A 113,636-nucleotide genomic window follows, 5' to 3' on the forward strand; every position below is an offset into this window, starting at 1 on the left:
TTTCAAGGTGTTGCTAAGCACTCTCTGGAGTTTCCAGGATGTTGCTAGGCGTTATCTGGGGTGTTCTGGGTGGTTTCCAGGATGTTGTTAGGTATATGCTGTGGTGGGGTGATCAGTTGGAATCCGGATTGTAATTATTTTTCCTACTGGTGTGAATAATTCCATAGTGTATTTTACAGAAAACAAAATGACTTTGCACCATGGTAATGAGTGTGTTTGTTCAGGACTGGAGCTAAACTCTGCAGGACAGCAGAGGACTACAGGTAAAAAAAAAGAGAGAGAGAATTCTAAAGATATAAAGAATTCCAGCCCTAATTTCTTCAGCCTTCACAACTTAATTTGATTCCACTAATGGGGATAAGCATTCATGTGGCATGAAGACTTATCTCTCATGAGTACATCAGAGAAATATCTATGGCAATTATAAACAGGAGTGTTTGTTGTGGGTTACTGGTATGTCAATACAAATGAATTAGCACATCAGAAAGACTCAAGAGCATCTACAGTCTGCTGCTGTAATGGACTCTCTGCTCTGCTGAGAGCCTGAAAGACATGCTGCTCAGTTTATACCTTCTGTTTCTCAGTTGGTTCAATACTGTCTGCATCACACAGACACACACAGTCGGTTCATGTATCTGGACATCTGTTAGGTGACTGAACCTCGTCATTATAGCTGTAAGGAAATGTTTGATTCAGAAGGTCGGGAGTCTCATATCCTGGCAGGACGTTCTTTATGAGGATCTTTATATCTTTGGTTCTTCCAGGTCAAGGCCTGCATTACCTTCATATTATTAATGATATACACAGTAAAGCTGTTTCTGGGTTTTTTTTTTTTTGTTGTTGTTGTTTTTTGCTTTCTGTTAATGTAATTCTCTATAATGTGCAACTAACTAGATTAAATGCAGGCATGTTCAGCAATAATGGAAAATAATTATTGCTACTCACATCATTAAAACTCTCGTTTCCAGCATGCTTTGATGGGAATTATTGAGGAGAGTAAAAATGCTGGAATGAACTATAATTTTAAATGTAAAAAGCTTCTGGAAGCCTTGACGCAAAACCTGAAACGTGATAAAGCCTGATAAAGTTGTTTCACCTACAAGCAAAGACTTTAGGTTGATACAAACCACATGTAAAGCAACAAAACACAAAACCGTGTCTATCAGATACAGTGGTGCCAGCCCCATGCTTTGAGATAGCAGGCAATATCTCAGTTTAACACAGATATGTGTTTAGGGTGAAGATTCGTTATCCAGTAAAAACTGCAGGAGTGAATATAAAGGTCCTGTATGTCAAGCATAAGATGTGATGATTGACAGTGAGGTTTAGTTTCAGCAGACACGGGTCTGTCTGTGTGTCTGCATGTGTGTGTGTAAGGTAACAGGAAGAGAAGCACTTTGATCTCTGGATGAAACACACAAACACACACACACTTGTGTGACACTTTTCCCTCATTCATAAAGGCAAAAATTTATCTTGGATGTTTAGAGTTATGTTTACAAAAATGCAACAGCAAGTGATGACACAGCTTAAACTAGTCTTTATCAGTCTTATTACAGTAAAATCAGGTGAAATGCAACAGTACATTCACATGACAAATGGCCCAGTATAACATCATTCATCAAATGCAATGTTTCCCTGCTGCTAGGGTCAATTTTTAATCAAACTGTAGCACATACTGCTTCTTTTCTGCATACTATTAATAAAAACACTATTGAGAAGCATGCAGTATATGCTGTGCAGTAGGCAGTACACTACTAATCTTTATTCGCCTTTAACCGCCTTTATCAAACATTCTGTAACTGACCTGACTGAATGTTTCTCTGATATGGGCTGAAAAAGAGATGCTCAACAGAATGGCCCTGCTGCTCTTTTCTATACAATAGAAGTGAATGCAGACAGATGCTATCAAGCTCAACAAAGATGCTGTCAAATCTCAATAAAGGTACAAAAATGCAGTAGCATGTACAACTTGTGTGGTATCCTGAGGCCATATGATAGCTTTGTGTGAGAAACAGATCTCTGTGTGTCTTTATTTTCAGGAAATAATGACACACACAGTCAGTGCATGAATTCAGAGAACCTAAAGTACAGTGCGTGGATCATATGATGATTTTACATATGGCAAACCTCTGCTCCCCCAGTGGGCACCTTGATATCGATTAATATCAGTTTGACATCAAATGTTACTCAAGACTTGATCAAGATGCTGTAAAACACCATTTTAAAGTTAATGTGTTTGAAATTCAGTTTACACCAAATCAGTGTCATGGTTTAAATGTCAAATTGATGCCATATTTGTCAGATGTGTGTGTTTGATATTTATTGCATAATATGACTTCTTTGTCAGCCTGATTAAGTTTAAGTAGCATTTTGTTCTTAACTGGGGCATCAGACAGCATTGATTTGCCACATCTCCTTTTGAAACGTGTGCCAAAATCAAAATGACATCAGAAAATTGGGGCCTCATTTATAAAGTGTGCGTAGGCACAGATTCGATCCTAAAGTGTGCATACGCTTAAAAAAGTAAAAACTGTCTTTGACGTGGAAAAGTGCTTAGCGTCACGTCAGGGTCTGAGCAGATGTATGCACTTTTCTTGTCGGAGTACTGCAGGTTTTTGGAAATGTAAGCTGTTCTTGCAGCTCGCTGTTCTACATTAAAGGATTTGGATGATGACTAGTGATCTTTTATATGTTAATGATATTAATTAGGAGTTGTTTACAAGGCATAGAGCTGAAACCATTAATTTGTGTGCAAATTCAAGATCATTTGCGATTCTTAGATTTCACATCTGAAAGAGAGGCATACATGCCTTTTCTGTGCATACGTTCATTCTACGTATCACACATAAGCATATTTGAGAAATGATTGTAAGATCAAATTTAGGATGGTTTCTGCGCAAAATTTTATAAATGAGGCCCACAATGCCCATTTGTCATCCACACACTCGTGTCCTTTCTCTTCTGTTTAACACCACACCTGTTAGATGGCGCTATGCTAGTAGTGACGGGGGAGCTTCTGCTTCAAAAGCATTGACAGTCCTAAAACAGTTGTGTCCAGCTCACGTTCTATCACTCTCAGGTGGGTACATGTCATGTCAAGTAAACCAAGTTAGCTTGGGTAACTTTTAACACTTAAAAGAATGTGTTTCTTTTTTCCGGCGCTGTTCATGTGGCAGCCAGTACGGTTGTGCGTCTAATGGTCCATTGTTTTGTTTGTTTAAGTGTTTATTTTCATTTTAAGACTTAACCACAACATGCTTTATTTTTAATTTCGTTATGGTTTGGTGTGTGTGAACGCGAAGATGTTTAGCTCACAACGACTTTTGTTCCTGCTGATCACTTTTTTGGTTGTGTGGCGTGCACTTTTCTGCCGGGTGCTCTCCAGGGAACACAGCCTGAGTCTGCGCTCAGCTGACAGTTCTGCGGACTCAGTGTGTGACATCCCTGTGGAATTGTGGAGAACTACCCGCGGGATTGTACAGCGGAGCAATGGCGGAGCCCAGTCTTTGGTGAGGAGGACTAAAAGGAAACGGGGTCAGTGTGGAGGAGTGAAGCGCAGGTTGAAAGCATTTCACTTTCATTATACTGAGTAACATGCGCTCACTTCGACACAAGATGGATGAGTGGCAAGGAAATGTGGCCTTCCTTCATGAGTACAGAAACTTGGAAAATTTTATTAGTATTATTGATATCAAGTTTGTTGAATAACATTTCCTTTCATCGCATTGCTTTTGTGTCATTATTTTGGTGGTCAAAAGAACATCAATGTGTGGATGTCAAATTATTGACATCAGTTTGATTTGCATTTTTGACTTGTTTTTTGATGCCAGTGTTTAATGTCAATTTGATGTCTCTTCAACATCAAGGTGCCCGCACACACAGGTCAGCTGGAGGCTCTCGGTCACATGAGATGAACACGACCTAAAGCATCTCTCCTTATGTTTGACATCTCACTGGTCTGTTGTTCCAGTCACCACAGTGCCGAATGCATCCACCGGGAAGATTGTGGATCTTTAGAAAATCTAGTTCTGAACTGCATTGTTAATAAGATGATTTTATGTTACTGTTGTTGAGGAGCTGCATTAATGATGTGTTTGTGTCAGTCTGGCAGCAGCCATTAGCGGTGGTAAATAACCGTATATATGCTGAACACACCGTAGCTGCTCTCAGGGCTTCTGTTGCCAGTGTCTTCCAGGGTTTGGGTTGTAAAATCCTGTTCAGAAGCATCAGTGATATAGGCCTGTCATCCAGTGTTACATCCAGCCTGTTTACTGCTTCCTGTCTGCGCTGGGCACATCTGGAGGCGTCCACCTGTCATCTCCACCAATCCAGTCTGAAACACCAGCTTCGAGAGCACCTTCAGATCACCGCGGTCCGATGAAGGAAGGGTTATTCCAATTTCCATTTATTCCATTTATTTGCTTCATATTCCCTAAAAGAGTAGGTGATCTACAACCAGTTTCACCTTTTGGAGTGAAGAACTAGTCAAACCTGATGCAGTAATAGACACATGTGTCCCTGCAGCACAGAAGCAGTCATCAGTAGCACAGGTATATTTGTAGCAAAAGACAACAATACATTGTATGAGTCACAATTATACATTTCTCTTTTATGACAAAAATCATTAGGATATTAAGTAAAGATCATGTTCCTTGAAGATATTTAGTACATTTCCTACCGTAAATATATCAAAACTTAATTTTTGATTAGTAATATGCATTGCTAAGAACTTCATCTGAACAACTTTAAAGATGATTTTCTCAATATTTAGATTTTTTTGCTCCCTCAGATTCCAGATTTTCAAATAGTTGTATCTCAGACAAATATTGTCCTCCTAACAAACCATACAAACAAATAAAAAAGATGATTTATTCTGCAGTCCATGCAGTAAGTGGGTGAAAATTAACATAAAATAATGAAAAGATGAAAAAGTGTCCATGGAACTGGAGTTGTAGTGAAACGGTGAATGGTGTGTCTCTGGGCTCACGGGATAAACTGTGCATACAGAACAGTAGATCAGAAACATTATGAAGATTCCCTCTGACAAGCATTTCTCAAATGAGAGATCTGAAACTCATGTTTCCTGATTGGTCTCTTTTAAACCACATGTCCAGCGTGATCTAACAGCAGCCCTGATGCAGCGCCCAGTGCCTGCCGGATCTCCTGGGGTCGCACAGAGCCATGAGAACCAGGCCGGAGTGTATTTATAGAAGAGCCTCTGTAAGGCCAGCGTCTTTGGGTGTTCACAGGCATTCCCAAGTCATTCCAGAACACAAGACCCAAGCTGAGCCAGAGAGACGACGGCTGGAACATCTGTGCACAGACACACTCGTACAAGAAACTAATCTGTTTGCATTATTAGGATGTAAAGTCTTATTATTTCATATAAGGAGCTGTAGTACATCTCATAAACCCAGTTGCAGGACAATTCATATTATTATTATTCTTTTAAAGTATGTTTAAAATGTAATACAAATTCAAATAAAGCGAAGATGAGTTTTCGGGTTGTTATTGTTTTGAATGATGTCTACAATGTGAGAAAGTAACAGCATTATTATTTGCTGAAGGCAGCACAAACTAGAGTGTTTAAGGTAGGACTGTAAATAAGATCTTTCTGTCTGTTCCTCACCTATCAAACTACATCACAGCTCATATTTCACTGTGTATTTCAATTTCCAGCATTTCATGGACAAAGAGCTAGAGTTCACGAGGTTTGCAATGAGAAGTGTATTAGTAATGTTGTGACCTACACAGAAGCTTCCGAATAAAAGCGTGGAGGTTCATTGTTGAGTTCGGCGGCACGAAATGACAAAATTAATATCAAACTGTGAAAACATTTATTTATTTATTACCTTTCTGTAGCTATTAGGAAAGAAACATTGTTTAGTTAATAACTTGGAAGTTTTTAGAATTGCGTGGAAAAACAGTATGTCCAGCTATAGACAGGCTCTAAAAACTGCCAGGGCCGAGCATATCCACAAACTCATAGAAAACAACCAAAACAATCCAAGGATTTTATTTAGCACAGTGGCTAGATTAACAAAAAACCAGACGCCACCCGATCTAAATATTCCCTCACAGTTAAATAGTAATGACTTTATGAATTTCTTCACTGATAAAATAGATAACATCAGAAATACAATAACAAATGTAGATTCTACAGCGTCTAATACTTTAGTTATATCTATCGCACCCAAAGATAAACTGCAGTGCTTTACAACTCTAGGACAGGAAGAGCTAAATAAACTTATCACTGCATCTAAACCAACAACATGTTTATTAGATCCTGTACCCACTAAATTACTGAAAGAGTTGTTACCTGTAGCAGAAAAACCACTTCTCAATATTATTAACTCGTCCTTATCTTTAGGTCACGTCCCAAAACCATTCAAGCTGGCGGTTATTAAGCCTCTTATTAAGAAACCACAACTAGATCCTAGTGAACTGGCAAATTGACCCATTTCAAATCTTCCCTTTATGTCTAAAATTTAGAAAAAGTTGTGTCTGCTCAATTGTGCTCCTACCTGCAAAATAAATGATCTCTATGAAGAATTTCAGTCGGGTTTCAGGCCCCATCATAGCACAGAAACTGCACTTGTTAAAATTACAAATGACTTGCTTCTTGCTTCTTCAGACCAAGGCTGCATCTCATTACTAGTTTTACTTGATCTTAGTGCTGCGTTTGACACCATAGATCACGACATACTCATAGATAGATTACAAAACTATACAGGTATTAAAGTGCAGGCTTTAAGATAGTTTAAATCCTTCCTGTCCGACCGTTACCACTTTGTTTATTTAAATAGGGAGTCATCTCATTTAACGCCAGTAAAGTATGGAGTGCCACAAGGATCTGTCCTAGGACCTCTGCTGTTTTCAATATACATGTTGCACCTTGATAATATTATTAGAAAATACGGGATTAGTTTCCACTGTTATGCTGATGATACTCAACTATATATCTCAACAAGACCAGGTGAAACTTCTAAATTATCTAAGCTAACAGAGTGTGTTAAAAATGCAAAAGATTGGATGACCAATAATTTTCTCCTATTAAATTCAGATAAGACAGAGATATTACTTATTGGACCAGAAAACATTACACAGAATCTCGTAGATTACAATTTGCAACTAGACGGATGTACTGTTACTTCCTCTACAGTCAAAAATCTGGGTGTTATATTAGACAGTTACTTGTCTTTTGAAAATCATATTTCCCATGTTACAAAAACATCATTCTTCCATCTTAGAAACATTGCCAAGCTACGAAACATGTTACCTGTTTCTGATGCAGAAAAGCTAGTTCATGCGTTCATGACCTCTAGACTGGACTATTGTAATGCACTGCTAGGTGCTTGTCCTGCATCCTCAATGAACAAGCTACAGGTAGTCCAATATACAGCAACTAGAGTCCTTACCAGGTCAAGAAAATATGATCATATTACCCCAATACTACAGTCTCTGCACTGGCTACCTATTAAGTTCCGTATCAGTTACAAAATATTATTACTTACTTATAAGGCCCTTAATGGCTTAGCTCCTGCGTACCTAACTAGTCTTCTACCACGCTACAACCCATCACGCTCCCTAAGGTCACAAAACACTGGACTTTTGATAGTACCTAGGATAGCAAAGTCCACTAAAGGAGGTAGAGCTCTTTCTCTGTTTAAATCTAGATTAAAAACACACCTCTTTGGCCAAGCATTCAAATAATGCATCTCATAATTTTGGACTGCAGTTATATCTGATCAAATGTGCATTATTATTCTTTAGCTTGGGTTAAACGAATTAATTTTACTTGGCTGGAACAGCAGCTACGCTAATTATGTCTCTATTTGTTTCTCTGATTCTGCTGGATTTACATCCCGTGGTAACTAGGATTTACACAAGCTCCAGTCTGGATCCAGAACACCTGAGAAGAGATGATGCCAACCCCTCAGAGGACCTCAGATGATGCTAACCCAGAGACAAACATACAGAACTACCACATTTTGCTATAAGTTTGACTGCATAATTGCTGTTAATAGTGTTAATCGTCTGTTTGTTTACGTCTTTTTATTGATTTTTTCTGAACATTTCTGCTATATGCACATGAACTGACAGTCATCACTGATAAGCTACTACTAAATATTGTAGAAACTTAATTTTCTGTAAAGTTGCTTTGTAATGATTTGTATCGTAAAAAGCGCTATACAAATAAACTTGAATTGAAATGAATTGAATTGAATAACAGCAACTAAACAAAGGTGCACACACACACACACACACACACACAAGTATACATATTATTTATAACTAAGTAAAATAACACCCTACAAGAAGCTAGTCAGAGAGTGAGTGAGCAAGAGGAAGTAAATGTGTTTTTTATTTAATTATTATCTGCAGACACATATTCCATAATTTAGAATTACTCATCAACACCACGACAAATATATGCATGTACCCAGCTGTTGGGGCCTTTTTGGAAAAAATACAGGTTTTATAATTAGAACATTTTCTCTGCAGACATAATCTAATAATTATTTGGATAATAATAATAATAAACAATCATTATTTAATCCTCCTGAGGATCTACAGATGTTCTACTCCAGTAACCGCTGTCAAAAAAGATCATGTCATTTCTCTCCTACTCACCGAGCACATGTACCTGGTCAAGAAACAGTGCTTCAGTCTGACACTGCACGTGCAGGAAGACCAGGTGATGGACCACTGAGTCTCAGCTATAGTGAGTAGTGTGTAGGAGGTGAGTGAAAGTCCTGAGGAGTCGTGACGTCACCGCTCATAAAGCCTGCTCCAGAGATGCTTTTGTTGTGTGATATTTAGAGCCGAGGCAGTATTAGGAGTGCAGGTCTGAGAGGTTCTGGGAGGAAGCGCTGGGTGTCTCCAACGGAGGAGAAACACACAGACGATGAGCATGTGCGAGTCAACGGGCCACCTAAAGACCAAATATATGCAGGAACCACAGGCATCAAACACACACAGCTGTACAGTAGGCACATATCTGCGGTCAGAAGCCTTCTCTGCCGTTCTGGGCCTTTTTCTGTGTTTACTGCACTAGAAGCACCACACCCAGGAGAGACGAGCAGAGGCACAACCATCACCAACATCCATCACAAAGAGAGAGACTGCAGATGCTATGAATAGCATATTATTGTAGAGCGGCTTGTCGTGGGCTGGAAAACAAACACTGCTGTCAGTCTTCGTAGACAATTCACAGCAGTCACCTTCACAGTCTGTGTGTCAGGAATACTAGTGAAAGTACAACTCTTGAGATTAGTCTACTGAAGGAATCTATGCCTCATTAGTAGATTCTAGTCAGAAATGAAAAGTCTGCGCTGATTTGTTCATCCTCATGTCATTCCGAACATGTACGATTGTCTTCTGTGGTGCGATGCATTAGGACAGATTTTCAGAGAGAGGTATTTTTTAAGAGAATAGCGACTCGGTACGGTTCCTCACACAAAGCTGTTGTAGGATCTAGTGCATGGATCACTCTTATGGTATTTTTATGCAATGATACACTGTTTCCGTTTAAGGCCTGAGCTATTCCTCTAGCTATTGCATGGCATGTTTATAGTGTATAGAAAAACTTTGATGTGACAAACTGTATTTTTAGAGTCTGAGAATGTTTCCATCTTTGCTCTTCTAATGGAGCAGAAAATACAAATGAGGAAACTTAGATAATATTATTACAAGCAAAGAACAACAGCAGCGTAGGAAAGCAAGCTTTACTGATTCTCCTAAACACCAGTGAGATGAAATGGAGAGAGAACAAAGATGTCTGAAAAGAAAACGCATACTCTCCCTCAAAAATCTCAGATGTCTCCTCTAGAGTTTCAGAAGATCTCAACAGATTCTGCTCAGATCTGCCGGTGTTTGTAAGAAGTCTGATGAGGAGTCTTCCGTGAGCAGATGATGTGAGCTCTGTATGCAGCTGATTCAGGGCTTTGAGGCGAAGCATCTGAAACAGCATCCGCAGCAGGCCGGCATGAACCAACGTAAATAAAGATCAACAGATCACAGATCAACACGTTCAAACACAGCTGCAGAGCCACGAGTCACTCGATGGCCCAGAGCATGCTGGGAAACAGAAGAGCGGATGAAGAGCAGTGAGTCCGCTCATTGAGATCATCCGGCAGGAAAAACTGGGTTCAGTGAAACCAGTGACCAAACCCTCTCTTGAGCGACAGCAGGAAGGACAAACTGCTCAGGCTTTATTCACACATCCCATGATTCATAGCGTGAGAAAAACTGCTTTTACTGCAGCACACAGCATATACAGAACATGAATAAGCTACAACATCTGCCAAACAACTCCTGCTGATTGATGATTTGTTATTGTCTGTATTTCTGCAGCAGAACAGGTCATGTGACAACACTGTGACGCGTCTGCATAGAGCTCCTGCATCATGTGTAGTACAGCGAAGAAATCACTAACACTTCACTTAAAGCCTTCATGTGTAATGCATCATGAAAGGTTATTAAAGGACATAATGCATTACAATTATTCATAATGTGCATTGTAACACGTTGTTAATACACTTATGATTTTTTATGTTTTTTAAGTATCTTCTGCTCACCAAGCTTGAATTTCTTTAATCCAAAGTACATTAAAAACAGTAAAATTGTGAAATATTTTTACTATTTAAAATAACTGTTTACTATTTTTCCTGTGATTTCAAAGCATTCAGTGTCACATGATCTTCAGAGATCATTTTAATATGCTGATTTGTTGTAAAAAAAAAAAAAAAAAAACTTTATTCTTATTATCTTTAAAACAGCTGAGTATAATTTTTTCAGGTATCTTTGATGAATAGAAAGTTCAGAAGAACAGCATTTATCTCTTTTGCTCAATTTAAAGCATCCTTGATAAACAAAAGTATTAATTTCTTTAATTTCTTCCCCCATAAAAAAAATCAAATAAAATAATAATAAATATATATATACTGACTCCAAGTTTTTGAATGGTACAGAGTATAATGCTACAAAACTTGTTATTTCAGAAAAAAACAAAAATAATAATAATAATAATAATAATAATAATAATATTAAAATAATAATAATAATAATAATAATAATAATAATAATAATAATAATAATAATAATCAGAAATGTTTCTCGAGCAGTAAATCATCATATTAGAATGATTTCTGAAGATCATGTGACACTGAAGACTGGAGTAATGATGCTGAAAATACAGCTGTTCATCACAGAAATAAATTACACTTTAACAGAGATTCACACAGAAAACAGTGAAGTGACATACAGCCAAGTATGGGACCCATACTCAGAATCCGTGCTCTGCTTTTAACCCATCCAAAGTGCACACACACACAGCGTGAACACACACACACACCGTGAACACACACCCGGAGCAGTGGGTATCATTTATGCTGCGGCGCCCGGGGGTTTAGTGTCTTGTTCAAGGACACCTCAGTCGTGGTATTGCCGGCCCGAGACTCGAACCCACAACCTTAGGATTAGGAGTCAAAACTCTCTTCCCACAAACTAATTTAAATAGTAAACATATTTCACAATTTTACTGTTTTTGTTGTATTTTGGATCAAAGAAATGCAGGCTTGGTGAGCAGAATTCTTTAAAAACATAAAAAATCTGACTGTTAAAAAACTTTTGACTGGTGGTGTGATTATAACCAAATTTAAAATCCACAGTGTAACAATGAATTGATAAGTGTTATAATGTATTTACTGTGGTTACAATTATTCACAAGATTGTACAATGCATTATAAGGTGCATTACAAAGCATAATTAATGTATTATAACTACTTTTAGTTCCTGTGGCTCAGTGGTAGAGCATTGCGTTAGCAAAAGGATGTGGGTTTAATTCCCAGGAAAAAAAAAAAAGATGTATAGCCTGAATGCACTATAAGTAACTCTGGATAAAAGAATCTGCTAAATGCATAAATGTAAATATATATTTATAATGCATTATACATAAAGGCTTCAAGTTAAGTGCTACCAAGAATTCCTTAACGTTTCCCCAGTTTGGTTACCATCGTGAATAGAAGTAAACAGCCTGCAGTATACAGTACATAATGAGCAGGATTTTTCATCATAAATCAGATCTGCAGCTTACCTCATCATCTGATCAGCGGCAGGGTTCGAGCGGGAGGACGGATCCGACAGCACCAGCAACCCAGAGAGAAAGAGAGCAGAAAACACACTTCAATATCACACTCACTATAAATCAAGCAAGCGAGACACAATAATACTGGAGTCAAAATGAAAGCAAGGCTCGAGCGCTTTGTCTGGATTGCTGTGATGTGATGATGGTTTTCCTTACGCAAGCTGATTTTACATGTTAAACCTTCACAGATGGAGAGCACATGCGCTTCCGGAGCTTATAAAGAGTCTTTTACACTACCTCATAAAGAAATGAGAATTTCAATCAGACAAGAACAGGAGAAAGGGACCTGCACTTTATCAGTATTAACACTGTACAATAACTGGGTAATAAGCAGTACAATCCTAATCTTAACCCATGGTGAATTCATGCAGTTACCCTAGATTACTTCTGAAAGCTTGTCTTTTGAATCCTCCAGCAGAGTTTCTCTGGAAACATAACTCTGTTCTGTTTCTACACTGCTGCTGTCTGCATGTGTCTGTGTGTGAATCTGCAGTCACATGATGCTGAGCTCCACTCATCGATGAGCCCATATCCCGACTGACGCATTTCTGTATTTCTGCACTTCTGACTCAAATCTAAGCAGAGATGAACCCAGTCCAGCAGGAGGAACGGCTCATGGGTTTAGTGCATTAATGAGTTGTGTGTCTGTGTGACTGCTGTCAGAAGCGAACACTAGCATGCTGCATCAGCTGCAATGCCCTCAACGCTGCTGGCTATTGTTTAAATAGTGTGTAAAACACTGTACACACTGTACAGTCATAAAGACATTCAAACAGCAGTGAAAGTGCATTGCATTGTGGGATGCAGCATCTCATATGGTGATGTCACAATGCAGTAACAGTATAAGTAATACAACAACAATCTATTGTGATCAGTCACTGCAAACTGTGTGTTGTTTGGCAGAGGCATGGATCCTGCTGGACAGAGCGGCTTACAGCAGCGTGACTGCAGATGGTCAACAATTAGTGTGCTTTAGACGGCACTGCATCACATACAGGAATGCTACTGTAATGGAAATCACAACATGGGCTCAGGAATACTTCCAGAAAACATTGTTGGTGAACACAATCCACCGTGCCATTCGCCGTTGCCGGCTAAAAATCTATAGGTCAAAAAAGAAGCCATATCTAAACATGATCCAGAAGCACAGGCGTTTTCTCTGGGCCAAGCTCATTTAAAATGGACTGTGGCAAATTGGAAAACTGTTCTGTGGTCAGACAAATCACAATTTGAAGTTCTTTTTGGAAAACTGGGATGCCATGTCATCCGGACTAAAGAGGACAAGGACAACCCAAGTTGTTATCAGCGCTCAGTTCAGAAGCCTGCATCTCTGATGGTATGGGGTTGCATGAGTGCGCGTGGCATGGGCAGCTTACACATCTGGAAAGGCACCATCAGTGCTGAAAGGTATATCCAAGTTCTAGAACAACAACATATGCTCCCATCCAGACGTCGTCTCTTTCAGGGAAGACCTTGCATTTTCCAACATGACAATGCCAGACCACATACTGCATCAATTACAACATCATGGCTGCGTAGAAGAAGGATCCGGGTACTGAAATGGCCAGCCTGCAGTCCAGATCTTTCACCCACAGAAAACATTTGGAGCATCATAAAGAGGAAGATGCGACAAAGAAGACCTAAGACAGTTGAGCAACTAGAAGCCTGTATGAGACAAGAATGGGACAACATTGCTATTCCTAAACTTGAGCAACTTGTCTCCTCAGTCCCCAGACGTTTGCAGACTCTTATAAAAAGAAGAGGGGATGCCACACAGTGGTAAACATGGCCTTGTCCAAACTTTTTTGAGATGTGTTGATGCCATGAAATTTAAAATCAACTTATTTTTCCCTTAAAATTATACATTTTCTCAGTTTAAACATTTGATATGTCAACTATGTTGTATTCTGAATAAAATATTGAAATTTGAAACTTCCACATCATTGCATTCTGTTTTTATTCACAATTTGTACAGTGTCCCAACTTTTTTGGAATCAGGTTTGTATGTAATCATTAACATTTTCATAAATAAGTAATTTAATTACACTTTTATTTCTCATTAACTGTCACAGATTACAGTTACATTTATTTTGTAATTAAATTACCTAATTCTGTTACATGTGACTAGTTACGTCCCAAACACTGGCAAACTATACCCAGAGAGTGTCTCAAACGACTTCCTCTGTGTGAATCACTAGATTGTGTACATGAATTCAGGCACTGGTAAGTGGCTCACTACACATTAGGGCACTTAACTCTGTTAAGGGAACATAATGAGCAAACATGCTCCCTGCTATCATGGTGCATTATGGGAGTTTTTAGGGAGTGAATGATTCAATGCCCTGGAAGGAAACTGTGATTGAAAGAGCCCTTTAATGGTCCCTACTAAGTGTGCAACCTCTGAACACTGAGCTGCCCCGTAATGCCATGGGAGTTGAGGAGCTGCCAAAACAAACAAAACAAAATAAAAACAAAGTGAAAGCTAAATGAAAGAACAATAGCTCACGGCTGAAGAAATATATCTGGGAATGAACAGTCAACGCCTACATACCTGCAGAACATACTTATTACACAGTTATAACATAGTTATTACACAGTTGAAGCGCTGTGAGACTAGGTATTACACAGGTGAAGCCTGAGAGACTAGTTATTACACGGGTGAAGGCTGAGAGACTAGTTATTACACGGGTGAAGGCTGAGAGACTAGTTATTACACAGATAAAGTCTGAGAGACTAGTTATTACACGGGTGAAGGCTGAGAGACTAGTTATTACACAGATAAAGTCTGAGAGACTAGTTATTACATGGGTGAAGGCTGAGAGACTAGTTATTACACAGATAAAGTCTGAGAGACTAGTTATTACACAGTTGAAGCGCTGAGAGACTAGTTATTACACAGGTGAAGCGCTGAGAGGCTAGTTATTACACAGGTGAAGTCTGAGAGACTGGTTATTACACAGGTGAAGAGCTGAGAGACTAGTTATTACACAGATAAAGTCTGAGAGACTAGTTATTACACAGTTGAAGCGCTGAGAGACTAGTTATTACACAGGTGAAGAACTGAGAGACTAGTTATTACATGGGTGAAGAGCTGAGAGACTAGTTATTACACAGATAAAGTCTGAGAGACTAGTTATTAAACAGTTGAAGTGCTGAGAGACTAGTTATTACACAGTTGAAGCGCTGAGAGACTAGTTATTACACAGATAAAGTCTGAGAGACTAGTTATTACACAGTTGAAGTGCTGAGAGACTAGTTATTACACAGTTGAAGTGCTGAGAGACTAGTTATTACACAGTTGAAGCGCTGAGAGACTAGTTATTACACAGGTGAAGAACTGAGAGACTAGTTATTACATGGGTGAAGAGCTGAGAGACTAGTTATTACACAGATAAAGTCTGAGAGACTAGTTATTACACAGTTGAAGTGCTGAGAGACTAGTTATTACACAGTTGAAGCGCTGAGAGACTAGTTATTACACAGGTGAAGAACTGAGAGACTAGTTATTACACAGATAAAGTCTGAGAGACTAGTTATTACACAGTTGAAGTGCTGAGAGACTAGTTATTACACAGGTGAAGAACTGAGAGACTAGTTATTACACAGGTGAAGAGCTGAGAGACTAGTTATTACACAGGTGAAGAACTGAGAGACTAGTTATTACACAGGTGAAGAGCTGAGAGACTAGTTATTACACAGGTGAAGAACTGAGAGACTAGTTATTACACAGTTGAAGTGCTGAGAGACTAGTTATTACACAGGTGAAGAGCTGAGAGACTAGTTATTACATGGGTGAAGTGCTGAGAGACTAGTTATTACACAGGTGAAGAACTGAGAGACTAGTTATTACATGGGTGAAGCGCTGAGAGACTAGTTATTACACAGGTGAAGTCTGAGAGACTAGTTATTATACGGGTGAAGTGCTGAGAGACTAGTTATTACACAGTTGAAGCGCTGAGAGACTAGTTATTACCCAGATAAAGTCTGAGAGACTAGTTATTACACGGGTGAAGAGCTGAGAGACTAGTTATTACACAGTTGAAGCGCTGAGAGACTAGTTATTACCCAGATAAAGTCTGAGAGACTAGTTATTACACAGGTGAAGCGCTGAGATACTAGTTATTACACAGTTTAAGCGCTGAGAGACTAGTTATTTACACAGTTGAAGCGCTGAGAGACTAGTTATTACACAGTTGAAGCGCTGAGAGACTAGTTATTACCCAGATAAAGTCTGAGAGACTAGTTATTACACAGTTGAAGCGCTGAGAGACTAGTTATTACCCAGATAAAGTCTGAGAGACTAGTTATTACACAGTTGAAGCGCTGAGAGACTAGTTATTACCCAGATAAAGTCTGAGAGACTAGTTATTACACAGTTGAAGCGCTGAGACTAGACTAGAGTTATTACACAGTTGAAGCGCTGAGAGACTAGTTATTACACAGGTGAAGCGCTGAGAGACTAGTTATTACACAGTTGAAGCGCTGAGAGACTAGTTATTACCCAGATAAAGTCTGAGAGACTAGTTATTACACAGTTGAAGCGCTGAGAGACTAGTTATTACCCAGATAAAGTCTGAGAGACTAGTTATTACACAGTTGAAGCGCTGAGAGACTAGTTATTACACAGTTGAAGCGCTGAGAGACTAGTTATTACACAGGTGAAGCGCTGAGAGACTAGTTATTACAGAGTTGAAGCTCTGAGAGACTAGTTATTACACAGGTGAAGAGCTGAGAGACTAGTTATTACACAGGTGAAGTCTGAGAGACTAGTTATTACACAGTTGAAGTGCTGAGAGACTAGTTATTACACAGTTGAAGCGCTGAGAGACTAGTTATTACACAGATAAAGTCTGAGAGACTAGTTATTACACAGGTGAAGCGCTGAGAGACTAGTTATTACACAGTTGAAGCACTGAGAGACTAGTTATTACACAGATAAAATCTGAGAGACTAGTTATTACACAGGTGAAGTCTGAACAGACACACACAGCTACTGCAGCCTTAAGTGCATGTTTGCTTGACAGGGACTTTACATTTAAACCTACTATTATTAACAACTACCAACATCCTAGCTACCACCTAGTAACCAGCCAGAATATCACAACTGTTTGGCAATACCCTAGCAACCACCCAGAACACTGCAGTATATAGCCTTTAAACCTTTAAAGTCTCTCAGCCTTCAGCCTAATAACTATTCTCTCAGACTTCACTAGCAGCATCTCAAGACAGCACACACAGAGCTCTGACCTGACAGTAAGACGGAGCTCGTGGAGCGCGCGCTGAGGTACGGCTATTACACTGACAGATAACTGCGAACAATTCGTGCTTCTAAAGTAAATGCATCAGAAACAGTTCCGGACTTCTCCCGGTTTCAGTCACACTCAGTTAGGTTTGTTTGTAAAGCTCTGGATGAGAGCATCAGCTCGGCTCACTGTGTGCAGTTTCTCCCGCAGGAAAGCGACGCGATAACGCCGAGACAGAGAGGCGTCACTCACCGTGGCTGAAGAGCACAGTCCTTAACCGGCTGCTGACAGTCGAGTTTTCCATCGCGCTGAAATCGAAAGACCCTTCCGTCCTCCTAGAGACTCCTCTCTGGGAAATCCAGCCACTAAACCAGCAGCGCTAGCGCGGACAGACGCCGGGAGTTTGCGCAGAGCGCGTCACTGAGCGCTTTAAATGCAGCTCCGCAGCAGGCGTGACGTCACGCGCGCCGTCAAAACAATCGCACATGGACGAGCCAAGAGGAAGATTCTTGTGAAATGTAAAATGTTAAATGGAAAGCGGCCTGGTCCAATCCTTACAAATGTTGTATTATGACTGCACAAAGTTAAATAGGCACATTTTAAAATACTTCACAAATTTTACCCATGTAAGTAGCTCTTTCTAAATTCATGGATATTAATGATGGTTTGCGGTTTCTGTAATGCACACAAGGAAGACTCGTCTCAATCCTTTTATAATTGTTATTTGTCTTTCAGATTTTGGTAGTGCCTTTTTATTGGTGCAAATAAATGCTCTCTTTAAATGATGTTCATTGCACTTATTCACACAAAATCAAAATTATGTCGTTAACTTTTATATTTTTGCAAGGTAAATATTGTATTCATAAACAGAAATTTGCGAAATGCATAACAAAATGTAATTTTTATTAGAAAGGGAATCTTTGAAAAAGGCTCTAATGCAAATTAATAACAAAAAGAATGACATACTGTTAGATTTCATGGAGGATTTTATTATTTAGTTTATTATTATTTATTTATTTTTTTCTGGTATAGTTCCCCCGCTGAAGTCCTTGTTTGTGTCCGAAGGAAAAAGGAAGATAACCTGAACTATTGTTTGGTTGTTTATATGATTTTTCTCTCTTCTTTTAAAGGTCCTGCAGATTAAGATTGTTCTTCTTTTTGCTGTGTGTCTGGATTTACTTGTCAGAATTTTCTGTAATGTCCAATAATTTCTGCATTATATATATACACATATGTGTATGGACGAGCCAAACCCGGGCTTCATTCCTCATCTTCCTGTCAGGCCAAATGCGTGGCAAATAAACTGTAATCATAATTATACTATATGAAGAAAACTAATATTGCTATTATTATTAATTGACATTATACATTTCCCCATATTCTTATTAAATGAATACAAAGTAAGTATTAACAAATAATGACCAATGTTTTAATCTTGTTTCCCCTGATGTTGTTTAAAATCATTGTTAATCAAGGTTTCTTGCATGTCTTTCTGTTTTTGCCAGTGTACAGTGAATGAGGCCTGCTGCCTGTCAGTGTCTTCAGATGAAGAAATGTTTATTGTATTGTGTCACTGTGGACCAGAGAGTCATCATCAGCTAATTATCTCATTAGTGGTTATGAAACCGTTGCATGAGTTACTGTGGAGAGAGGACAGTGAGGAGGCGAGAGACAGCAGCGTGTCATCAGGAGCATCACTTTATTCTCCTCCATCACAGCCAGTACCTTTAAAGTGCAGTCCTTTTCACAGCTTCAGCAGAAACATTAAATCACAGGAAACCATAAACCTGAAACATCAAACTGAACACAGAAACGTGGAACATGAAACTGTCCTCACTGAAACAGCGATGATGACATTAACTCAAAACACACGACGAGTCGTTGGCAAAGCTAGCGTAAAACAAAGGCACAGCGATGTGGAGAGGTAAAAGCATCGCTTCCAAAAGGAGAAGCTGCAGCATTCTGTCACCAGATGGACTTCTGGTTTCCTCAGCACTTTCTCTCTGATGCACATGAGTTTGTGAACAGATATGAAGCGTGACACGACGTGACCTTCTTGGACAGCAGCGGGTCCCTGAGTTGGACGTCTAAGAAGTGTTCTTTCTGAGTGTGTCCAGCTGCAGACTCAGCACAGAAACACTAACACCGCACTCATCATCAACTCTCTCAATGACTTTCATAGTAATTTGGCTTTTTGTTAATGGCAATACTGAGATTGTTGTTATCCAATAAAATCAACAAGGCTCCAAAATTCAGGAGTTAATTACTCATCCTAAGGCCTTCGTTCATCTTCAGAACACAGATTAAGATATTTTTGATGCATCTCGTGAGCTCTCGGACCCTTCGTAGACAGCAAGGATCCTCACATGATCAAGGTCCAGAAACATAGCAAGTAGATCGGTACGAAGACGAACGGAGGTCTTACTGGTTTGGAACGACATGATGGTGAGTAATTAATGAATTTTCATTTTTGGTTGAAGTAATCCTTTAAGCCTATGTATTATCCTAATAAAGCAAGCTGGTGTTTGTCAGTAAGGAAAGCAGTAACTGGCTTGAGGTCTGCTTCTGATGCACACAGTATTAAGCAAGAGTCGAATATCTGTTTGGACACGGTCAGAACACTGATAGTGAACACCGTCATTCAACGACAGCTTTGATGAGGTGCTTTATATTAGTAACTGCACTGGGATCAGAAGCTCTTTCCATCCGTCGTGCATCTGCTGCTCGGGGCCCGCGGCTCCATCAGTGAAGTGCATTCATACAGTCACCAAACCACAGGAAGCAGCCGCTTTCACACATAGTGCAAATCAAAGCATTTCAACATTTTAGAAAAGAGAAAATAGTGGTTCTATTCAAGAAGAGCAAAGAAGAGTCTGTTTTTACTTTTTTCTGTCTGTACACGTGCTTTCCTGGCGTTCCTCCTTTGTGTTTTCTAAACAACATCTGTTGATCTTTACGAGAACAGCTGGATCAGTAGTGGAGGACGTGACAGTGACACAGCGCATCCAGAGGAGATATTTACACCAATGGTGTTGTGTAAAGCTGAAGCTCCCATGAGGAGACACACACACACGCACACACACACACACACACACACACGCACGCACACGCACACACACACACACACACACACACACTCAGTGAGGATCGACCCTGAGACGCTCTGTCCCACATGCAGGTTTCAAATCAGGCTCTGCTTTTCAAACAAACTCCTCCAGATCAGTCCAACAGTACCGAGCGCTCTGATTGGATGAGATCACCGCAAACCACAGGAAGTCCTGTCAACTCGACGAGATTCAACCCCAAATCAAAAGAAAGATATCAGAAATCCGATTTTACACAAGAACACGAAGCCTGTGAAGACCTTTGTGAGAAATCACCATAAAATACATTCATTACAACAAATGCATATTACTTTACAATTTAAATAATAAATCATCATCATCAAAAAAAGGCTTCAGTGTTTTATGCAAAACACATATATAGATGTATTTTTGATTTGGGGGTAAGAGGAGAGTCCCATGAAGCTTAGAGTTGACCTGTATGACGTTTCACAAGTCGGACACGGACAGGTCATTATCTTCCTGATCTTCTCATGAGGACTTGCATCTCAGCAAACATTCATTATTCAAAATAATGTCTGCACATTTACAATATAACTCTATTTACACTGCGGGAAATGCCCGACGCGAGGACTATAAGCGTGATGAACCCAACGAAAACACTGATGATGCAGGAGTCTGGTGTGTTCTGGTGCATTCACGTCTCCTCGAGCCTCAGAAGAGTCAGAGCGAGTGAGACGTGAACATCACACCGCTCGGAGCATCTGTTGTGAGGAGACGCCGCTGTTACTCTGGGAGCGTGTGGAGGATGTTCTTGCTGCTCGAGTGTTTCTTAAAGAAGTCCTGATGAATGAGCTCCAGCTCGGACACCAGGTGAAGGCCCATCTCCAGGTGCATCTTCAGGTTCTCCAGCCACGACTCCAGCTTCACAAACGCAGGCCTGCGCAGAGAGCAGACACAGTTTCACTCTTCTATTATTTTAGCTTTGACAAATCAACAGTAATTGCTTGTTCTATAAATATTGTTTATAGGGCTGTCGATTCAACACGTTTCTAGGGACACACAATAATATCGGAAAGGTTATCGGAATACCGATAAAGACTTAAGATGTAAACACTGATATCAGATCATTTGAAAAAGATATGCGGATATGTCTTGCAGATAAGACGGATAGCTCACATGTGCTCAGGGTGTGCTAGTGATTAGGGCCTCGTTTCTCAATAACGACTGATCTTAGAGCTTTAAGAGCATTTTAGTTTGTTATGGTTTCGCATGCGTTTCCCCAAAATGCACTTAACGCAATCACACATAGCTGTGCTTTAAGTGCTACCAACCACCTGCTCAAGGATTTTTGGCAGGAATGGTAAATTAGAAACTGGCCGATAATTGGACATCTCAGCAATATCACTCCCAGGCTTTTTTAGAACCAGTGTAACTCCTAACGATTTTTAATCTGTGAAAGCACGTACAGAACGACGCGTCTGGTGTGTGAGAGAGTCAACACGTCCGGTAAAGTGTTTTATTTACTGAGGGGATGCTGTTGGCCTGCTTCTAATAAAATGGAAGTACAATTCACAAATAACTTTGAGTATCAACTTGTGTTTTTGAATAAATAAAGCAGTAATTGATGTCATAAAATCAAGTGTCTGTTTTGATTTAAAGGTCAGAAGTTGTAACTTACATGAACAAAAATCACAAGCATGACACTTGCAAATTAAATAATTTAATGTATACAGATTTTGTTCAGTAAGGTGTAATATATTTTTCAAATGGATTATGAAAAATTAAATATAAGATTTTTTTTTCCTTTTGCTTTAGACCATCTATTAATGTTAAATCCACAAATAAAATGTTATGGTTTCAACTACATCTGTTTGAGAGAAAAAAAACAGAACAGAGATTGATTTTATTACAGTTATTTTCAAGGCTTTCAATGTACTGTCATTAAATAAATAAATAAATAAAAAAAACAAAAAAAAAACCGTTGATATTTTAATTAAAGTTTATTACTTCTAATTTTTTACTCAAAACTACCAAACATTAAAAATAATTAGTTTATGGTTTCCACACAGGAGAGACTGTTTCAGTGGTGTTTCAAAACAATGGAAATGTATAACAGTATAGGCATCAGCTATCGGCTAAAATGATTTGAAAAATATCGGTATATTGAATATCAGCAAAATCTAATATCGTGCATCCCTGACACGTTCATTTTGTGCGATTAATATGACATGATGGAGGGCGACTGACTGACTGTGTGTTGGAGTCAATCAGAATGCTGTTATATGATCCACAAATGCTCTTCCTCTTATATTTATATCATATGATAGAGTTTAGTAATATCACAACAGCAAGAGAGCTGATTCACCAATATCTGCATGTGACATTGATTTATATCACTCCTTTTAAATGATCTTTTTTCAGACAAAATTGATGTGTGATTAATTTGCAGTTAATTAATCAGCAGATCATGTAATTAATTAGATTAAGAATTTGAATCGCTTGACAGCCCTAATAGTTTATATTAATGTGCTGATGCACATGTTTTTTGTCAGAGCATGGGTCGTCTAACCGTATCTCAGCGTCCAGATCGCAGCAGAGCGCCGCCATGGGGAAGAAAGCGGTCGGGCAGTCAGACGGGCAGTGATCCTTCAAAAACTCTTTCACGTTCAGCCCGAAGTCCATGGCGCGGGGCATGCAGTCGGGATCAGCGTTGACTCGGCCGATGATCTGAGACGGAGAGAGACACACTGAACCGAACACTGCCTCACAGCAGAGCCTGCAGCCTGTTATTCCTCACACACTCACCTCACACAGCATGATGCCAAACGAGAAGATGTCCACCTTCTCATCATAGCTCTTCCCTGAGGAGCAGACGGAGAAACAGCACGGACATTTAAACACTTGTTTTGTTTGCATCTATTAACCTACAAGTTCAGGTTCATCAAACGGAATAAATAAAATAAAAATCATATTTGTTTTGAGATAATGATGTGTGCACTCACATTCAGGGTGTAAATAAAGTATTCATTTACTTTTTACATTTAGGAGACAAACATGATTTGAAACATGATTTCTAAGAACTTGGCAGTTTTAAAAAATCTTCTCTGAAACAGGATTGATCCTAAAACAGCACACGAGCTCTCTGTGAGAACATTATGATTAACACAGAGAATAACAGATTAATGACAGACGGATGACACAGCCTGTCGTCTCTGACCGTGAATCATTTCAGGAGCCATCCAGTACGGGTTTCCCACCACGGTGTATCTCTTTCTCCGGTCGGGTTTCCTCACGCCTGGGATCTGTCCCGAGGACAGCTTGTCCTGATTCTTGTCCTCCACCATGAGTCGGGACAGTCCGAAGTCCGCCACAACAACACTGTTATTCTGCCAAACAACAATCAACACACTGACTAAAACTACATTGATCTATAAAAGCAGAGCACAGGAGCGGAGAGAACTGGCTTTATTGTTTAACTCTTCAGCTGAATGTGATTGCCATCCTCTGCTGACTGTGTTAACAGAGCTCTAATGTGTATTATCACACACACACACACACACACACACACACACTGACCTCCCTGACCAGGCAGTTTGTGTGAGTTGAGGTCTCGGTGGATGATGTTCATGGAGTGCAGATACGCCTGAGGCACAGAATGACAGAAACTGCTTTACTATCACTGATGAGAAAACACTGCCACTGAAGATCACATTTCATTCAGCTGCTGACAACATTCACCACACTCACTTTTCTTTGTTTGTCTCAAATTTTTAATTAGAATTTATTTTGTTTTTTATTATTGTTTTAATCAAAGTTTTTTCAGTGTTTTTTGTTTTTTGTATGCTATTACTTTAGTTTTTAGCATTTTATAATACATTGTGTAATGTAAACTAAAACTAAAATGAACGTGCTAATTTATAGTTTATTTCAGTTTTGGAGTCAAAATTAATTTTTTGGGCTCAGTTTGTTTTTCTAAACATGCTAATGATTTAATGTAGCTTAAGTTTTCATTAACAGAAACAAAATAATAAAACGTTTCACCATTTCTTTTGACATTTTTCACCCTTTTAGCTCATAAAATATGAATGTTAAATAATTACTGAAGTATTGGAGAAAACATTTAAAAGTGGCGTGATGTGGGCTGAGTGTCCAGATGAGGGCAGCACTGACTCACCATCCCAGAGGAGATGTCCTTGGCAAAACTCACTCTCTGTTTCCAAGGATAACCGCTGTCCTGCACAGATCACACACATTCACATTCAGAGAGACAACAGTACAGCGTGACAGCATTCATATGCACAGCACTGTGATGGAGAAATGTGAGCTGCTGCGGGAAAGTGTCCTGAACATGAGACGTGCTAAACATTATCACTTCAAACAAACTCGTGAGCATAGAGCTCTCACACACACACACACACACACACACACACACACACACACACACACACACACACACACCATAATCTTGATGATATCTCTCAGCGTTCCTCCTTTGATGTACTCAGCGATGAAGTTGAGCCGCTTGTCTTTGTAGAGGACACCGATGAACTTCAGCACGTTGGGATGATCCAAACATCTCATGACCTTCACCTGAACACACAGAGCAACAATCACAAACACATCTGCGGTTACAGAGCGTAAACTAAGCCTGCTCAAATCACACACACACACACACACACACACACACACACACACACACACACACACACACACACACAGACACACAGACACACACACACACACACACACACACACACACACACACACACACACACACACACACTGTCTGGTATCGATGTGTCGATGATACGCTAATGAATGATATGGTGTTTCACCCTAATGTATTGAAACAAAGCTACACTATATGAAAATATTTTTTTTTTCCTTGGTTAATGTGTAGTTTATATCACGTAACAGCAGTGTTGTATTTTTCTTCTCCAGCGCTCAGGTGCTGATCTTCCAGCCGCTGAGACAGACAAGCCTCCGCTAGTGTTTCTTCCTCTGGAGAAGCTGCGCTGGTTACAGTGAATGTGCTGAAGGTGCTGACACTCTTATGAGACTCCTACAGACTCATTCTCCTGGTGTGACCCCTGTGCATGCTGGGTAAATCATGGGTAGTGTGTGTGTGTTTGCTTTATAGTATATTTTTATTTGATGCCATGCCAGCATCTTAGGCTATTTTTATGGCAAAAACAATAAAAAAAAAAAAAAAACAAACAAAGAACCAAGTTATATTACAAAATATTTTTTAACATTAACATATGATAGAAATTTTAAAACTGTCTCTGGCAAAATTATACTAAATAAGTGAGTTGTGTGAGTGCTGTAGTGTGTGTAGTGTGTCATCACCTCTTTGAGGAAGGTCCTCTGTGTTTCCTCGTCGAATCGAATGAGTTCCTTCATCACCATCACCTCTCCCGTCTCTCTGTGAGTCACCTGACAATCACACACACACACAAGAGCATACTGTCACAGTGCTATCATACTCATTCTGTACTCATCCCGCTGGCAGTATATACTGTATTCGACCTGCTGACACGAACACTAGTCTGTGAAGCAGTGCATCATGCAGTGAAGAGCGTTTCACACATCAGTCATTGAGATCATTCAGTTTATTCATGTTACTTTGCATTTAACTGAATTTTGTAGAAAAATATATTGTAAATTCATAGCACTTCTAGTTCATTTGTCATGCTGTCAATGGAAGGTCCAGTCCAGTGCATTGCATTGTGGGATGGATTATTGTGTGCACTCTGTGCTGGTTGTATCCCGCACAGTTTGATGAATGTCATAAATCATCTGGATGGTTAATACATACAGAAAAAAAAAAGATCATTGTGCGAAACAGTACAGGTAGGATAATAGTGCAGTATCATATCCCACAATGCAATGCAGTCAACTTGAACTTGAACATCCACTGTGAGATATTAGGCAGGAGCAATACTAACACATTTATAATGTCTATTTCTTTACCAACAGTTATGATAGCTTAGGATAATATTCATTTACTGACGGCAGGCACTAATTACAGTAATGTTCCATTTCTATTTAAACAAAAAAAAAGGTTTATAGGTGTTATACATGCATAAACATACACATCACATCTTGCACACGGCTCGGGAGCATATCCCATCATTCATCACATTCTAGAAATAAACTGGGACTTTTTTTTGCTGAGATCTCATGAAACATTTCCATTGTATGTTAAATATTAATAATTACATATTCAGGCATGTGATCAGCTAGAGACAAAAAAAGAAGGAAAATCTGACCACGCCCCAAGCCACGCCCACAAATCACACCCCCAGCACTCATTATTAAAAATATATATTTAAGCACATTAAAAGATGTATCTTATATTGTAAAAATACATACTGTCCTGTAAAAAATAAAACCGCATTTAATAATCATGACAACAATATAATAATATAATAGTTATAATAGTAAAACAAAAGTTTGGAAACACTACGATTCTTAATGATTTTGAAATAACTATCTTCTGATATATGCTGAATTTATTTGATCAAAATAAATTAAAAAAAAAATATATATATATATATAGTAAAAATATTACAAATACAAAAAAAGTTTTCAATTTTAATACATTATAAAATGTAATGTTATTCCTGTGATGCAAAGCAGAATTACTCTTTTAGAAATCATTACATTTACATTTAGTCATTTAGCAGACGCTTTTATCCAAAGCGACTTACAAATGAGAACAATGGAAGCAATCAAAACCAACAAAAGAGCAATGATATACAAGTGCTATAACAAGTCTCAGTTAGCTTAATGCAGTAATATAATAAATAAAAAGAAAACATAGAATAGAAAAAGAATAGAGCAAACTAGTGTTAAAGGTCTTTTTTTGCTTTTGTTAATTGTATAATAAATGAAAAAGAAAACAGATAGAATACAAAAAGATTAGAAAGCTAGTTAGATTTTTTTTTTTAAGAATAGAATTAGAATAGTGAGTGCTAAAGTTAGAGTGTCAAATAAAGATGGAAGAGATGTGTTTTAAGTCGATTCCTGAAGATGGCTAAGGACTCAGCTGCTGGGATTGAGTTGGGCAGGTCATTCCTCCAGGAGGGAACATTTAATTTAAAAGTCCATAAAAGTGACTTTGTGCTTCTTTGGGATGAACAATCAAGCGACCTTCACTTGCAGAACACAAGCTTCTAGAGGCACATAAGTCTGAAGTAAAGAATGAGGTGCAGAGCCAGTGGTGGTTTTGTAGGCAAACATCAAAGCCTTGAATTTTATGCGAGCAGCTATTGGTAGCCAGTGCAAATTGATAAACAGAGGTGTTACAATTTATTTGACTCTCAAGAAACATTTCTGATTATTATCAATGTTGAAAACAATTTTGCTGCCCCATATTTTGTGTGGAAATGATGATGCACTTTATTTTTCAAGATTTTTTGATAAACATAAATCTTAATGAACACCATTTATATTCAAATATCAAATATATCAACCAAAATAACAATGTCTTCTCTCTGCCAATATGGCGGCGCGTCCACATGCAGCGGCTTCTCTCTCTCCCGTCAGAACAGTGTTTTTTCGTGTTTTTTGTCTTGTGAGTCACAGTGTTTTTGTACGCCTTCATCGCCTCTACCTGTCTTTAAGCGCGCATACAGTCGTGAGTTTCTGCTGGATGTCGGCAGAGAGCCGCATTTTTTGGAGTTAAACTCCGCGCACGCGGAACTGCTGCGAGATCTCGAACTGCTCCGGAGGCCTACATCATCACCGACCCCCACTACTGCATCTCGCCCACAGCGGAGGCGCCACAAGCGGCGTGAGAGGAAGCAGAAGAGGGTAAGCGCGGAGGTATCCGGGCTAGGCTAACGGCTAACCCACACAAGCCATCCATCCCCACCGTCGTACTGGCTAACGTACGCTCTTTGGACAATAAACTTGGACTACATCCGATTACTACGTTCAACTCAGAGGACTGTAAGAGACTGTTGTGTGTTTGTATTCACGGAAACATGGCTCAGCGACAGCATTCCGGACTGCGCCATTCAGCTCGACCAGCTGACATGCTAACGAGCGGACAGAGCTCTCGTCGCGGGAGGAAAAAACCGCGGCGGCTGGCTTTGTGTTTACATCAATGACGCGTGGTGCCGCGATGCTGTTGTGATCTGCAAACACTGCTCACCCCTGGTGGAGTTTATGATTATTAAGTGCCGGCCGTTCTTATTCTGCCGAGGGAATATACTGCCATACTGCTCGTTTCGCGTTTACATTCCCCCCGAACAACAGCAACAGCAACAGGAACGATGCACTAAATGAACTGTACCAGCACATCAGTGAGCAGCAGACAGCACACCCCGATGCTTTTCTCATCATAGCTGGGGATTTCAACCATGCTGACTTAAAGAGTGTGTTTCCTAAAATACACCACACATTAACTTTCCAACAAGAGGTAAAAACATTTTAGACTTTGTTTACACCACACAGAGAGGAGCTTACAAAGCCCTCCCCCTCCCCCACCTCGGTGCCTCAGACCACATCACTGTCATGCTAATGCCTGCATACAGACCGCTCGTTAAAGTCGCCAAACCAGTTCAGAAAACAGATTCAAGTGTGGCCAGAAGGATCGTCTGAGGCTCTTCAGGACTGCTTTGATACAACTGACTGGAATATGTTTAAGCAGGCTGCCACTTATAATAAACTCCACTGACCTCCAGGAGTACTCGGAGACTGTCACTGCCTACATCACCAAGTGTATTGAGGATGTAACAGTCACAAAAACCATTACTGTCCGGGCCAACCAGAAGCCGTGGATGACAGGGGAAGTCTACAGACTCCTGGAGACGCGGAACGCTGCCTTCAGAGCTGGAGACGAGGGGGGCCTGAGAACAGCCAGGGCCAACCTATCCCGCGGCATCAGAGAGGCTAAGAGACAGTACTCCAGGAGGATAGCCCATCAATTCAGCGACAGCAGAGACACTCGGAGCCTGTGGCAGGGGATACAGACCATTACGGACTACAAGCCCCCACAGCGGACCTGTGACAGCAACATCTCTCTGCTGAACGAGCTGAACACCTTCTTCGCTCGCTTTGAGGCACAAAACAGCTCCACTGCACAGAAGACTCCACCTCCTCCCAGTGACCAGGTGATGATGCTGACCCCGGACAGCGTGAGGAGATCCTTCAGCAGGATCAATGCACGCAAAGCTCCGGGTCCTGACAACATTCCTGGGCGTGTACTGAGAGACTGTGCAGCAGAACTCACTGATGTCTTCACAGACATTTTCAACATCTCACTTAGTCAAGCTGTTGTTCCCACATGCTTCAAAGCTACCACCATCATTCCAGTCCCGAAGAAGCCATCTCCATCATGCTTCAATGACTACCGTCCTGTTGCACTTACTCCCATCCTCATGAAGTGCTTCGAACGGCTAGTCATGCACCACATCAAGTCTGCCCTCCCCCCCTCCCTGGACCCATTCCAGTTTGCATATCGGTCCAACCGGTCGACCGATGATGCCATCTCAAACTACCCTCCACTCAGCACTCACACATCTAGAGGAAAAAGACTCATACGTCAGAATGCTGTTCATAGACTTCAGTTCAGCATTCAACACAATCATCCCTCAACAGCTCATTCACAAACTGGTCGAGCTGGGGCTCAACACTTCGCTGTGCAACTGGCTGTTGGACTTTCTGACTGGAAGACCTCAGGCAGTACGTGTCGGCAGCAACACATCCAGCACCATCACACTGAACACTGGGGCCCCCCAAGGATGTGTGCTGAGCCCCCTCCTCTTCACTCTGCTGACCCACGACTGCACACCGTCACACAACTCCAACCTCTTCATTAAGTTTGCGGATGACACGACTGTGGTGGGTCTCATTAGCAACAGAGATGAGACAAACTACAGGAGCGAGGTGAGCCGCCTGGCCGGGTGGTGCAGTGACAACAATCTCTCTCTGAACGTGGAGAAGACGAAGGAGATTGTTGTGGACTTCAGGAGAGCGCACACTCAGCATGTTCCTCTGACCATCAACGGTGCGACTGTGGAGAGAGTGAGCAGCACCAAGTTCCTGGGTGTGCACATCACAGAGGACCTCTCCTGGACCGACAACACTGCAGCACTGGCCAAGAAATCACAGCAGCGTCTCTACTTCCTCCGCAAACCGAGGAGAGCCAGAGCCCCACCCCCCCCATCATGTACACCTTCTACAGAGGCACCATCGAGAGCATTCTGACCAGCTGCATCACTGTGTGGTATGGCGCCTGCAACGCGTCCTGCCGGAAGACCCTGCAACGCATAGTGAGAGCAGCTGAGAAGATCATTGGTGTCTCTCTCCCCTCCCTCCAGGACATTTATGGAACCCGTCTCACTCGAAAAGCCCTCTGCATTGCAGGTGATCCCACTCACCCGTCACACAGCTTCTTCAGTCTGCTGCCATCAGGGAGGAGACTGCGAAGTCTCCAGGCCAGGACCAGCAGACTGAAGGACAGCTTCATCCATCAGGCTGTCAGGAAGCTGAACTCGCTCCCCGAACTTACCCCCCGTCCCTCTTCTGCCTCAGGCACCACTGAACTATGAACCCCCCCTCCCTCTAACATACGAATGTCATGCACCAGTCACTTTGTGCAGCAGTGGTCTGCTCACTACCTCATTCACCATGGATCTGACATCATTCTACCTCCTCATCAGTCAGTTTAATAAAATAACTGCTCTGAGCCCTTTGTCACTTTGTCACTTTAATCAGACTGAATAAGCTATTTTTTTTTATGCACTAAAAATCTTTTTATCTGCACTGTTTGTTCACTGGTTTGCACTCTATCTGCCATGTGCCTTGCGCTGCTTTTATTTAACCTTATTTTTATTTTTATTTTTTCTATTATGTCTTTTTTACATTCCTTATTGTATATTTTTATATTTATATTTATATTTTGATCTAGATTTTTAGGCTCTACTGTTAGTGTTATCTGTATGCACCGGGGGTCTGAGAGTAACGCAATTTCGATTCTCTGTATGTATGTACTGTACATGTGGAAGAATTGACAATAAAGCAGACTTGACTTGACTTGACTTGACTTGACTTAATGCACTTATTAAATAGAAATCATTTTAAATGTCTTCACTCACTTTTTGTCACTTTCATGCATGATGAATAAAATTATTAATTACTCTCTCTTTTTTAAATCTTATACAAATGTTTGAGTGGTATCATTTTCCACAAAATTATTAAGCTGCAAAACTCTTTTTCTAACATTTATAATAATGAGAAATGATTCTTGAGCAGCAAATCAGCATATTAGAATGATTTCGGAAGATCATGTGACACTGAACCTTCTTTGTAAACTACAACAAATTTATAAATGTTTCTAATGACGAATGTTGCGTTCCCAAATACAAATTAAAGCGGCTCAAACCAAGCTCCAAACCATTCACTACTGCACAGACTCAGGCTATAAATGAATCTCTACTGCACAGATTTGGGCTCCAAACTATTCACTAATGAGCAGACTCTAGCTCCAAACGAATCTCTACTGCGCAGACTCAGGCTCTAAACGAATCACTACTGCACAGACTTGGGCTCCAAACGAATCACTACTGCGCAGACTAAGGCTCTAAACGAATCACTACTGCACAGATTCAGGCTCCAAACGAATCACTACTGCACAGACTTGGGCTCCAAACGAATCACTACTGCACAGACTTGGGCTCCAAATGAATCATACTGCGCAGACTCAGGCTCCAAACGAATCACTACTGCACAGACTCAGGCTCCAAACGAATCACTACTGCACAGACTCAGGCTCCAAACGAATCACTACTGCACAGACTTGGGCTCCAAAACGAATCACTACTGCGCAGATTCAGGCTCCAACAAGAATCACTACTGCTGCACAGACTTGGGCTCCAAACGAATCACTACTGCGCAGACTCAGGCTCCAAACGAATCACTACTGCTCAGACTCAGGCTCCAAACGAATCAATACTGCACAGACTTGGGCTCCAAACGAATCACTACTGCGCAGACTCAGGCTCTAAACGAATCACTACTGCACAGACTTGGGCTCCAAATGAATCACTACTGCACAGACTTGGGCTCCAAACGAATCACTACTGCGCAGACTCAGGCTCTAAACGAATCACTACTGCAACTACTTTGCATACAAAAGAACCAAAACTAAACACACCCGCACAGACTCGAGCTCCAAACGAGTCACTACTGCTCAGACAAACGAATCACCACTGCACAGACTCTAGCTCCAAACGAGTCACTACTGCGCAGACACGAGCTCCAAACTAATCACCACTGAGCAGTTAACGAATCACTACTGCACAGACTCGGGTTCCAAACGAATCACTACTCCACAGACTCTGGCTCCAAACGAATCACCACTGTGCAGAATCAGTCTCCAAACGAGTCTCTACTGCACAGACTCAAGCTCCAAACGAGTCACTACTGCTCTACTGCGCAGACTCTTGCTCAAATCACTACTGCGCAGACTCGGGCCCCAAACCAATCACCACTGTACAGACTCTGGCTCCAAACCAATCTCTACTGCGCAGACTCTTGCTCCAAATGAATCACCACCGCGCAGACTCCAGCTCCAAATGAGTCACTACTGTGCAGACTCGAGCTCCAAACAAGTCACTACTGCGCAGACTCTGGCTCCAAACGAAACTCGAGCTCCAAATGAGTCGGCTCCAAACGAGTCACTACTGTACAGACTCGAGCTCCAAATGAGTCACTACTGTGCAGACTCAAATCAAAAACAACCACTAAAACTCTGGATCCAAATGAAAACGAATCACTACTGCACAGACTCTGGCTCCAAACGAATCACTACTGCGTGAGCCTGGTTTCTCCCAAGGTTTTTACTGCACTGTGCAGACTCGGGCTCCAAACGAATCACACTACTGCACAGACTCTGGCTCCACAACCAATCTCTACTGCGCAGACTCTGGCTCCAAACAAATCACCACACTACTGTGCAGACTCGGGCTCCAAACCAATCAGCACTGCACAGACTCTGGCTCCAAACCAATCTCTACTGCGCAGACTCTGGCTCCAAACAAATCACCACCGTGCAGATTCTGGCTCCAAACGAATCAACACTGCACAGACTCTAGCATTTGAGCTCTAAACCAGCCACTAAAGACTCGAACACCAAACAAACCACAACTCCAAAATATTCAATACCTAAACAAATCACAGAGCAGACTCTGGCTCCAATTGAATCACTACTGTGCAGACTCTGGCTCCAAACGAATTACCACTGCACAGACTTTGGCTCCGAACGAATCACTACTGCGCAGACTCTGGCACCAAAAGAATCACTACTGCTCAGACTCGAGCTCCAAATGAGTCACTACTGCACAGACTTGAGCTCCAAACGAGTCACTACTGCTCAGACTCGAGCTCCAAACCAATCACCACTGCACAGACTCTGGCTCCAAATGAATCACTACTGCACATACCCCCAAACCAAACTAAACACCACTGCGCAGACTCTGGCTCCAAACAAAACACTACAGATCATACCCCCAAAACAAACAAAATACCACAGAACAAGATCCAAATCAATCAAACAATACCCACAAATTCTGGATCCAAATGAATCAATCACCACTGCACAGATTCTGGCTCCAAACTAATCACTATTGTGTAGACTCGATCTCCAAACGAGTCACTACTGCTCAGACTCGAGCTCCAAATGAGTCACTACTGCACAGACTCAAGCTCCAAACGAATCACTACTGCGCAGACTCTGGCTCCAAACTAGTCACTAATGTGCAGACACTGGCTCCAAACTAATCACTACTGCGCAGACTCAGGCTCCAAATGAATCACTACTGCGCAAACTCTGGCTCCAAACTAATCACTACTGCTCAGACTCGAGCTCCAAATGAGTCACTACTGCACAGACTCAAGCTCCAAACGAATCACCACTGCACAGACTCTGGCTCCAAACGAATCACCACCGTGCAGATTCTGGCTCCAAACGAGTCACTACTGTACAGACTCTGGCTCCAAACGAAGTCACACCAGTCACTACTGTGCAGACTCGGGCTCCAAACCAATCAGCACTGCACAGACTCTGACAAATCACCACCGTGCAGATTCTGGCTCCAAACGAATCAACACTGCACAGACTCTGGCTCCAAACAAGTCACTACTACGCAGACTTGAGCTCCAAACCAATCACCACTGCACAGACTCTGGCACCAAATGAATCACCACTGTGCAGACTCAAGCTTCAAACAAATCACCAATTCACCAAATCACCACTGCGCAGTTTCGGGCTCCAAACGAATCACTACTGCACAGACTCTGGCTCCAAATGAATCACTACTGCACAGTTCTGGGCTCCAAACGAATTACCACTGCGCAGACTCAAGCTTCAAACAAATCACCACTGCACAGACTCAGGCTCCAAACGAATCACTACTGCGCAGACTCAGGCTCTAAACGAATCACTACTGCACAGACTCAGGCTCTAAACGAATCACTACTGCACAGACTCGAGCTCCAAACCATTCACCACTGCACAGACTCTGGCTCCAAATGAATCACCACTGCACAGACTCTGGCTCCAAACCAATAACTACTGCGCGACTTGAGCTCCAAATGAGTCACTACTGTGTAGACTCAAGCTCCAAACGAGACACTACTGTGCAGACTCTAGCTCTAAACGAAATCACTACTGTGCAGACTCGGGTTCTAAATGAATCACTACTATGCAGACTCACCAACCAAAACAATCACTACTGCGCAGACTCTGGCTACAAACGAATTACCACTGCACAAACTCTGGCTCCAAACGAATTACCACTGCACAGACTCTGGCTCCAAACGAATCACTACTGCGCAGACTCTCTTGCTCCAAACGAATCTACTGTGCAGCTCCAAATGAGTCACCGACCTCCAAATGAGTCACTTGGGCTCCAAACGAATCACCACTGCACAGACTCTGGCTCCAAACGAATTACCACTGCACAGACTCTGGCTCCAAACGAATTACCACTGCGCAGACTCTGGCTCCAAACGAATCACTACTGCGCAGACTCTGGCTCCAAATGAATCACCCTTATATAACTTATTTAGTAAAACGAAACACAACAGCACATACACAAGCTCTAAACTAAACAACACATCTAATACACAGGCTCTAAACCAATCACTACTGCACAGACTTGGGCTCCAAACGAATCACTACTACACAGAATATTTGGGCTCCAAACGAATCACTACTGCACAGACTCGTTCTATAAACCAAACACTACTGCACAGACTCAGGCTCTAAATGAATCTCTACTGCGCAGATTTGGGCTCCAAACTATTCACTACTGAGCAGACTCGGGATCCAAATGAATCACTACTGAGCAGACTCTGGCTCCAAATGAATCACTACTGTGCAGTGCAGACTCTGGCTCCAAACGAATCACTACTGCACAGACTCGGGATCCAAACGATTCACTACTGCACAGACTCTGGCTCCAAACAATTCACTACTGCGCAGACTCAGGCTCTAAACGAATCACTACTGCACAGACTCAGGCTCTAAACGAATCACTACTGCACAGACTCAGGCTCCAAACGAATCACTACTGCACAGACTCTGGGCTCCAAACCGAATCACTACTGCACAGACTTGGGCTCCAAACGAATCACTCCTATGCAGGCTAATCACTACTGCACACACTCACTGAGCAGACTCAGGCTCTAAACGAATCACTACTGCACAGACTCTAGCTCCAAACGAATCACTACTGCACAGACTTGGGCTCCAAATGAATCACTACTGCACAGACTTGGGCTCCAAACGAATCACTACTGCACAGACTCAGGCTCTAAACGAATCAATACTGCGCAGACTCAGGCTCTAAACGAATCACTACTGCACAGACTCAGGCTCCAAACGAATCACTACTGCACAGACTCTAGCTCTAAATGAATCACTACTGCACAGACTCGGGCTCTAAACGAATCACTACTGCACAGACTTGGGCTCCAAACGAATCACTACTGCGCAGACTCAGGCTCTAAACGAATCACTACTGCACAGACTCTAGCTCCAAACGAATCACTACTGCACAGACTTGGGCTCCAAACGAATCACTACTGCGCAGACTCAGGCTCCAAACGAATCACTACTGCGCAGACTCAGGCTCTAAACGAATCACTACTGCACAGACGCTAGCTCCAAACGAATCACTACTGCACAGACTTGGGCTCCAAATGAATCACTACTGCACAGACTTGGGCTCCAAACGAATCACTACTGTGCAGACTCAGGCTCTAAACGAATCACTACTGCGCAGACTCAGGCTCTAAACCAATCACTACTGCACAGACTTGGGCTCCAAACGAATCACTACTACACAGACTCGTTCTATAAACCAAACACTACTGCACAGACTCGTTCTATAAACCAAACACTACTGCACAGACTCAGGCTCTAAATGAATCTCTACTGCGCAGATTTGGGCTCCAAACTATTCACTACTGAGCAGACTCTAGCTCTAAATGAATCACTACTGCACAGACTCAGGCTCTAAACGAATCACTACTGTGCAGACTTGGGCTCTAAACGAATCACTACTGCACAGACTTGGGCTCCAACGAATCACTACTGCACAGACTCTAGCTCTAAATGAATCACTACTGCACAGACTCAGGCTCTAAACGAATCACTACTGCACAGACTCAGGCTCTAAACGAATCACTACTGCACAGACTCAGGCTCTAAACGAATCACTACTGCACAGACTCTAGCTCCAAACGAATCACTACTGCACAGAATTGGGCTCCAAACGAATCACTACTGCGCAGACTCAGGCTCCAAACGAATCACTACTGAGCAGACTCAGGCTCTAAACGAATCACTACTGCACAGACTCTAGCTCCAAACGAATCACTACTGCACAGACTTGGGCTCCAAATGAATCACTACTGCACAGACTTGGGCTCCAAACGAATCACTACTGTGCAGACTCAGGCTCTAAACGAATCACTACTGCGCAGACTCAGGCTCTAAACGAATCACTACTGCACAGACTTGGGCTCCAAACGAATCACTACTGCACAGACTCAGGCTCTAAATGAATCTCTACTGTGCAGATTTGGGCTCCAAACTATTCACTACTGAGCAGACTCTAGCTCTAAATGAATCACTACTGCACAGACTCAGGCTCTAAACGAATCACTACTGTACAGACTTGGGCTCCAAACGAATCACTACTGCGCAGACTCTAGCTCTAAATGAATCACTACTGCACAGACTCGGGCTCTAAACGAATCACTACTGCGCAGACTCTAGCTCTAAATGAATCACTAATGCGCAGACTCGGGCTCTAAACAAATCACTACTGCACAGACTCGGGCTCTAAACGAATCACTACTGCGCAGACTCTAGCTCTAAACGAATCACTAATACACAGACTCGGGCTTTAAAAAGAAACACTACTGCACAGACTCAGGCTCTAAATGAATCTCTACTGTGCAGATTTGGGCTCCAAACTATTTACTACTGAGCAGACTCAGGCTCTAAACGAATCACTACGGCACAGACTCAGGCTTTAAAATATTCACTACTGCACAGACACAGGCTCTAAACAAATTATTACTGCGCAGACTCTGGCTCCAAATCAATCACTACTGTGCAGACTCAGGCGCCAAACTATTTATTACTGTGTAGACTTGGGTTCTAAACAAATCACTACTGCACAGACTTGGGCTCCAAACGAATCACTACTGCACAGACTCTGGCTCCAAACGAATCACTACTGCACAGATTTGGGCTCCAAACTATTTACTACTGAGCAGACTCAGGCTCTAAACGAATCACTATTGCACAGACACAGGCTCTAAACAAATTATTACTGTGCAGACTCGGGCTCCAATTTATTCACTACTGTGTAGACTTGGGTTCTAAACTATTCACTACTGTGTAGACTTGGGTTCTAAACTATTCACTACTGCACAGACTCGGGGTCCAAATCAATCACTACTGCGCAGACTCGGGCTCCAAACGAATCACTACGGCAGAGACTCAGGCTTTAAAATATTCACTATTGCACAGACACGGGCTCTAAACAAATTATTACTGTGCAGACTCAGGCTCCAAACTATTCACTACTGTGTAGACTTGGGTTCTAAACTATTCACTACTGAGCTGGGGCATTTTGGCTTCACTTTTCTACAGTGTATTGGACAGAGAGAGAGAGAGAGAGAGAGAGAGTGTGTGTGTGTGTAGTGAGCACAGAGAGTGTGTGTGTGTGTGTGTGTGTGTGTGTGTGTGTGTTTGTGTAGTGAGGACAGAGTGTGTGTGTGTGTATGTGTGTGTGTGTGTGTGTGTGTGTGTGTGCTCACCTTTATGGCCTGTCCGAAGCAGCCTGTACCCAGAACCTCTCCGTGGATCAGGTCGGAGGCTCTGAATATTCGGTGTGTGCGGCTGGACACAATGCGAAGCGACTCGGAGCGGCCGATGTCTTTCCTCAGAGACAGTGGAGACGGAGTGTTACTGGAGCACGGAGATTTATCGATACTGAAACTGCGCCTGTGCAAACACACATTCAAATCAGTTCAAATCAGCCTCAAATAACTCAAGTAGAATAACATGCATCTCAACAGCTGATGACAACTAAATGGACCAAACACACATATCGAGACGGTGATCCAGCACAAGAGACTCTGTAGCTGTTAGCATGTTGTTATGTAGTGAGGAGATACATGACAAAGTTTGGATACTTGTTAAAACACTAACAATCAATTCCTGACTTAACAAACACACAGCAAAAGCGTGGTGTGCTTTACTGACGTGATGATCCGCGAGCGCAGGTTGTTAACGTCCTGGCTGGGGGGCCGTGTGATGGGCGTGATGGGGCTGGGCCCCTCAGACGGGGGTGTCGGTCCGTCCACCTGGTCCTCTGAGGGGCCGTGATCATGAGGGTCATGTTCAATGGTCAGCTGCAGCAGACGATTGGTCTCCTGGATCAGCAAATCAATCTGACACACACAAAAAAAAAAAAAAAAAAAAACACGCCATGATTCAAACAAAACACACTAAATCAAGAAAAGAAACATGAATGAATGCATGAATTGCAGTCCGTCTGCAGTCACACTAACTGTTGCTCTATAGAAGACACACATAAGTGAGAAAGGGTTTTATTCACCTCGTCCAGAGGAACGTTCTGGATTGGGGTTCCATTGATCTCCAGGATCCGGTCGCCAACATGAATAGAGTTCTTGACGTCTGGACTGATGCACTCTGGGTCCACCCTGAACACAAGGACAAAACCACACGAAGACATGAAGGAGCACATGATTTCTAATGGAAACACAAGACTGGCCAGACTCCTGCTGATCATCGCTTGCATCTTTAGTCTGGATACTGGCAGATCATCATCAGTCTTTATTTTCCACTCATTGAAATAGTTTTCTCTATGCCGTTTAATTCTACACAAAAATATCAAACACATCTGATATGAGTTATCAGTCATAACTACATTTTACTCCTAATTATTGATCTGAAAATGTATCAGTGTTGTTGTCATTAAAGTAAATGATCAGCATAAGAGCTACCTGATCCTGATCATCACGTTCTTACACTTATACAGTTACCTACAAATCTGAACAGGATCTCTCACTCTGGTCAGGATTCTCATCTTCTACATGTTTAAATATTGAAATGTTCTGTTTGTGAGCAGATCCCAGCTGTGCGTCTGTGCTTTCACACTCACTTGGAGACTCTGACGGTGTGTGTGTGTTCGGGGCTGAAGCCGTTGGGACTGGAGCCCTGATCGATGGACACAGAAAAGCCTCGTTTCCCATCGGTGGAGGCAGGAATGGACACTAGAGTGACCGTGTGAGGAATCCTGGAGCACGGCGAGTCGGGCAGGGTGACCGGAGTCACGATCGTCTGATAATAACAGTGTCCACTAGAGGGAGACACAGCAGATCATTACCATCAGACAGAGTTCATTCAGCACCCTCACACAGACTCTCTCCATCACAACATCACAAAAAAACATGCCAGAAATCACCCAATGATATCATACGAGAACATGATTTAAAAGTTTATATCATGTTTTAAGGACAATTATGTCATATCATGGATTCCTGATGAACTGGTGACATTATACGTTTACTTAATAGCATTAGCAAACATCTAGGTATAATGCTTAATATAAGAACTAGTTAAACAATTCAAGTATCTGAGCTGCCATGAACCTGTGTTTCACACTGGAACATTTCAGGCTCATTAATCATTCTGGGACGCACACATAATTTAAAAAACAGCAGGTTAAAGTGTATACATTTTTTAAATGTTTTTTTTTTTTTTTTTTTTGCTAATGCTTTAGATTAGGGAACACATTCAGTATTAACTAACATTTTTCCCTCAGTAAACTATTAACTTGCTGCTTATTGATAGTAAGTAAGGTAGTTGTTGTAGTAGTCATGTTTAGGCATGGGGTAGGTTTAAGGGATCTAGATTATGGACATGCATTAATATGTGCTTTATAAGTTCTAATAAACAGTCAATATGCTAGTACTATGCCATCATTGGTGAACAGTGGTCCCTAATCTAAATGTGTTACCGTTTTTTAAATAAGTTTTGGAAAGCAAAGGTGCAATTAAAGCAAAATGTCCCCATATATTACGCTAAACATCACAACAGGTTTATTAGTGATTTATTAATATGCTGTTCTGGCTCAAATCATATTCATACATCATGCTATGTGGACAGAAATATATAATATTAATATGCATATATACATGCGGTAGTAGGGAGACTTTGGAATAGTCTTCCTGCAGAAATCAGAACTGCCCCATACACTATCCATTTTTATATCCAGGTTAAAAACGTTTTTATTTGATCTGGCTTATTATTCGTGACTTGCATTTGCTCTGCTCTGTGTCTTGCAGTTTTATTTGTGACCTTGCCTTTGTTTTAAATTCTGTTTGTGGTTACTTATTTTGTATGGCACACTGGTCAACGGTACTTGTGCTTTATAAATAAATTGAAAATTTTATATATATGTATATATATATATATACACACACACACACACACACACATATATATATATATATATGTATATATATATATATATATATTTTTTTTTTTTGCAGAATTGCCAGTTAGCAACAACAATAACGATGACAAAAACCTGTAAAAATAATGTTTTATTGAGCAGCTTATTGACTTGTCAGTGTTCTTCCCATGAATACAGCAGATGCGCTCCATAGGAAGGTTTATGGACACATTTCTGAAGTCACTCCGCTGGGAAACATTAGTGATGGCACGATAGGAAGATAAACAGCATCTTCTGCTCTGCTACATCACACATACTAATAATAACCAGTAATGCATACGCCCAAGTCAAGAACAAGACCTGAAACCATTTGTCATGAGAATAATGTGAAGGTCACTCACCAGTAGAGTTTGGATCGCTCCACCAGAGCATACGTGTCTCCATCACCGATGAACGCTCGGCAGCTCAGACAGGTGAAGCATTCTGGGTGATACTTCTGTTCTCCGGCGACCTGGAGCACACAGACACTGAGATCAGAGACGCTTCTGTGCTGAGGCTGGTTCAGAACACATTCACACACATTCATTCTGTTCTCGCTCGTCACATATCAGACCCGACAGTGATGGAAACAGAGAGACGATGACTTTTAATAACTGATACGGTTCTGAGTGATTGTGCATGTCATCGAATGGTTGAGAACAGTAAAAACTCTGTCGTTCTTCACAGTAATCAAAGAGAAAGAATCATTCATTTAAACATTAGATATTAATCTATTCATTCAGCAGCAGCAGCTGTTTAACACTTCATCAGTGATCCTCTCCCATCTCAGACGTCTCTTCATGTTCAGAGATTTACACATTAAAGAAGAGAGACATTCGTAACACAGAGGAGTGAGGGTCCAGCCTCAAACTAGCTGAAGATGGTCTAATAATGAGTCAAACGCTTTAGTGATCATAAAACGGAGAAAGAATGGCAGAAAGTCCTTGTTTTCATACAATGACCCCAAAATGTGTTAAATAACTACCCTAACTACACTACTCTTTATAAGAACACTATTAACAGTATGAGATCTGTGTATTATGTTGTGAAACGAGTGCTCTGATATTTTGCTATGCAATGTAAGGATGTTTAGAGATTCTTAAGGCTGACTTATGGGACCAAATTATTTTGAGAAATGTCATTACACAACCATATTGTAAGACCATCTTTTGGCTTAGGCTTCTCATGCAACAGCTTTGTTTTTTTTTTCAAATATGAAACATCACAATGAATGTGATGACATGATCTTAGACGCATACTAAATTGTTCCACAGAGTTTGTCCATTTCTTTGAATCAAAAGAGAGGGCTCAAAGCCTAACTCATGTGTGAATGATGTCTTCAGACGGATCCTCCAGTGACGTGACTGATTGCCCACTGCTTCCTCGTTTCTGTAGCTGCTTCACAGACTCTCAACCAACACAGAAAACAGAGCCCACAGACCGCCGACACACACCCGAACCTCGTCTGAAAACACGACTGCTCCACCCACAGCTACACAAAACTCATCTGTAGAGTCCCTGCTGCCTAATATTAACTTCTGGTGCAGTTATAGACATTCTCTTCTAGATAAATCAGCAAAAATCCCCCATCTCCCTCACGTTGTTACCGGGAAAGCAGCACAGCATTCATGTAAGGAAAGTTTCTAGGAGATTTCGCAGTGCATGTGATCAGCATGAGATCTTCTGTTGTGTCAGGGATGGATGATTCGCTTCAGGACAGAAGACATGAATACATGACACACTGCTGAAGAAAACAGTGCCTGGAAACATTTCCAAACAAACAGGATCTGAATCAGTCACTCTGATTATAAACAATCGTTCAGTGATTGATAATGTCACACACACATGCTCTGATGTCCTCTCATTACACAGAAATGACTGGAGAGCTGTGGTTAGGCTGACTGTGAACACACAGGTTGACTCATCCGTCACGCTGCCTGTGTTACTTTATGCTTGTTAACAACTGGGCTAAAAATGACAGCTGCGGGGAGAGTGGTTTCAAAAGTGATATTTAAAATAAGAAAGACTGGAATTCACCACCTTAAGGTCACACTCACTTCCCTTTGGCAGCTGTTCATCTGTTCAGCAACACATTAATGACATCACAGCTCTGGGGAAATCTGACACATTCACAAACCCTCCAAGCATCCCATCATCGGGGGGAACAAACACAACATTCGATCAGAGCCCAAACCACGCGTGACTGATGTGAATGATAATAAAGCACTGAACCTGTTAAACCTACTGTATGTCTGTCCTCGGTCTCCGTGATTCTGCCAAAGACAGACATGTTCCTGGATCAACATTACTGTCCAAAACTATTGACTTAACCCAACCCCTACCCCTAAACCTAACCCTACACATAATTTATTCCTAAAATCAGTGTGAAATGATAGCTGATTAACAAGAGTGTAGAAGCACCTAACCCTGATCGTAAGCCTAAAACAGATATTTCCTGAAAAGTTCTGATTTGTTGATTGGAATGTTGTCCCAGTAACATGCAGTAGTTGGTGAAATCACGCTCGCCTCTGTCCTCACAGCCTTGTGTTAAATAGCATCCCATTAAACATGGTGTCTACCCTGCACAGCAGGTCTACAGAGCACAATATTACGGGAAATAAACAGCATTTTTTAACAGTTTTTTCTGCCAATTGCATTAACGTACTAAAGAGCTCCTGCAGTTTACCATGTGCAGCAGCAGCAGCAGTAAAATGTCATGGGTTTGATCATCAAGTAAGGATCAGTGTGTCTGTGCTGTTAGTGACACAAACACTGTGACGAGACCTGGTTAACTAGTCAAGGATGAGATCCAAAGATGAAGGTCTCAAACTAATCCACTGCTGTTTCTAAAAACACAAACAATTATTAAGAAAATTAGAAGCCTTTATGAATGCTCATTTTAGGTCATGCATTTCCCATTTCATACGATGTCAGAACACACAGAATGAATCTAACAGAAAATAATGTGAGAATGATCATTGATCTGAGTGTGATCAGAGGAGGAGGAACTTCAATCCTAATGAATTCAGATGAAATGAATTCAAGAGGGAGAACTATAAAAGGCACTCTCATCCAAACACATGCTTGAATGTTGTGATGTTTGTTAAATCCATCAGCATCAGAGTCAAACTGAATTAGTCTTTTACCTCATATAATGAAACGTGAAGACTGCGCTCACCTTCTTCTCTCTCCTCCAGAGTCTCAGACAGCAGAAGCCCCAGTAAAACACATCACTGATCATGACCTCCAGCCACAGAACATTCTAGCGAACGCAGCACACAGAGCACTGAGCTCATCCCAGAAGCTCTGTGTCACTCCCTCTGTCTCTCTCTGAGCGGGTGACTTCATCACTTCCTCCCGACACACACACACACCTCCCCCACTCCACACAGCCCTCCCTCCGACACACACAACCTCTCCGTCACAGGAAAGATCACATCATCTGTAGTGCCTGAGTATTTCTCAAGGATCTGGCGGCAGTGACCTGGTAAAGCAGGCTTGAGTGAAAAACTGCACCTGAAATGAGCTGCCAGTCAGACCGGCCTCAGAACTGCGGGCCGAGACTCGGCTGCTGTAGAATATTACAGCAGTGTTCTCAGGAATCAAGGCTCTGTGATAAGACGTGAAGCTAGTGTGGGATGAGGAAACCCACTACTCCTAACAGAACAACGGACACATTGTTTCTCACTACGGTGGAAAGATATTATTCGCGGCAGTGAAACTAGCAGGAGGTGCAGATCAGCTGTGGCCGGGAGTCCGGTGTGAACGGAGATGTGTGTGGACCTTCAGAGAGCTCACAGAACCATGAGCAAACATGAGACACTGATCATACTGAGAAAGGCTGATGGGATCGTGGCTCTGATGGTGGTTGTGTGTCAGCGGTGGGAAGGACCTCGAGAGAAGATCCGCTCATCAGGGTCATGTGTAGGGAGTGAGAGTGATCTCATTACAGAACAACCACTCGCACAGAAACAGACTATGAGCCAGGAGTCTGTCTGCTGAAGCACCTCGTAAGTGAACGACCTGAAACGCTCTTCATGGCCAGAAACTCCATTAATGCTCACTCAACCAGGCCACAGAAACAACTCGAGAGCTTGGACTAATGCTCACAGCAGATTTCTCTGTCTGACGTTAGCATGTTGCTAACAATTCAATAGTTTTGTAGGCATAAACAAGAAACAAGAGTTGGTTGAAACTGTCAGTTTGTAGATTAACTATTCTGATCAACACATTTAAAAAAAAAAAAATGTGTGACCTAGCTGCAATGCATTCTGGGATTGCCTTCTCCATGAAGGATGCTGCCTGATTGTGATCTGAGCAATGTTTTCTTTTAAGGCACTATATGATGTTGTCGCCTAACATTATTTGTCCACTGCACAATAAAAAAATAAACGGTTTACATGCACAGGGTTGGCCCTCCTTGGATCAGTGACCGTGGGAGCTCCAGGGACTTTCTGTGGGTGATTTACTGACAACGTGATCTACCAAGTGCAGTGTAGATCAGCGTAATGTTCAGATTCTAATAATGTGTTCTTCTGGCATTCCAAATAAATTAATATGTGTGGGAAAAGCCTCTTCCTTCTACCACCCACAACAACAAATTTCAACCACAAAATAGTTTACATGCTTTTTTTGGCCGTGAAATAATGGCACAAATACGCGTCATTTTAATACTCTACTCCCATAAGTTTTGTGTCTGAAATGGAAACTCCTACAAATGCATATTCAGGTGCAAAAATAACTTTGTCAACGCCTTTTCAGCACTAATTCTTCACTGCACGTCTTTAGTGAATCCTGACAGTACTGTTTTAACACCAAAAGGCGGTTTGTGATAGGTTAGTAAATCTGGTTGGATTTTATAAAACAGTCCAATAAACAAGTTAATATAAATTGACTGTTTGCTCTATTTCATCAATGAAAATAGTTCCAAACAAAGCCACGGCAGAACTCTTTTGCATCTCTAAGTGTTTCTTTACTGAATCATTCAGCTGTGTGAACGAATCAGTTGAGTGAATGACTCAGTGACTCACTCATCAGTGATCCGCCTCCACCTGCTGTCGATTTCAGGTTTACATTTAAAGTATATCCCCCCCCCCCCCCCCCCCAAATCATTTCAAATATCACTATTGAATAAAATACCAGCACAATAACAAGCTCAGCAAAATATTGTCTAATTATCATTATCAACAAAATTCCAGAAAGAAAATAAAGATATCTTTTTCTTTGTCATTATCGATCAGCCCTACTGGGAAGGCTTCGGGATCCCCCAGAAACAGCAGGAGCAGAATCTAGCAGAAGTGGGACTAAAAAAATCAATCCTTTGCAGACCTCTACAGCAGGGGATAACATATTTATTTGTACGCAGTCCAGTGTTGATCATTCTGCCACTGCAACATTTAAAATACATCTTACCATAAATTTCCTATTTGCTATTTTGAGTTCCATACCCTCATTTCTATTTCTATGAAATGAAGCATGCCGTATACTAAGGTCTATATTATTTTTATTTAAGCATCACTTCTCAAATTCTAAACCTCTAATAAGTCCTGTTTGTGGCTTGATGCTCTTGTTCTGCTGAGCAGAATCTTCCTCTTTTTCTTCACAGGAGCTAAAGCACAGTCTACAGACCTGACCTTCATCCCTCTAATGAAGATGTGTGTGTGTGTCCATCAAATGCAGGAAGAGTTTGATTATTGGACTGCACTGCCTGAGGCGCTCTGTGTGCCACTAAATCACTCAGATGCAGACGCTTTATATATAAAAACACAGACCACAGACTCTGCCATCTGCTCTATAGTTCCATTAGGAGCACACTGACAGCCAGAAACTATCTGAGCAAAACCAAACTGGTCAAACCCCACCAGCAACAGAGGAAACACACTGTGAGAGCGAGCAGACGACAGCGTGCCGTGTGGTAACAGATGCATGAGAGGTTTTATATTACTGACAGACACACCAGACCTGAGTGCTGTAAACATCTTTAAGCTGTTTTGCATTTGCGTCGCAGACATTGATGCAGTACTCTCAAAGTCATCTGACACATGAAGAGTGTGCTGTCACTAAATTACTACTCACATGGTTGTAACGGTTATAGAAAGCATTGCAATAAATTTCTCTGCTTATCATATGTACATGTTCAAAATACAAACAAATAAAAAACAAAAACAAAAACAATCATCTCATTTTGTGTAAATTTTCAGGCTCTAAAATAAGTTGTGATCAACTTTGATCAACACCATGATAGAGCTGAAGTAACTAAAACTAGGTCAAGGTTCAGCCTGTATGAACGTGTTCTTGAGAATAAATGATATGCATCTGTCACCATCACCCTCAGGAGGAAATGCTGGTCAACGTTCATTCTCATATGCAGTTTCTTTTTAAAATCCAAAACAACAGAGACAGGTTTGAATTCATACAAAATTGCATACTATTTAATGAATGTTGTGCTGCAAAAATAGAAAAAATATTCAACATAGATCGGTTTCAGAAAGGTGGTTATTATTTTTATTATTAGTATTATTTTAATTTTTATTCTAAGGAAAAAAGGGAAGAAAAACACCTTAAAAAAGCAAACAAAACAACAACATGATGTACAGTTTTTGTGTCTGGATCAGGAAAAAATCCAAATGGCAACTATATGACGTACTATATGAAGAAAAAAAAAAGAAAATTAAAATAAATTATTTATTTTTTATGTAATAAATAAATAAATAAATAAATAAAATAGGCAGTTTTTTTTTTAGTCTATACGTCAATATACTATGACACATTTTGACTACGGGAACCAAACTGCAACATCTGTGGAACGTTTTGATTATATTGTAAAATTGTGCATGTAAATGAAAGTTTTAAAACTTAATTAAAATGCAAATGTAAACAGACCAGATGACTGGATGCTAAAGAGTTAACATGTAAAGATTCAGGCACATTGAAGGAATTCAGACAGTCATAAATGATTCAAATGATGCTTGTCAAATAAACAGCTCTCGCTCTTGTAGAAAAACACTGAATAATACAGCCAGCAGTGAATGCATTAAAACAAGAGGCCACACAAACGCTCCCTTCATGAGCTCTGTGTCTGAATTATAGATAGCAGCTCTTTCATGAACGCACACAGGAGTGCTGTTGATCTGCTCATGAGTGATACAGCAGCAGTGACTGTGTGAATGGAGAATCACTGCAGAGCCGTGTAACTGGAGCGGCTGTGAGAAACCGTAGGACGGACGGGTGGACAGCAGGACTGTGGGGTGAGGAGGGACGCAGAGATTGGGTTTCGGACGGTTTGGACTCACCATGATGAGTCCGGTGGTGATGGGCTCTGAACAGCCATGACACAGCTCTCCAAACTTAGCCCAGTAGTCCTTCTTACAGAAGAGACGGCCGTCCTTCTCATAGTACCAGTGAGAGAGAGACGCGCCGCACTCACAGCACCTGCAGATCAAACACAAGGCAAAGGTCAGCATTCAGACCTCAACATTCTGCTGGCCTCATTCTCTGAAGAAGAGTCATCCGTTCTCCCTGACCGCTGCCCGTTTCTCTCTGCATGCTTCAATACTTCTTTAAACATTTGCACACTCAAGGTTGAACGTCTGCTCCTGTATGTTGGTCGAGTATGAATACTAGTTAGGGTTGTAATGGTATGATATTTTCACGGTATGATAATAGTCTCGGAAAATATCACGGTATACGGTATTAAACAAATAAATTTATTTCTCAAATAAAATGATGAAAGGATTATTAATTGTTCTCTCAGTGTGGCTCTCCGTGTTTGTGTTCACGTCCTCAGATAGTGAGACAGCAGGCGCTTTTAAACACTATGAGCGATGCCGGTAAATACTTAAGAATGTAGTACATGACACAACGCCATTTATTCACAGAGAGACACAGAAAACAACAGAATATATATTTATATAGCAGTGTTTTTGTATTCACAGACACTAGACCATGCCGTTATTTGACAGCTCTGTTTTTGATTTATTCATCAATCCATCAAATTGGGCGTCTTGTGTGTCATCTGCATTGTAGCCTACTGTAAATTCATTATGGATTCTGGGATTAATGCCGCGTTCCAGGCAACCCGTAACCTGTGTTTTTCCAACCTTCTACCCGTGAAAGTGCACTGGAACGGCAGTCAAATCGGTGACTTCCCACCCGCCAACTCCCACTATATCAATTCACACACACCTCCAAACAACAACGTCACAAATCACTTTAAAACAATATGGCAGCCCCTATGGATAATATTACCTATGGATGCGGTGTTTATGCAGGTGGTACATGTTGAAAAATAGATTTTATGACAATATAACGTCGCAATGAATTTAATAATCTAGCTACAATTCCTTGCACTCAGGCAGTTTGGCGTGACTTGCCTGGAACGCTACAAAGTCGTGAGTCGTGGTTTGAAGTCGTGCTTTACGGGCTCAAAAACCTGCCTGGAACACAGCATAACTCCGCAAAATGGAAATCATAAGGCTTTAACCTTAAGTTATAAATGGGACATAACTGTATCTGCATGGTGGGATGGTGTTCTAAAATATAGGCAAACATGTTCGATGCGTTTACTCTTTTTGTAGCCGCTTTGCGACCACAGTTTTTGTGTCCAACTGTGTCTATCCTCGAGGACAAATAAGAGTTCATCTTTTCTATATCCAAAGTATTTCCATACTGCCCATTTTAATTTCGATGTGGCCGTAGGATAGAGATTAGAGATAATGTTGATGTTGTCTCCACTGTATGTGTGGGTGGAGCAACTTGAGAACAGTTAAGTGTAAAGTTGTTGCCTAGGGGCAGGTGAGATTCTGCATCTTTTATTTTCTCCCAATACCGTAGATAAGCAAATGTTCACGGTATGATAATCGTACATGTTTATACTGCGGTATATCGTCATACCGGTATATTGTTACAACCCTGATACTAGTTAGCAATATATCTGACCATGTGGGCCTGAGATTGGCCAACAAAATCCCAACTGAAAAGAGCGTCATCCAATGAAACTCTGAGGTTTGTTTGGCAACAGCATCATTTAACTAGAATTAGGTAATAGTGTATGATAGATTGTATTTCGATGTGAATAAATACAGTTATGGTACACAACAGATTCACAATACTGCACAGAGCCTTTAGAAAATGGTTACTACTGTTTGTAAATATTGAAGGTATACTCCACCACAAAATGACAATTTAGTCATTAATCACTTACCCCCATGTCTTTCCAAACCCGTAAAAGCTTTGTTCGTCTTCGGAACACAATTTAAGATATTTTGGATGAAAACCGGGAGGCTTGTGACTGTCCCATTGACTGCGAAGTAAATACCACTGTCAAGGTCCAGAAAAGTATGAAAGATATCGTCAAAAAATTACATCCAACCGTAACGATACAAACCTAACATAATAAATCTATTACAAAAATAAAACAAAGAAAACAAAACAAAGCTTTTACGGGTTTGGAATGACATGGGGGTAAGTGATTGACAAAATTTTAATTTTGTGGTGGAGTAACCCTTTAAGGACTTCAATCATCATGAAAACATTATGCAAATCAAATAGATTGGTGTTATTTAACTCTTAGTGATGGATCCACAGGCACAGATAATACTCTCTGTTTAATACTCAATGAAGCAAACCAGGAAAGAACATGCTGATACTCGCAGAGATGACGGGAGACGGAGCAAATGCATTGAGAAACCTAAACACAGCAGCATCAGCATGACGTCAGTTCATCCGTCATGTGTGTGTCATAACAGCAGCCAGACGCTGATGCCTCACTGTCCTCTGTGTGTGAGGCTTGATCTGATGAGAGCTCATTACTGACCCCTGAGCCTCCTGACTGTGTGGCAGAGTGAGCGGAGAATCAGTACAACTACTAGATCTAGTGGAGAGTATTTCATCATGTTCATCAGTCTTCTGATCACAGTGAAGAAGAGGCTTTACCTTCTCACATACACACCACAGGACCTGAAGGAGGACACGGCCAGTTCAAGCAAGGCAAAAGAGAAAAGTTATCCACCAGATCTCACCTATGATGTATTACAGAAGTGTGTCTGAATAATATTTCATAATAATACAACATCTATGCACTTGCAGGTGTTTTTACCCAAAGCGAATAAAGTGTTGAGCATTTGCTGAAGCTCCTCTAACCCTACAGACAGAACAATCAATGGGAAACCGGTAAAAACGCTTCTCTTCCTCTGTGCTTTTACGGTCTTATATACTCTGAATGATGCTGAAACTCTTTACTGCTGCCTCCTTGAAACGAAACGCTTGTTTTATTCCTGATTCCTCAAGACACTTTGGATAAAAGCATCTGCTAAGTGAATATGTGCAAAAGCAAATGCATCTGAGCTCATATTTTGCCTTTCTTATGCCCCCCCACCCCCATCTTTACTGTAAACTGAACTTGAAGCGTCACTGTATTCGTGTGAGATGAGGAAACACAATTGTCCTGATAACAATGGCTCCATGGATCGGTGTATAACCAGGATAAATGCTCTAGTAAACTAATTCCTGTTCACCGGGCGAGAGCTGATATACGTGCCCACACTCAATGCAAATAAAGCAGATTAGTTTTTAGAAAGAAGGAAGAACCGCAGTGTTCTGTTGAACTGAAGTGGGAATGCTGAGGTGTGCTGTGATGCACCTGTCTTTAGGGACAGAAGCTGCATGTCTCTGCGTGTTTATAATTCTCTATAACAGCAGATGCGGTGCTGATAATAACAGCGAGAGTCTGACAAACCACAGCCGCAGACTACAGATATAGGTGTCAGAGCAGTCGAACCCCAGCCGCTCTGAGCATCACAAACCTTCAGACATCATCTTCAGAAAGTCTGAGCACAATGCTGAAGCCAAGTCAATGAAGATCTCTCCATTAGAAAGAGGAGAAGAGGAAAGTGTTTGGCCGGCAGACACGGGGGGAAGCTGGGTAATCCATGCCATGATCCCCAGGGCTCTGTTATCAGCGCTAATGATGAAAGCGGAGACGGAGCGGATGCTGTGAATCGCTCCTCGATCTCAGATCTCTCATCAGAGCTGGCCTTTCTCACTTCATCCAGCGCCCATCTACTGATCCGGGTCAGAGCAGCACAAACACATGACATCGGCTCCATCCCAGAGGATATCTGTCACAGCTCACCACATCTAGCAGCATCTGCAGTTAAGCCCATTTGCCTCTGAATTTGTCACTGGATGAAAATATTTACAGCAAAATAACTGGCGTTACTGGTTATTACTGGGTTTTTTTCCTCAGCAAAACATCTGATGATTGAGAGCCATCTTGGGGAAACATCTCGTTGTGGAATCTGTATTTTCCAGTTGGTTTTCATTTGTGTTTCTTCAGATTAAAAAGTCTGCTTAAAGAATACATGTAGCGCCATGCTTGAGGACGTGACAGTACCATGGTAATAATGTCATGTTAACACAACGTTAAGTTATTAAGCATGTTAACAGCACATTAGTGCTGCGTGAAACAGAAGCAGTGACTTACTCTAGACATCAACAAATGCCATTCAAAAAAGGAAAAGTAACAGAATATGGACATGATTAATAAAATGTGCTTAACATTTACCACAGTAAGCAAAGATACAGTCATTCTTACTATAGTAAAACCACAAATCAATAAATACCAACTCTAACAAGCCTTTGAGAGAGTTTGTGTCATTTTAATTTCTTGCTGAGATGACAGCAGTGAATAATGTCCAGTTCCATTCACAGTGACTGCAGCTCCTCCAGTGTTTGTGTAACTGTGCTAATGTTGAGTAAGAGATGCAGCAAAGAGAGAAAACAAACGGCCGTTTCCTCATTCCTTCTCACTCAAACACTGCGGCAGCAGGTTTATAGCTGCACAGCTCTGTAAGCAGCTGATGTTGCATCACCTTCAGTGTTACTTCATCAACACACACTGATGATGATCCCTCAAAACATCCCCTGTGAGAGAGCAGCAGGAAAAGAGGAGCTCCGCTGGGTCTCAGCGTCAGGGAAAGCTCTCTATTTGTCATGAAAGCTCATCAGACTCAGGGGAGTAAGTGCTCCACAATACAACCAGACTCTGACTTTCCCTGTTTAAGATCAGTTAGTATGAGGAACAGTAAGAGCGATACTACAGATGACATCTTCTGAAAGTGTGACTCAATACTGCCAGTCTATAATCAAACCTAGTCGTTTCTGACATCCCTAAAACACCTCGAGACGTAATACTAGAATTCATCAGTGCAAAACATTGATTTCTCTGAACATTTCTGCTATATGCACATGAACTGACAGTCACCACTGATAAGCTACTACTAAATATTGTAGAAACTTAATTTTCTGTAAAGTTGCTTTGTAATGATTTGTATCGTAAAAAGCGCTATACAAATAAACTTGAATTGAATTGAATTGAACAGCACATCATCCGACACGTGACGCTCAGATTCAGGACACATGAACATAAATCACACAAGCCCTATTAAAACATTGATTTTAGTAATTCTGTGTGCTTCTTTACATGCTCAGGGTGTCATGCACAGAATAAAAAGATAAAAAGATAAAAGATAAAAGTAAAAATAAAGTAAAAACAAAAAAAAAAAAAACGCATTACAAAATGTTTTGGTGGAGCATCAGGAGCAGCAGAGGAGCACACGGATGACATCACGAGTGTGAGCTGTGATGTCATGGTGAGGGCGGAGCATCAGAGGAGCACACGGATGACATCACGAGTGTGAGCTGTGATGTCATGGTGAGGGCGGAGCATCAGGAGCAGCAGAGGAGCACACGGATGACATCACGAGTGTTAGCTGTGATGTCATGGTGAGGGCGGAGCATCAGAGGAGCACACGGATGACATCACGAGTGTGAGTTGTGATGTCATGGTGAGGGCGGAGCATCAGGAGCAGCGGAGGAGCACACGGATGGCATCATGAGTGTGAGCTGTGATGTCATGGTGAGGGCGGAGCATCAGGAGCAGCAGAGGAGCACACGGAAGACATCACGAGTGTGAGCTGTGATGTCATGGTGATGTCAGAGCATCAGGAGCAGCAGAGCAGCACACGGATGACATCACGAGTGTGAGCTGTGATGTCATGGTGAGGGCGGAGCATCAGGAGCAGCAGAGGAGCACACGGATGACATCACGAGTGTGAGCTGTGATGTCATGGTGAGGGCGGAGCATCAGGAGCAGCGGAGGAGCACACGGATGACATCATGAGTGTGAGCTGTGATGTCATGGTGAGGGCGGAGCATCAGAGGAGCACACGGAAGACATCACGAGTGTGAGCTGTGATGTCATGGTGATGTCAGAGCATCAGGAGCAGCAGAGCAGCACACGGATGACATCACGAGTGTGAGCTGTGATGTCATGGTGAGGGCGGAGCATCAGGAGCAGCAGAGGAGCACACGGAAGACATCACGAGTGTGAGCTGTGATTGTCATGGTGAGGGCGGAGCATCAGGAGCAGCAGAGGAGCACACGGATGACATCACGAGTGTGAGCTGTGATGTCATGGTGAGGGCGGAGCATCAGGAGCAGCGGAGGAGCACACGGATGACATCACGAGTGTGAGCTGTGATGTCATGGTGAGGGCGGAGCATCAGGAGCAGCGGAGGAGCACACGGATGACATCATGAGTGTGAGCTGTGATGTCATGGTGAGGGCGGAGCATCAGGAGCAGCAGAGCAGCACACGGATGACATCATGAGTGTGAGCTGTGATGTCATGGTGAGGGCGGAGCATCAGGAGCAGCACACGGATGACATCACGAGTGTGAGCTGTGATGTCATGGTGAGGGCGGAGCATCAGGGGCAGCGGAGGAGCACACGGATGACATCACGAGTGTGAGCTGTGATGTCATGGTGAGGGCGGAGCATCAGGAGCAGCAGAGCAGCACACGGATGACATCACGAGTGTGAGCCTGTGATGTCATGGTGAGGGCGGAGCAGCAGGAGCAGCAGAGGAGCACACGGATCACATCATGAGTGTGAGCTGTGATGTCATGGTGAGGGCGGAGCATCAGGAGCAGCAGAGCAGCACACGGATGACATCACGAGTGTGAGCTGTGATGTCATGGTGAGGGCGGAGCAGCAGGAGCAGCAGAGGAGCACACATAAGGCTGGTTGTGGCTCAAATCCAGTATCACAGTGAGTCATTCTGTATCAGGGTAACAGTTCAGATCACTATGTGCTTTTGCTTGAAATGGAAACAAAACCATGTGCTAATGCAATTTAGTGAAAGAGAAAATTGCTTCATCTCAAATGATCTTTCTTTGATGGATATAAACCAGATGTTCAGAGTCTTCTGATCAAATGAATGTTGAAGCATGCATCATAAAGCTGGAATATAAGAACAGAGCATGTTTGGGGATTTGGCTGCTGTTTTCTCACGGTGTCTCTTTAACAGCATTAGACGTGTTTTGCATTTCGGGGGTGTCTTGTGGGAATGGTTTTGCATGCCAGTGCTTCCTTTGTGCTTACTAAGCCCTTCCCAGAAAGCACTGCTCCGGTTCTCATTCTGTCAGTCTGGAGGAAGAATGAAGTGCCCTCACAAGTTCAGCCAAGATCTGGATCTGATCCCACAGAAGACAAACAATCCTCAGCAGACAGGAGAAGCAGGAGGAGGGTAACAGACCCATCTGAGCGAATCTAACCAGCATAATGAACTCCGAATCCGATGCAGAGTTTATCAGCGTGAGACAGACACATCAGATCCAGCCTGACACAAGCTTATCGCCACAACACAGGCCTTTATATAGGTTCAGCATCTGTTTTTAGAGATGCAGACGCCAGTTCTGTAGGACACGCACTGTTGCCAACTAAGCAATTTTGGTGCTAAATTTAGCAACTTTTCAGACTACCCTAGCAACAAATTTAGCAATTTTTTTTTTCATTTAACTTTTAGCAACCTTTTATAAATGACTCAGACAATAAAAAGGCACACATTTTCCATCCAAATTACACAAAAAGAGGAAACCACAGATGCCTAGCAGTACACACATCACGTGACCAGAGCTGCTGTTTGCAACTGTTCAGTTGAACAACAAAAACAACAACAATTTAATAATTAATTAAAATTTGAATAATTGTTCATCTATGATGCACTTTGTAAGTAAGTTGATCAGTGAGTACACTGTAAGAAAAAAAGAAAAAATACTAGTAATTTTCCAGGACATTATCCATTGTAACCATGTTACCTGAAAACACAATGCGTAACTTAAGATGCAGGTAAAAAACCAAAACGGAAAATTATTAAAACATTAACAGAGAAGATTGTGCCCTAATTTTTTCCCACTTTTCTTGTAGCATACTAAGTAACTACTAATACACTGCTTAAAGCATAATGGTTGAAAATGTGTTGTATTACTAGTTTACCAGCTATTGAAAAACTTAAATTGTAATCATTCAATATTTAAAATGTATATACATATATTAAGAATATTGTTATAAAAAAATCTAAATTAGATATAAAATATATTTTTGTTGATATTTGATGTAGTGACAGTTTTCGCGTAGTGATTACACAATGATATCATCACGCAAAGACGTCACAACGTCACTTAGCAACTTTTAGCAACAAATCGACATTCCTTTAGCAGCTCTCTCTGAAAATGAGTTGGCAACACTGAGGACATGAGCAGTGGATTTTATAATGAAGCGTTGTGAAACGTTGTGCTGTCAGGACAAATCAGGACTTGTTAGCAGCTACACTACAAATGCTGCTTATTAATGTGCTTTGACTGAACAGATTTCTGTAATCAAGACTAACTATAACAACGACAGTGGGCCAGAAAAAAGTCTACACACCCCTGTTAAAACTGCAGATATTTTAGATTTGAAACATAAAAGTAAATGTAAAAGTGTACTGTATCAAACAAATAGATATAAAAAAAAAAGAAAAAGAAAAACAGAAGACTTAAAATAACTTCATCGTGGATATGGTGCTGTTTGGGTGACAAACAGTCTTGTTTTTGCACCAAACTTATGACCCAAAAGTTACATTTGCTTTCATCAGATCACAAAACATTTTGCCCACAGACCAAAAACCAAATTAAGATGCGCTTCTGTTTTTTTTTTTTTTTTTTTTTTTTTTAGTAATGGCATTCATCTGCCACACTCCAATTAATATGAATAAAATCCCAGACTAGCACCTGAAGTGACCTCACTTTAGCATGGGAAATGAAGAATCTGAATAACAGTGTCAAAAAGCAATTCTTTGCATTGTTTAAAATGGTTGAGCACCTTTAAGATTGCAACAAGCACTCAGTGTATTACAAACTGCAGCCCTCACACATCTGAACACACACACTGAAAAATGCTGCTCTCTGTCACACACACTCCTGCTGTTTCATAAAGCGCTGGAGAACACAACATACATGATGCCTGTGTCGTGCATTTTCATTCTTACTGGCACATAATGACACATTTATAGACCATGCTTGTTTCAGACCACACACACACACACACACACACACACACACACACACACACACACACACACACACACACACACACACACACACACACACACACCTCATCCACATCATCCTCTGCACTTAATATACATTTTTAAATCAGATTTCAAAAAAATGTATCTATCCTTGCGTATAACAATATGATGATGCCTAAATTCATTTGTAGCATGTAAATCAATGTTAGTATTTAGTAAATGTCATCATTATTCATGAGTTACTGCTCATAATATGAAAGTCTCCTCATAAACTCATCAGCTTATGGCAGAATGTCAGCACATTCCTACAGTGCAAAACTCTGAGATGCCTGAAATAAAGTCGTCCAGATGTTGACGAACTGTAAGTCGGTCTATGTCTCCCACTGCTGACGCTGCATGGCAGAAAGCAAACCCTGACCGCTGACTGGACCTTCTGTAGTTGAGCAGTCATGAAAGAGAGAGCAGGACGAGAAAGGACACTGCAGATCAACCTAGTAGTCAGAACTCCAGTCACACTGCAGTACTGTATCACAAACTACACAAGGGTTAATCGCACACAACCACATCTAACTAAACACTGTTTGCTGGAAAAAACAGAAGTGAAACTACAGGCGACGCACACCCTTCTTAACGGATCACAAACCACTCCAACAGAAAGACACTAACAACCACTGATACTGTATGTTTTCTGACACAAATAAAAGAAAGATCATTATTTAGACAATTCCTCACTATAGCTGTCCACTAATCAGAGGCGCATGTGAAGGGCTTACGCTGTGCCAGTGATGCGGCGGTAGCGCCGGCTCCTGCAGGAGATCATCTGCACCTTCTGCTGCACTGCTGGAGGATCACTCATGTCTGAGCGTCTCTGCTCATCTCTACAGCCAACTGCATGCCTCTGCCACTTCCTGTGACCCCATGACCCCAGCTCTTTCTCCACCCTTCCCTTCCACTTCCTGTCTGACTGACACTCACCCAGATCACATCTTTATGGGACAGTACCATGCTTTGTTTTGTTTTGTTTTTTTATTTTATTTTAATTTATTTTTGTTTAGTTTAGTTTAGTTTAGTTTAGTTTAGTTTTGTTTCGTTTTAGGGGTGACCCCGAATAGTCAACGATTCGATGCTTTGAAAGGAGGAACCTGATTCGACTACCAATCTCACAGTCAGATATTCACAGGGTGTTATGACCATGTCATTTTGACTATATGGGGGTGCTCAAATTAGACTTGTGCCGGTATTCGGTAATGCGATATATCACGGTTATGAATATGCATGATATTGTTATCGTGGGCACTTCTAAATACCGTGAATAATTATATATTACAAATTATTCAGAATTTGGAATGCATTTTAAGAATACTTTTCCCATCAGCTGGTCAAAATGCACAACAACGCTGCATGCTGCTTGAAAGATACGTGTGCGCTCTGATGTAAACAAGCATGTAAGAGAAGCACATGAGGAACACGTGAGAGACGCGCTGAATGAAAGCACATTCACTCTCTGACAGCAGATGGCGCTAAACTGCAGAAAATGCAGCCCTTACCCTGGAAACCCCATAAATAAAGCAGATGCTACTTTCTAAAACATATTTAATTAATTTTAAATAGCCCTTCAGATTTGTGGATTTGCTGTGGTGTTCATCACAGTGTGTTTTTTTTTTTTTTTTTTACATTTTAATCTGGACTACAACATACCCTAGATACTGTTTGAAAGTGTTCTGAATCTTTATTGTTCATTCACACTTTACATTAGGGCTTCATTAGTTAAAGGGGTCATGAAATGAGAAACCAAATTTGCCTTGATCTTTTGGAATATAAGAGGTCTTTGTACCATTAAAACGTCCTGCAAGTTTCATAGCTTAAGACGTCCTCCCCATTATAAACGAGCCATTTATTTAATCCAGCTCTAAATACAGCTCGTTCTGGATCCAGGGTAAGAAGTGACGTCACGGTGCGAAGTGACGTTCCAACCATTTGCATATGACCGCCTCCAGCACAAGACAACTACGCTCATTTCGTATTGTTGTCACGCCGCGCGCCTCACAAGTGTTCAGTCGACGGACAGCGAGTGGGTCTGTGTACAGGAAAATTACAGTGCCACGCAGGTATGGCGTTATTTCCCTGTCAAATGTCGAGAGCGCATTATTGTAGCGCGAAAGTACATTAATATAATGTGTGAGCACGAATCTCTCTGCTCGCGCGGGAACTGGGCGCGCGCTCTCAGATACACGTTGCTCTTGTAAGAATTTTCTCTGGGATCGCTCAGAGAGTCTGCCTGCACTTAAACCGTGTTCAGTGCAATCGCGAATCTCTCCTCTTCGCTTAAAGTAAGCATGTATGTGCTTAGACTGTGTCCCGTGCATTCGCGCATGGCCAAGTACTCTTCTCTTCGATTTCTTTCTCTTTGCTCTTGGCATAAACGCTGTCAAAACGGCAACAACCAATCAGAAATAGGCTTCAACGACTGACCAATGAAAACGCGACATCGTACATGGAATCACCCGCTACTAAACAGTTACGCTCAATCCGCAAATGTTCTGGCTGGGGGTGTTAATAATTGATCCATAGGCACCGTCGTTAGCCAATCATAACAGTGGGCGTTAACACTGTACTCTTAAAGGGGAAACAACCCAAAAACAGACTGTTTTGAATCAAAGGATGAGAAACAGGGTGGGAAAATGTCATAATTCACTACATTTTAAAAGTTTTTTTTAAAAAAAAACTATAGTAATACTATAATTGCACCTAGGGAACCATAATAATAAAATAAAAAAACCCATGTCATGACCCCTTTAACATTAGTTAATTCATTAGTTAACATAAACTGCCAATAAAAAATTCTTCTGAACATTCATTCATCTTAGCTATTCCAATATTTAATAACACGTTGTTAAAATCGAAAGTTGCAACTGTGTTATTTAATGAGCTAACATGAACGAAGACTTGTATTTTTTTAACAAAGATTAATAACTTCTGTAGCAAATGTAGTGCTGGGCGGTATACCGGTTTACACCGAAAACCGGTGTATATTTTCATTACGATATTAATTTTTAATATACTGCCATACCGATGTATTTAATTACTCAACGTTCAGAATGTTATGCTGCGCCGCTGCCGCGGCACACTGTTTCAGACGGACCCTTTACAATGTTGCACTTCTAAGCAGTGACAGCGGTAAACACAGTAGTGCTCTGGTGTTACGTTATAACGCCTGTTTCACACATACTCCGTCTGCAGTGCGTATGCGTTGCGTATTTCTTTTACGCACACATGTTAACGGATTCCAGCGTTCATACTGCATGAGGTTGCGGTCCATCAGTGCGTTCCAGGAGCGGTGCGTCTGCAGCAGTGCAGCGTTCGTTTATGTACCGAGTCTATTTTTGGCTCATTAAGAATGTTAATGCATTAACTAAGGTTAACTAATGAGGACCTGTTGTAAAGTGGTACCTATTGGACTTTATAGTTCTTTTGCACTGTGTTCTTTTACACTAATCTGTGTAAAACTTTTCACTTTATATATTTTTCTGTATTGCTTTATTGTATTTAAATGTTCAGTCATTTTTGTTATAAGAAAAAAGTTATTTAACCTGTTATACTATATTATGACCACTTTTTTGAAACTAAATTTCAATACCATGATAATACCATATACCATGATAAAAGAATTAGCAATTAATCGCAACATGAAAATTTGATACCGGCATATCCCTAGCTCAAATGTCTGATTACACATAGAACTACCGTTTTTTCTCCCAAAGTTAATACACAGCCTATTAAGATAATACTATAAATAAGAATCTGAAAAGAAAGAAGCTTCAAATAAATATTTTAACATGTGTGAAAAATTTCCAACCACCCCTATAAGTTTCAATTTCCATGATCCGTGACCGACGGAGGAGCATCTTAGCGGCAGGAATTTAAAACTTTAAAAAAGACTCGCGAGAGTTGCGCTGCAGTAAAGCGCTTCATTGTAGTAAGGCAAGGCAAGTTTATTTATATAGCACATTTCATATAAAAAAACAATCCAAACCTCTTTAACAGGAAAGAAAAGAAAATAATAATAATAAAAACATCATCACAACAATGAAACAAGTAATTTAAAAACTTTGAAAATGATTAAAAAATCAATTTAAGAGGTTTAAAATGAGTTTAAAACAGTTAAAAATAGAAAATTATTATACATAAAATACAGGGCAATCAGTTCGGACATAGCACAGTGCTCATTCAATAAATGCACAGCTAAACAGATGAATTTTGAGTCTGCATTTAAATGTGACTATTGTTCTAGCACATCTGATCTCTTCTGGAAGCTGATTCCAACTGTGGGTGGCATAATAACTAAAAGCGGACTCCCCTTGTTTTGTGTAAAACCTTTGTATTTCTAACTGACTTGATCCTAATGATCTGAGTGGTCTGTTTGGTTTATATTCAGTGAACATATCTGCTATGTATTTAGGTCCTAGGTCATTTAGTGATTTATAGACAAGTAAAAGTACTTTAAAATCAATCCTAAATAAATGTTTTGTTTTGTGTAGTTTAGGTTTGTGTTTTGTTTAGTTTAGTTTTGTTGTGTTTTGTTTTGTTTTGTGTGTTTTTAAGTTTAGTTTTGTGTTTTGTTTGTCTAGTTTTGTTTTGTTTTGTGTAGTTTACCTTTGTGTTTAGTTTATTTTAGTTTAGTTTAATTTTGTGTTTTGTCTTGTGTAGTTTAGCTTTGTGTTTTGTTTTGTTTAGTTTAGTTTAGTGTGTTTTGTTTAGTTTTGTTATGTTTTGTTTTGTTTACGTTAGTTTTGTGTGTTTTTTAGTTTAGTTTAGTTTTGTGTTTAGTTTAGTTTAGTTTAGTTTTGTTTAGTTTTGAGATTTGGTTTCTTGTAGTTGAGCTTTGTGTTTAGTTTAGTTTAGTTTTGAGTTGTTTAGTTTTGAGTTGTTTTGTTTTGTTTTGTGTTTTGTTTAGTTTATGCTAGTTCTATGTTTTGTTTAGTTTAGTTTTGTGTTTTGTTTCTTGTAGTTCACTTTAGTTTTGTTTTGATTAGTTTTGTGTAGTTTACGTTAGTTTTGTGTTTTTTAGTTTAGTTTTGTTTTTAGTTTTGTTTTGTGTTTTGTTTAGTTTAGCTTAGCTTAGTTTATGTCTGATATAGGTTTCAGAAGAGGGTGTGGCAAAATGGCTCAACAGCGCCACCTATTCTAAAAAAATCAGCAGCCCTCGAGCTGTGTTTCACGTACATGCATGAAAATTGGCACACATATGTAAAGCATCAGTACCTACAAAAAAGACTCTTGGAGCAATATCCGAAACCCAACAGGAAGACGGTTATTTTTAATTTTATGAGCAAATTTTGCATCATTTTTGTCATTTGCATGCCTTGTATTTTAACGAACTCCTCCTAGAGATTTATTCAGATCAACACCAAATTTGGTATGCCTAATCTAAAGGCCTTTGCGATGTTAAATTGCGAAGATCTTGAGTTTTCGTTGAAGGGCGTGTCCGTGGCGGCCTGACGAATTTCGATGTTTCGCCATGAAGTTGCTATAACTCAGACATACAATGTCCAATCTGCCCCAAACTTCACATGTTTGATAAGACTCCTGACCTGAACAGATTGATATGCCCATATTCAGTTATAGTCATAGCGCCACCTACTGGCAACAGGAAGTGACATATTTTACGCTGTAACAAACTACTCAGAGAAATTTTATGACATCAATTTTTTTTTTCAGTCACTCTATTCTAAAGGCCTGTGCAATGTTAAATTGTGAAGATCTTGAGTTTTCGTTAAAGGGCGTGTCCATGGCGCTGTCACAAAGTTCGATGTCTCGCCATGGGAATAAAAGGTATTGTAACTCAGGCATAAAATGTCTGATCTTCCCCAAACTTCACATGTTAGATAAGAGTCCTGGCCTGAACACATCTGAAGGCCAATATTCCATCGGGTGTGGCAAAATGCCTCGATAGCGCCACCTATACATTTTCAATGGAGTGCGCTTCGAGCTATGTTTCACGTACATGTACAAAAATCGGTACACACATGTAACACACCAATACCTACAAAAAAGTCTCTTGGTACGAAATTCGAATCCCAACAGGAAGTCAGTTATTTTGAATTTTCTCTGCAAAATTTGTGTCGTTTTTGCCATTTTCAGGGGTTGTACTTTAACGAACTCCTCCTAGAGATTTATTCAGATCAACACCAAACTTTGTCAGTGTAATCTAAAGGCCTTTGCGATCTTAAATTGCAAAGATCCTAACCCTTATTATTAGGGGTGTGCTCAAAATATCGATTCTTAGATACATACCGATATAATAAAAAAAGATACAGTATCGATATTCTAGCCCTTAGTATCGATACTCCGCCCACAGCCGTTAGGGGGCTCAGCGGCGCCCGCGAGTTTTAAAAAACTCATGGAAAATGTCGAAGATTTTAGAAGCGCCGTTATCCCTAAAGGCAGATGTTTGGACACATTTTGGTTTTAAAGCAAAGGAAGGAAACCAAGGGATCGATAAAACAAATGCAATCTGCAAGCATTGCCAGGCTTCTATACGCTACACCGGTAATACAACTAACCTGCGCAACAACCTGCAAAGACACCATGCAGACAAGCTAGCTTCGCCGCAGCCCAAAAAAACACGGGGACCCCACGCAAACTACTTTGGACAACACAACATCCAAGCTTCCATCTAACTCAGTCCGTGCACAGAAGATTACGGAGTCTGTGGTGCATTATATTTGCAAAGGTTTATGTCCCTACAGTGTTGTCGAGAACACAGGCTTTCGCTTTATGATCAACACGTTAGATCCCCGTTATGTGATCCCTACCCGCAGCTACATGACCGACAAAGCAGTACCGAGGATGTATGACAAAGTCAAAGACAATGTTAAGTCAGCCCTGAGTTCTGCCCCACGAGTGGCACTGACTTGTGATGGGTGGACATCGCGAGCCACGGAAGCTTTTGTTACAATCACTTGCCATTACGTTAACGAGGAGTGGGAACTGATGTCGCACGTTTTACAAACGCGAGCCATGCACGAGAGCCATACGGGGTCAAACATTGCAGAGTTACTTAAAGCGGCGCTGGAGGAGTGGGACCTCGTATCCAAAGACCCAGCTATTGTGACTGACAACGCCGCAAATATGAGCGTCGCGGCGGAGCTTGCCGGTATGTTGCATTTCAGGTGCTTCGCTCACACTTTAAACCTTGCCTCGCAGCGTGCACTGAAGCTTCCTGCTGTCGCTCGTTTATTGGGACGTGTTAGACGGATATCCACCTTTTTTAAGCGCAGTACCACAGCCAGCCACGTACTTCGACAGAAGCAGAAGTTGCTCGAGTTGCCTGAACATAAACTGATCACAGATGTTGTGACGCGCTGGAATAGCGCGCATGATATGCTCGAGCGCTTTCTTGAGCAGCAACCCGCTGTCTCCGCTGCTCTTCTGTCCAACGAGCTTAGGAAAACCGAGAAAGAAGTTTGCACCCTATGTGAGTCGGACATTACATCTGCGGAGGAGATAGTGGATGCAATGAAGCCCATGAAGATTGCTACTCTTGTAATGTCAAAAGAAAGCTCTCCAACGCTGTCAGTTGTGGCCCCTCTTCATGCTCAGCTCATCCAGGATTTCCAAGAGAGCAGAGCAGATAGTGAGATAGTGAAAGAAATCAAAGCGGCTATTTGCCAAGATTTGAGCAAGAGGTACATGGATCAGCAGAAAGAGACCATGTATGTATGTTCAGCACTCGATCCAAGATTCAAAGCTTTGCCCTTCCTTCCTGATGATGAACGAGAGGAAATATACTTGAGAATCACTGCAGAAGCTCGAAGAATTCAAGAACTATTTCAGGTAAGCCGTTTTACTGTGTAATTAACATTAACACAAAAACACAAAAAAACATATAAAACAAACACACACACACACACACACACACACACACACACACACACACATATATATATATATATATATATATATATATATATATATATATATATATATATATATATATATATATACATACATACACCAAGTGTAATAAAACAAAATATTCAGTTCATAATTTCAAATTCATAATAGTATGTTAGAGCTTAAAAAACTAAATGGTTTCAGACATATACTTCATGTAAAGCACTATACTAGCAATACAATATATTGTAAAGGTTTGTCAGTTCATCGCATTAAATAAAAGGCAAACTTACTATTACATGTCTTTGAATATGCTCTTTATAGAATTAACTATGGGTTTATTGATAAAAAAATTGTATTTTGCATAATAGGAAGAGGCTGAAGTGATACCAGGAGAGGAGGACAATCATGTGGAAGACAAGGATGACATTCCTGCCAGCCCACCACCCAAGAAGAAAAAGGACTTGTGCTGTTTGGCTGATCTGCTTGGTTCAACTTACAGTGCAGGTCCTAAGGTGAGACACAGAACCACACAGGCCCAGGCAGAAGAGGAGATGTCAAGGTACAAGGAGGCACCACCCCTGTCTCTTGCTGAGGGAAGTCCACTCAGTTGGTGGAAAGAGCACCAGAATGAATATCCACTAATGTCACGCCTTGCCAAAGTGTACCTGTGCATTCCAGGGACTAGTGTCTCCTCGGAGCGCGTTTTCTCTAAGGCAGGCGATATTGTAACCGCACAGAGAAGTGTACTAAGCTCAAAGCATGTTGACCAACTTCTGTTTTTGAACAAAAATCTTAAGTCATAGGATAAAACTAGCATTACCAAGAGTATCCTCAGGTTATTGTTTTGTTGCTGCAGTGATTTTTTTTCAACCTGCCTTTTTGAGGACAAACCTGGTTTAGCCTTAAGATTTTAAAAATCCATCCTGTTATGAGGTAGATTAGATTTGTTGTTTTGCCAAATGTTAAAGCAAGACGTAGCATTTAAGTGATTTCATAGTGAAATATGTTATGGCAGTACATGGTGTCACAAAAAAGAATTATAAGAAGATTTAATAAGAAGAATAATAATAAGAAGATTTTGTGCTTGTGTGAGCTCAGACTGTACCCTTGGAAAGTTAAATGTTGACTTGTGGTAATTTCCAGATTAATACAATTTGTGTACAATTAATCAGAGCACTTAAAGTTGCAAATATTTAAGCAAAATGCACTTTGTTATAATGCACTTTTGTCTTCAATAAATGGAAGAAAAATGCAGAGTTCTGTTTGTTGAGTAAATGTGTTCAGCATTAACTAATTGGCTCTGGCCCATGTATTTTTATTGAATCGTATCGAATCGTGTCACATTGTATCAAATCGTATCGAGACAGCTCTGTATCGAGGTACGTATCGAATCGTGACCTGTGTATCGAGGTATGTATCGTATCGCCAGGTTCTCCAAGGTATACAGCCCTATTTCGTTGAAGGGCGTGTCTGTGGCAGCCTTACAAATATCAATGTTTCGCCATGAGAAAGGGAGTTGTTGTAACTCAGACATACAATGTCCAATCTGCCCCAAACTTCACATGTTTGATAAGGCTCCTGACCTGAATATATCTACATGACCAAATTCAGTTATAACCATAGCACCACCTGCTGGCAACAGGAAGTGACATGTTTTATGCTGTAACGAACTACTCCTAGAAATTTTATGACACTTTATAATTTTTTTTGGTCAGTCTAATCTAAAGGCCTTTGCGATGTTAAATTGTGAACATCTTGAGGTTTCATTAAAGGGTGTGGCCATGGCGCCGTGACAAAGTTTGATGTCTCGCCATGGGAATAGAAGTTGTTGTAACTCAGGCATAAAATTTCAGATCTTCCCTAAACTTCACATGTTCGAAAAGAGTCTTGGCCTGAACACATCTGAAGGTCAATATTCCACTATAATCATAGCGCCACCTGCTGGCAACAGGAAATGGCTTATTTTACACTAACTTACACATGCAATGTCCAATCTGCACCAAACTTCAGATATTTGGAAAGAGTCATGGCCTGAAGACATCTAAAGGCCAATATTCAGTTATAATCATAGCGCCACCTGTTGGCAATAGGACACCTCATGCTTTATACTAACTCAAACATACCATGTTCAATCTGCACTTAATTGCATATGCTTGATAAAAGTGCTGGACTGAAGAAATCTACATGACAAAATCCAGTTATAGTCATAGCGCCACCAGCTGGCAGCAGGAAGATTGGCACATATAAATGACTTTGACATATTCCTCTTATATTTACCACATTAAACGCATATTTCTCGCCGTTCGCTGTTTTACTAAAGCCACCCAGTGGCGGTGAGCCCGGGTGCGAGGGCCCGTTCATCGCTGCTTGCAGCTTTAATTTAGTTTTGTGTTTTGTTTAGTTTACTTTAATTTTGTGTTTTGTTTAGTTTACTTTAATTTTGTGTTTTGTTTAGATTAGTTGTTTTGTTTGCATTAAGTTTGTGTTTTGTTTTGTTTAGTTTGCATTAGTTTTGTGTTTAGTTTAGTTTTGTGTTTTGTGTACGTTAGTTTTGTGGTTTGTTTTGTGTAGTTTAGTTTTGTGTTTTTTGTTTAGTTTTGTTTTTTTTGCTTTGTTTAGTTTAGTTTAGTTTAGTGTTTTGTTTACTATAGTTTAGTTTTGTGATTTGTTTTGGACAGTGTAACATTTACAAAGTATTTTTTTTTTTTTTTTTGTAGAATGGTAATATTGTATTTTGTGAACATACATCCTGGTATTAGATGAAGATGGCATTCTTTGAAGGTCCTTATAGTGCCATGACCTTGCCGGTAGTTGTATGTATTAAGTGAAGTGTTTTTCCACCACATATACATTTACTTACACGTGCATATAAACTGAAACACACAATATTTATGAATTGAACGCATCTAAAACATAAATAATTTGTGTATGAACAAATTTACACACATTCAAATCAGTGGTGCAGTCCTAAAAAAAAACAGTCCTACAAAGAGTTGTATAAGACTAAAGGCCCTGATATACTTCAAACGAAATCAAAGTACGAACTGATATGACATCATTTCGAACAAAATCAGGCCGAAAGAAGTTTGTTTTGGGTTCGTTTCGGCAGTTCAAACAGCTGACCAAAGCGAACTTTAACTCAGCAAATACTCAACACAGAGACATAAGAGATAGATCTATAGAAAGCTTGACATGTCTACTTTCTTATTGAAAACACACAAAATATTCTGTGATAAAGTAATCCATATGAAAACAACATGATGTCCAGTCTTTCACGTCTCCCTTCATTATATCTAATGCGACCACGCCCACACGGTGAGTGCACTATTGATATTACAATAGTCCACATGAAGCACGCAGATTGTAAACACCCACATGACAGCAAACAAAGCAGCGAGACTGTTCAAGTTTTTTTTTTTTTATGTTACTGTTTGCTTTGCGCTGAGAGGAATAAAACATAATTCACCCCAAGTAGACGCGCTGAGAGGAATAACATTTGGATTACCTCAGAAAAAAGAATGCAGCGGCTTGATCCAGCAGAGATCAAAAACATGAGTAAGTCTTTTTTATTAATCTACTTGTATAGTTTTCACATAACTTGTACACATTTTACTAGTTAGACTTTTTCCAAACTATAATTCCTGACTAAATGTATAATCAGGTGAAACATAATGAAGTTTCATTCACATCATCTAAATGTTTCATGATGCAAGGATGTTTTTTTTAATTATTTTTTTTAATGTTCTATAACATAGACAGCAATGCGATATAAAAGGAATATGAGTTATACTGTTGCTAGCTTAATGTCAGTAAGAATGATTAGACAAAACTTTACTGTGATAGGCTATTCTCTGTTCATGAATATAGCCATATATATTTAGAACTATATATATTGTATAGGCCTACATACAAAGTTGCATTTGCTAAAGCAGTAATATTGTGAAATATTTTTTGTGATGCAGCAGACTTTGATAGGCCCAGAATGGGTCTCTCCAGTCTACTGTGGATCATGATAATGTCCAAAAAACACACATAAAAAACCCCTAAACAATAAGGATGACTTAAACCGCGGATTTTCTTCAGTGTAAACTGGTGTTTTATTTACACATGCACCGATAATCCAACAGTCCAGCAGTGTAGCTATTTACAAGTGCTTAGTCCAAACCAATATATATACAAATATAAACACCAAAGGGAAAAAACAAAGTACCAAAATATCCCAAAAATAAACCAAACAACGATATAATATATACAGACTTTCCACTTGTATCCACTAATATACAAAGGGGCTGCAGTAGCACGTTTGCTCGACTTGGTTGACAAGCACCGTTTGAAGTCTGGCGCCAGATTTTAAAGACCAGACTCCCCCCCTTTTCCAGGCACGACCAAAAGGTATGTTACACCAGTTATTATTTAATCATCCACTTTAAGATTTATACAATAACTTAACTTGGTAATATAGTAAAACAGATCACTATTGCATTTTTAACCGTAATATAAAACAACCATGTATTAGCTGTCACCAATCCCTTTCTCTTTACAGATCGAAACATTCAGGTACCCCACAACACCAACAAAACATGGTTTCACCAGGTCCTTAGACTGCCGCGCTGGCGTGACGCCAGCCGATAATGTCAAAAGCGATCGCCATCCGCAACCTCTAGTTCGCCAGCACAGTGTCTAGTAACCCGGCTATGGCAACATGTAACACAGACGATTAGCAATAAAACATAAAACAGTAGACAAAGTTTATGTGTGATTTATACGGATGGCATGATGACTGAGGGAGAGGAAGGAGTGTGGATGACTGACCGAGTGCTACCAAGCTATGCTGATAGCGGCATAAACTGGGACAGGATGGGTGAGTAATGATTGTATGTGTGTGTGCGTGTTCATATATGCGTGCCAGTGCTACCACTTGCAGCGGTAAAGAAGGTCACTTCTTCACATTTTTACTATTTAAAATAACTGAATATATTTTAAAAATTTAATTTAGTCCAACAATAAAAACTAAACTTTCAGCATCATTACTCCAGTCTTACTCAAAGTGTAACAATATACACTATACCTTTCAAAAGCTTGGAGTCAGTATATATAGAAATTCAAACTTTTATTTAGCACACACATGATGATAAATATGCTGTTCTTTCATTTATCAAATTATTTCAGCTCTTTTCAACATTAATAATAATAATAATACATTTTTTAAGTAGCAAATCAGAATATTACAATGATTTCTAAAAATTCTAAAAAGATTTTCTAAAAATTCAGCTTTGATTGCTCCTAATAAACTGTTTAACTGCACTCGCAAGTGAATCTAAAGTTGTTTTGTGGGGATAATTAAATATATTCTAAATAAACTACAAACATAAAAATATATATATATATATATATACATTTATTAGGTCCTCAAATTCTTTCTTTAACTCTTCCTCTTGGTCACATTGCCTTTGTCTTCTCAGGTGTGAATCATACCTAACATTCATGGTCAATCATGCCTACTCGCATATGTCCTTTTTGAAACAAAATGTCTTAGAAAACATTTAAATTAATCTATGTTTTCTGTGAGTGAGTAAGCATGATGATTTTCACATAATTTTGAAGCAAAAATTCTAGGCTACAAGCTCCATGTTTGATAGTCTTGTGAAGAAATGTTCTGTATGTGTTTTATGACCTTATTTCATTGACTTCAAAATTGTAGTTTTCTCAAAAACACAATCATGTACATACATGCTATATTTACATATTGTTGTAGCCCACTTTGTACTGAATATAGTGTTTTCAGACTTTAGCCATGTATAAGCAACTGAAAAAAGCACAAAAGTCAGGGCATGTCAAAACTTCTCCAGGCCCCCAAAACCCCTCAGACCCCAGAGGGTTAATAGGGTATACAATAAATGAAATGCCACACACAAACATACAATAATAAACCTTTGTTTTTATAAAAAGTAAATCATGACACCACATAAAATATAAAAATGTGTTATAATTATCCAGTTAATCAAATAAATGATGACACAAATAATAAAACCAAGTAACAAACTGACTCCAGTATTTTTTCTCCAAATCATGCTCAAAGTTTTCAGACTTGAGCTTGAGACATGAATGAGACATTCACACTTCCCAAAAAGGACTGATTATGGAAATACAAAAGAACCATTCTATTGCAAACATGATACTTGACTCTGAACTGCTGCTAATCATTATTCTTTTGTCTATAATATTCAGACCATCGGTGCCCATCTCACACCTAGATTGCCTACACTTCATCATTTCATCGTTGTTGTGTTTAAGGGATACGTGTGAGTGTTGCGACACATGTTAACATTTAATCTACACCCCGCCTCCAGCAGCGCGGGGGGTGTCGGAATGATCGAAAACTGTATACCGTCGCTCAGCCTTTTCAAAACTTCTTTTTGCCCCCAAATGAAGAATGTTATTAACTTCAAAAGTTAACTTCAGCTTATTCAAAGAACCTTACAGCCAATCTGAGCAAAAAAAATTTGGATAAAAATCCTTCTGTGGGGACTGTCTGTTACTTTTTCTTGATACTGCTTATATTTTAGAGAATGGTTAGAGTCAGGTTTAGAGATATCTACAGCATATAAGCTATAGTGTAACTACAGCTATTGTCACGGTACACTTCACTTTTTCTGTTCGCTATGCTTTTAGTATTGTGGTTATGTTTTGGTTTTGTGATCTAAATATTTATCTATAAAATTGTAAAATAATGTAACTTTATTATTGATGATATTACTGATAGGATTCCATACATAATTAACGTTTCTACAGCTTTTAAATAACTACCGAGGTTTGTTTTAAAATTAAAACACCACTGCATTAGCAAAATATCAACCAAATGACATACTTTACATAAATACAGTACAAGCAATTTTACAAAGAATACACTTGATGAAAATAAGTATGTTCCTTTTTAAAGATAAAACAACAGATATACTGTTCAAAAAGTACTGTGCTGTAGATAAACGTGTTAGTGTGAGAAATACACCTGTGGTACTGAGGGGAAACTAACTTCATACTTCCACTAAAATCATCAATGCAATAACAGTCACAGTTTTAAGTGTGGGCTAAGCATACGAAAACTTTTAACTGTATGAAAACAAACCATGGTCCTACCATATGACAGTGTTATTTACCATGGTACTGCCAAAGAACGATATTTACTACTGTACATCTGTGTTGTGTGGATATTCAGTCAAACTCGGGTTCTACATTCTTCTGCGACACCGGAACGCCATCAGAGTTGTTTTGTGTGAATGATTTCAAACTTGATCTTTCTGAACAGAGTGAAATCCAGCCTGGCTTCTGAAGGAGACGTGTGTGAATGACAGTGAGTTCCTCACAACAGGGTTTTCATCTGATCTGACCTCGTGCGCTGAAACGCTAAGCCCCTGCCTGTACTTCCCCAGCCACCACTGACCTGAGATCAGGCCGTTCAGTGTCTGCTAGGATTGTGAATCAAGCTTCAGCTCACCTCTACTCTACTAACTCTTTGCTGAATCAAATCTGATGAGAAGAAAGGACAGGGTGCCACAAAATCATGACATACAAAACATACAATGGCGTCAAGGATATTTAAATGTCCCCGCTCAAAAATAATTTTACAAAAAAAGCGATTTCATATGCATGGAAAGCAAAAGTAAAGTGTTCTACTTTTAAGTTTCAAATACGTTTTGGGAGAACTAAAACGTCCAAAAATGTGGGTGAAAACTTAGGGGTGCTCCGATTGATTTTTTTTTTTGGCTACCGATCACAACCGGCCGATAATTGCTTTGGGGGTTGATTGATCGGCGGTCTCTAAAAAAAGGCCGATCTAAAAAAAAAAAAAAAACGATCTGAAGCTGATGACACGCCTTGCAGTGAGAGGTTTGGGCATGACATGCAGCGGGCCACCGTCTCAGTGTCTGTCAAGAGCGTATGCCGGTGTGTATTTTTTTCCCGCACTCATGTCTATTGCTCCGCTGCATGCGCTGAATTTAAAATAACAGCGCATTGTTTTCAGTAAATATGAACGGATTGACACGTTAAATGTAGTAATTACACCAATAATGCATATATTATTAAAGTCAACATGTATGGCTTTTTGGCTAGGGTCATAGGGGAAAGAGCACTTTTAGATAAACAAGGCAAAGTGATGGCACTCATAGAGGAAGAAAAACAAAGTTCTTTATGAACAGCAGGATTGCTTGTACTAAATATTTTAAAAAAGGAAAGGCCAGTAGAGCTGCCTCTTTCTGTCAATGGTAAGTTTTGATAATGTAAGAAAAGTAGTTAAATGTTTTGCCACTTGCTTGAGCAAATTAATATATAGAAGTAAATGCAAAAGTAAAAAGTATTGAATAATGTGTGGCTATATTTATTGTGTTTAAACATGTCTGATAAAGATTGTATTACTGTACTGTGTAAAACATAATAATAATTGCAATGCTGAAAAAGTATTTTCAGTGACAAAGTTTGGATTTGATATCAAAATACTGGATAAATGTTGTGTTTGTGGTAAACAGCCAAGATCAGTAGCGGACTCTTCTGTGAAAGCACAGTCCATGGTGCTTCCCCTCTCACAAGAGACACATAAGAGGGGAATTACCCCATTTTCAAAATTGAAATTCAGGCCTATGAATAAATTTCTAAAAATCCTGACTGGAGTATCACTATATATAGGTAAAAATGATTAAAAAGAAGCCTTTATAAAAAGATCGGTATTGATGATCGGTATCGGCAGATACCCAAATACAGAAATAACACACAGCTCCAGCAGATGTTCTCCAGCGCCGAGCTGTTGACTCCCTGCACGCATCCAGGAGAAACATCTCCATAAAAACACAAACTATGTATGATCTGATCGGCAGATCGGCCAGTAACAGGGTCTCTGATATTCTCACGCCACTTTCCCAGCAGCGGGGATGGAAACTCAATTGTCATTTACATGCTGTTTTTAACTATACCTAGGGTTCTGGGGCGATATGTCGCATGTGATTGTCACGCGCATTTCGTCAGCTACGCAATATCACGTTCATATCGAGGGCAATTCATCTGCGATAATGAACGCGATATTGCGTAGTTGTCAGTGATCTACTGCTCTGTCTATTACATGCTGCTCCATCTGGAAAGCAGGTGCTGATGGTGATTTAGCGCTAATCAGGGAACCGGCTTTACTGACGAAATGTGCGTGACAATTGCATGCAATATATTGCCCAGCCCTAATTATACCAATTACCACAGAGCAGATTTGGGCTGAAACCCTTTTGGGAACAGAACAAGGCAACGGCGGCAGAGAAAAAACTCCCTGAACGTAAGTAAGAAAGAAAGCTCAGGAGGAAGCAGGGCTCTGAGGGGATCGCCGCTGTCAGAAAGATCATTATGTCATGGGAAAACACTGGAAGTACTCTAGCTGTGATGCGTTTAGTAACTACAACACGTGGAGCTGATGTAAGGTGGGAGGTTATTGCTGGAAATAATGAACTGGGCAGGACTGGTGTAATTTTTGGGAGGAAATGACAACAGTGTGTGTAGTACAGATGCTCCAATAAAGCCAGCTATGAGATTGTATTTACTGGTGTTGGCTAAGTCCAGCATCATCATCACTATTGCTCATGCTAGGGTTAGTGATTGAGCAAAACTCCAATCCTGAGACACCTTTGATCAGTCAGCAAACACCCAATATCCCACCAATAATATAAAGTTCCATCCTAGTAACTACTTCAGAATGCTTGTATTAGCATTTAAGTCCGCATAAATTATAATATTAGAATCTGTTGTTTGGACTTTGATAGGATAATGCAGAGAGATGCTTTCCCATCACAAATTAAAGCTCCGTTTATGTCTTCCAAGGAAAACTGTGATTCCCCAAACCAAGGGACTAACTAACAGCCCTGCAATATATGAAAGCATGACCGCGAAGCTGTTTTCCCACAAGCTTTACTCGCGTCTTTCTGGACTGCAGTGGACGATGAATTCTTCAACCGTTCATCATGCTTTAGTCTGCAGGCTGCTTTCAATGACAGACTTCCTCCTCTCTTCCTTGACTTAAAACCCCACCGGACACTCTACCTCGACCAGTTAACAAAAACTGAACTGATATTTAAACTGAGATACTGAAACAGCAAAGCGGAAAAAAAAAAAGAAAGAAAAGAAAATGGACCTAAATCCATTTTTGCATATATTTCCTGTGCAGCTAGCTTAAATACACCTGGGTCAAGGTTTTGGGCTCAGGTATAAGCTAACTTGTGTCACAGATGGGACAAGAGCGACCTCTTTCCTCGACCTCCGCCTCTCTATGCTCACGGCTGAGGCCACAGGATGTGACACAATGCATCTCCAAAAAAGCCCCATGTCCTCTCTTTCCCTAGGTACCTGATGTACTCCATCGCCCAAGCACAGAGACAGTTCTCGATCGACTCCCTTGCCAAACCCCAGTGGAAATGCTTTTGCTGCGACTTTTTGCTGAGAAACACACTGTGGTTCCTGCTTCGCCGGACGGATGTCGTCTCTGGAAACTCAAACTGTTTCATTAGTTAATGTTCTTAGACCTTAAAAATTTTGTTGGGGACGATGAGTGAGTACGTCAATGATCTTCTGCGAGCTATGGAACAACATTCATGTCACAAAGAAGAAATACCCCAACACTAGATATGAGTGACGTTGACCATACAGATCAAGTAGTGGTGACACATTACTCTGAAGTCAGAAATACCGAAAAATCATTGACAAAAAAAAAAAATAAGTTGACAAAAGCCAACAAAAAATATTTGACACGTCCCGCATTCACTTAACTTTCACTAGAGCTGATGATGAAATACCCACTAGACACTATAAACCAGTAGAGGATTCTGGGGGACTATCGCCGTAATCACAGTTTACACACTCACATCAAGCTGCTGTGTGCTGTGGTCAGACAATGTGCTCCACTTGCACAATATGAGCTTGAGAGGATCTTGTACTTCTCTGTTTATGCTTAATTTTTTTTTTTTTTTGTTTTTGATCCTGGACACTTGTGACAAGGAATTCACGAAAATTCAATGGTATCAACAGTGTTTATATCATAACAAACTTATTAACGCAAAAAAAACTTACAATAGTTATATCTATTGTGTATATATCGCCCACCACCAACTCTCAATAAAACCTGATGTTGAACAAACGTTATTGCCCCACAGGGGACTTTGATCCAGGAACAAATCCTAATACTATAAATAAGGATCCTAACACAAGGTGATGTATTAAAACGTTGTCTGAGTACTATGATGTGTGTTTAACTGCTGTTTGGCAAGGATATTTGCAATAAACTGGAAAGGATGAATTCAAAAAGATGTGGCATGAAAGAGGTAAAAACCCAGGAAGTGTAAAATTCCCCTGAAATCCCATTTGATCTAATCTGGAAACTCTGGCTCCACTTGTGCTGGCTCTCAGCTCGACCACAGGCGTCATGCGGGCCACAAGATCACCTTTATATAAAACACAACACAACAGCTAATCACCCAACAGTCAATGCCAGTTATCCCTGGAGATTTCCAAAAAAGGGGGGGAAGACGAGAGTAGGCAGCTGCCCCGCTCACGCCGTGTGATTTGAGTCTTATTGCATTCACAACACAGATCCGGCCCTCGCTCATTCTAAGCGGATCAGCGACAGTTCTGAGGAAGAAATCAAGAACCAATGATGCTCATCCCCTGGATAGGACGTGTCAGGACAATGACAGACGTGATGGAAAATCACCGGCTCCACACAGCTCTGTTGCGGTTTTCAGCGCTATAGGAATAGTTAGCTTCGCTTTGGACTCAGGACACACCAGAGAAAACAAGCAAAAGCCGCTGTGTTGAGGACTCTGAATATTGCATGAGCTATGTATCCAGACAACCACAATCTGACCAGTACTCCTCATATAGACCAGCTTTCAATCAAAATGACTGACTGCAAAAGTGATTATTTCATATACATTACTGTTGTCAAACAGTACCAGTCCTATGGTGCCAAGTCAATACTAAAATACTGAAAAAACCTGTTCACCGGTTGCATGAGCGCCTGCTTTCAAACACTCTCACGAGGGTTTCTATTGACAACGTGTTGTCTGCAGCATTCAATCGCAGAACATGCATTTAGTTTTGTTCAGTGTCGCTTTAACAAAGATTAAACCCAATGTAAACTATGAGAGTAATAGTGCAGCCTAGAACAGATTTTTTGATTAGAAATGGAAAGTTTTCAGTCAGTCGGTGAGCTTGAACTGTGGCTGAAACTGAAGTGATATGAGCTGATGATTAATACGCCTTCTTTTTTGTTTGGTTGCGGTAGTATAAAACCCCTTCATAATATATAAAAGTGATATTTGTATGCTGTAAAATAGAGCTGTGCATCAAGGATTGCAGTGTTAGTGCAATAGTCTCTGCCACCTGTTCTGTGTAAATGTGTTTCTTTGTTGTTGTATTACTTTCAATGGAACTTTTTAATGCAATGTTTGAAAAATCTAAGGATACATGTTTTAATGTTACTATTGAATGGCATTTAACTTTATGGGTTATTATTAGTGAACTGAAAAACTTATTTTATGAAATAAGATGCTGAGCTTATTTCTTGCTGTAATCGTAGTTGAAATTAAAAACAACACTAAAGCAGCAGCAATATTTTCACGCAACAGAGTCCAAATGAAAGAACAATACAGGTTGGATAAGCAGCCAGCAACTTGATTTCGCATGAGCATTCACAAGAGGTATTTTGGAAATAGTCTGGGTTGTTGTGGGTGTGTCAGTGTGGGGTACCACGATCTGTAGTGAACACTGTAACAGCAGCACAGTTCCTAAGATGCCCACCGCTGAACAAACCTGAGCTACAGCTACAGAAATCCTGTGCAGATTCTTTTAATTGCTTACAATTCAATATTTAGAGTGTTTTCCTCAGCAGCATGCAGACTTCACATGACTGTTGGGTTCCCAATCTCAGTTATCAGCCTCTACACAGATCAGTGAGTCCAACATCCCTCTCAGCGGTCATAATTGGGAAACGAAACACAGCAAAAAGCTCACAGAAATTCTTTCAACCACTGTTTGGATACTCCCTGTAGCAAGAATGTGAGCCAGCAAAAGCTGATTCAGCTTCAGTCTCCACATGCTACCTCAGTGAGGCGATTTAATTAAATTACACAAGAGAGGCTTTGAAATGATGAGGATTGTGCCTGGAAACAAGAAAACAGAATACACTAACAGGCTTCAGGGGTTGTTGTGTGTCCGAGTTCTGGGCAGTTTTTTGTCGTTTTACAATGTGTGGTTTGTTATAAATGGTAAGAAACAAGGCTTCTGAACATTGGCCTCACGCAAGACTGTGATTGAAACGCCGGCGCTGAACACAGCGAATCAGAACATGGAGACGAGGAAAACGCCGCCGGAAAAGAGGAAGGGCGGCGTCCCGTCAGATCAGGTCTCCCCTCCGACCTCCTCTCCACGGTGGCGAACGCGTCACTGAAGCGATAAATGCGGGCAAGTATCTCTGAGAAACAGGGACATCTACAGACCAAATGATCACAGACAGCTTACACAAGGGGACAGGAAAGAGCTCAGATTCTTTTTAATTGGTGGTCAGTCATCTATTAAAATCTTCTGCTACCCCCCTTCTGGCACAATCTCACTTGTCGAACCCATTAGAGTGTTTTCCTCCAGTGCCAGGCACTGAACTGATGAAACGTGAGACTTCCCACAGGATGTTTTTTGTGAAACAGAATTACGTAGCTGAATGGTTCTCCCAATTCAATCAGCTGTGCGTGATCGCTTTCGCTACATCAGGGAACGAGACCAATCTCTCCCACGGAGGCAAATCGGACCACACCACCTGAGATCATGTGAAACGGGACACACAAATCAGTGCTTCGGACCAATCAGACGCTATAGACAAGACTGTTTTGATCACGTGGACTGGGACAGTTCCGGGCAGCGTCTGATGGACGACATCGAGGCGTAATCAGGGAAAGGTATAGGAAGTAAGTGTGTAAAGATGTTAGTGCCGACAAAAACAACCAATTACCCAACCAAAAAACCGTGGATTAATAGCGATGTCGAGCAGCGCTTGTCAGCGCGGACATCCGCTTTTAAATCCGGAAACGCTGCTGATCAAACAAGCCAGTTACGTCTCCAGTCCATCAAACCGCAAAAAGAAACTACAAGAAAACAGAAGGAAGAACAATTCAAACCCCAGCGATTGCAAGACTGGCATGTGCAGGGAATCAAATAAAACCAGACTTTAAAGGGAAACAGAAGCTACTGAGAACATTGCCGCCCTCTCTACGGACGCGCTTAATAACTTTTATGGCTTCGTTTCGAGGCTCACAAACACGCCCACACAAGAGAAGCGCGCCAGAAGAGGTGAGTGCACTTCTCCGCTCTGTCGGGTGTAACCCGATCCTTCCGAGGGTGAATATCCGCAAGTGGCAGAGGGTTCCTGATGGCATCCAGGCCGTGGCTAGAGAATGCGATTACAGCTAGCCTTGGTGGTGTTTTTAAAGACACAACTGCTCCCTCTCTCTCTTTGTGGTTCCCTCGTTGCTTCAAAAAATCCACAAGTCCCCTACCAATGTAAGCAAAATAGCTTGAATGACAGGCTAGTTGTTCAACAATCTTCAGTAAGTGTTTGAGAGCTCGCCGAGACTACATCTGCTCTGTGCTCCTGCCCAGTGGATCCTGCTAAGCGCAAGGGCAAAGAAGGTGAGTTCATTAGCGTTACTCTGACGAAGGAAACGCAGATGCTTCACTCTCCACACTGCTCTCTCAGTAACCTGGAAAATAAGAACGGTTATGGTGGAGCACAATGCATGTGCAAAGACTACAGCCTCAGCATGTTTAAATGGCCATAGTGCCTCCCCATTGTTGCGAAGCTCCAGACATCTGGATCCCCTAAACAGGATATCTGTGCTTGGATCCAAGACTTCCTAACAGCAGAAGCCAGTGTTGTCGAAGCTCCAAGTAAAACTTTGCATTTTCGCGTTTTTTAACACCTGTTTTTCCTGTGTTTACTGTGTTGGATGTTGTTTGTACTAACCTGTCTACGATAGGACTGTACACGCTTGCGAAGCATCGGGTTCCTACGTCGCGGAACACGCAAACCGGACTTTGAGTTTCTTGAAACGCCGGGCGCTTTGTGATACAGACACCGCATCAGAGCCGGTGTCTGGGAGCGCCGGTGCAAGGGGCGATCCCGCCGGGAATGGAGGGAAAACGCCGCTACTCAAAGTGAGGAACGACCAAGAGAGCCGGTGGTGTCCTCGTCAGGACTTCAGACGTTCGTCCCCTACGACCTCCTCTACCATCCATTTTGCTGGGTAACGTTCAGTCACTGGACACCAAACTTGCGAACTCACGGGCACGTATACACTCATCCTGCCAGTGAGAAACAAGGGACATGCTGCAGCTATTTGCTGACGACAGAAGAACTGAGGATGTATGCAGTTTGGTTCCAGGACCCAGCATCGAGAGATCGTACGGGGTTCTCCTGGCATGCAGACGCCTCGGGCTGACATGCCTGGAACGAAAGAGCACACATCGGGAAACGCAAAGAGGTGGGGGCTTTGAGTTCTTTATCAACAACTTATTGGTTTGGGATGAAAGGAAAACCTACACTCTATGAACATCTTTCTGCTCCCCTGATACAGGAATTTCATAGGCCTTCAGTGTCGACCATCTGGCCCTACCGAGGGGATTCACATACATAATCACTCGTGAAACCCCTCAAAGCCAACACAGACCCGCACTCAGGAACTGTAGGGAATATTGTGCACGGAAACCGCGACAAAGATGCAGCTGATGGGGGACTTTAAATCACCAACTTCAGAACAAATAGCTCCGAAATATTTTGCCACATTTCACTTCAAACACGCAGTGGTGATCGTTTGCTACTGTGACACTGTGTGTACTGACTATCTGTATGTGATATTGCCTATTTTCACCGTTGAAGTCTGTATGGTTATATGTTAACGTTTGCAATTTCTGGTGCACGCTCCCAAGAATTCACTCACCAAGCAACATGTGCTGTGTGGTGATGTAGACAATAAAGGGACTGGATTGGACATTGACGCATCTCTTAATAATGTATTTGAATCATAGGATAAAATCATATGTATATCATATAGTTTCATCTCAGGATAATAGTCTTAACAATGAGTTCATCATATACAGGAAAAGAGTAAGACGAGCTGAAAATGTGTTAGACTATAGCTGGTTAGACTGCTGAGCTGCGAGCATCTGCCCAGCCCGGCCAATGAGAGCTCTGGAAGCTGGGAGTCTGTTTTATGGTGCATGAAAGACTGGCTCTTTGCATTGCTGAAAGATCTGGTGAGAGTGCGTCTGTAGACAGCGAGCGGCAGTATCATACGAGTTCGTTGTGGGGGATCTTTGATGAGACGTGACGAAAGGCTGTAAGGAACGAGATGGTCTGGGCATCTTAATGCACTTGACTGACCTTCGTGCGTGCGGCTGCTGATTTAGAGTACTCCAGGAGTCACTAACATTAAGAATTCTAATTCATGTGATGTGAATTAGTGGAAGTCCGAATGTGTATATAAATACCAATAATCTATGCAATTATTAGTGTATGAGACCCAATGTCTTACTCTGATAAGCACACACAATATTTGGGTAATTAAAATGAACCAATTTCTATTATTTTCATTTCATTTTATTGATAAACATGGTTATAAATGAAATGTATTTCCTATTGAATGCCATGAATAACCAACATTTCTCTTTCTGGAGCATGTGAAATGATCTGCTCTGATGGAGGTCAGTGAGTCGGGGGTCATCTATGTTGGGGGATCACTGCACTGTGTACGGCCCACGAGAACAACTCAGCAGAAAGGCCATTCATTTTATTTTCACCTCATCATTTGGACTCTAAACCCACAACTTGGGTGAAATCGTTGTCTTGGTGGTGTAGATCATGTAGCAAGTAGTTTTGGTGATGTGCAAACTCCAGGTAATGGAGGCGGCCCTGTCACGCTCCGGACGCAGCTCTTACCTGAAACACAGCGTGTGCCAGTCCGAGTCCAGGGCCTGTAGGTACTGCTGATCATAGATGTGCTGTCTGCAGCCCGCACACTCCGGCAACCTGCCGCCAGCTGCACACACAAAACACAGCACACACTCGCATCAGCACCCTGCACAGCTCATCCTGATACACAACGCCAATTCGTACTGCAAACAGAAGCATGTGCATTATCCACAGACAAGACTGAGGGTTTTAGTTAGCCAACGCAGATCATTTCAAGTGCTTAAATATTAAATGATGGATTAGTCTCTAACCAATATATGGTATTTCTCTAATATTCCTGTTCGACTTCTTTCTCTTTTTTTTGCACCATCTTTGTGGAAGTCAAATGGGATCCGTTTCAACTGTTGGGTTACACACATTCTTCAAAATATCTTTGGTGTCAGTTTGGGACACGTGAAACGGTCGTTTTTAACAGCATTTCAACTGTTTCCTTGTCTATTTAAGTTATGGAAGCAACAGCTTTTCCAGATGTAAACATCTAAAATGAATAAATAATAATATTATATAGAAATTTTTAGTTTTATATTAGTTCATCAAAAATAAGATAAATTTCATGAAATTCCACGTCTTACAGTTAAAATCTGTTTTTATGAATGAATTCCATGATTCCATTCATGTTTTCTGCATCGCGGAAAAAATCACCAGTGCCCTACTTAATGTAGCAAACGAAATATAATAAGCTCATTGTACGACACTGTTGTTTATTTACTTAGCATTGGGTCTCTCCCAGCTAGGTGACAACGTAGGCATGTAAATCACCATTCAACAGACCATAAAGCCACCACCGCAAGTGAATTTCCATAACAGGTGCGCTGTATATAACACTGAACAAACTACTGACATGCTTCAGGGGGGAGTTTAGGTGAGGAGTGTCAGCTGAAGGCTTGGCATTTCTTTATTGATGCTGTTAACACTGAAATGATCAAACAAACGGTCCTATATCAGCACAAGTGACATGATCATCTGTGTGCCATGCGTCTCCTACAGTGATATGCTCTCTGCCTGTGTGTGGAAGTCATGTATAAACTGGAGGTGTGTAATGGACTGTGTACGGAGTGTGGTTATGACAGATCATGTGTCTGACACACAGACACACACACACACACAACCCACACAAACATTGGTTTTATATGGTTGGTACAGGGGAATCTCCATAGGGCATAATGGTGTTTCTAATATACAAAAACTGTATTTGTCGCGATCAAGCCCTACCGCGCAACCTCAACCTAAACCCTAAAAACACCATTGTAGTATGTTTTTAAGCCTTTTGAACTTAGGGGACAGAGGCAGTGTCCTCATAAACCCACATGTCAGTGGCCAATGCTTCTGTCATACCCATGCTTAATATATACAAATGTGTCCCCAAAAACCACCCCAACCAGTGAACCACACACACACACACAGAGAGAGAGAGAGAGTTGAGAGAGAGACGAGAGAGAGAGAGAGAGAGAGAGAGAGAGAGAGAGAGAGAGAAAGAGAGAGAGAGAGAAAAGTTCCCTGTAAAACCACACACAAATGTACATGAGGGCAGATGGATACAGGATAACATCACACTAAATATGCAAAATATAAACAAAATACTAACATGGCACTTTGGACACGGTAACACAGTTGTAATAAGTTTGTAACAAGTGGTATCACAGCGCCATTGTACATTCCCAGTCTTTCTGGCCCATGACATTTCCAGAACTTTTCTGATTTTCCAGTCATCTGAGTCAATAGATTGTGTATTAATAGATTTAGCCTAAATGATTACATGCATCTTCAATTAAGAATCTCAACAGACAGACTAAAGTTTCGGCAAGCTTTTATCTGGAAACGCTAGATATCAAGTTTTTCGTGATGTGCTTAAAAACCATGGTAAACATCCCATAAACATGGTATTGGTGCATGATAATTGTATGCATGCACCAGTAAAAGCCAACCAGCTCAAAACCTCCTCTCTTTAAATCAGACAGCTGCTGAAGTGAACACAAGTGAAGGGATAGTGAGCATCTGAGGAGACACTTGAGTCAATGTTTCTCTCAATATTGCAGCAGCAGTGAGCACACATGTGCTTCTTCACAGGTCACGCTATAGCGACAACAAACACATCCTCATCCTCATCATCATCATCATCCTCAGCATCAGCAGTGTACACCAGACACACTAACCTTCCTCCTCTCCCATGCGTTCGTCCTTCCAGGAAGCAGCAGAGCAGCCCTCATCAACCTCATTCAAGCGCCGCGACAGAAGCTCCCATCTGCGAAGTCAGACGCGCTGGGAGAAAAGCGGGCGCTGGAGCTGCGCTGCAAAACAGCAAAGCCTCGCCTCATGAATATTACACGCGTCGCGTCGCGTCGCGCTGCTGTCTGATTAGCTTACGGCTTTGAGTCGGTAAGTAGGCGGGAGTCCGCTGGCGAAGCTTTGAGTGTAGTTTCAGTTTTTAGTTACGCGCCTGGGCGCTTCCCGAGCCTTGGCCATAGTGGGACTGCTCCAGACACATGAACACCAGCCCTGGAAAACACTGGCGCGCATGCGCTCGCGCTGTCTCCCTGATACCATTGTGACGCCGATTTAAAAGACAAGAAAGTAACATTTGATAAGAGCGCTTTTGAAGGACAACAAATGACAATATCCAGTTGTTTTTATTAATTAATATATATAATATGTATAATATATATATATCTATATATATATATATAGTATATATATATATATATATATAGCCTTCATAGAAAGATTGCAGCGCCCGTTTAGAGATGTCATGAATACAATTTTTTAAATGTTTTTGTTGTTTGTTTGTTTGTTTGTTTGTTTGTTTGTTTGTGTTGTATACAGTGTTTGGGAGTAACAGAATTAGTTAATTTAATTACAAAATAAATGAAACTGTAATCTGTTACAGTTACTGAGATAAAAATGTGTAATTAAACTACAGTTACTTATGAAAATGTTAATGACTACAAAAGGGGTTGCATCTGAATATTTTCACACACATACAGATTTAGTTGATTTCCTTTCATAAATTGCATTGACTGCTCTAAAATACAAGACACCAGTTGTCTCAGAACACATGCTTATTCAATAACTTTTATTTCCTATTTGGGTTTTATGTATAAGCTTTTTTTTTAAAGATGAGCTGTTTTTCCTAAGGCACTGTAACCCCTAACACTGTGTTTGGGATGTTGTTTTATAGAAGGTCCAGTCCTTGATTAGAAAATGGCTGAGCCTCTTTGGGACACTGTTGTAAAATTCTCTGTAAACACACCCCTGTGACCTCATTACTTCAGTATTACTGTTGCTGTGTGTTTATTTGATGAAATCAGGGTGTGGTAACTGTTTTATTAATGCAATAATCCACATGAAGCTGTGGTTAACAGACACGGTGTGTGTGTTTATCATTTTACACAATCATGCACACCAAGAACGCCATTTTTAATTTAAAATATTTTATTTATTTTTTTTCACTACTAGAGCAGGTAAAAATGCCGGGATTTCCGGGAACTAGTCGGAATATAGGTTGTGGAAAAAGTGCAACAGCCCCGCCCCTTTATTTAAATAAGATGGAAAACTCCCACGGCACAATAGAGGAGACCTGGTAGGGCTCACAGGCAGGTCAAATACAGCACCAGGTACATTAATACATGATAAAGTGTCTCTCCAGATGGATCGAAAAACAGTATCAACCAAGTATAGCAAAAACTGACACGTTATATGTTTGATAATACATTGGCTAGTGAGGCTTTCGGGACAGACAGACACACACACTGAGGAGATTTACAAACATCACCTACACAACACACACACACACTCACATCTTAAAATAGCACACACAGTTTTGCAAGTTCCACAGTGACTACAATGCAGAAGCTATTTAAAAGAAAGAAGTTATTGTCATATGATGTGTACAAACTCGATAATTGGACAACATGTCATGTTCAAATGGTGCAAAACAAACAACATAAGGCAAAGTAACCTGTTGTTAAATGATCCAACCTACGGTAAGCGTATGATATACATATATGATATATATATATAAACTAATTCTATGTGAATACACAGCGATTAAAGAAAACACATTCTTGGTCAAATGATGGAAGCACCTGTAGTCCCCGGGTCCGGGGAAAAACATAAGCACATCTTTTAATCTTCCAGGTTTTTAAACAAAACATACATAATGTACAAGTCAGAACTATGATTACTATTTTACAGAGTTACTTTCAGTTTGTTTCCTTCACCGGGACAGATACCAAAAACAGATGATTGCTATTAGACATAAGCTGTCATTCACTTCTGCTTGTTCTCAGCATAATCAGAGCAGAGCTCTTCATACTTCACACAGTCTGCGATCGCTGTCGCTGTCAGACGTTCTACCATCCACAGAGCTCTCTTAGCGTAAAATGTGTTGTTTCTATGTCTGCAGTATGCATTTGCACACATATTATTGCGGCCTGTTTTTCAAGCGTCTCAAATCAGGAGATCAGATTTGAATCGAAGACACTCACTGATGCTTCATGAAAGCCTAAATCATCTAGAGGGGGTGAATCTGTCTCACAGAACATGTCAAGAACATGTCACGGGTTTCATCGCAACAAATGAAAAGAAATTATATATTGTCATGAAGAAAATGAAAATAATGTTAGAAATAAATTCACTGCAAAAGTATTTATACATCATGGAAGTATTACTGCCTTTAAATAAAACACTTTTTTTTTTGTATTACAGTAATGAGAATAAAATATTACCATTGAGAATAATTGATAATTACAGAAGAAAAAAAAAGTAAAAGCACCAAAATCATTAGAATTTTGGTGGGAAAAGTGTTTAATCGAAAGAATCTGTGCTCTTAAAGCAGACTTAATTTTCTTTATGCAAAATATAATTTCTTTTATGTGTGTGTGTTTAATTGAGAGAGAGAGAGTCACCCATGAAGCACTGTAGTTATAAAGCTGCGGAAGGCAAACCCCTGAGCTGAAGCACAGCCAGACGTGAAGTATTTCAATCAGCAGAATGACAGGACGCTTTCACTCATGAGTCAGCGAGGACGCTGGGAGATGTGAAAGAGTCAAGAGCGCCAGATCGTGACTGCATCTGATCAAAAGAGCTTCGGATGGTCTCAGAAACATCCACAAATAAGAGGTCGTGGTTAAAACGTTTGCAGTTACACAACAGCATTGCCAGCTAATCAACCCGGTTATAATAGGAAACAGTAAGGGTGATGGAATGTGCCTTAGGATTGGAATTATTTTCACAAAAACACTAGATGGATCGGGGATCTGGATTTGGATTTGTTACAAATACTTAATATCAGTACAAAACATAACACTTGTGCATGTTGGGATTGTTTGTTTGAGTATCAAAAGTACATTCTGGAGCATGCAGTAGCACCATGTTTCTTGAGGTCACTTCACATCTCAAGCGATCCTTTACTTTCTCCTCCTCCCGCAGTATTTTCCTTGGCAGCCGTCCTCCTGCAGAACAACACCACAGCTTACATTAAATAATATCTCTTCTTCATTTGTGTGAATGAAGATTAAGGAAAGTCGGCTGGGTTTTGAAATGGCATGAGGGTGATGACAGTTTTCATTTTGGGTGAGCTATCCCTTGAAAACGTGAAATGACAAACACACCGAAATAAATTCATGAAGTTCAACAAGAAAAAAAATGTTTAAAAAAATGTAACCGATTTTATCCATCAGAAATTTGCCTAATTCATATCAGAATGGAGTCTGAATTCAATGCGGAAAGATCCTCCAGAGCATCTCAACTACTTTATGACGTCCACCAGTGCGGCTCTGTTTTATAAACTCACATAACAGCAGTCTTAAGTCTCTGGGGTATATTTGTAGCAACAGCCAAAAATACATTGTATGGGTCAAAATTAACGATTTTTCTTTTATGCCAAAAAATCATTAGGATATTAAGTAGTTAAGATCATGTTCCATGAAGATATTTCCTACCGTAAATATATGAAAACTTAATTTTTGATGAGTAATATGCATTGCTAAGAACTTCATTTGAACAACTTTAAAGATGATTTTCTCAATATTTAGATTTTTTTTTGCACCCTCTGATTCCAGATTTTCAAATAGTTGTATCTCAGACAAATATTGTCCTCCTAACAAACCATATGTCAATGGAGAGATGATTTATTCAGCTTTCAGATGATGTAGAAATCTTGACACTTAAGTCTGGTTTTGTGCTCCAGGGTCACACATGCTCATGTACATCTTAACTTCAGTAGAAGTAGGCCAGTGTTTGGTGTGATTTAGGATCAGGACGTTTAGTTGAGGACAGCAGAAATGAGATCAGTGATTATGAGAAATCAGTGATTATGTGGTGGCGGGATTAATCTCGTACCTCGATAACCTGCTCCCAGGAATCCCGTCAGTCCACCTCCGTATTTGGCTGCTTTGGCTGAGGAAAGAAGCACACGAAATACACATTAATCAAAGTGACCAAATGAGCTCAACAGTCCATCATTCTACTGCATCTTCCAGTGATGTTGTAAGGGTTTTTAAGAGCGTTTGCCTTGTTGTGGTGACAGTCCTGCTCCATATCCTCCTAAAACACAAGAAATCATTGTATTATGAGCTGTTCAAACCACATGAGTGACAGTGAAATGTGGCATTGTGTCTAATTAAGTAAGTAAAGCGAAGAATAACTGTGTGAAGTAGATGCCAATAGGAACTGTGAGTAAGCCAACAGACAGCGTCCGGATTACTGTTTGTTCCAGCAGGAGATTTATGCCCAGCTGTGACCAAGAGCATCTGGACGGAAATAATAATAAAGCCACCGAGGCACTCTACGTCGTGATTATATAATAAGTAACACATAATAGCGTGCTGTATGACAGCAGCTTGAGTGTGTGTATTAGCAAGCACCGAGAATCACATTATAGTCAGAATGCAAATACACCTTCCATGATATTTGCACTTCAAGCCAGTGCTTTTCATAGTGAGTGGATTTCAGCAGTTTTTCAGCATATTGCCTGTCAGGATATGCTGTTTAGAGGGGTCTTATTATGAGGTTATTTTTTTTCCTTATGTTTGTGCATGAGAATGATTAAGTTTACAAAGCACAAAGTCAATCCAATGTCATTCTCTATGTATATCAGCAAGCACTGTTTCTGAACTCCCTCAAACATCTAGACTGTAGTCCTGAGTTTTCTTTCATGAAGTACTCATCACAGTATCCCACCTTTAAATAAATCCCACCCAAGACATATGCTAAAAAACAAAAGTGGGCAAGGCCTGGTTGAGTTACATTAGTAGTGTGTCGTCACCATTTCACAGATCTAATATACTGATACACACGAAGCTGTTTATGTTCACAGACATAACCAACTGTGTTTTTATGTGACGTCTGTGTGTTTTTCACATAACCTTGCATGTTTTTGACAGCTGATGCAAAACAGACGGATTTCTGTGCACTCAAAAAAAACTGCATATCAGAAGTTTAAACTGACAATGCATGCAAGAAATAAACTGATGATGACAAAGAACTGCAATATGCATTTAAGATAATAAAAAACAGCTGTTTTGATTATTGCCACTAAGTCACAGGCTCCTCCCTCTTCTGGAAAGGGGGTTGGGGAGCAGCAGCTCATTTTAAAGACAAACACACATTTTGAGCTGAAAGCTTCACAGACACTTTCAGGGAACACTTGAGACATCTTATCAAACGTACAACGGCCCTCGAAATGGGAAATTAACTACAGAGGGGCTGAATTCTATAAGGAGTTACAATATGAATTTAGCCTTGGGTTATTTCTATAAAATGATACCTGGATATGCTTGTGGATATCCTCCATATCCTCCTGGAGCTACACCACCTGTAGGAAGAAAAGACACAAAGATTTAGATCTGTAACTCAGTTGATCTATAACACAGATTACAAGTTATAATGTATACTAATCCTAAGTATAGAGGCTTTAGTATCTTGGCAAATTAAAGCACAGATTGAGATCACTTCGATCTCTTCTGAAATGCCATTGGACACAAATGTAAGAGTAATTTAGTCTTTTTCTCAGGAGAAACGTCTTTTGTTGTGACTGTGTTGTGAATACAGCGAGTATTCTGGCAGATGGTTTTGGCTGGGTTTGCAGTGTATCTGCATAAGCAGAAAAGCCAATTGAGGAAGATGTTCTGAAAGGACGGTGCTTGAGAGAACACAGTGACACCAAACCATTGCTCAAAGGACCAGTACAAACCCATGATCTCATTGTGTGTGTGAGAGAGATTACACAAGTGTGTTACTGCTATGAGTGTGAAAGTACATGTGTCGTGGGCAGGACAGAGGGGTTTTCTTGACTGGGGGATTCTGGTTTTGAGAGAGTACCAGCATGTCAAAAGACCAAAACAATCATTCCTGTCACTGTTAACAGAGTCACATAATTGGCAGAGCTCAGCACCAGTAAAGGCCCACTTCGCGCACTATTTCTATAACACCTCTCCTCATTTTACAGTAAAATTGGTCTATAGCACAAAATATATAGACAATTCAAGAACATGTATAGATGCCAATTAAGATCTGTGTGAAGCAATCATTCTTTGTCCCAGATAATGCTGGGCCTCACCTGGCTGTGCGTATCCTGTACCCAAAGAGCCATAGCCTGTTGACAGAGTTAGATGTTAAACACTCAGCACAATCATAGCTCACACAATTTAGAGGACGAAAACAAAAACCCACAATGAATATGTTGTACTTGTTAGATGCATTTCCCTACTCTTCCTCTACAATTCCCCAGCAGAGAAGGCGTGCTGTTATTGAAGCTTCAGTGTTAATCTATGGTCATGGGCAGTGCATTTGTTCTTGGGAAAAATCTTTGAAAATGAATTTGCAATGCTTTTGAAGTACAGTGTGGAGTCGGGTTGCAGAACATTAATTTTTTTGTATGCTTTCTTTTGCTACCTGGTTTAGGGTGGTTTAGCAACCGGCTCCCCACACCAACACCTGCTGGATACCCTCCACCTGCAACAAGATGATCGCATGTCTTTAACAACAGCCCACTAACACAAGGGAAGCTATTTCAGTAGTATGTTCAGTATTTTGACAGAAAATGGTGTGCGTGTGTCATGGCACAGAGTCAGGGCCGTCCTTGTAGAGTACATCACAACTCATGAGATATTATATATATATATATATATATGTATATATATATATATATATATATATATATATATATATATATATATATATAAAAATTTGCTAATTTTGGTAAAATGATCTATCCTCAACACTGCATTACAGGATCTGCACTCCCTGCTAACCTTTGGAGTATCTTAAAGTTAAGTCTAAATTACATTGGCTATCCTTTGGGACTGGGGTACCTCAGGGTTTGATGCTTGGGGCCCCCTCCTCTTCCCCGATATATGCAACATTTAAGAGATCTCTTATTACCCTAATAGAAAGATTTGGTTTAAGCAATACTCTGCAGGACTGATGTTGGCCAACCCTGTAGTGCAGGAAAATCACAACCTTCCTATCTGAGCAAATGATGCAGAATATAGTGGCATATTTGGTTTTCAATCTTACACCTCTGTTTAAGACGGCACATCCAAGGCACTGATATTTTTGATCAGGTTCTGGAGCACCCTCCTAACTTCACTAACCAAATGCAAAATCCTCCCTACAGAAGTCTGTATTTAGACAGGCCGAGTGCCTTCACACCTTCAAGAAAAAAAATTGAAAAAACCTGCACCCTTCCAAAAGCATTTGACTCCCAGCTGTTAATGCACTTGCACACATTTTTATTCAAACACCGTGATATATATGCATTGAAAACACTGCAACCTTAATATTGTACTTTTAGTACTTTTCAACCTACAGGAACACTGCTAATGATCAAGTATTAAGTAATTTGGTGTTGCATTACATCTCACCTGCTCCAGGTACAAGTCCTGCCCCTCCAACTCCCCCTACACCTGGGACACCGCCTGCTCCTCCAACACCTGCACCAAACACACACATACACACACACTGGGTCTAGGAGGGTGCTGTCAGCATACAGTCAGATCCTGATTTGAGAACTCTTCTAAGCTTGCTTGAGCATGATTTTCTAAACAAATGCCAGGTTCAGACGTTATTCAAAATGTTATACATTTACATTTGAATCAGAATGTGTATATATATATATATAATATATAATATATATATATATATATATATATATATTCTATATATATATATATATATATATATATTCCTGCATGTTATAACATGGCCGGTGTTGACCACCCCTGGTACAGTTATATGATCTCACCAGGAGCTTTCAGAGGTTTGGCTCCAGGTAATACACCAGTTCCCCATTCCAGCTGCTCCCAGTGCTACCAGGAAATGGCCTAACACTGAACAGTGACAAAAGAAACATTGCAGCATGATTTTGACTTGGGTAAGTGTTTTTCTTCAATGTGTTTTTGTCTTTAATTTTTGATGAACTTATAAGTCACTGTCCATTACCATATCATATTGGTCTAAAGCCCACACCAGGACCTGTAAATACACAAGTGTACTTTACACTGAAGTCAAATAGAGGTGCCTATCAAGGTGAGTGGTCATACTTCCAGGCGTTTACACTTACACTTCCTGAGTTTTACACCAGTGGGAGATTGTATAGAATTCTGTTTTTTCACAGGTCATTATTTATCTGTTACAACTATGCGTTTGCTGAGTTTATAGATCAGGACTTTTTTATACCCTCACACTGAAAGTATTTTGGAGGATGATAGCGTTAATATCAGATGCATCATGATACTCTAGACTGCATTATGACATATTCAAGTATTACAACAGTCAAAAAATATAACATGGTTTTACCATAGTGGCTGTCTAAGTAAATAAAAAGGTTAGTGTGGAGTTGGCATTATCTTTGTTTTTTTTAATATTCATTGAAATCACACAGATGATATGAGGACAAAGAACTTTGTCACAAGTGCTTTTACCCCGCCCCCAAGAGGTATAAACTAAGTAAATGCACACATTTAAAAAAGATTATTTTTCTGAATATTTTGTCCTTTCTATCAACAACTATAGAGCTTTGGACTGTCAGTTTGGTCTTTGATTATTTATTTAATTTTATTTCTTTTATTTTTTAATTGGGTGATCCCAAAGTAAATTGGGCAAATGTCAAGGTAGTCATGGAAGTCAGGTGGGTTTGCCAGGAAATGATACACTGAGCCTCACAGATCAGGATGAATGATGTATCTTGAATGCCAGGACACATAATTCAAGGTAAGTCACACTCCAGATTGTCTACATGATGTTATCTGTACGACATTACGCAGCTCCATGTTTATAAACACGCTTCATTCAAACACAGAGACACCCAGATGTGTGAGCTGCTGGACACACTACTTCACAGTGCTGGTAAACGGCCTGCAATCTATCTCTATTTGTACTCACCAGCACTCAGGCACTTCTTTGCGCACACACCTAAGTCACCAGGAAAATGACATGGTTATCAGCGTAAACATCTACAGTCATGAAATGAATGCACAAACACAGCCCCAAACATGAATACGACCCCCAGTGTTGTCCAGCAGTGACCCCAATTCTGGGTCATTCTGCATGAAGGGAAACGGTAATCTTTTGAGCCCTAAGGAGGACTGAGTGATTTAATAAACATGGAAGATTCTAAAGTAGTTTTGATATAGCTAATCTCATTAATGACTACTGGGATTTAGGGGGTTATACTGAAATTAAACTAAACTCATTCGACCCTCACTTGTATGTTTATTGAAACAGGAAATATCACTGTTTGTGTCGTTTTCAAGATGTTGAAAGGCATGACCTTGTTCTTATCACCCGTACACGGAAGCTGAATGTAAAAACTAAATCTACTTGTGGGTATCCAGGCTGTTTATTACCCACTCCAACACTGACTTTCAGCCACACAACCCAGGGTTGGCCCCACAACAAAGAATAATTTCATCAGTATTTCTATATAGTGCATGATATTATATATATATATATCCTATATATATATTTTTTTTTTTTATATATATATAACATATATATTAACATGGACAAAATGGGGACAGCATCCTGAGAATGATCCCCCTCAACAGGTGATGAACAACAGACTCGGAATGGGTCGTGCCAGCATACAAATGACAGTATATAATTTAATACACAGAAGACTTGGAAGCTCAGGGTGCCACAACATTCACCTTTAAGCGTCACCCCGCAACTGGATGGGATGAGAGTGTAAGAAAAACGAAAGGCCAATAAACTGAGCACAAGATAGATGTGTGTGATTAGTCAACTGGGGTTGGTTCATGACCGATCTGCTCGTCTTTGATTGGAGTAAAACTATATACAGGTATTTATGTTAAAATTTCCTAATGAAGGCATCCCTTACTGTGTCGATCTCTGCGTGATTTTACCTATAAACCAGTGGTGACCCAGACAGTTTTAAGTTTGAGTCCCCTATGCTCCGAACTGAGCAGTTCCCTGCACCAGTGTGGCATACACTATTTGCAAACTACAAACATGGTGACAAGAGGACCATAGTTTACAAAAAAAAAAAAACTGCTACATAGTGTCAAAACAGACCTGAGATTTTGGGTCAGAATGTCAAGTGAAGATAAACGAAACATTAGGGGTCAATGCAGGAGGCAGAGGAGCTCATGTGCATGTGTCCTTGCCTAATGTTGAGAGTCGGACTCCACATTCGAAGTGTAGTTCGAAGTCAGGAATTGGTGGGTGGGGGGATTGCATGACAGTTCTCTCGTTCCAGAATAAATAATCCTGCTACATGCAGTGTCAAGCAATCGAACCCCCACTGCTCCCCGGAGCCGCAGAAAATGCAGCTGAGGGTGTGGTTCAATTGGTGGTCAAGGTGCAGAAGATTCTCTGACAGCACAAAAGGGTTAGCTGGGAAAATGAATGGGAGCACATTAATGCTGTTAATGGTCCCATACAGAGGCTGACTTGTCTGGCTTTCACTTTCAACTTTTTAGACAATCTAGACAACACATTTGTACATGCAACCAGTAGGATCTTACTGGTGGCTCAGTGGCCTTGCAGTTGCTACAATAGCCGTCGGTCCTGCCAAGAAACAACATTTGTCCAGCCTTCAACCCCTTGCAGTTTAAATTTGATAGGCTGGCAGCATAGAGGTGAGCTAGCTCAGAGGCCAGCGGAGGACGGAAACCAGAGGGCCGCTGCCATAACAGGGCGTGCATTGTGGGATGAAGGAAACAAGCTTGAAAAACTAGGGCTCAAATGTTGATGAGCCATGGTGGGGGGGGATACCAGCACGCTGACAGTGGAAGCACGATCAGTTACAGCCCTCGGGGAAGTGAGAGGCGGGGGCTTATACAAGTGATCAGCAAACATATACCTACAGTAATATTATTATCTGTAAGAGTTTGCCATTTTATCCTCTGAAACCACAAAACCATGTAAATATACTGTGTGCCTCCCCCTGTTTTTCAACGTAAAAATAACAAAAACAACAGAAACATAATCAAAAACGTCTAGACAAGCTAGACAAGATATTTGGTGGTTGTGCTCTTCAGTCATACGCAATAGTCCTGGAGATGACCGGTATTACCATTCAGACAGTGACAGAAGCTACATCTAGATGGGGTTGGTAAGTGCCCTATGTCCAGCAAGCTGTTTAGGCTAGTGCATGCCTGCACACCATGGGTGGAATGGCTCAGGGAAACTAGGATGTCGGGAGAGGTGGTGGCTTAACCCTGCGGCAGTTCGTCAAGAGGTACATCAAACCCACAGACCTTGCCCTCCATGCCACCAGTACAAGCAGAGATGACCATGATTGTAGTGGCTGTTCAATGGCGAGCCCATTGGGATTGCTCATTCTCCCACAGTGTTTTGGCTAAACCTGCCACATCTAGTGCATTGGGAGGCAGCAAAACTGTAGTTGACTTTTTGTTCGACCATTCTCTGCAAAACACCATTTTTGTATGTTGGTTGTTAGAGGGGTTTCAATACACAGTTTTGCAGTTTTGCAATTATTTGGGGAGGCACCGTTTGGGTTTTGGAGCACAAGAATTGCGCGTCTCTTTTTGAGCAAAGGAGTTTGGCTTCTGTGGGACACTCTGTCTGCATGCTTTTTTTTGCTGATAGTGACAGCTCCTGGGAGGTTCTAGCAAGTGTAAGGCAGAATGAAGTAGGCGTATGTGCTCATCGCCCTATGCTAGCCAGCCCGAGATTTGTTTCTTAGACCTAATGGTTCCTCCTGGTAGGCCCTCCATGGTAGATTGCTCTCTCAACTGCAGGGCTTAGTCAAGACCCTGGCCTGAAGCAGTTGAAGTTATGAGTTTTTGCCTTTGCCTTTGCCTAATATTTTTAAAATCTAGTCAATTCCTAGTAAATTTTTGATTGTTAAGGCTCCCTCTACTAGAAAAGTATATGTTCTGAGAGTGGCAGCCTTTCGCATCATAGTGTAAGCAGCATCATTTGGTATCCAGTCCCACTGCCTTGAAATTTCCTCCAAGAAAAAACTTCTGGCTATCGTGCAAGATCTAGCAACAGTACTTTCATTGTGGGAGTCTACTCACTCCCTAATTTCCCTAATTTCCCGTGGTTTACATGGGATCAGTGATGGCCTGAGATGCCTTTCTGCCCAGCGAGATCTGTCTTCTTGGATCTTTATCAGACAATCTTGGTTGAGCCTCAAGAGTCAGTGTCTGAGGACTGTCCTAAGTTCAGGTGTTACTGAATCCTGTTATGTCCTGGAGATCAGCCTACCTGCAGGGTTCAGTTTCCACCCCTGTTCAAAAGGGGCACTTGTGCCCCCCCCGGTAATTACACACAAGCCCATATGTTCGCCACGAGTGGGAGGGTGTACCACTCGGGTGTATTAGCAGTTCTTCCATTGTGTTGGTCAACAGCACTTTATGGAACGCATAACACTTGAATGTCCCTTCATTTCCTTGATAGGGAATGAGATTGTGCGCGTCTCCATCAGACGCATCATCGCCTCGGACCACTTACGGCAGGCCAGTTGCACCTCCTTTTCCTGTTTCCATGCACTTCCTATCTCCTGAGGTCCGGTGACCGTGCTGAGAGTGGCCTGTTTATAATGTGGTGGTATGAGGGGTAGGATTAACTCCCCCCCGTCCTTCTTAGATGCACTATGTCACGGGTGACGATCTTCATTACCAGGCTTAAGGTGTGCTGGGGTAGTGCGGTAGCATATTCGCTCCTTCTTTATAGGACTGGTGTGGGGGGGTCCTCATGCCACAAAAGCTTGGCCTTATCCTCCCCCCCCTTCCCATTATTTTGTGTTTAGATAGGGAGCAATACCTTCCTCTGCCCCTCCCATCCATCTGTGTTTCAGCTCACTCATACCCAGTGACACATACCAGGGGTTCGATAGGGTAACATTTTCACCCTGTGCCGTCCAAGCTAAGCTAAAAACGCTCGGTATTTGGTGCGCCGTGTCCCCACCATTAGCACTACCCACCTTTGAAATACGACACATCAGAGCGTTATACTACAATTCGCGGCGCCGCATATCCCGCGACAGGAAGGTCGTTTTCCTATAGACACAACTGCTTTTGTCCCTCTGTTATTTGCACTTGTGATATTGCGTTTAGTTAGTAGCCTAAGTTGTGAGATTATTGCGTTATGCCTTTCGATATGCACTCATGACTCGTCCAACGTACACATGGCGTCTTCGCTCCCAGAGCAAGGATGTGCACGGTAAATGTATATGCTCAATACAAGCATGAATTTAGCAGGATTTCTCGTGAGGGTTAGTTTTAGGGGGTATGGGGTATTTGGGGTCATTCGATTCCCCCACAGACTATCAGACCACCTCCGAAAACACTATGTACGGAATTACTGTGTGATCACGGTGCTAAAAAAAAAAATAGCTCCACACAACACCTTGCATGTTGTAGTAGAGTTTTAACCCCTACACCGACGCGCTTCTTGCCATCCGCAATTCTCGGCCGTAAGTGCACCGTTGATACGTCATACGTTTCATGACGACAGCACCTGCCAACGCGATACTGTCAGATATTTTTCATGACGCTACCCCGCCCCCGGCCCCGCGTTGAACTTTAAAACGTAACTCTAGGTCGTAATAATGCTGCCTCGGACGAACGACCCTATTTTTTTTATTTGGGCATTTTTGTCGTTGGCCCAGGGACACAGGCTGGCAACATTTTGTTACTATAAGGACATAGAAGGGGATGCGCATTGATTTATAATCTGGACTTCTTTATTATATTAAAGGCTTTAGTCTATGAAATCAGGGCTATGTTTCATGTTTGTGTAATAATGTAATTCTAGACCCCAACTTCACCAATCACCATTATTTCCGTCTGTACTTTAACCTCTTGGAAGAAAATCTGTTTCTAGAAAAATCCGTACGTGATTTGACAGTGAGCTACCCTCTATCTCTATCTTTCTTTGGCAAAGCAACTGAAAGGTAATAAATAGTGACATTAGAGATTGCTCACTTTATCAAAAGAAGTCCGTTTGGGATGTACCCGGTAAAGCCAGTCACTCCAGGAGCCCAGAGGTTGGAAGCTGTTTGCTGCTGGAACAAACACATTAGGCTCAACTCAAGCATGGACATATTATGTGCTTCCAGGCATGTTGGTTGCGAGGTACAGCCTATCTGTTGTACCGGGTTGGTCCCACTTGGTGCACTTCACGCTCGGCTCAGCATCCAGTGAAATCACAGGGAACGACCGGCATAGCCAGTGCCACCCGGTACAGACAAGCTAAGTCACCAACAAGGTGTTTGCTCCAGGAACTGGCTTCCAGTTCCAGTGATCCCAGTGCCTTGCAGACACTGGGAAGAAGTGCAATCAAGTTGGGTCCATTATGGCTGCTATTACTTTATTAAACCCCCGGTTCAACAGGTTATGATATGGAGCAGAGCTTGTTTAAGAATCGATGAATCTATATATATCTGACACTACCCTGTACCATTTTTGAGGAGGTTTGTATTCCACCAGGATATCCTGAAAAAACGTGAAATGGTTCCTATACTTGGATTGCTTACGTGACCATTATGGTACCTCACACACTTCGATGAGTCTACCTGACCTGTTTGTGGGTCATTTGAATCACAGTACTTCCCACCCCGTTGTGGCTGCTAGTTGGTGGGTCACTAGGTCCTGTATAGCCAGAGTTCCGAGCGTGTTTGTATGTTGCGTGTGTCTCCGCGGAACCAGGTTACTGTACGAACCTTCTCCCGCAACTCCTGCATTGGGCAACACATGGCACCAGTTCATCTCATTGCCACATAGTTTGCACTAACACCCTCTTTACCTACAGTTGTTATCCGTGATGCTTATTGAAACAATGTACAGGCAGCTGCCAGGACTAGTAATTTTGTGTAACACTTGAAGATTATGAGGACACATATTCACTATTAACTATTAAAGAGTTTTCCCTCAATAAACTTTTAATTTCACGCTGGTTTTTGATAGTAAGTAATTTAGTGGACTTTAGGTAGGTGGGTAGGAGTTTAAGTGGATCTAGAATATGGTCAGGCCATTACAATATATGCTTTTATAGTCTTCTTTAAACAGTCAATCTGCCAGTCACATGCATGCCGTACTGCAAGCCACTAGTTTAGTGAATTGAGGTTCCCTAATCTAAAGTGCTATGGTAAGTTTATTGTAATCAAAAGAGGATGGGGTCAGCATTTTCTATTAAATGTTCATAATTTTGCTAACAACAAACATTCTTTTCTCTTATCCTCCTCCTCTACTAAGTCAACTTTCTTAGTGATTCCTAGTTTCCCATAGTCAAAATACTGAAGTAAGGATATTGGGCAGTAATGTAGTGGGTTATATTCTTTCATCTGATATTTGGTTTACTTGCATATCTGTCACTACTTCCTTTATATGAAAGAAATTACGTTTTTAACGATTTAATTTGCTCTTAATAGGTAGACGTGGTACTTTTAAATCCCCCCCCTCCTCCGATGTTTTATTTATATCATGACGTAGGCTTCGTAACACATCGAGTAAATATGATTGCTAGCATCCCCAATTTCCATTCTCAAAGGACGCTTATTCACTTGTTTTGGTGTCAAAACAGTTAAGTATTAGAGAGAACTGAAACAATAATAAATAAAATAAAAAGTCACATCTTAACATTTTATTTCCCTTTGTCGGCAGATTATTTTTTACAATCTGTATCTCTCACATATCTTTCGGAGGTTTCCGAACTCCTTGTTTCCTGGTGACACGATACCATGCCATATACCATAAATTACTATTTTAGAGTGAATTCTCCCAGATGTTTAGAATCTACAATTTTTATGAGTATTTATGCTTTCTCATTGTTTTATTTTTGATATTTTCAGGTCTAATTTACTAATATATTGTTTGTGAGGAGACTTCTTTAGATGCCAACAATAGTCGAGATTGTAAATTTGCGTAAAGCAAAATGATTTCTTCGCACTCAACTGGCTCTGCCAATCGACTGTACTCATGTTAATGAGTAAAAATAACCTCCGGGGGTACACCACCTGGTTACACCCACGTGGTAACACCACCTGGTACTCCACCTGGTACTCCACCTGGTACTCCACCTGGTACTCCTGCCCATGGATGAGATTTGTCATTAAAATCACGACGAAACAGAAGTAGTGACAGATCTGTATTTCCATTATGCCCATTCAAATGTAGAGGACTATAATAAAATAAGAATGGTTTTGTATTCTGGCTCGGATGTTGATTGGATGTTGATTGGTGTGTCGTGGCTCTCAAAAAGAAAGCCTGAAGAAAGACCCGGATAGAGTGTAAGAGAAATCATCGCATACGTCGCCTGAGATAAGACTGGTTGATCTTCCAGTTAAGACAATGGTTTCTTCAAAGCCTGGTAATAGGAACCTCATTGACCTACCGGAGTTTGTATGGTCTTTTTTATCTGACACATGTTGCATTTCAGTTCTACCCTGGAATCTTCTCTCTCTTAATTGAGATGTCGATAGGAATCAGTTGTTTCATTAACGCATACATACAACATTACGGTTGTCTGAATTGTCTGATGCATACCAGCACACAAAAGTGAAGGACACTTCCTGGAGGTTTCGGAAGTCGTCATGCGGACTTTCGTCGGTGATTATACAGGCACCCGATCTCCCGGCCCCGGAGGACGTGTGTCCGCGGTCCTTTAAGCGTTTCGAGTGGGCTGATGTATGCTTTCTACACCTGCTGTTTTCAAGCTTATTTCGTCTAGTCTGTAAGTTTGCTGTTATTGAGCATTAAATGCATAAAACAAAATTCTTGCAACGCGCTTACAAGCTCAAAGTCCACTTCAAAAAGGGATATTTTATTGTACAGCCAATCACTGTTTTCAATGGAACGACTTGGTTTGGGACTACAATGGATAGTTCTTCCAGGATGTCGTGATATCACAACGATCGACCTCCTACGAATGGTGAAGTGTCTACGTGACCTGGTTTTACACCAACTGCACTAGAGAACGCGGCAGCAGCGAGTGTTATACGTCACTATAGTCGGAGACACAGTTTTATTGTTATTGTTATTTTTCCCTAGCTAAGCCCACCCGACAAGTATAGCGTGGTTACAATCCTCCGGGTTTAAATTCAACGCTCAAATTGATTTGATTTTGTGGCTAATATGTACACTGAAGTCTCTTCATGGGGGCTATGATAATGGAGCATGACCATTTCCCGGACCAAGGAGCCGAGTGGACGCCAACTACCAACACACACTGGACCCAGGCTAATCTATTTCAAAAGGCCGGCACCTTCAGTGTTGACTACAGGACGGCTATTCAAAGCAGGTGTCAGGCCAGACTGGGGAGGACAGCGGTGTTGTAATAATGTACAAATATGTATCAGTCTGTAGGTCTGGCCTTGCGAGAACTAAGAAACCACCTTAACTAGTGTTAATCAAAGGTGTTCAGGAGTATTGGGAAAACAACTGTCAGGTTTGTTGAGAACAGCTGGAACTGAAGTCAACAGCAATTTAGCTCTTCAAGGAGCAGGGTTAGAGACCCGCTAGGTGTAGAGCGTTTCTGTCGTATATTCAAAGGCCCTGAATAGTTGTGGTATAAACAAACATTAAAAACTAATTTCCAAATTTAAAAATTTTTAGGTGGTTGTTGCCCCAGTCCGCATATCCTGTGGAAATGACTGAAATCTGCTTTTAGCTGTTGGGGATATCATATTATCCATCTACACAAATCCACCGGTGTAAGAAAATCTATCCATCATGTCTCGGGACGTGTGGCAGATGAGATTCCGTCCACTTCTGTTCACATGCTTGACTGTCTGGGAACCATGTCCTCACTACTGTCTGAAACATCATGGAAACTGACCTCGGCTGGGTTGAGTTGCTATTGTAGCCTCCATAAGTTGTATAGAAAAGGTGTTCAGCATACCTTAGAGTAAAGGGGGTGTATTCCTCAGTCGCAGCATGGTCTTAACGTAACTGGGTGTACGTGTCTGAGTGTCTGGTTCTTGGTCTACCTCCTTTTCTTGATTATACAACGTGAGGCACCTATCATCCAGGTAGAGTTGTTTTTGTTTCTTATCCATTTCTGATTTTCCGCTATAACCTAAAGACAGGCAGATGCATGCAGGTCCTGAGTGTGTCGATCACAATAGTTCGACTGCATCTTTACTTGCCTCAGCCCTAGATTCATCACACACCCATCTCTAACTAGTGCTCCAAACTACACCACGCCCCTGAAGACTGACGTTCTGGTCTCCTTTGGGCGCGCTGCTGTCCCGTACAAAGCACATTCATTACTTCTCATCCTAGTCTCATCTACAAGGTATAGGTAATCTTTACTACCAAAGGAAGATCATGACACTGTCGCCTATTCTGAAGATATTACCCTTCCTACGCAGCGATTGAATTTGAGATCATGAGTGAACCAAAGAGAGAGATCTGCATGTTTAGTCACCTCATCTCACTACATGGGATGCCATTCTCTGTCTGCTTTAAGTCAAGGCTTTGGTGTGCATAGATACTAACTTGTATATTTCTGAGCAAGTTTAGAACACAGCAAGAATTACAGCACATCATGTTGTTGTATCATCAGGTTTAATGTTGTAGTGTACGTGGCTGAATGATTTGGAAATGGAATACTTTACCTCCATATCCAGTTCCTATTCCAACTCCACCTGTGGACTCCACCCAGCTCCACCCAAACCTGATGACAGCAATGACACAAGGAAGAGGACATGTTATCATGACTTGTATATTTCTGGAGCAATGGAATATAATTAAATGTTGCAGGGCATTAAAGTGCCAACACATGTTTTGGTAAAAGTAGACAAGAGTGAAAATGAAAAAACATTGTTCAGCAAAATTATCTAATTTCATATTTAAACAGTCACAGACTCTTCATGAAAGAGGTCCATTCTCTAACTGGCAAACTAAAAAAAAAAATGTATTGGACAATGTTAGTAAACGAAATTTTTATAAACCAAAATTTTATTGATAAACCATTTCCCAAATCTCAACGTCTATGTAATTGCTCCCTAGGACTTGCATGTCTACACATTTTTACTAGTCAGCCGACAAAGGGTAGTCAACAAAACCATCTCACACGTCTGAAGCGAAACTATAGTTTGCTTATACTGCTTCACAGTTTTACTTTATTTCCACTTAATGTATTTCTAATGTCTAATTGGCTGATTACAAAATCACAAACATTCCACAGAACTAAACAAATAGTGCTGATTTGCACATCTGTATAGTTTAGGAGGTCAAATTGGTTACACCTGAACCTCAATAATCAGGGGGCCGTTTTTATTTATTTTTATTTTTTTATTTTTTTTTACCTTATTTAGGGGTCCAGCCCCAGTTCCATTCCCATAGACTACAAAACAAAAAAGTGTTGCCAGTACTTCAACAGCAGCAGCAGCAGCTTATTTCGAGTAAAGCAGCATATTAATATGCTTGGTCATGGTTTCAGTCCATTGAACATGAGCATACACTTTCGTAAACATTTTCAAACATTTTTAAACATTCAAGAACAAATCTGTTTCAAGGGAACATGTTTACAGTACAAAAATGGATTTTATGTCTTTAAAGCCGAAAGTAATTTAACAGGCTTTTAATTTAGAGTTGCACACAGGCTCTTCAAATTTTAAATAGAAAAAATGTTTCGTTACATGGCTAGGCAAAATCACAAAAAACAGTTTAAACCCAGGAAAAAGAGTTGCTGAAGAAGAAAAAAAGAAATAAAAGAAAATCCAAGCAGTCTCTAAATGGAAAACACTGTTGATTACGCTAACTCAAATTCAAATTCACACTATATAAACAGCTGTTATAGTCATTATAGTTCTGCTCATTGAACAGGCATTTTTGCTTACCTGTTCCAGGCACAACACACCAGTCCCACCTGGTAAAGCACCACCAGCACCCAAACCTAGACAAAGATTTTTTATTTAGAGCAGCAAATTCAAGGTTACTAAGATCTAGCTTATATACATCTTGCCTTATATCTATATATATAATCAATGAATACAAATACCATATTTTTCGAGCCTTGGCGCCAGCAGGGATCCTTAAACACAGAAATCCATATAGAGTCCATATATTTTAATCCAAAATTTCAACAAAGAGGTTTAAAAGAATTAACATGTCTAACATGTCATCTAAATATTTGGCCTTTTACATACTCATCATGCTTTTTATGCAGAATGAAACAGTGATACCTCCTGCTCCAGTTATGTGGTACTCCTCCACTGGTACTCCTCCGGGTACTCCTCCGGGGGACCCCCAAACCCGTTCCTCCAGGCACTCCTGGGGCCACACTAGCCATAATCTTTGACTAGACAATACCCTACCAACAATCCAGCTTTTAAGTCAAATATTTTTTTTATTATAATGTCAACTTCAAGCTCTATCTACAAAATTCCAGTGCAAATGGCAAAATAAAAAAGCACAAAAAAAAATGGGAAAGATAGCATTATCAAATCATATAAACTAGTCAGACCCATACCATATGGGTTAGGAGGTTTGGCGCCAGCTCCTAGCCCTAAAAACATTTTGTATCAATATTACTAAAACATTCAGCCCAAAATATAAACTATCATGAGAAACAAAATGAGCTTAACTGACATTTGGAACATATACAGTCAAATGTAGACAGTTGAACATATACAGACCTCCAGCCCCAGGCACAGCCTTCCAGGAACTCCTCCGAACCCAGCAACAAGAACCGTAGCCTGGGACAACACACGGCCCCCTCCTACAAGACAGTGACATGCAGCCAAGCGGTGAAATCAATTTATTTCTTAGAATTTTTACAATATACAAAGATATGAAGTAAAAGTGATCTGAAAGTGCTATTTTAGAATAATATTTTGAACCCTAAATGCTGGTATTCAGCTTTGTTGGTTCATTGATTATTGGGTTATTTTTACTTTGTTACCCATGTGCTGGGCAGTTTTAACACTGGGTTATTTTTTTTATATCCCACCTAACTGCTGTGTTAGCCTGGTCTCCGTATGAAACAATGTGAGGCTGCTGAGTTACAGTCAGAATGGGCTTTTTTAGCGTCCTAGAGAGCAGTTCGTGCAGTGCCACCACCGTGTGATTGGTGCACACTGTTTCCTGGACAATAATGGGTTTGTAATACATTTTAATTAATTTATAAAGTCTTTAATTGGGTGTAAACATTAATATACTTTTAAAGCAACACACGGACGAGATGTCAGCTGTGTCATCTTGCATAACATTTGCCTTGCTTAAAGGTGGATAGTGTGTCTCAAGTTTTGAGCTCTGTCACACGTTGGATTTCTCTATCGTCTATTTTTTTAATCTTAACATCTAACGTTATACACCATCATTTTCCTTTCTATAAGGGTGAGAATATATATTCTATTGTATTCTACAAACAAAAAACAAAGCCAGAGGAACCTTATTCACTAGTTTTATTTTGATTTCCCGAGCTCCAACTCTATTAGCTTATAGCCCGTTAGCATCGCCAGCAAGCATGGTTGCGCTAAACCCGCGAGCATTGCTAATACTCTATTCACACACATTACAATTGCTTTACCTACTGTTACTTGCTTTAATGGCAGATGTATGTCTACCTTTGAGCGTGCAGGTTGATGACACGTTCGAGCTGCATTTGGTGGAGCTGGAGGCCGTGGGGAAGCAGATTCGGGTCCTGGAGCAGAAGGCAGGCCCAGCGTGAAGAGAGCAGAGAGCCGCGCTGGAAACCTCCCGGGATGACACTCACAAGTCCAGGGGTAAGTATGCAGTGCGCTACTAACAGTCCCACCCCCTCTTGCCTTTCCCCCAACCCGTGTTTCTCTCCACAGGCACCGTGCACCCCAGGACGCGATCTGCCCAGATGTCCTTCACTCCGGCGCCAGGACAACACAGACCAAATGGGTGCATCCGCTGTGGAGGAAACGCGAGCCAGGCCCCGGGCGATGACCTCTCCCCCTCCGGTATTCGAGATCTCCACACGGAACCGCTTCTCTCCCCTCCGCTAGACGGAACGCGATGCTGTGATCATCTGAGACTCCATCGTCCGACACATCCTGGGCTACGTTAGCCGAAGGTAAAAGTGCACACTCACTGTTTCCCTGGTGCTCTGTTTCTTGATGTTTCTGCGCAGATACCCGCAATCCTGAAGGCTGATGAGAGCCCCGGAGCGGTCATGCTTCTCACGCTGGGGTTAACGACACCATGCAGCGGTAGATGGAGACACTGAAGAGGGACTTCAGGAGCCTTATTGAGACAATCATCGTGTCAGGACCACTGCCCACGTATCGACGAGGACACGAAAGGTTCAGTAGACTTTTTGCTCTAAATGAAATGGTTATTGTCATGGTGTGTAAAGATGCACAAACTGCTCTTTGTTAATAATTGGAATCTTTTCTGGGAGCTTCCTAGGCTTTTTCTCGCTGATGGCCTGCACCCCAGCAGAGTCCGGAGCGGAGCTGCTCTCGGGACACATATCAAGGACTCTACGCTCCATATGGACTAGTAAGACAATTTCTCAAATAACTGCTATGAAGGCTTTTGTTTTACTCGCTTAAATGTTAGAAGTACTTGCCTCCCATCTATAAGACTGGTCGTCTTTCTTCCCCGAATTGTGAGGTCTAAATATAAATTTAATGTAGGATCATAGAGTAAAATACTTATCTTGATTAAACCAAGAAAAAATGTAAAAAAAAAAAAAAAAAGTTTAGTTAAAGTTTGGGCGCTAAACATTAGATCAACACCCAAAGTAGTTATCGTAAAGTGAAATGATCACAGATTTATACTGAAAACCTGGCTTAAAAACCAAATGATTATGTGGTCTAAATAAGTCTACTCCCACCAAAGTTACTGTTACTAGCATGTTGCAACAATTATATAAGTGGATATTCTAAATATTACCCAGAAAATAGGATACAGGTTTAAATCATTTGAAAATGTTTTTGCTTAATTGTTACCACTTGTCAAGATATGCAAAAGAAACAGAAAAGCTATCGTATCTCTTGCTCTGGCTACTGTGGTCTAGACCACCATGGGCCATATACAGTATTCCTAAAAGAATTGGAGATTCCTCTAAAAACCTGTTGGCGTAACCACTGATAAAGCGCTAATTTTCAGAGATTTGAACATTCACGTGATAATACAAATGATGCATTTAGGACTTGCGTTACTGACCGTAATAAACCTGTTTTGGCGTAAAGCAAAATCTCACCGGGCCCACTCATCGTTTTAATAACTATGCTAGATTTAATTATATCGCATGGATCAACTCTTACTGATATAGATATCGCACTTCAAAGTGATGATGTTACTGACCATTTCCTTCTATCATGCATTCTGTGTATATGATGATATTAAACTATATGGCTTTGCGTTAAGGTCCGGGGCAGAAATATTGTTCCAGCCACCAAAGACAGATTCACAAATAACCTGCCTGATTTATCCAAACCTGCTCTGTGTATCCAGTAAATACACATTGAACTAGACAAAAATGACTGGGCAACATGTGGGCCAATCTTCTCTAATTACATTAGAAAGCTGTTTGCCCCATAAAACTGAAAAAGGTCAGAGAAAAATGTACTGTGCCATGGTAACAACAGTAATACCCACGCTCTCAAGAAAGAACTTGTAGACTTGAGCGCAAATGGAGAAAAACTAACTAAGAATTGTGTGGAAAAAAACAGTCTGTCCAGCCTATAGACAGGCTCTAAAAACTGCCAGGGCCGCGCAGAATATCCACAAACTCATAGAAAACAACCAAAACAATCCAAGGATTTATTTAGCACAGTGGATAGATTAACAAATAACCAGACGCCACCCGATCTAAATATTCCCTCACAGTAAAATTTTTTTTTTTTTTTAGTAATGACTTTATGATTTTCTTCACCTGATAAAATAGATAACATCAGAAAGACAATAACAAAATGTAGATTCTGCAGAGTCTAATACTTTTTTTCCCATCACACCCAAAGATAAACTGCAGTGCTTTACAACTATAGGACAGGAAGAGCTAAATAAACCTATCACTGCATCTAAACCAACAACATGTTTATTAGATCCTGTACCCACTAAATTACTGAAAGAGTTGTTACCTGTAACAGAAAAACCGCTTCCTCAATATTATTAACTCGTCGTTATCTTTAGATCACATCCCAAAACCATTCAAGCTGGCGGGTTATTAAGCCTCTTATTAAGAAACCGGCAACTAGATCCTAGTGAACTGGAAAATTACAGAACCATTTCAAATCTTCATTTATGTCTAAAATTTAAGAAAAAGTTGTGTGTCTGCTCAATTGTGCTCCTTCCTGCAAAAAAAAAAGATCTCTATGAAGAATTTCAGTCGGGTTTCAGGCCCCATCATAGCACAGAAAACTGCACTTGTTAAAAATTACAAATGACTTGCTTCTTGCATCAGACCAAGGCTGCATCTCATTGCTAGTTTTACTTGATCTTAGTGCTGCGTTTGACTCCATAGATCATGACATACTCCTAGATCGATTACAGCAACTATAGAGGTATCCAAAGGGCATGGCTTTAAGAATATGGAGTGACACAAGGATCTGTCCTAGGTCCTCTGCTATTTTCAATATACATGTTGCCCCTTGGTAATATTAATATATGGAGTGACACAAGGATCTGTCCTAGGTCCTCTGCTATTTTCAATATACATGTTGCCCCTTGGTAATATTATTAGAAAATAACGGGATAAGTTTCTACTGTTATGCTGATGATACTCAAAACTATATATCTCAACGAGACCAGATGAAGCTTCTGAATTATCTAAGCTAACAGAGTGTGTTAAAAATTTAAAAGTTTGGATGACCAATAATTTTCTCCTATTAAATTCAGATAAGACAGAGATATTACTTATTGGACCAAAAAACATTACACAGAATCTCGTAAATTACAATTTGCAACTGGACGGATATACTGTTACTTCCTCTACAGTCAAAAATCTGGGTGTTATATTAGACAGCAACTTGTCTTTTGAAAATCATATTTCCCATGTTACAAAAACAGCATTCTTCCATCTTAGAAACATTGCCAAGCTACGAAACCATGTTACCTGTTCCTGATGCAGAAAAGCTAGTTCATGCGTTCATGACCTCTAGACTGGACTATTGTAATGCACTGCTAGGTGGTTGTCCCTACATCCTCAATAAAACAACTTAACAGGTAGTCCAAAATGCAGTGGCTAGAGTCCTTACCAGGTCAAGAACATATGATCATATTACAGTTTTACAGTCTCTGCACTGGCTACCTATTAAGTTCCGTATCATTTACAAAATATTATTACTTAATTATAAGGCCCTAAATTGGTTTAGCTCCTGCGTACCTAACTAGTCTTTACCACGCTACAGTCCATCACGCTCCCTAAGGTCACAAAAACACTGGACTTTTGGTAGTACCTAGGATAGCAAAGTCCACTAAAGGAGGTAGAGCTTTTTCGCATTTGGCTCCCAAACACTGGAATGGCCTTCCTGATAATGTTCGGGATTCAGACACACTTTCTCTGTTTAAATCTAGATTAAAAACACACCTCTTTGGCCAAGCATTCAAATAATGCATCTCATTATCTTGGACTGCAGTTTATATCTGATCAAATGCGCATTATTATACATTAGCTTTGGGTTAAACTAATTAAATTTACTCGACTGGAACAGCAGCTACGCTAATTATGTCTCCATTTGTTTCTCTGTTTTGCCACGGGATGTAACTAGGATGTACACAAGTTCCAGTCTGGATCCAGAACACCTGAGAAGAGATGATGCCAACCCTCAGAGGACCTCCTTAGATGATACTAACCCTGAAACAACATACACAACTACCACATTTTGCTATAAGTTTGATTGCATAATTGATGTTAATAGTGTTAATCGTCTTTTTTTTTTACGTCTTTTTATTGATTTTTTTCTGAAACATTTCTGCCATATGCACATAAACGGACAGTCACCACTGATAAGCTACTACGTTGCTTTGCAATGATTTGTATCGTAAAAAAGCGCTGTACAAATAAACTTGAATCAAATTGAATTGGCATAACATAAAATGGATTTTATTCATTTATACTGAGTGTAATTTAATATGATGTTAAAATATGTTCTCCAATCTCAGTACTGTTTGTTTTACGGGCAGTTTTTGGAGTCAGTCATGCCATCTCTCAGCTGCGAGTTAATCACGAGGCTGCAGTCTAAGTTCGCTGTCCCCCCTGCAAACAGCAGACCTTCACCGGCTCAGATTTTAGTGACACACCGGCACGAGAATTAGCACTATTTCAGTAAAGAATCCATTACAGAGACCAGTTGAATTACACATAAATTAAAATGCTACTTTTAAATAGGGCTTTTGTATTTCTAAAATACTTGTTAAACAATTTTAAATTAAGTTTAAAAGCCCTGAATGGTTTAGCACCTCAGTACTTGAACAAGCTCTTGTTACATTATAATCCTCCACGTCCACTGTGTTTTCTCAGAACTCTGGCAGTTTGATAATACCTAGAATATCTAAAGCCCCTTTCACACTGCACGTCGGACCCGGCAAATTGCCGGAACATTGCCAGGTCGACTTCTGTGTGAAAGCAAACATGTCCCGGGTTGATTCCGGGATTGAACCCGGGTCGGGGACCTAGTAACATTGCCGGGTTCAGTCCTGGAACGAGCGCTGTGTGAACAAAAGCCAGAACTAATGCCGTATCGTAGTGATGACGTGCGTTATCGCACGACTCTTTTAGTGTGTTTTGAAGGCAGATCAACGTTCGCAATGAAAAAATATGTGCAAACTGTAACGAAGCAGAGATCAGTTAGTTCCTTACTTAACGCGCTGAAGCTGAGATCGTTCACCAGCTTCAGTGAAAGTTAACGTGCCTAGCGTTTTCCACTCGTACATTACACGTCACACCCTGATATCACGTGTCTTTGCGGGACCTTTACGGGTTGTGTGTGAATGCACACGCATATTCTGGGTAATTACTGGCAGTGTGAAAGTGCAAAATCTAGCAACCCGGGTACAAATGCCCGGACACATTACCCATGTATTTGCCTGAATCGCAGTGTGAAAGGGGCTTCTGTCAACTGCGGGCGGCAGATCCTTTTCCTATTTAGCGCCTAAACTCTGGAATAACCTACCAAACATTGTTCGGGAGGCAGACACACTCTTGCAGTTTAAATCTAGATTAAAGACATATCTCTTTAACCTGGCTTACACATGACAAACTAATACGCTTCTAATATCCAAATCCATTAAAGGATTGTTAGCCTGCATTATTAGGTAAACTGGAACCGGGAACACTTCCCATAACACCCGATGTACTTGCTACATCGTTAGAAGAATGAAAGTGAAAAGTGAAAGTTGTGACATTTGCCAAGTATGGTAACCCATACTCGGAATTGGTGCTCTCCATTTAACCCATCCAATTGCCAACACACACAGCAGTGAGAAATGAACACACCGTGAACACACACCCAGAGCAGTGGGCAGCTATATCCAGCGCCCGGGGAGCAACTGGAGGTTCAGTGCCTTGCTCAAGGGCACTTCAGCCATGGGTATTGAGGGTGGAAGAGAGCGCTGTTCATTCACTCCCTCCCACCTACAACTCCTGCCTCAAACCTGCGACCTTTGGGTTACAAGTCCAACTCTCTAACCATTAGGCCACAGCTGCCCCAGAGGGTCACTGCAGTCACCTGGATCCAGTACATATCCAGCCCAGATGGTGGATCAGCACCTAGAAAGGACCTCTACAGCCCTGAAAGACAGCGGAGACCAGGACTGGAGCCCCAGAGACAGATCCCCTGTAAAGACCTTGTCTCAGAAGACCACCGGGACAAGACCACAGGAAACAGATGATTCTTCTGCACAATCGGACTTTGCTGCAGCCTGGAATTGAACTGCTGGTTTCGTCTGGTCAGAGGAGAACCGGCCCCCCGACTGAGCCTGGTTTCTCCCAAGGTTTTTTCTCAATTCTGTCACCGGATGGAGTTTTGGTTCCTTTGCCGCTGTCCCCTCTGGCTTGCTTAGTTGGGGGACACTTCATTTACAGCGATATCGTTGACTTGATTGCAAATTATTGCACAGATAATATTTAAACTGAACTGAGCTGAATGATGACATCACTGAATTCAATGATGAACTGCTTTAACTGTCATTTTGCATTATTGACACACTTTTCCTAATTAATGTTGTTCAGTTGCTTTGACACAATCTGTTTTGTATAAAGCGCTATATAAATAAAGGTGACTTGACTTGACTTGACTTTAAATGTATGTAATATTGTAAACTATGCTGTATTCACCCAAATAACTTCAATTAGAAAGGGTGTTCTTTCTTGATAATAAATAAATACATTTTGATTATTGCTGTTGCCTATAGTAATTCT

The 113,636-nt window shown here is 40.8% G+C and overlaps 3 protein-coding genes across 3 annotated transcripts; 1 reads left to right on the plus strand and 2 right to left on the minus strand.

Moving 5' to 3' along the window:
- Window positions 1–19,074: 19,074 nt before the first annotated feature.
- LOC122133870 (LIM domain kinase 1-like) lies at window positions 19,075–85,325 on the minus strand. Its single transcript, XM_042738866.1, is given in 18 exon segments — window positions 19,075–21,396; window positions 23,029–23,186; window positions 23,265–23,320; window positions 23,677–23,845; window positions 24,036–24,053; window positions 24,055–24,102; window positions 24,634–24,693; window positions 24,918–25,049; window positions 25,809–25,895; window positions 38,808–38,994; window positions 39,256–39,443; window positions 39,611–39,716; window positions 40,178–40,375; window positions 41,875–41,984; window positions 48,805–48,943; window positions 82,830–82,929; window positions 85,016–85,104; window positions 85,300–85,325. Coding segments are annotated over 18 exon segments (2,025 nt in total). The 3' UTR covers window positions 19,075–21,242.
- LOC122139763 (E3 SUMO-protein ligase ZBED1-like) lies at window positions 64,518–66,677 on the plus strand. Its single transcript, XM_042738932.1, has 2 exons — window positions 64,518–65,758; window positions 66,190–66,677. Exons 1-2 carry the CDS (start codon window positions 64,700–64,702, stop codon window positions 66,622–66,624), a joined length of 1,494 nt encoding a protein of 497 aa, XP_042594866.1. The 5' UTR covers window positions 64,518–64,699; the 3' UTR covers window positions 66,625–66,677.
- A 3,826-nt stretch (window positions 85,326–89,151) lies between the features above and the next one.
- Window positions 89,152–101,451, minus strand: LOC109103901 (elastin-like). Its single transcript, XM_042738867.1, has 8 exons — window positions 101,311–101,451; window positions 93,106–93,169; window positions 92,726–92,794; window positions 91,755–91,814; window positions 91,420–91,455; window positions 90,628–90,675; window positions 89,373–89,405; window positions 89,152–89,258 (listed from the first exon to the last, which is right to left on the minus strand). Exons 1-8 carry the CDS (start codon window positions 101,449–101,451, stop codon window positions 89,167–89,169), a joined length of 543 nt encoding a protein of 180 aa, XP_042594801.1. The 3' UTR covers window positions 89,152–89,166.
- Between the last annotated feature and the right edge of the window lie 12,185 nt (window positions 101,452–113,636).

The sequence above is a fragment of the Cyprinus carpio genome, chromosome B15, assembly GCF_018340385.1.
Source record: "Cyprinus carpio isolate SPL01 chromosome B15, ASM1834038v1, whole genome shotgun sequence".
In the NCBI taxonomy this organism is placed as follows: Eukaryota; Metazoa; Chordata; class Actinopteri; order Cypriniformes; family Cyprinidae; genus Cyprinus; species Cyprinus carpio.

Excerpts from the sequence above, each read along its gene's own strand:
- LOC122139763 (XM_042738932.1), top strand. The coding sequence starts at position 64,700 with ATGATCAACACGTTAGATCCCCGTTATGTGATCCCTACCCGCAGCTAC. Across the intron at positions 65,759-66,189 it reads GAATTCAAGAACTATTTCAG|GAAGAGGCTGAAGTGATACC; the intron begins GTAAGCCGTTTT and ends TTTGCATAATAG.
- LOC109103901 (XM_042738867.1), bottom strand. The coding sequence starts at position 101,451 with ATGGAAATACAGATCTGTCACTACTTCTGTTTCGTCGTGATTTTAATG. Across the intron at positions 92,795-93,105 it reads CAAACCTCTGAAAGCTCCTG|GTGTTGGAGGAGCAGGCGGT; the intron begins GTGAGATCATAT and ends TGTTTGGTGCAG. Across the intron at positions 89,259-89,372 it reads AGGACTGTCACCACAACAAG|CCAAAGCAGCCAAATACGGA; the intron begins GCAAACGCTCTT and ends TTCTTTCCTCAG.